Source organism: Delphinapterus leucas, chromosome X (assembly GCF_059928025.1).
Source record: "Delphinapterus leucas isolate spDelLeu-1000000601 "Yukka" chromosome X, BTC_Dleu_Yukka2, whole genome shotgun sequence".
NCBI classification, from domain to species: Eukaryota; Metazoa; Chordata; class Mammalia; order Artiodactyla; family Monodontidae; genus Delphinapterus; species Delphinapterus leucas.
Genome location: NC_143150.1, coordinates 40,186,329 through 40,315,497, shown reverse-complemented (window position 1 = coordinate 40,315,497; position 129,169 = coordinate 40,186,329). Strand labels below are relative to the sequence as shown.

The following is a 129,169-nucleotide window of genomic DNA, read 5'->3' as shown; positions in this document are numbered from 1 at the left end:
AATAAATCTCAACCCTTTGAGTACATGTTGTTTTTAATGGTCTGTGTGACAAATAGGAAGGATATATAAAGCACTTCTACTGCATACTGAAGTATGATGTTGGCATTAGGAAAAGCACTTGTTTGATTGAATTGCAAGCTAAACTAGCCAGTTTTTCATGGAACTTTTTTCTTTTTTTAACTTGAAAGAACAACTGACAGAAAAACTATGGTTATTCAGACTTGGGTATTGGCCAGCATTTTGTTGAAAATGAATCAAGTGAGCCTGTCATCGCAAGGCAAACAATTGATAGTATCTGTTGTCAATGATAAACCCTAAGCTTTCAAGTAAGAAGTAGAATTTTGGAAAACCTGTATCTATTACTGTAAGCTTGAGAATTTCTCAATACCCTAAGGAAATTTCTGATAAGATTAGTAGTGATATTAATGAATGTGGGTTTTTATATTGTATAATCATGAAATGAGTCAACAATTGGAAGATCTGCATAACTGGGTGGACCAATATTTTCCAAATGACTAACGCATGATGTTACAAAATCATGGATAATAGATCCATTCAAAGTGCAAGTTAAGCCAATGGATTTTAATGTAACCGAGTACAAAAGGTTCACTGATGTGGTTTTAGATTCAACATCGCCAATAAACATTAAGAAATGACCACTTGTGAAGTTTAGGTGTCGTATCAAAGAAGAATATCCACAGTGTATTCGTTTTCTATTGCTGCCATAACAAATTACCACAAACTTAACAACTTAATATAACACCTATTTATTATTTCACAGTCCAGGGGGTTTCACCTGAGTTCTCTGCTTAGTCGAGTTGTTGGCTGGGCTGGGCTGTTATCTGGAGGCCCTGGGGGGAAAAGTTCTGCTTCCAAGCTCATTCAGAATGTTAGAAAACTTTAGTTCCTTCAGGTTGTAGGTCTGAGGTCCCTGTTGCCTTGCTGGCTGTCATCCAAAGGCCAGTCTCTGCTCCTAGAGGCTGCCCATCTTTTTTCTCATGTGGTCCCTTCCATGTTCAAACCATCAATGGCACGTCAAGTACTTCTCATGCGTCCAGTCTCTCTGACTTCCTTTTCTGTCACTAGCCAGAGAAAGCAATCTGCTTTGAAAGGACTCATATGATTAGATTAGCCCACCTGGAGAATCTCTCCTTGGCAAATAACTAACAAAATCATGGGAATGATAAACATCGTAAACACCCACTCTCAAAGGAGAGGAAATTTATACACAGGTGAGGGTCATTTGGGAGATCATTCTTAGAATTCTGCCTAAAAAGCTATTAAATAACCCCCTTTTCTAACTACATATCTTTGTTAAGCTAGATTTTCTTCATATATCAATGCTTTTAACCAAAACAACGTATTGCAGCAGATTGAATGCAAGAGCAGGTATGAGAATCCAGTTGCTTTTTATTCCGCCAGATATTAAAGAGATTTGCAAAAATGTAATACAATGCCGGTTTTCTTGCTAACTTTTTTGTTCTGGAAAATAGTAATTTTTCATAAATATATGTTATTTTTAAAAAAAGTTTATTCATTTATTTTTGGCTGCGTTGGGTCTTCATTGCTGCGCGCGGGCTTTCTCTAGTTGCAGTGAGTGGCGGCTACTCTTCAGTGCAGTGCGCAGCCTGCTCATTGCAGTGGCTTTTGTTGCAGAGCACAGGCTCTAGGCACGTGGGCTTCAGTAGTTGTGGTACGTGGGCTCAGTAGTTGTGCTTAGCTGCTCCGTGGCATGTGGGATCTTCCTGGACCAGGGGTCGAACCCGTGTCCCCTGCATTGGCAGGCGAATTCTTAACCGCTGAGCCACCAGGGATGCCCATATATGTTATTTTAACATGCGGTGGGTTTATCATTGTGATTTTAAATTTAAAAATAGTTTAAAAACTTTATCCATTTTAATTTCTAATATGTTAAATAACGATAGAACCCATAAAAAGGAGCCATTTTGGAGTCTTTAATAATTCTTTAACTAGTACTTTTTATTTCTTTATTTTATTTCTTTATTTATTTTTGCGGTACGCGGGCCTCTCACTGTTGTGGCCTCTCCCGTGCGGAGCACAGGCTCCGGACGCGCAGGCTCAGTGGCCATGGCTCACAGGCCCAGCCGCTCCGCGGCATGTGCGATCTTCCCGGACCGGGACATGAACCCGTGCCCCCTGCATCGGCAGGCGCACTCTCAACCCCTGCGCCACCAGGGAAGCCCTATTTCTTTATTTTTAAATTGACATACATGTTGTTTTATATTCTGTGTGACAAAATGTGAAAAGATACATAAAATTCACTCTTTTGGGTGTATAGTTCCATGAGTGCAGAGTTATACAACAACGTTTACAGTTCCAACGCCCAAAATAATTCCCTATGCCACATCGTTTTAGTCAACCCCTTCCCCCCATCCCCAATCCCAGGCAACCTCTAATCTGTTCTCCATCCCTATAGCTTTGTGATTTCAAGAATGTCATATAAGTGGAATCACACAGTAAGAAGTCTTTTGACTCTGTCTTCTTTCACTCAGCATAACACATTTGAGCCTCATCCGTGTGGTTGCCTGTATCAATAGTACATTCCTTTTTTATTGCTGAGTAGTATTCCATTGTACAGATGTGCCATAGTTTATTTATCCATTCAGTAGCTGAAGGACATTGGGTTTTTTCCTAAATAGTTTTTAAAAGTATAAAGTGGTCCTGAGACCACAAATTTTGAGAGAGAGGTGATGGTAGTGGATGGTAATGGACATATCATTTTTATATGGGAAACCAGTAGACGGAAGAAAGAGCCATACATTGGAGACAGGATTGGAAGGATTTACAGATCAGATGTGATGGGCTGTAGAGGGTCAGAGAAAGAGCAAAGAGTGAAATTAAGTCTAACTCTGGGGTTTCTGGCTTAAACAGCTGGCTTTCTCAAATGGAGAAGATGGAGGGAGGATTGGTTTTCTTTTTTGTCTTTTTTTAAACTTTTAATGTTATATTGGAGTGTAGCTGATTAACAATGCTGTGATAGTTTCAGGTGCACAGCAAAGCGACTCAGTCATACATATAGATGTGTCCATTCTGCCCCAGACTCCCCTCCCAGCCAGGCTGCCACATAACATTGAGCAGAGTTCCCTGTGCTATATAGTAGGTCCTTGTTGGTTAGAGGATTGGTTTTAGTTCAAAGGGAATCAAGGATACAATTTTGGACATGTTGAGTTTGAGGCGCTTTTGAGATATTCAAATGGAGGTGTCAGTTTGTAGGGGTCTGGATTTCAGAAAAGTCTGGGCTGAAAGTGGTGATTTGGAACTCATCAGACTATAGAGGGTAATTGCAACCGTAAGAGATAAATGAGACTTCCAAGAATGGAAATGCAGAGTGAGTCCTGCATAGGGAAGGAGTCCTAGGTCAGGCTCCTGAGAAACACTCATATTTAAAGATCTAGCAAAGGAGGAGAAGTCAATGAAGTAGTAGCCAGAGAGATAGGAGGAATATCGGGGGAGAGTTGTATCACAGAGGCCAAGATAAGAAAACATTTCAAGAAGGGCAAAGTCACTGCGGTTGTTGAATTCTGCATAGAAGTCGAGGAAGTTAAGGACTGAGATGTGGCCATTGGATCTGATGAGTCAGGGGTCATTCGTGACCTTGATGAGAACTTCTTGGTTTGGTGGAATAGTGGGGTTGGACTGGGTCTAATCCTCTCTGCCCTGAGCCCCTGACTCCTCCCACACTCCTCTCATCGCTGCCCCTTTGCCCCTAGAATCTTTCTTATTCCTCCTTCTAGACTCCTCTTTTCATAGCACCATCGTCTCCCTCTCCCTCAAGATCTTGTTTTATGCAGATCTCTCTTAGACTTTCCTCCTCGAAGACCCCGCTCCTACCTCTTCTGCTATCTTCCCTAAGCCATCCCTTCCCAGATCTCATTTTCCTCCTTTCATTCTCTCACCACTGACTCTTCTCCTTCACCACATACTGCTTTTCTCAGACTCTCTTCTTTCTTATCTTCTTTCACGCTCTTCTCCATTCCCCCACCTATCTAGGCTCTCTGGATCTCAGCAGGAGTCCTAGCAGATTACTAAATAGCCTCCTAGGCTTGACGCTGATGAGTCATAGCCTTTGGCATGATTCCACCAGGAACGGACAGTGCCGACCTGGGGCAACGCAGCGTTAGAACCTAGTCCTTCAGTGATTGCCAATCTGGTAACCACATCCTGCCCTCATCCGCCCTGGCACCTTCCCCTAAGATTCTGCCTTTTCCTCTCAATTACACAGAATCACTGTGAGTTGATAAGGCACCCCCTCTACTACAAATTCTACCTCGCTTCAACCAGCATTTTCTACTTATCAAAATGTGTTTCCTCTACGTTAGCCCAGGCTTGGGAAGTCAGCTGGGTGAAGCCTGGAGAAAGAAGGTAGGAAGACTTGCCCCAGGTCACACAGCAGGGTAGAGGATTAGCCCGCTCTTCCTTCCACCCCTTCGGTGTTTCTTGCTTTCATGCCCACAGACTCCCCAGGCCCGAGCTCAGGCACGGCTGCCCTTTTAGCTTGTCCCAGCCAGCCACGGGGTAGCCCCCTGGAGAGACCCTGGCTCAGGAGCACTGCCCGGGGATCAGTACCCCACTCACACCTGCAAGACAGTTATAGGCCGCCTTGGGAAGGAGGATGATTTCTGATTTGCTTCATTGAATTCACACTAGGCAACAAATCGGACTGTTTGCTTTGATATTGCTTCCAAAATGGAGTAGAGCATGATTCTGCTCTGCAGTAGCTCAGTCACACGGTGTACATGAAACACTCAAGCACAGTGCCTGACACCTAGAAAGTGTTCAATGAATAGCGGCCACTGGCCTTATCATTTGTAATGAGGAATTCTTGGGAGGGAGTCGGTGTGGTACACTGGCAAGCTTACTGAACCAGACATCTAGAGGCCTAGATTCCAGGTCTAACTATTCCTGCTCAACTTGAAACGCTGGGTGAGTCATTCATTTCATCTCAGTGGGCCCAGGCTTTCTCATCTGGAAATAGTAATAGGTACCCTACTTCTGTAATATGTTGTATTAGCCTTTAAAGCATTCACAACCTTTGACGTAGCAATTCTAATCCTAGGAATTTGTCAGTGTTATGTGCAAAGATGCTAGGTTATAATAGTGAAAACAATGGAAATCACAAAAATGTCTAATAGTTAATGGTTAAATTATATTTCCGTATGATAGAATGCAGCACATCCATAAGAGAATGATGCAGATCCGTTTTTTTAATTGACATGAAAACAGGGCCATGTCAATGGACCCTGTCAATGTCTTATCATTATATTATTTAGAAATGATAGAAGGTTATAGAATGGTAGGGAATAATGTGACTCCATTTGATAAAAAAAAGTTCTATTCATGTCTTCTACGGTACATCAAAATGTTAACAGCGATTAAAACTATACCTCTTGCTTGTGGTATTACGGGGACCTCCATTTTCTTCTTTATACTTTATAATTTTCTGAACTCTTTGCAATCGCATCTAGTACGTTTCTAATCACAAAAAAAACAACAACAGGAAAGCTTTTTTTTTTTTTTTCCATTTGGAGAGGAAACCCAGTTGCCGCAATCCACTCCACAGAACTTTGGAGAGACTCAAGTGACATAGACTGTGGTCTATGTGGTACTGCTGTGTGTGGTACAAAGGGGAGGCCCACTATTATCATGGCTGCCTCAGTCCCACCTTGTAGGGACCAGGTCCTGCGCTTTGAAGCCACCAGAGTCTGACCTTACAGTACACATGTCTGCCCTTGGACTCAATCTTAGGGGTGGGGTAGGGCTGGGGGTTCGCTGGAGAAGAAACTGGGTGGACGAGTCTGCAGGGCTGTAGGCAGTGCAGGGCTGCTGAGGTACTAGCTCAACAGGGCCGTGTTTGTGAGGCTTACTTCCTGCTGGGCCTCAGGGCCGCTAGCCAGGAACACTTAATGGGGGTTAACAGAGCCCCCTCCTCTCCCCACCCCAAAGCTGGAATGTTCCGAATTCCTCCTTGGGCCAAACCCCTCTCCCCGCAAGATCTCTCCTGGGCTCACAGAGGTCACTTCACAAAAGCTCAGCTGGAGTTTTTGACAGGAAAAACACAAAACTCACCAAAGTTTTTTTTTTTTAAAGTACCTCAATCTTCCACAGGCTCCAGGGGTTTAATTCTGATCTGTAATAAGTCTCTGACCCAAGGCTGAGATTTGCACATGGATTTTGCAAAGCTGCAGCTAACAATTAGAAATCCTTTATCACCTCAGCCTGGGGCCCCTTGCACCTTACTTCCCTCCCTCAGGATCCCTTCCTTCCTCTCCAGGGCCATACATCTCTTCCAAGGCTCTACAAAAGAACCGCTTTGTAAGTGTCTCAATTCTGATTTGTTTTTAAATTCACCTAGGTGGGCTCTTGCTTCCTAGTTGTTATCGATTTGGCCCATGGTGAAGCCAGGCTGGGCCACCTTGGGTTTCTGAGGGGAGGGTACCGGAGGGAAAATTCTGGAGGCACTTGGGTTGGAAGTATTTGTTTCCTAAAGGCTACCACGAAGTTTTCAGTCTTTGAAACTGCAGGGCCAGAGGAAGCACTCTCCAAGTCAGATGATAATTTCTGGATGGAGCTTTTGAGGGCAAAAGGACTGAGACAAAGGGATGGGAGGAAAGGAGCTACAGTTTACCCCTCTGCTTAACTGTGGTGGTGGGAGAGCTGAGGAGGATGGAAGATGGATTTCTGAGTGAAGTCGTAAAGTCTCCCCCTTAAGCCCTTAAATAACTCTCTCCCACTGGTCAGTAGAAATTCCTTCTTTGAAGAAAATCCTGCTATTTGTGACAATGTGGATGGACCTGGAGGGCGTTATGCTCAGTGAAATAAGTCTGACAGAGAAAGACGAATGCTGTAGGATCTCACTTATATGTGGAATCTAAAAAAAAATAAAAGAGCTCATATATACAGAGAACAGATAGATGGTTATCAGAAGTGGGGATGGGGATTGGTGGGTAAGATGGGTGAAGGGGGTCAAAAGGTGCAAACTTGCAGTTATAAGATAAATAAATCTCGGGGATATAAGGTCCAGCATGGTGACTATAGTTAACAATGCTGTACTGTATATTTGAAAGTTGCTAAAAGAGTAGATGATGGGAGTTCTCATCAGAAGAAAGAAGAAAAATAATGTGTAGCTCTGTGTGGTGATGGATGCTAACTAAACTTATTGTGGTGATCAGTTTGCAGTATATACATATATCAAATCATTATGTTGTACACCTAAAATGAATACAATTTTATATGTCCATTACATCTCAATAAAGAAAAAAGAAATTCCTTTTTTTGGACTGAGACATTATTCTCTTCAAGTGGCCTCTTTGAAAATGGAGTTGGAACCATAAACATTACCAGCACTTATAGCTGGAGAGGTTGTAGGTGATGTCTGTTTTCTAAGTTCTGCCTTTCTGTGTTTTCCAGCATTCTAACGTGAGAGTGCTTTACTTTGATGATCAGGACGAAAAGAAACTTCTTTTTAAAGCAATTAGAATATCTCTCAATCCAGTTGCAGTTCCCTGAGCTGTCATCAACCAACTGATGCAGAAGGAGAGGTGAACTGCTCCAAGGACAAGCTTTCCAGAAAATAGGGCTTCAAAGGAATGGCTTTACCACCTACTAGAGCCCTTGGGAGCTGGGGGTGAGGTGTGGAGAGGAAAGCAAGTATCTCAGATGTCTGTGAGACCAAGGGATGGAGCAATGAGACTGGCTGACAGAAGAGGGCTGTGGTGGCCTCCGTCACCCCCAGAGCAGCACATCAGATCCTTCCTTGCACCTGAGAACCCCACCTATCTGATCCCACAGAGTCATATGAAAAGTACCCTCAAAAAAAGTGTACCATGCACAAGACTCTTGGAGCAAGAAGTGGGGAAGAGCAGGGCAAGGAGGGGTTAATTCAGGAGCTGCTGTCAGTCTTGACCCTCCTAATCCTCTCCTGCAGTTCCAATCCCTCCCCTAAGGAAGATTAAGAATCCTAAATGAAGCCTTCTTGCCCAACCCCTGGGCCATGGAGTGTGTTGGCCTCATGCCCAGAAGACAAGTTCAGCTGGCCAGGCCTAGAGTTCTCTGTCTCTCCCTCCAGAGACACCAGGGCTTGACTTCTAGGAGGACCCCTCAGAGAGAGGAGTTTCTTTCAAAGCTGCCTGCTTCTAATAACAACTGTTCAGTCTTCTATATTTATCAAAGTGGCTTCTTGTCCCCATTACCTTAGTTGAGACTCAAAACTTTGGAGACATTTTTCTCATCAAAACTAGGGCCTGGAGAAGTGAGGGGACTTCTGCAACAGGTTCCCAGCAGAACCGAGATGAGAAGTTAGTCTTGGTTCTCAGGCCAGGACTGGTTCTCTAAACCCTCTACTGCTCATCACACAAATCAAAGCAGAATCTAGACTGGCCCATCACTCAACCACTACCTATTTTGTCCACCCCTGCTTTCCTGACCCTGGCTGAAAGCTGACCCCATTGGGCCATTTCTCCCAGTTGAATAAGCTCCAAAGACTTGTTCTTCCTCCTGCTCAGCTCTGCTACGTCAGACTCTTTAGAGATTCCAAGCCTCAGTAATAGCATTTTTAAAATTCTGCCTTCCCCCTGCCCCAAACCACTTTCCTATTTCCTCCTACCGAGTCAGGATTGGCTCTGGGGAGAGGCTCTCCTCTTGGGGTCACTGTCGACTCCCATGGGAAACCTAAGCTGGGCTCTTATGTCACCATCCCAAGTCCTCAAGGCAGCTCACCAACCCTCACTGAAAGCTCAGATATGGATAGGGAGTACAAAGGGAAAGTATTTAAGCCAGCTTGGGTGGGAAGAGTGGTTAAAGGAAGGTTTCAAGGAGAGGATGAGTCCTGAAGGATGACTAGCAATTACCCACGCAAACGTTGGATGGTTGAATAGCATGCTTAAGGGTTTGGAGACACAGAGAAAGGCAACTTCAGATAAGGACACATGTTCAGGTATGGTTAGATTGTGTGTGTGTGTGTGTGTGTGTGCGCACATGCACATTGGAGCATAAAACATGAGGGTGGAGGTTATTCGTGCGAGATGAGCCTGGAACAAAAAGTAGGAGTCAGACATTGGAGGGCTTTCCTGGTTTCCAGAGCTAGAGAGTTTGAACTTCATCATGAAAGCAATGAAGAGGTCCTGAAATTTTTTATTATTATTTATTTATTTATTTATGGCTGTGTTGGGTTTCGTTTCTGTGTGAGGGCTTTCTCTAGTTGTGGCAAGTGGGAGCCACTCTTCATCACGGTGCGCGGGCCTCTCACTATTGTGGCCTGTCTTGTTGCAGAGCACAAGCTCCAGACACGCAGGCTCAGTAATTGTGGCTTACGGGCCCAGTTGCTCCGCGGCATGTGGGATCTTCCCAGACCAGGGCTCGAACCCGTGTTGCCTGCATTAGCAGGCAGATTCTCAACCACTGCGCCACCAGGGAAGCCCGGTCCTGAATTTTTTAAGCATGGCAAAGAGCTGGGGTGATACTAATGATTCGATTTCCATTTTAGAAACATCCTTGTTTGCTGGATGGACAATTGATTGCAGGGGCGGGGAAGTAGAATTAGAGAGACCAATTTGAGGTGCCTATGAGATTTCCAACTGGACAGAGATAATACAGGGTTTGAACCAAAGTCTAGGCAGTGCAGATGGAAAGAAGTGGATGCATTCAAGATGTATTTTGAAGGTAGATCTGATAGGACTTCATAACTGGTTATAGGTCAAGTAGAGGTTAGGAAACAAGGATGACTGGCTTGGGTTGCTGGATGAGTGATAGTCCCATTGAGATAGGGAACACTGTGTGAGGAATAGTTTGGGAGTGGAGAGAGAAGAGTGAATATGATTTCAACTTTGCAAAATGTTGAGTCTGAGGTGCCATTAAACCGTTCAGATGGGCTCATTCCAAAGGCAGTTGCATACACACATCTTGAGTTCAGGAGAGAGATCTGTGCCAGTTATATAGATTCAGGAGTCATTGGCATAGAGATGGAGTGGATGAGGTCACCCATGGAAGATGTAAAGAATAAGAAGAGAACTCTAGCTGAAACCCTGGGGTGGGGGAATAGTCAGATTTATAGAGTGGGTAGAAAAGGAGGAAGTTATAGAGGAGACCCTGGAGGAATCATTTTGAGGAGCCGGGAAAACTGGGAGGGATGTTACAGAAAACGAGAAGACAGTTTTATGAAGGAGAGGGACAAGGTGAGATGACAGAGATAGGACCACTGAATTTGGGGCAAGGAAACTGTTGGTAACCTTAGTGAGAACATTTTCGGTGGAGGGCTAACGGCAGCAGCCTGCCTTCAGAGGGCTGAGCAGTTAGTGGGAGGAGGAAGAAGTAGAGACACCAGCATTAAATGGCTTGTTTAAGAGCCTTGGCTGCAAAGAGGATGATGAGGAGAGGGTGAGAGCCGCATAGGTAGAGTAGGAAGCTCAAAGAGAGTGGTAGGCATTTGAAGTGGTCACCAGCAGATGCTCACCAGGGACAAGCAGAAGGACTTCCAAGCAGCTCTGAAGGCCCCACAGAGATGCACAATCATGATCAGGTAGAATTGTGCCCATTTTAGCAGTAAGAAAACCAATGGCTGGAAAAGACTTGCAGTGTCCCCACTGATGAGTGACAGAGATGAGATTCAAGTAGATTTCCCTCCACACCTCCCGTCAAGTGTTTTCTTGCCCCTGCTCTGCACTGCTTGGCATCCACACTGGCATTGTCATGTCCATCACTGATGAGTAGTATTGACTATCAACCACGTGCCCAGTGCTACGGAGGCACAACAGATGTTTCATATATGATTTCTTCCCTCACATTGTTTAGAATTTGGTTGAAGAGACAAGATAGTCAACATATGCACAAGCCTATAAAATGGTGAAACTCTGTCTCTCTCTCTCCCTCTCTCTCTCTCTTTCCCTCTCTCTCTTTCTCTCCTGTGTTCCCCACTCCCTCTTCATTTCCCCTCTTTTCCTCTGATCCTCTCTCTCAATCTTCTTTCCCAAAATTGCGCAGCCCTGGTCTCTAACACTGAAGTGTCATTGACTCATTTAGAAAGTCTATATCTTATAGTCCTTGAAACCTCTTTATCACTTTTATTTACTCATTAAGAGGACATTTTTGAACACCGGCTTTGGGTGTGTAATGGGTGGGTAATGCACTGTGCAAGGCACTGGAGATACAAAGTGAATAAGATACAGTCCTTGCCCTCAAGCAGCTCACAGACTAGTGGGGAAGAATAAGGATATAAAGAGGAGAGTGCAACATAGTGAAATAAGTTATTATCTGTATCTCAGTTTCCTTATTTATACAATAGGGATTAGTACCTACCACAAGACATTGTTGTGATGATTGAATTAACATGTATAAAGTGCTTATAATGGTCACATAGGATACACTATGTTAGTGTTGCTATTTTATTAGTAGTATTAGTAGTAGTAGCATTACTATGATGGAGGTAAGTAAAGACAAGATACCATAAGAACACAGAGGATGGGAACTTGACCCAGGCTAGAGTAAAAGACATCTGAGTCCTAAAGGATGAGAAGGTGCTAAACAGAGAGAAAAGAATGCCAGGCATTCTGCCTAGTAGGAACAACCTGTGGTCAGGTTTGGAAGCAAAAGGCAACAGGACATGATTGAGGAACTCAAAGTAACTTAGTTCAGCAAGAGCATAGAACATGCAGAGGGCAATGGCAAGAGATGAAGTTCGACAGGTCATAGAGTCCAGACACGTTTTGGACTTTATCCTTTAGCCGATGGGGAGCCAACTGGAATGTTGTATGTAGAGCAGAGACTTGATTAGATTAGTGCTGAAAGATCACCTTAACAACAGCATGGAGAACGAATTGGAGGGGGCAAGACTGGAAATAAGACCAGTTAAGAAACCGTTGCTATAGTCCAGAGGAGAGAGGATGATGAAGCCCTGGACTGTGGAGGTAGCAGTGGGGATGGAGAGAAGGATGCCATCGATTTGAGGTATCTTCAAGAATTGGTGAGACTGTGACAGTAGAAGGTGAGCGGTAAGTGTGAGAGAGGTGTCAAGAATCACTTCCAGGATTTGGGTCTGGTGCAAGGAGATAAATAGAGGTATCACTCAGTGACCACAAGGAACCCACGGAAGAACTGTTGGGGGAGGGGTACAATGGGAGAGGTGATGAGTCTTCTTTTGAACATGTCCAATTTGAGATGCCTGTGAAATTTCCAGGTACACATTTTATTTTATTTTTTTAAATGCATTTTATTTATTTATTATTTATGTATTCATTTCTGGCTGTGTTGGGTCTTTGTTGCTGTGTGTGCACTTTCTCTAGTTGTGGAGAGTGGGGGCTACTCTTTGTTGTGGTGCACGGGCTTCTCATTGCTGTGGCTTCTCTTGTTGCGGAGCACGGGCTCTAGGCGTGTGGGCTTCAATAGTTGCAGCACGCAGGCTCAGTAGTTGTGGCTCGCGGGCTCTAGAGCGCAGGCTCAGTAGTCGTGGCGCACGGGCTTAGTTGCTCCGCGGCATGTGGGATCTTCCCGGACCAGGGCTCGAACCCGTGTCTCTTGCATCGGCAGGTGGATTCTCAACCACTGCGCCGCCAGGGAAGTCCCCAGGTGGACATTTTAAATAGGTGATTGCTCTGGAAGTCTCGAAGCTCAGGAGGAAGGTCTATGCAGATTTGGGAGTGCCAGTGGGTGGGTAGGAGGTTATGTCATGGGGGTGGACAGTTTGCTCAGTGACAGAGTGTACATTGAGCAAAGGATGGATTTCTGAGGAATACTCACATTTAAGAGATGATTACAGAAAGAGAAATCTTGAAGAAGGCTAAAATGGAATAGCCAGCTTGTGGTGGCTTGAAAAACTAGTGGGTTGGAGGGTCTTGTAGTGGATGGAGAGAAGGATGTGCCCTTGACCTTTAGTGTCTTGAACCTTGATAAGTGTTGGGGGCGGTGAGAGGGGGATGCTCATTGAACACTGCAAAATCCTGAACAGCTCTGAGATTCTAAAGGATTGACTCACATGCCTGCCTCTTACCAAGTCCCCTTATTCTAGAGCAGCTACCTTTTCCTTTGTCTCAGTGCCCCTAACAAATAGCCTAGGGAATGTCAGGGCTCCCTCCGGGCCCTGGAACAACCTTTTCTGAATCCTGAATCCTCCCACATCACCCGAGAGGCCTAGGGATGGTGGCGCAACTATTAGGAGAGCAGACAGGAAATGTCTGGGTGTGTTATACACGTGGGAGGCCTCAGGCTAGCCTGTGGAGGGGGATTTGGGCAGGGCTGGGAGGACTTGAACTCTGAGACTGTAGACAGATGCTTTGTTGCCTGCCTCAACCTGCCCTGGAGTCAACTTTCACCATGGGCAGGATGACCCAGGGCTAGACCATTGCTCTCTAGGCTGCTGGAGATTCAAGAGGCCTCTAAGAACCTAGAGTCCAAGGCTATACCTTAGGGTCTGTTTCTCCTACTCCAGTCTCCTGGGGTTTGGCACCGGTGTGCAATTGAGGGGCCCCGTGGCACTGTTGCCAGGTAATGCGTTAAACAGCATGCCTTGGAGACGGAGCCAGCCTACAGCCTGACCTGGAGTTAACACGGTCACCACAACCGACAATGGCATCACCACCTTCTCGGAAAGCAGCCACTTGTCTGGCCCCTGGCTTTGTCCGGCTGCCAATCTAAAGCATGTACCTACGCAGGAGCCGATGACATTTTGGCTCCACTTTCAAAGTTTTTTTTTTTTCTTTCTCATGTGTTATTTCTAAAGAAGATAACAAAGGTCAAAAGGCATCCAGCATTTTCTGGTTTCTCATAAGCTTCTGGTCAATATTTAATCTGGTTTATGGATTTTTTTAGGTCTTCTAGATGCCTTCTTGAGCCTGCTCGTGGCCACCCACAGACACTTGTAAGGAGGAGAGAAGTCGGCCTGACACAGACACTCTGAAATGAGGGATTAGAGGCCGGGATCTAAGGAGGAAGAGCTACAGCCAGAAGACGAGGGAGCAGGCCCTGAAGACGCATCTACTGAGAGGTCTGCCATGGCCTCTCTTGGCCTCCAACTTGTGGGCTACATCCTGGGCCTGCTGGGGCTGTTGGGAACCCTGGTTGCCATGCTACTCCCCAGCTGGCGAACAAGCTCTTACGTCGGTGCCAGCATCGTGACCGCAGTCGGCTTCTCCAAGGGCCTCTGGATGGAGTGTGCCACACACAGCACAGGCATCACTCAGTGTGACATCTACAGCACCATGCTGGGCCTTCCTGCTGACATCCAGGCTGCCCAGGCCATGATGGTGACATCCAGTGCAATCTCCTCCTTGGCCTGCATTGTCTCTGTGGTGGGCATGAGATGCACAGTCTTCTGCCAAGAGTCCCGAGCCAAAGACAGAGTGGCGGTGGTGGGCGGAGTCTTCTTCATCCTTGGAGGCCTCCTGGGCTTCATCCCTGTTGCCTGGAATCTTCACGGGATCTTGCGGGACTTCTACTCCCCACTGGTGCCTGACAGCATGAAATTTGAGATCGGAGAGGCTCTTTACTTGGGCATTATTTCCTCCCTGTTCTCCCTGGTAGCTGGAATCATCCTCTGCTTTTCCTGCTCGCCCCAGGGAAATCGGTCCAACTACTACGATGCCTACCAGGCCCAGCCCCTGGCCACTAGGAGCTCTCCAAGGCCTGGTCAACCACCCAAAGGCAAGAGTGAGTTTAACTCCTACAGCCTGACAGGGTATGTGTGAAGGACCAGGGGCCAGAGCTCGGGGGTGGCTGGGTCTGTGAAAACCAGTAGACAGCCTCCCCCAGGGCCACAGGTGAGGGACGTTGCCACTGGATCGTGTCAGAAGGTGCTGCTGAGGATAGACTGACTTTGGCCACTGGATCGAGCAAAGGCAGGAATGGGAGCTGGTGTGACAGCGTGCAGGCTGAACTGTCAAGATGCTTGTCAAGTCAGACTTTCTGTTTCCTTCATCCTGGCTCCCCATCTCCCACCCTGAGTCCCCAACCCTCAACTCCACTCCACTCCCCCCTGAGGCCAGGCCCCAGAGTCTCCCCTTTACCTTCTGTTTACCTGGGAATCCATCCCCAAACCCACTAATCACATGCCACTGACTGACCCTCTCTGTGATCAAAGACCCTTCCTCTTGCTGAGGTTGGCTCTTAGCTCATTGCTGGGGGATGGGGGTGGGCGGGAAGAAGTGACGGGTTCCATGGGCATGGCGCTAACCTCCTTCTCAAGCCTCCCTGCAGAGAAACTGATTGGCCAGTAATGGGCCCTGGAGCCTCGTCCATCCCACTCTTGTTATGACTCCACAGTGTCTAGACTGGTTTGTGTATGAACTGAAATAAAGCCATCCCACAGTATGGAGGGAACAGAGAGCAGCTGGGTGTAGAATGAGACGGGGAGGGCAGCCTCGGAGAAGAAGCCGAGGACCAAAAAAAAAAAAAAAAGGGCAGAATCATGGCCCAGGGCTCTAGCCCCCGGCTAGAGGAGAGCACAAGGAAAGAAACTGTGGGACGCTCAAGGTGGCAGCAGACTCTGACTCTACTGAGGAACTCCCTCAGAAGCTCCAGCTCCAACGTTCACTGAAGCCCCTGCCTCCCTTTGACCTGGCTAACAACGAGGTTAAAGGGCCTACACAATGGTTTCTTTAGGAACAGGAAACTGGTTTTTGTAGAGATGGCCCTTGGCTGGGGGATGACAGCATGGGAGCAGGTGGGGACTCAGGAAGGCACCACTCCTTGATGCTGCCCGAGAGAGAGTAAGAACTTGGGTATCTAAGAAGCTGGGTGGACATGTGTGGGAACCTCAGTGGGTATTTCTATTGGGCCAGAGAGGCAGCCCCCAGAGAGTCTTCAGGCCTAATGGAGAATCAGCCCAAAGGCTGAGATCAGGCCCCCGGGGTCTGCCCACAGAGCACTGCAGAGTCTCTGACAGACCACAGCCCCAGATGGGCCCCCTGTCAGCCACCTTCATATTCTCTCCACCATCCTTTACCAGATATGGTAGAGCTGCTAGAAGGCACCCAAGGGCTCCAGCATGGGATAATCACGCCCAAGGTGCCGTGGCCCTCATCTGAGTGATAGCTGAGCTGCTGCCTGGGATTTCAGTTGAGATGGAAGAGTCGAGAATGATTCCCAGGCAGCCGGTTCCAGCTCCAAGGTCTAAAAATGCCCCATTTCCCCTGGGGGGGGCGGGGCGGGGTGGGAGTCACGAACAAACCGAAAGCTTGACCATGACCAGCTTCTGACAAACTCCAGTACACCTCCCCAAACCTCAGTGCCAGCAGGAGGGGCCCAGTGACTGTCTGTGACATGCCTTTCACAGTTCTACCTTCTTGCCTATATTTAAGCTCCTGCCCCAAGTGGGAAGGCCCTCTCCCCTTAGCCAAGTCTTCCTCATGTTGGAGAAGTTGCTCGGCACCCCTCCTTCACTGAGCCTCCACTGACCACTCCGTCCCTATCCTACCCCTCCGTCCTCTAACCCTCAGTGTAAAACTCACTCTTTGATGCTTATCATTCACAATTTTTGATGGATACTTATCTTTCCATGTGCATGTAACTGATTTCACAAGTACATTGTAAATTCTTGGAGGGTAGGGGCCATATCTCAGACTTGTCTATATTTCCAAGACTATCTGTACGAGTGCTGGGCACACAGTAGGCGATCAATAAACACTTGTTGATTGAGTAACTGTTTTATTAATACAAATTAATTCAGACAGGGCAGGTGTGACTGAGGGAATTGGGCGAAGGGGAGGGTAGAATGGAAATTGGCCTTTCTCCCCACTGGGTGGATAGAAAATTCTAGACTTTACTGGAGACATTAAGAAAGCAGGACACAGGGCTTCCCAGGTGGCGCAGTGGATAAGAATCCGCCTGCCAACGCAGGGGACAGGGGTTCGATCCCTGGTCCGGGAAGATCCCACATGCCGCGGAGCGACTAAGCCCGGGAGCCACAACTACTGAGCCTGAGCTCTAGAGCCCGCGAACCACAACTACTGAGCCTGCGAACCACAATTACCGAGCCCGCACACCTAGAGCCCATGCTTTACAACAAGAGAAGCCACTTCAATGAGAAGCCTGCGCACCGCAACGAAAGAGTAGCCCCCGCTCCCCACAACTAGAGAAAGCCCACGCGTAGCAACAAAGACCCAGCGCAGCCAAAGATAAGTAAATTTAAAAAATTAAAATTAAAATAAAAGAAAATAAAAAGAAAGAAAGCAGGACACCCTCCCTCTCCCCAGGGAAACATTAACCTTTTCATAACGTCCAGGGATCCTACCGTCTCACAACAGTTGTTTCATTTATTTGTTAAAAGGCTATGTGTTGGGCTTCCCTGGTGGCGCAGTGGTTGGGGGTCCGTCTGCCGATGCAGGGGACGCGGGTTCGTGCCCCGGTCCGGCAGGATCCCGCATGCCACAGAGCGGCTGGGCCCATGAGCCATGGCCGCTGGGCCTGCGCGTCTGGAGCCTGTGCTCTGCAGCGGGAGAGGCCACGGCAGTGAGAGGCCCGCGTGCCGCAAAAAAAAAAAAAAAAAAAAAAAGGCCATGTGTTTATTCCATTCAGCTCTGAGCCACCATTATGAGGAATGTGAAATAGAACAGAAAATCTCCATTTGGCGGATGGGGAAACTAAGGCCCACATCAGTAAAGAGATTTTCCCAGGGCCACACGGCTGGTGTTAGTGCCCCAGTCTCCTGACTCCCAAAACAGGACATTGCCAATCCAACAATATTCACAGCCAAAACGAAGAGTCTGCCAGAGGTCCCAAGTTGTCTGAGGAAAACAACGTGTGAGGCCAGCAAGGTAACATCGGGGACACATACGCTCTCCGGGTCTCCCGTGAGGGGAATCTGGGAGAACAGACCCAATTCACCGAGTGAACCACTTGGAACTGCCCCTCCTGCTGTGCTGGCCACTGGGCCAGCCTGGGCCCAGCTAGCTGTCCCATCCCAGGGATGCCAGGCTTACATTTGAATAAGACATGACACCTTAGCTCCAATTCCTCTACCTCTGGAGGTGTAGGAGTTTGGGAGGCCAGTGATTTGGCCCTGTTCTAACCTCACTGGGAATTAACCAAGCTTGATTCTTAAACATGTTAACTGTGGCTACACTGACAAGATTGGAGCCCTACAAGTCTCAGCTTCCCCAGTCCCCAGACCTAGCGGGCCTCAACGCAAAGGAGCCTGTTATAAGAGGCACTACACTTGCATTCCTGAGGTGGGCCTTTTTTGTTGCAGACGCTAGGACTGCAGCATCCAAGCCCATTTAGAGGGAATAGTGGCAGGTAGGAGTCAGGGTGGGGAGAAAGGGCTCTTTGGACAGAAGTTTAATAAGAGGTCATGCCTCTGCTCTGGTACCAGGAAACCCGGAGTCCTTGACTGGGGGTCACGGAGGCTGGAAAATGGATTTGCCTTCCTGACTCTGCTGTGCTGAGTGGGCAGCAGTCTGATACGGGCTCTGATGACCCACCACCTGGCAGCCTAAGCGCGTTCAGATCCACGATTTCACTGCATCCTCCAAATATCCCCAGTGAAGCAGGTCTTTTACAGGAGACAAAACGGAGGCCCAGGGAGGTGAGTAAATTCCCTGAAGCCACAGAGTGTCAGAGTCTGAACATAAGCTTGGAAACTCTTCGCACAGCAACACGGGTCTGGGATTTTGCCTTCAGATTGCTGCTGTCCCCCTGCCCCTGTCTGTCACCACAGTGTAGGGGGTCTTGAGGAAAATTGGGCACAGAGCTTCCCTTCCTCTTAGGTTGAGGCTGGCTGAGAGAGGTCCTCCTTCCTTTTAATCTGGGAGGATTCTAGGGAAGGAGTTAGAAGTTCATCCTCAAGTAGAAAAACTAAGGCAGACCTGATAAAGATCAACTGTTCTCTTTGGCTGGTTGAGCAAGGAAAGCCTTGCTCTAGATAGTTTCCCAGAGTCTGGGTCCAAGTTGAACAGCTTTCAGCTCACCCCATTGCCTTCCATCATAAAGTAATTTAGATTAGCCACAGACCCAGGGGATAGTGAAGGCCGTTGTGTTTATTCCCTGGCCTCATGGTTCTGACCCTTGCACAAGGAGAGATGTTTCTGCCCTCCCTCATTCCTCTGATAATGGCGTGACTCATATTTTCTCCCCCTGGGGGCCCTAGTGACCCACTGCTATGTGATCATTAATAGGAGAGGAGGAGGCCGAAACTGGCTTCTTGGTGGAAAGACAAACTCCAGCTCTCTGAGAGACCTGCATTCAGCCAGTCAAACAGCCATTCAGCTAGCACTCTAGCCGGCGAGCTACCAGCCGGCCCACACTAACTGCGCTCTCACCTGGTGGCAGGCAATGTGCTGAAGGCTTTGAGGGTGACAAGGGTGAACAAGGTAAAATCTGTGCCTCGTAGGAGGTGGCAGTTGATCTAAGGGAGACATAAGACATGCACACCTACCTGTGGTACCAGGCGCGATATGGTCTGTCCTGCGAGAGATAAGGAAAAGGTGTCGTAAGATGGGGTGCGTCAGGGGCTAGTTAAAAACGGTTTGTGAATCCCCTCAAATCCCAGCCCATAGGAAATGAGGGTCTGGCAACTACTTGAGCTTCTGGGGGAAGGATGATCAAAAGAAACTGCTTCCTCCAGCTGAAGGACCATGGGAAGTAGAGAAATAAGGGAGAGGGCAGTGCTAAGGAGGAAGCAGGGCTACAATGCACAGCGAACCTAGGAGCTCCTGGGACACCCTAAGTGGCTCTAACGGCAAGAGTGACACTGGGGCTCAGCCCCTCCCCCCTCATCTCCTTCTCCTGGGTAGGGCTCCCGGAAACTGCTGGGGGCAGCAGAGGCAGTGCCCATCCAGGTAACCTGAGGCCTTTTGGCTCTGGAACAGAGGACAAACACAGACGTGGGAGAAGGGAGAGAGGAGAGAGGAGGGGCCCAGTGCTAAAGGAAGCCAACTGAGGCCTCGCAGGGTCAACTGTTCTCTCCCACTCAGCCCTAGGCTCACGGACGGGGTATTCTTTCGTGCCTGCAGCTGCCCACTCCGGGACATGGAGGCCCCGGGCTGGGAAGCCCATGGGCTCCTCCTCAACTGGCTGAAGCCTGGCCTTTGCCTAGCCTGGTCTCGCTTCCCCGGGCGAGCGGCTCCCAGCTTTGATGAGAAGTTCTGTTATCTCAACGGGAAGGAGCAGGGGAGACCTCAAACAGGAAGTCCAGCAGGTTATCTCTCTCTTTGGCCCTAAGTGGTGGCTCCCCACATGCTGTGATGTGATCACTGATAAAATATTAACAGGCTGTTATCAGGCACAGCAATACAGAAGCTGTCATCTGACTACCCCTCCACCTCACACAACCTACCACCTTCCTGAGAATTGCAGCTCAGGGTTTCCTAGTTAAAACTTGCCTACACTTCCCTGCTCTAGGCCTCACTTCTCCACAAGAGAAGCAGGAGTCTCTTAGGGTTTGACGAAGCAGGAAGTCACCATGCAAGGGCAAATCGTCAGGTGCTGCTTTTCTGGTATCCTGGAAGTCCCATTCCTCCAGAACAGCACCCTCTCACCGCTTCACAAGTCACTTCCCAGGAGGGCTTTGAAGAAGTTTCTCTTCGCAGACATGGCCTTGTGGAGAAAACACTGAGAAGACTCACGTGCTTTCAAACACATATTAGGGAGTGTAACGGGATGTGAAACTAGATTCCAAATGAGTGTGAGTACTGTGGCAGGCAACCCAGCGTTTCAGTGGTTAATCCCTTTTCTCCAATAGCACTTGCAGAGTCTGTGATATTTGACAAAGTTCTGTTTGCGTTGCTCAGGAGAAAGGCCAGTCACACCAAAAGTACAAAGAGAAGATGCTCTTGACGTGAATTTGTTTCTGGAATTACCCAACTGGATGCAAGAAGATGGATCAGCAGCCCCACGAAGGATATCTGATGACACAGTGAAGATCCTGCTCCCTTGGTTTTAAAGGCACTGAACGCCCTGATTAAAAAGCAAGTATATTTTCTGGGAAGAAACATACATTCAGCCACAGATTGACCATTAACGCCAGAATTTGCACTAGTTTCTCAGTTTAGTTCTTGAAGGAGCCAGAATGAGAAGATGAGTCTAGTGAGTTAAAAAAAAAAAAAAAGAACACTAATTCAGAGACTATGGACACTGGAATTTGGGGGACCAGGGGACTTCTCTGAGTAACACACACACCCTTCAACTAAATGGTTCAACAGCTTTAAGAATGGAGATGAGGTAGGACTCAAGAGAAAGGCAGACAAGATGAGAAAGGTGGTGCCATCTTCCCCTTGGCAATTCCAGAGGCACCTCGTGTGGTTAATTTTACTCTTCCATGTGTAATAATAAACCAATATGTTCTCAAGTGTCACTTTCTCACTCCCAAAGAGATTTGCCCAACTCAGCACTGTCTGGAGGGGGTGGTGCAAAGGAGCCAGTGAGAACACTCAAAGGCAGAGGCCAACAAGTCCAAGACCTCCTGGAGTGTAAGAATAGGATCTCGGTGGCTGTTTTGATATCAGGAAAGCTGCCAAGCGACAGCCCTGAGTGAAAAACCTAGTCAAGAGGAAATGAATTTCCACGTTGTTTAGAGGGATATTCGTTACAGAGTGAACGATTTCCTGATCATGAGGGCAGTTAAACATTGTGTGGGATTGTGGAACTTTCTTCCTTGGAAATTCCTATTAGTGTGGGCTGGCTGTAGCATTTTCTTATCAAGAGGTAGAAGACGAGACTGATCGTTTTCAAGGTAGTATGGTATAGTGGGAAAAGAGCCTGGAGGCTCGTTAGCCGCACTCTCTAGCTGTGTAGTCTTCGGAGAGTCACTTCAATTCTTTACGCTTTAGTTTCCTCATCTGTAAAATGGGGATTATACCTGCCTCTCAGTGTGGTCATGGCATATAGTAGGTCCTCAACAAATGGTTAACTGTATTCTAAGCATAGGTGACCTAGAAAGTTGTGCCAAAGTCACACTAAAATGTATGTGTCTTTGGGGAAAGGAGGCAGACAAAGTATATTTTCTACCACAGATCAGAATCTGCATTAGCAAGGGGATATTCCTTCCCAGGACAAAACTTCTTAAGATTCTTCCCCAAAGTCTGAATGAATACCTTGAAGATTTTGAATAGGCTTCTACTCATCAGATTCCATTAACAGAAGCCAGGGGCAAAACAGACTTGAGAAGTTGGAGAGGAAAGAGGTGGTGATGGCTCTTTGACCTTCATCCAGATTTGTAAAAATCTGAGGTGGAACAGAATCATAACCCATCACGTCCCACTGCTAGAGAAAAGCTTAGTCCAGGGGAACTAGGCTTAATTTCCCAAACTCAACAAGTGGGGAGATTTCATTAGCCACTTTCCTAATGCATATCCTACGGAGGCTCCATTGTTAAACAGATTTAGGGCAGCCCCCGCTCTTGCTGGCATTCCAAGCCCTTGGTCCATTCTGTTCCTTATGCTCCAAATCGAATAATTCACTATTCCCCAAACCTTCTTGGGCGTTCCCTTATTCACCCCACACCCAGTCTTGTGACTTTGCTTATACTATTCCCTACACCTGGAAAACCCTCCCCACACACCTCCACCTTTCCAACCCTTACAGGTTTCCATAGCCCATCTGGAAGATCAGGCCTTTGTGAACACTTTCCTGAGCCTCTGCCTAAAGTCATCTTGCCTGTCCCTGAGGACTCAACGGGCAAATGTATGGAATGTGGCACCGAAACATTTTAACTACTATCTAAAAGTGTGTTGGGGATTTCTGGAGATTCACATCAAAACTTTGGGTTTAGGTATAGAGGCAATTAACAAAACACATTACTCTTGCAGATTTTATTTTCCATTAGAAAATGAATGCTCTTTATGTCTCACTTAATGACTAAAGCTTTAACATACCCAAGAGTATCTAAGTCAATTCTTTCCAGTTGTGTAGTTTATTATCCAACCATGTGCCCTGACTTTGGAATCAGAAAGTATGGTTCCTGAATTTCCTCTCTGCCTAAGATAATTTGTGAGTTAGGGATGTCCTTGTCACCAAGCACAAGTTATTCTTTTGGGGAAATTACACTTGACTTAGCTTGAGCTCACCCCTAGCTTTCCTGAGCATACCCCAGTGCTTTACTCCTAACACAGGACTACAGAAAGAGGTTTTAATGCATAGTACAGAACTCTGAAACATGTTCTATCTGGAGATTACTCTTGGGAACTGAGAGCCTGCCAATTAAGCCCCTCTCTCTAAATTGTTATCCCAGATTATTTGCAGTCACTGGACTTGGGCAAGCAAATCTTCCTGTCCCCTGGGGCCTCAAAGTCTCTGATCTAGTCCTCTGGTAGGTGCCCATGTGTTCATCCAACAAGCATGTACATACAGTTGTCCCTTTGTATCTGTGGTGGATGGGTTCCAGGATCCCCATCGGACACCAAAATCCAAGGATGCTCAAGTCCCTTAGATAAAATGGTGTTCAATTTGCATAAAATCTATACACATCCTCCCGTATACTTTAAATCATCTCCAGTTTATAATACCTAATTCAATGTAAATGCCATGTAAATAGTTGTAAATACAATGTAAATGCTATGTAAACAGTTGCCTGAATGAGGCAAATTGAAGTTTTGCTTGTTGGAAATTTCTGGATTTTTAAAAAAATCTATTTTTAATCTATGGTTTGTTGAATTCGTGGATGCAGAACTCACAGATTTGGTGGGTTGACTGTACTTGTACTGATTTGCTAACTTGTGTGGGGAACTTACAGGTATACCTCATAGATATTTCAGGTTCAATTCCAGATCACTGCAATAAAGTAAATATCTCAATAAAGAGAGTCACAGGAATTTTTTTGTTTCCCAGGGCATATAAACTTATGTTTCCACTATACTGTAGTCTATTAAGTGTGAAATAGCATTAGGTCTAACAAAACAATGTACATACCTTAATTAAAAATACTTAATTAAAAAACTTTATTAATAAGAAATGCTAACCATCATCTTAGCCTTCAGTGAGGAACAGCAAAGATTGTTGATCACAGATCCACCGTAACAAATAAAATAACAGTGAAAGAGTTTGAAATGTCATGAGAACTACCAAAACGTGACACAGAGACATGATGTGAGCAAATGCTGTTGGAAGAATGACACTGATAGACTTGCTCCACACAGGGTTGCCACAAACCTTCAATTTGTAAGGGAAAAAAAATCGCAACATCTGCAAAGCGCAATAAAACGACATAACGAGGTATGACTGTATTTCCTTGAGGTGTGTTCTGTCTGTCCTTTGAAAGAGGATAGCGCCTCTTTCTTCCCTTGAAATAAACTATCACTGCTCTTGGGAAAATGAGCAGAAGATTCCTCAGAATTTGGTCTCTATAAACTTCTTCTGATTACATTCTGTAATTTTCAGTATTTTAAAATTGAAATCTAGGGAGCCTCCTTGTGACAATATTCAAATATTTGTCACCCATATTCCCTTTCTCCTTGATAGCCTTTCTAATTATCCAAATCAAAGATCAGCTAAAGAGAAACATTAGGCCTCCCATAACCTGTAGCACTTATTGTCTCAGGCTTTCATTTTCAGAATTTAATGCCCAGGATTGTTATCTACCTCACTCATACTGTATTTATCCAACCCCTTCTACAAACGAGGCACTGTTTCGGGCTCTTGAGGGAGATGCAGATATGAACAAACACAGTTTCCATCATTAACCTGTTCAGTAACAACCATTGATCATCTACTATATGCCAGGTGCCATGATAAGCTCTGGGGTACAGTGATTGATTGGAAAAAACAGGCGTGGCCCTTCCCCTCATGGAAGTGAGGGAAGACAGAAACTGCGTGTTGTGTTCTCCACTGTATATCACACAGCACACAGTAGGTATCCAATAAATATCTGTTGAATACATGAAATTAAACGGCCAAATATGTGACTGCAAATTGTGAGAAGTGCTATGGATTCAACAAAACAGGAAAAAGTGATAGAATTGGGTAGATAGAGAAAAATGGCTGCTGGGGAAGGCCTGTCTGAGAAAGGTGATAACACTAAGGCCTGAAGGATGAGGAAGAGTCCACCATGCCAAGACTGGACACACAGCATTCCAAGAGAGGAAACAGTATGGGGAAAGGCTCTATTTAAGTAAGAGCCTGAACTATTTCTGTGGGAAAAGCACAGTGAGCAAGGGGAAAAGCGAGATATGAAGAAGAGTTGCAGGAGACTAAGTAGAAGAAACAGGCAGGGCTCTTGTAGGACATAGTAAGGAGTGTGGATCTTATTCTAAGTGCAATGAGAAGCAGTGGAAGGGCGTCACATGTTCTGATGTGTACTTCTTAAAAAAAAATCACTCTGGCTGTAGTGATAAGACAATCGTGGGAACAAGAGCGGAAACAAGGAACCAGTTAGGAGTTGCAATTATCTATGGGAGATGATGGTAGTTTGGACTAAGGTAGATGTGGTAAAAATGAGTGGAGTCAAGATACACTTTGAAGACAGAATTGACCGACTTTCTGACAGACTGGATGTGTGGGACTAGAAGAGGAAAATTAAGGATGACTTCCAGGTTTCTAGCTTAAGCAACTGGGTGGGTGGAGGTGCCATTTTCTAAAATGAGTAAAATTGGGGGAAGGAACAGTTCCAGGGTGTGTGTGTCACTGTTTTTTAACATGTTTTATTTGAAATGTCTGTGAGACATAGAAGTGTAAATGTCAAGTAGGCAGTTGAATTTATTTGAATGTGGAGCTTTCTAATGGGGAGCACAGGATAAGGACACTTGTGATAAGAGCCTAAGTGACACAAAACTTGCATGTTCAAAGAAAATGTCGTACCTGGCTAGGTTAATCGGAGGAATTTTCAGGAAAAAAGGTGATTTTAGAGCCAAAGGAAGGATAATGAAGGAAAATATTCCAGGCAAAGGGGATGGAACACGGCAAAGATGGAAAAGGAGAAAATCTCAAGGCAGGTTCAGAAACTGAAAACTAGTTCAGTTTGGATGGAACACGGCTGGCATTTGGAATGTTGGAAGAGTCTAGAGAGCAGGGTTGAAGCCAGATGGGAATTCGTACTGTACTCGGCGGGCAACTGAAAGCGCTGGCAAGTCGTTGAGCAGAGGCCTAACTTGATGAGGTCATTAAAAGCAATTTAGTGACAGAGAGTAGAGTGGACTGAATGAAGGAGAATTGGAGACAAGGGAGGCCAGCTAGGAATCTTTCAATGAGGAAGGCATGAGGTAGTAAGGACCTAAGTGTTGACTGTGGAAATGAAAAACTGAAGGAGAATTATGATTTTGTTAACCTAACAGGATAGCCAGAACGAGGCACCCACTTTTTTTTTCTTTTGCCTCCACGCTACGTCATAACCTCTGCTAAGGCTGGGTGACACTTTTCAGTTGCTCCACTGCTGCATTTAACTTTGCTTAAAGGGACCGCACGCTGGTAAGGTTTCATTGTAAACAGGTAACAGAGAGGTAGCTCTGGTACTGCAGGGAATGAACTCGCACAGCTAACTCTCGCTGGAAGGAGCACTTTGGGGTTGAGGCCACAGACTAGGAAATGGGCTGAGAGTAAGCACAAAGTAGAGTTGAGTTAAACTGTTTCCCCTTTGCTCATTTTGAAGCCCAACTGCCTGACCTCCTTCCTACTCTGCTCCACCGCTGACCCAGCATCTGCCCCGCCCACATCATCTCTCTCAGGCTGAATCTCCAATGCTCTGAATTTCCCCTGCACCACCCTCCCCTCCACGTTGTCCCTATCTGTGCAAAGTCCCACCGTTTCATAGCTTTCATCTGGAGAACAAGTATCCCAGAGAGAATGGCTGAACGTGTTACCCGCCTTCTCTCAGTAAACTTACATTTAGACAACCAGGGCCTTCCATATCATGGTCTGTCTGACGTGAGAGTTCATCACATGGCAGGCAAGAGCCAGCAGAGAGGTGAGGGAAGGGGGCGGGGCTATCTCTCAGCACTCATTCTACTGGTGAAGCGTGGCTCTAGCCTCCCCGTTACTCCCTTGCAGTCCCACTGGAATATCTATGATGGACCTCCTTTTTAAAAAGTTCAAGTAAGTCTTCTGAAGTAAGACTTACTTCTGAGAGTCTTCTGAAGTAACTCTGCAGAGGAGAAATAAAACGACCACCCAAAACATCCCTCCGGACTAGCTAATCCTTTTGCGACTGCTTGATCCCACCTCCTCCCTTTTCTCCATTACTTCCTATTTTTCACTGCTGGTATATTTTTATGTGTTCATTGGTCAAAGTCTTTTGAAGAGTACCTTGAACTCTCCGGAGAGTATGCACTATATAAATACTATAAAGAAATGAATAAATAAAATGTCTACTTTTAAAAGAGTGTAAGTTTTACTATTTCTGATAATGTAAGATCTACCCCTCATCAGCGCTAGCCTGAAGAGTAGGTAGGAGGTGTATTCTGAGGGATATCAAATAGATCTCGCTGCTCTAAAATACCTCCCCCACCACTACCTTAAATCCCATAGTTGTGCTGATACACATTTAAAAAATTTATGCCTTGAAGATTTCTTTTTCAAGAATTCCTCATTAAAATGCAAATACCACAGAGGCGGGTGGGTAGGTGGGTCATGATTTAACCTTAGTTCCCTTTACATTAGCCCATCACTCCTACCAGACACATTTTTTACATTCCAGCTTTTTCCATGCTTTCTTTCATGTTATTCTTCCAGAGGTAATGCTAAATACAACATAAATTATAAATATAAAAATTACCTTATATTTTCACACAGTCTTTCATTTGATATCTAAATCCAAGCCTACTCATTTTTTTAAAAAAACGATTTATTTTTCCAATGTAAGAAGAACAACAGGTTTATTATAGAAAATTTGGAAAGGCAGGAAGATAGGAAGAAGAAAAAAATATCAACCATAGTCCTACCATGTAAAGAACAACCAACTGTGTTGTTATGCCCATTCTTTAAACAAACCTTAGTTTAGCTCCCATTTCTGATGTGATGCCTTCCTTGACCTTCCTCCCCCAGAACTTCTCTATCATTTTTGTACCACTCACTGTACAAGTCAGTTAACCTGGTGTATGTCTTGTGTTTCCAGCTAGATTGTTAGATCCTTGAAGGCTGAAACCATGAGTTATACTTCTTCACTTGAACCCAAACACCTGGTACATTGGACCCAATATCTGCTGACTGATTTAACCTAAATGAATACAAATCATTTCAGAAAGGATATGAAATTGGCCAAGTATCTGAGTCATGAAAGTTAAAGCTTTCCGGTCACCTGGTTTGGTGACTACTGCTTTTCCATTCCTGGAACTCTTGAAAGCCTATTTAACTAGCCTCTTTCTCCACACCAAGACTGAATAAGAAGCAGACTGATTAAGAGCCAGGATTTACTCAAAGATTCTCCATGTAAGGCATAAGGGTGAGAGAGAGAGAGAGAGAGAGAGAGAGAGAGAGAGAGAGAGAGAGAGAGAGGTGTTGAGAGGGAGGGAGGAAAGAATAGGGTAGAAAACGGGATATAGAGTATCTGGTGCTCAATCCAGTATGTGATTTGCCTCCAGCACCGTATACAGGATCCCATCCACTTGTTCCGAGTCAAACCCGATCTCACGAAGCTCCAAGTGAGGGAGGACAGAGGTAAGGAGATAGCTGACGTGGATACGCAGCCGCGTAAGCTTTGCCAAAGCCCTGTATGATGGAGTGAGGGACAGGAGAAGAGATGACATGAAGTCGTTAGCCAACAGAACAAAATGAAGCTCCTTCAAAACAGGCCTACATTTCTCAACAATTACGTTTCCATTAGCTAGAAAGAAAGAAGAAAGCACAATGCCACCAAGCACTGGGAGGTTGGCTGCAGCTCTCTAAGAAGCGATTGCTCAATCCTTGGTGGCCTAGGAATTAATTAAGGCTTCTTCCCTTATCTATGACCAGTAATGGGGCGGGGGGGGGCGGGGAAGGGTCCTAAGGGAGGCTTCCCGTTAGCACTCACAAGCTGATTACTAAACCCTAGTAATTAACCTTTCTAGGTCATCTCCCTCTGGGGTCCGGTAGGAGACCTGAGCCTTCTGCAGCACTTCCAGATGTGTCTCTGTCTCCTTCAGTTTCTCTTTTAGTTCCTGCTTTTCCTCTTTGGTTCTTTCCAGCTCAGCTTTCAGAATCTGGAACTCAGCTTGGCGATAGCCCATGTGTTTCTTGCTCCAGTACAAGCCTTCTGTCTCCTGGGTACTATAGGTCACCAATTCATGTTGGACTTTCTTGAATTCAGAATGCCAGTGATTCCTCTCCTGTTCCAGCTCCTCCACCTGCAGTCCAAGAAACAGAAATTCAATGACCCCACATACTAGTGAAAGCTAAAGAGAGTGCCCCAAATTTTCCTGAATATATTCACCCCGTGATTTCTCTAAACATATTCTACTATGGACCTTTTCAAACCCCAAATATAGGAGGGAAGCCCATTAGGGTTCACTCAATCTGAGATATACCACAGGATCATTCAATGGCTTATTCTGTTTAAAGGCCACAGAACATGAGATCATTGGAGTTCCATCTCTCTGGTTCCTTGGTTACAACGGCCTCTCATTCCTAGTGGTAAGCTGTTACTCTAACCTTTTGCTGGAACATATTCCTTTCTGCCAAAACACGTTCCAACTTTTCTGTGGTTCTCTTCAGTTCCTCTAGCTCTCTTTGGTTCTTCATCTTTGGTGTGTGGCGACCTCCGCTCTCCTCAGAGCCTCTTCCTTTCTCCACAACAGCTGCAGCAGTTGCAGCAGAGGCCACAGAAGAGTAAGGTACCGGGTTCCAGGATTCAACTGCTTTCCTCCTCTCAGCAAGCTCCTCTCTGTTAAAAGGGATCAGCTGAATGGGAGCTCCTGAATCTCTAACACCTTTTGCAACACCGACAACAGCTACAAAAGGTCCCTTGCTTACTTCCTCCTTGTTTAGGTGTGTGCTGCCTCTGTTAGATTCTTCTGCCACCAATCTTGGCATCTGATCTTCTAATTCTTCAGGGAGCAGGGAGCCCTGGTGTTGGTCTTGGGCCCCTGCATACAGAACTGAGACCTCCCTACTCTGACTGGTATTCTTGATTGCTTCTGGGTATTCTGGGGAAAGGTATGGTGGTGTGCTTCTCTCAGAACTCGATTTATCATGGCTGTTCTCCCCTTCTGGGTAGGCAACTGCTGCCTCTACCCTCCTGTAAGGGCCAGGCATGGAATAATCTAGAGGAGGTGTTGTCATCTCATTCTGGAGCCTTCTTCGTTTCTCCACAGGTTCCTCACCTAGGATCCATTTGTACTTACTGCAAGAAGAGAAAATGAAATTTTAAGCTGTCACAATACAAGCTAAGTATATTCTTATCCTATGGAGCCCCTCTTCAAATTTCCCATATTAAAACTGACTCTAGCTCTTATTCACAGATCATTTCAGATTAGGAATACGTCTTTACCTCCAAACCCCAAACCCTTCACTTATGCAATTTGCTGAGACAGCAATGTGTCTTAAGAAACAGAGTACATTGAAAGGTACGAAGAGTCAGCATCTGGATATAACAGGACCAGGCTGACCTTGGTAAGATTTCTGAAAATAGGATTGAAGCTAGCCTGACCTAGAAGCTTCCGAACGGCAAGTAAAGGAAGAAAAACAAAAAAATACACATTCAAAATCACCTAACACGAGAATGGAAAAAAAGGTCATAAAAAGCCTAGTGGAGTAAGCAGAGGCGACCGAGCCAGATCGTTAAAGTGTCACAAAGACCTTCCAGTATCAATGACTTATGCACATTTTTTATACTGCTATGGAATAATACACAATGCCTTTGCCAGCCAACTGGATTGTGGCTATTGCCCATTATCCACTTGTAAAAGTTAATTAAAACACAGGGCCCTAGTCAGAAACAAAGAAACTGAATAGGCCAATTCAAGTCATTCCCCACTTAGGGCAAAAGAATTCCCCTTTGTCAGGGCAAACAGGCACTCCCTCAGTTCTTCAGGAAAGCCCAGGACAGTGACCTCAAATCACCTTCTATTTGTAGCTGCTATATTATACTAACGGTTGAAGGAACTAACAAGAAAACTGATGCCAACGAAATCCATATGCAAGTTTATATCATGCAGCACCATGGGACCCCCATTTTTATCCTTATAACTCTTGTGCTCTCTCTCCAGAAAACCAAGAAATTTCAAGGTGAAAATTAACTTTCAAATTCTCAGTGAGAGGGCTTCCCAGGTGGCGCAGTGGTTGAGAATCCGCCCGCCAATGCAGGGGACACGGGTTCAAGCCCTGGTCCGGGAAGATCCCACGTGCCGCGGAGCAACTAAGCCCGTGCGCCACAGCTACTGAGCCTGCGCTCTAGAGCCCGCGAGCCACAACTACTGAGCCCACGAGCGACAACTACTGAAGCCCGCTCACCTAGAGCCCGTGCTCCGCAACAAGAGAAGCCACCGCAATGAGAAGCCCGCGTACCACAGTAAGAGTAGCCCCTGCTCACCACGACTAGAGAAAGCCCGCACGCAGCAACAAAGACCCAACACAGCCAAAAATAAATAAATTAATTAATTAAAAAAAATTTTTTTCCAATGAGAAAAGAGCCAGGCACATTACTGGCCACCATATCTCAAGGCTGCTTGTATTTCTCTGTAATTTCTGAGAATATCTGTTAAGACATCTCAAACCTTAGCTTCTTAGAATGCCCTGAATGTTCTTCAAAACTAGTGTTCACCCAGAAATAAAACTGGTCTGTCATCTTAATAGATCTTGTTGTGTCGGCCTTAGGAGGAAAGCAAAAGGACTTAGGGGCTATGTAAGAACGAATGTATCCATCTTTAAACATGCGTAGGGCCACTCTAGGTGGTCCATTTAGCGGTGGTAATGAGGATGATAGTAAAACAAGCAGTTTGCAGGTATAAAGGAAGGGTACATGATACTAGATAGCAACAACAAAGTTTTATGAAAGGCAATTAAAGTCAAATTATCTGCCTTCTCTTCATTTTCCCATCTCTAAGGATTCTGTCTTTAATTATCCTCTCTTCTCTCCCTGCATTTTTTAAATTTATTTAATTATTTAACTATTTAATTATTTAATCATTCATTCATTTGGCTGTGCTGGGTCTTCGTTGTGGGGCATGCGAACTCTTAGTTGTGGCATGCATGTGGGATCTAGTTCCCTGACCAGGGATTGAACCCGGGCCCCCTGCATTGGGAGTGCGGAGTCTTAACCGCTGGACCACCAGGGAAGTCCCCCTACATTTCTTTTCTTTGGTAATCTCATACAATCTTTTGGCTCTAACTTCTGGAAGATAACTTCCAAGTCATTTTCCCAGCCTTGATCTCCAGTACTGAATTTCAAACTGCCTGTTACACATTTCTTTCTGGAGGTCTCACTGATATCTCACTCAGTATGTATAAAACTGACCTTTCACCTTCACCTTCAAACCTGCTCCCTCTCCCACGTTTCCTATTTGTGTTATGACACCAACAAACTCTCAGTAATTTTATATAGTTCTACCACTATCAATACCCAAGTTCAAGTTCTCATTACCTCTCTTGGACTCTTGCAATGGCCTCCTCCAGTCTCCCCTTGTCACACCTCCAGATCACCCACTGCCAAGTTAATCTTCCTAAGGCATTGCTCTGATTATGTCGCCTCCCTATTTGCAATCTTTAGTTATTGTTCCCCACAACATAAAAGCTCAGATGTCTTAGCTTGGTATTCAAGCTTTTCCCTTCCAAAACACAGGAACCATTTACTGAGCACTTACTCTGTGCCAGACAGATCTTAATGTGTATGGTCTCACCCAATTCTCCCAATAACCCTGAGGGAGGAGGTATTTTTATCTTCATTTTAAAAAGAGGATGCTCAGGCCTAGAGAGATTAAATAACTTTCTGAAGGTCATGTAGCTAGTGAGTGGCAGAGCTGGGATATAATTTGGCCCTAGCTTTATTTCTCACTACTTCCCTTCAAAGATACCAGCCAAACAGAATGCCTCACAAATTCTCGGGCTGCTTCTTTTGAAAGGAATACACTTCTCCTCCTCAACACTGCAGGTCTTAAGTCCAGTTCAAATGCCACTTCTGAATTCCTATAGCACTTTAGCACTCTCTCTATAATATATATTACTTTCTACTGTGTGTGTGTGTGTGTGTGTGTGTGTGTGTGTGTGTATTGCAGGTTTCCCACTAAAGTATAAACTCCTTAACAGAAGGTAGTTTAACTAACTTGCTACATGGAGATGAGGGAACAAAATTTTGCAAATAAGAGGCAATCAAAAAAGGAACTATTATGTTAATGAGAGGCAGTGAGTGGATTTCACTTATTGGTTCTGTAAATACTCCTGGTTCTTCCCTCTAGGAATCAAATCTTATTCCAGACCTGTATTCACTGATTCAGTAGAGATTAATTTAGAGTTTACATAGCAGGAATTATTTTCCAACTACATAGTTTCTTCTTATTTTCTTTTTTCTTTTGGTCATATTCCTCCATTGGCTGTCTGCAGAGAAGTCAGCTGATATTTTGATAGGGATTGCATTGAGTACTCAATTTCGGGAGTACTGTCATCTTAACAACATTAAATCTGCTGATACACAAACATGAAATGTCTTTCCATTGGTTTAGGTCTTCTTTAATCTCGTTTAACAGTATTTTGTAGTTTTCAGTGTACAAGTCTAGCTTTAATTTCTGTTAAATTTGTTCCCAAAGATTCTATTTTTGAATCTACTATAAATAGAATTATTTTATTAATTGTTTTAATTTTTATTGTTCCTTTCAAAGAGCCAACTTTTGGTTTCACTGATTTTCCCTATTGTTTTTCTATTCTCTATTTCATTTCCATTCTGATCTTTATTTCCTTCTTTCTCCTTGATTTGGGTTTAGCTTGCTCTCATTTTTGTAGTTTCTTAAGGCGGAAGTTTGTTACCAATTTGAGATATTTCTTCAATTTTAATATAAGCATTTACAAATGTAATTTTCCCTCTGAATACCTTATTAGCTTCAATCCATAATTTTTTGTATATTTTATTTTCATTTTCATCTTAAGATGTTTTCTAATTTCCCTTGTGACTTCTTCTTTTACTCATTTGTTATTTTGGAGTGTTATTTAATTTCTACATATTTGTGAATTTCCCAAATTTCCTTCTGTTGTTGATTTCTAATTTAATTCCACTGTGGTTGGAGAACAGCCTTTGTATGATGTCAATCCTTTTAAATTTGTTGAGGCTTGTTTTATGGTCTAACATATGGTCTATCCTGGAGAATATTCCATACGCACTTGAGAAGCATATGTATTATGCTGTTTGGGGGTGAAGTGTTCTGCACATATCTGTCAGGTCCAGTTGGTTTATAGCATTCTTCAACTGTTTTACTTCCTTGTTGATCTTCTACCCATTACTGAAAGTGAGATATATCTTTTTACATCTTTATTGGAGTATAATTGCTTTACAATGGTGTGTTAGTTTCTGCTGTATAACAAAGTGAATCAGCTATACGTATACATATATCCCCATATCTCCTCCCTCTTGCGTCTCCCTCCCACCCTCCCTATCCCACCCCTCTAAGGTGGTCACAAAGCACCGAGCTGATCTCCCTGTGCTATGCGGCTGCTTCCCACTAGCTATCTATTTTACATTTGGTAGTGTATATATGTCAATGCTACTCTCACTTCGTCCCAGCTTCCCCTTCCCCTTTCCCCGTGTCCTCAAGTCCATTCTCTACATCTGCATCTTTATTCCTGTCCTACCCCTCAGTTCATCAGAACCTTTTTTTTTTTTTTAGATTCCATACATATGTGTTAGCATATGGTATTTGTTTTTCTCTTTCTGACTTACTTCACTCTGTATGACAGACTCTAGGTCCATCCACCTCACTACAAATAGCTCAATTTCATTTCTTTTTATGGCTGAGTAATATTCCATTGTATATATGTGCCGCATCTTCTTTACCCATTCATCTGTCGATGGACACTTAGGTTGCTTCCATGTCCTGGCTATTGTAAACAGTGCTGCAATGAACATTGTGGTACGTGTCTCTTTTCGAATTATGGTGAAAGTGGGATATTAAAGTTTCCAACTATTATTGTTAAATTATCTGTTTCTCCCTTCAATTCTGTCTGCTTTTGCTTTTGCTTAACCTGTTGTTAGGTCCATATATGGGTATAATTTTTATATCTTCCTAATGGACTTTATCAATATGAAATGTCCCTCTTTATATCTAGTAACATTTTCTGTTTAAAGTCTATTATTCTTTCTGATATTAGTATAGCCACTCTAGCTCTCTTATGGTTGCTATTTATATGGTACGTCTTTTTTCATCTTTTTATTTTCAACCTATTTGTATCTCTGAATTAAAGTGTATAGATATTAAATTTGTGTATGTTAAAAAAATCCAATTGGATAATCTCCATCTTTTGATTGGATTGTTTAATCTGGTCACATTTAATGTTTTTACTGTTATGTCAGAATTGATGTCCGCTATTTAGCTTTCCTGTTTTCTGTATGTGTCATGCCTTCTTTGTTTCTTTCTTCCTCTACTTTTCCTCTTTTCATGTTTTGTGGATATTTTCTAGTTTAACATTTACGAATCTAACAATACATTACTACAATTATTACTTTATGTAATGTTATGCCTTTTGAGGAAGCTAAGAGAAGTAAGTAGAGCAAGGACATATTTATAATATTTATAGAGTTTGTTAAATCAACCTTCTTTTTCCATTTTTAATTTTCTTCACTTCTTACTGTGGATCTGAGTTACCATCTGGTGTTAATTCCTTACTCTAATACAGCTTTGCTCCCACCCACTTCTGTTATCGGCAAATATTTTACATCTATACACAAGCCCAACAATAAAATTATATTCATATATAAAATTATATATAAATATATACACATTGTTTATGCAATTATTCTTTAAATCAGTTAAGAATAGAAAGAGGAAGAAATATGCCACTGTATTGTCTTTTACAATTAATTACAGTTACCACTGCCAGTACTCTGTTTTTTCATGCAAATTTGAATTACTATTTGGTGTCACTTGCTTTCAAGGTGAAGAACTCTTTTTAGTATTTCTCGTATGCAGCTTTGCTACAAACACATTCCATCAGCTTTTGTTTACATAAGAATATACTTATTTCACCTTCATTTTCTAAAAATAGTTTTACTGGATTTATGATTCCCAGTTAAGTCTTTCTTTAAGTACTATGAATATGTCATCCCACTGCCTCCTGGTTTCCATTGTTTCTGATGAGAAGCCAGATGTTAATCTTACTGGGGTTCTCTTTTACATGATGAATATTTTTCTCTTCCTGCTTTCAAGATATTCTCTTTGCCTTTGGCTTTCAATATTTTCACTGCATAGCTGTAAATCCCTTTGCATTTATCCTATTTTGAGTTACTTGAGCTTCTTGGATGTGTAAATTAATGTTTTTCATCAAATTTGGAAAGTTTTCAGCCATTATTTCTTTGAATATTTTTTATACCTCTTTTCCTCCCTCTCCTCTTCTTCTTGTACTCCTAATTTGCATATGTTGGTGCACTTAATGGTGTCCTACATTTTTCTGAGGCTCTTTTCATTTTTCTTCATTCTTTTTTCTCTCTATTCTTCAGACAGCATAATCTATAATTGCTGTATCTTCAAGTTTGCTGATTCTCCTGCCAACCCTAATGTGCTGCTGAGTCCCTTTAGTGAAATGTTCACATTAGTTATTACACGTTTCACCTCAAGAATTTCCATTTGGTTCTTTCAAAAAATAAATTTTGTCCCTTTATTAATATTCTGCACTTGATGAAACATGGTCTCCTTTAGTTCTCTGAACATATTTATAATGGCTGCTTTGAAGTCTTTGTTTGCTAAATCCAACATCTGGGTCTCTTTAGGAGCAGTTTCTATTACCTGCTTTCCCCCTACCCCTATGTACAGGTCACACTTTCCTGTTTCTTTGCATGTCTCATAATTTTTTGTTGACAATTGATATTTTAGATAATAACAGTATAGCAACTCCCACTTCCCTGAGTGGTTGTTGCCACTGTTTGCTGGGTTGTTTTCTCAGTGACTTGGCTGAAGTGACTCTATGAAATTTGTTTCCCCTGTAGTATGCTGAGTATTCTGCTCAGATTTATTCTTGATTTTTATCTTTTACCTGGCAATCTAGGAGTTACCCTGAGTCAGCATAGGCCAAAGGTTATAATTAAGCCCTCTTAGCCAGTTAGATTTTTACCCTGTACCACTGGATATATGTGTGGCTTGGAGGCTGCTATCACAGTTCAAGGAATTCATGTTTCTACCCCACATTCAGCCAGGTAGTAGTAGCTTGGATTTTCCCTCTCCAATCACCTCTGACCCCTGGGTCAGAGTAGCTTACTGTTCATCCAGTGGTTGATTAGAGGTTGTGCTTAAGTCCCTAGTACCAGTGAGGCTCCTGCTCTCTGTTGTTTGATCTGTGTGAGGCTTGGGGACTGCATTCAAGTCCACCTTGTGTCCTGAATGAGTGCGGTCTTGTGCTTATGCACAGCCTTCCTAACCGCCAGGGTTGACTATGATCCCAGGAGTGCTCTTCTTGGCTCTCTTTTTGCTTGGTTCTCTCTGTTACCAAACTTATGATTATGCAGCCATTTTGCTTGTTGTAACTTGCATCAAGGAGCTATGAGTGCCCTTTTAATTGTTTGCCACTAAGATTTCCATTGTTTGTGACAATACCCTTAGGAATGGAATTCTTCATGATCTGTTCCACACAAAGTCAGTTCTCCCTAAGCAGAACCTCTGTGCCACTGTGCAAGAGCCGATGGCAGGGACAGTGAGTGGTCCACTCTCTAAGAGGGAAACCTTTTCTTTACAAATGGGTGCTGGGATGGTTTTTGGCTTGGTCCTTGTGGCATGAACCTCTGCCCTATAAGTAAGCTAGGGCTGGAGCAATAGGAGTCCAGGATTGTCAGCATGCTGTCCCTAGGTGAGTGCTTCCACGCTTTGAATGGGGGCTGGGTGGGGGAAGAGAGACCCAGTCCTCTTGATTCTGCTTGGAATAGAGCTCCCGCAAGACAGACCTGGGGGATATGAGAAATGTCAGAGGTCTAACCCCCCAGGTGAAACCATAGCTCTAGACTAGGAGCTAGGAAGAGAGGGAGCCCCCAACTTCTTGACCACACCTACCTGGATTAGAGCTTCTTGAGTAGTTACATAGCTTGGAGGGGGATGAGAGCAGGCGAATGCCAAAGACTCTTGCTCTTCTTTCTGAGATTTAATAGATTTTCTTGAATGAATGTTTCTGTACTTGCTGTATGCCCCTAGGACAATTTCTAGGAACTAGGAATGATTGTTTTGTTTTGTTTAATATTTTTTTCCAGTTAAATGGGTACTTGTTGGTGAGAGAGTTCATCACACTACTCATTTTGCCATTCTGGAAGTCTTTCTCAAAGATCATATTTTAAAATGTTAATACTGGCTCTTGAATCAATCTTATTCATTTTCAAAACTGTTTTTCTATTTCTACCTCATGTTTGTTGTTTCAAATATTCCTTTAACTATATTAGAATGTCTCCCTCCTCTCCTTCCACCATTACGATGTAATTTGGATTTTTTTTGGTTATCCTTTTAAAACATGAAATAATTAGCCTTTGACATATAGCTTACTCAAAGGTTCTCTAAATATCTAAATAAATTACAGCCACTAATTCTCACCTTTGTCTGTATGCTTATGGCTACTTTAGACCTTAGTTTATACCACTCATATGAAACCTAGCATGTACCAGGGATGCTTACATATATAACTCTGAGTACCATAAGCTCCTTCATCTTTGATTCCATCACTGCCTTAGAGCACTGCTTTCATATAGTAAGCACTCAAATGTATGTAGAATGAATGAACAGAAAGGGGACTATTTCCTTTAAAAGATATAAGCTGTCTTCCCCTCAAAGGTTATGCTTGCTTACATACTAGCTAAACTTACTCTTTATTGCAGGTCTTCCCCTCCCCTTGCTAGATTCGTGAGACTCACAGAGCCGTTTCCAATGACACCTCTGGAACACCTCCTAGGTCTTATAACCTACTCCACTAGAAATTTTTAAAACATGCTTGGATGGTGTAGGCTTTACTTTATCTAGAGTTAAAGAGCTGTACTACATGACCCAAGGACCCTTATCAGCTTCAGGTTTTGATAACGAAGGAGACTTTTGCAACCCTGGACTAAACTTATTATTCCCTTAACATGGTTTTAACAGAAAACCTTGTATATTTTATTAAACTCTTGGGCACCTTAATTTTCCTCTATAAAATTTGAATCCCCCTATATGTGTAGCTTGAAACGACATATCATTTACTGACCTTACATAAAACATATGACATTAGCAGCATCGATTATCACATCTCTCTTGAAAGAACACTATTCTCGAATTAAAATTACACGTAAATAGTCACAGTACTTTGCCTGTCCTCCAGAGCCAAAACCCAACTCTGGATACAGCAGTTCTATAAAGACTCATATAGAAATCCTAATTAAGACTGATGAAGTATGCCACCCAATGGATGTACTGCCATACTGCACTCATAAAATACACACATACATAGGTTAGCATTTGTTATCTCCTCCAGGTTACCAAAATTCACTAGACAGTACCAAAAGAAACACTGAAGAGAAAGGAAAAGTGGTCACAGTAGGAAAAGGACAGCCTTCAAGAGCAATGACACCCTGATACTCCAGTGGCAATTCTGATACATGACCATCTCAAGGAGATCGAGGTAGAGAGGTAACAATGTGCTTCGAAAAAACACAGTACTTTACTGTACACCCCTCCCAACCAAAAAGGGGAGTTGGAAAACTGTGGATGGAAACAGTAGAATTAGACTCAAATCCCTGAGACGGACTAGGCTATATTTCTTACTCCCTTGCTGCATAGTTCTATCTCAGAAATAGCTCCTTCAATATGACTCGATTCAACCATTAGTTACTGAGTACCTACTCTCTTCCAAGGCACTATTCTTGATGCTTTCATACAGATTCTCACTTAATTCCTTTAGGGTTCTACTAGTTTTTCTCCTAACAGTTTACTTCTTCTTGAGACTTTTTGTTCATGCTCGGGGTGACATGGGGTTCCTTCAGTATCTACAGAGCTTAATTGTGGAAGAATCACTGAAGAGGGGACTTGCACACATAAAGAGATGTTTGTCTAGGTATAAGAAGCTGAAAAGACCCACCTAAGAAGAAAGAAGGAAAGGAATCAGTAACTTTGGCGGGGGCGGGGGCAGGAATCATTTTTACCCTATTATATATTCCACTGCTTTTTTCCTACAGTATGTTAGGAAAATATCCAAACGGAAAAGGGTTAATGAAAACTTCACAACCTACTATTTAACAGTCATATTATTGAGGACTATAGAAGTTTCTACTGTTAGAGAACAACTCTGTACCTTCCCTATGGCTTGGCCCTGCCCCAAGTGAGAAGCACAGTGGCGAGGAGAAAGCAAGTCATAAATAGCAGTCCTGAGTTCCAGTCTCATGGCAGCATAGGGGCAGTCATACCTTTTCGTGCTTCAAATATTCCTGATGTTTAAGAAAATTTCTGTTGTAAAGACTAACAAAATAATATTGATAAGGTGCTAGAAGATGAACAAGTAAATCCCAAGACTAAACTTATACTAAAAATTTACCCTAGGAAACAATGAACTAGAAGGCTTACCTAATGGCACAAACTTCTAATACTTATTTTTATATGTGGCCAACATGTGCTAGGCCTACGGGGCTGCACAGGATTTCAATATTCCTAAACTTAAGGAAAGAAATAATGCTTATCTATGTAATGTTACCTTACATTTGTATAGTACATTACGCTTTTCAAAGGGTTTTCATGTCCATTATTTCACTTACACAATTCCCAACATAATGTGAATACATAATCCATAAAAGAGCATTTGTCAGATGATGATCACCTCCAAAAAGTAAAAAAAAAAAGATCGACGGACTTGACATGACAGTTATAATGCTGAAAAATGGGGGATACATGCAACATGCAATTCTATCAACCCAAAATGGTGTTTCTCCTTCTGAATTCCATGCCAGGCCTTAGGAAAAACATAAACATTATAACCATACCAATTTATTTTACAGGAAAACAAACCCTGAGGCTTATTACTGAAGAGAGTCTATGTTTTTTTACCCACCTGGAAAACTGAAAAACACTGGAATCCAGAGGCTTAAGTTGAAGAGAAGGTGTTCTGCTTTCTTCTCCAACAGATGAAAGCCGGCTAGGGCTATCAATTCCCTCATATTCAATCGTCTTATTATTCAAGTCATCCATATCTTGAATAGAAGGGATCTTGAGTGGATTAGTGAATACCTAGCAAAGAAAGAAAGAACTCATAAAAAATCCCAATTTCAAACTAAATACCAAAGGATGAGTCAATCCTTCTGATGCTAGGAAAGAACACTTGGCCAAATAAAAACGAACTGTTTCCTACACAAAACAAACAGCGCGCAGTAATGTACACTAGAACACTGACCCCAGGCACGTTCAGTTATAACCTTATCAACTGGACACCAACAGACCTCCCCAACTCACTTATTGGCTCCTAGAGTCATCCCACCCGCAACACAAACCCAGGCCCCCTAGTCACTGTCTAATTCTCTCTTGTGACCCAGTTTAAGGCTGGGTTTTCACTCCTCTGAGCTCTGTGATGAGGGAAGGGATGAAGGGAATAAGCACTGCAGCAAGGGTCTGTGCTGGTCTTGGAGAAATGCATGCGAGAGACTAATATATATTCGTATTGCACACACACAGAGACATGCATCTGGGATCTTGTGGGAGAGCCAGCTTATGAAGATAGTATGAATGATGAAGGTGAAGGAGTATAAAGGGGAGGTAAACTGAATGAGGACAGGGCGGTCCCAGGAAATCTCCCAATCTCTAGATCAGACTATTAAGCCAAGACATGAGGGTATGCAACCTGTTTATTAATACACCTGGGTCTTGGAAGGATATCAGAGGAAGAATTAGTATTTAATTGCCTCTATCCTCACCAGTCTGACCTACCCTGACTGAGTGGGTGGAAGGTGAATCTAACATGCTACTAGCAGGTATCTCTGGGAAAGAGGGTCAAGAGGAAAATCATGCAGAAAGGCAAGGTTGGGTGGGGAAGATATATGGGTGCTATGGTGGCTGTCAGGAAAGGAGTGTCCCTGAAAGGACGGCCAACCTTATTGCACCCTTCAGCGTCCGGAGCTGGGCAACCATGTCCGAGAGACAGTGCTCCTGAAAATTCAAAACAGCAGAGTCTTTATAAAGCCAGCCAGCCTGAAAGCAGGGATGGGGAGGGGCACAAAGAACCACCCCTTCTTCCCAAGAGGAAGGAGAAAGGAATCACCCCTGAATCCTGGAAGAAAGGAGACTGAGGAAAACCAGACACTCAACAGGAGCAGCCTGTATGAGGATGGAACATAACCCTGAATATTCTGTGACACCGAATGTGATATTCACACTGTCCAGAATCAGTACTGGATCCAAATCTGGACAATAAATGATTTGGCTTTTCTATTTTTGGTGATCTGAACATCAGTAACAGCAGATCAAAGCAAAATCAAAAGATCCAGTGAAAAAAAAGACCACCAGAACAACTGGTTTGTTATTGCTATGCAGCTTTCAAGAGTGCTGCTTCCTTCAACCTATGTCCTCTGTTGGGGAAAATTTTGTGTAAGAAAAGCAAGAGGGTGGACTGTCTCTCACCTGGTGGCTCTCACTTTCCACTGGTACCTTCTTCTTCTCAACAGTTTGATCTCTAGGAGAAGATAAAAGGGATATTTAGTTCACTCATGAAATTTCTCAGTCTGAAATGGATTACCAATTATAGACTTAGGTTATAATGTTCCTTCTAAACTAGAAATAGTGTGAGCCTTGTTGAGTAACTAAGTGCTCCTTCCTGAACTCTGCTACTGAAGAGAGATTTCAAATGCCCTATCAAAAGGTGGGGGAAAGAGGGAGAGAGGGTAAAGGCAATCACTAGTTGAGACATTCAGGAGATGACTAGAAAGAATAAAGAACTGGAAGACCAGAGAGGTGAATAGGGAAATCATTTTTAAAAAATCATCTCTCTTCTCAAAATTCCCCTGTCCTATTAGGAAGGGTCAGGCTCCTCTACCGTACGATATAGAGCACCACCTCGGGTATACTCAACTGTTTCTTAGCTTTGCTCAAGTACAGGTCTTCATCAATGAGTTCTTGTTCCTCTGGAACAGAGCACCTCCTGCAGTACAGAGAAGAAATCATCTTTCAGAAACAAAATGTGCCCTTCACTGTTACCCTTAACTTTCCTCACGACTATGACAAGGCAGGTTAACCCCCCTCTAACATTACAGAGTTCAGATTCCACCCACATTACAAAACCTGTGTGCAGGATAACATGTAGCAATTCTCTTTTCAAGGCATATCATATCATTATTTTTGGTGTATATATCACCATTCTCCCAAGACACTCAAAGTACTAAAGCATAATCTCTAGTTCTACACAGTGAAGCTCAAGCACAAGAGAGACTTGCTTGAGGTTCCATACAAAGAGAATATTGCTGACACTAGAACCGAGGTCTTTTGCCTCGTGTACTAAGAAAGTAATTCCCAAGGTGCCATCTAGAAGCAGGAGCATCCCTAGACTATGTGATGATACCTGAAGAGGAAAATCAGAGGCTATGATAGAGAGCAGCAAGAAGAGACTAGGAGCTGACATTGTAAAAGGAACAGAACAGAGACTAGCAAAGAGATGAAAAAGAGAATTCTATAAATGAAAAGACTAGATGTAAAGCACGAGGAAGAGAATTTTAGGAGTAAAAGCTGAAAGGAGTACTAGAAAATGTACTCAATGGACAAAAGCAATCCTAGAAATAAACAAAAATTAATAATAATTGGAAACCCTATGTTATACCCATTTTATTAGGGCACAAAGTGTCCTGGAAGGCTATGTCTCCTGGACTAAGTATAGACTGATAGCATATACAGGATTCAAAAATGAGACTTCTAAGCACTCAGTCCTACTTTTTTTTTTTTTTTTTTTTTTTGCGGTATGCGGGCCTCTCATTGTTGTGGCCTCTCCTGTTGCGGAGCACAGGCTCCGGACGCGCAGGCTCAGCGGCCATGGCTCACGGGCCCAGCTGCTCCGCGGCATGTGGGATCTTCCCGGACCGGGGCACGAACCTGTGCCCCCTGCATCGGCAGGCGGACTCTCAACCACTGCGCCACCAGGGAAGCCCTCAGTCCTACATTTTAATCACACAACCCTAAGAGATACTTAGGCACATCTGGAGACTACGGGGAAATGCTTGCTCATTACAGACCTCGACTTCGTTTATTTAATTTCCTCCATTTTAAACATTTTTTTCTAAAAAGCATACTCTGGTTTAGTACCTTTTTTCTATCAGCATTTATTCTGCAGAAAAAAGTTAAGAAAGTCACAGCTGAATTGAAGCAAACTGAGTTATTATCAACCTATGTGACTAAGTCATATAAAAAATATTTGTTAAGTTGAAATGAATACCCATGGATATGACAGGCACTATCTAGATGTTAGTTGCTTCAAGAAACACATGGTATATTAGAAAGGCAAACATGTAAACAACCTGCATTGAATGTACAATAGGTACTACAACAGATGCAAGTATAGGAAGCATATGAAGAAAACTGTCAACTCAACCTGAAATGTAAATCCCTTGTTCTCAAATAATTTATAATCTCTTGAAGGGCCCAAGTATATATATCCAAAAAATTCAAACAGTACGTGAACAAATGTGAAGAATTAAATACCACAGGAAGCCAGAGTAAAATAACTGTAAACTACTGTCAACTGGAGAAGTATCACACAAAATACTTAAGCTTACCAGACGGATATGATTTAGATAGGCAGATGGAATACAGAAAGTCACTGTAAGCAAGTGGAATGACAGTATCAAGTCATGGAGATGGGAATACGTATGGCATGTGTGGGGAAGAGTGAAGCCACAGGCCTGCTAAAGCAGAAGGTTTGTGTTAAGATACAATGAATAGGTAGAGTGGGACCAGTTAGCATAGGGGCTTGAATGCCAGGGTGAAGAGTGTGGACTTGAGATGAAAAGTGCTTTAGGATACAGAGACAAATCAGGAGTTCTCTCTGACATAATACTGAGTCTTAACCTTACCTGTACTTTGGATGGGAATTATAGTAACAAAACCATCTTGCAGGTAATGTAGATGGATCAACCTTGCCAGGAAGCTTCCTCCATTTAAGACACTCATCACACTGTACCCATGTCTGGTCAGGAATCTTCCTGAATGAAGGAAAACAGAAGTATGACTGTGTATATCCTAGTTCTGTACTCTGTCTTACATTAGAAAAGCATAACCTAAAAATGAAAGTACATGATTTTATATACGAAATGTGTTAGAAATGTTATCATCCAGGTGTCTAAAACGTATATATCTTAAACTTCACAGATAAAATAATGATAGGACTAGACCAGATATGGATATGAAAAATAGTAGCAAGCTTTAACATGGTGAGCTACCATATTACAGAGGTCCATAGTACTTACCTTGGAATCTTATCCTTAAGCAAACAAAAGGATAACTTTAAAATTTATTAATCAGCAAAAATTTTTATATATATTACAATATTACTAAAAAATAAGACCGATAGAATCATTTTATTTGCTTCCATCCAATCCCGTGATAGATTTGAAATGCATTTGTGAGAGTCATTTGAAACACCGTCATTAAAATGACTCCCCCTTTTCCCTGCAGGCTCCCTAGTCCTCCCTTTTTTTTTTCCTTTCAAGAAGTCTTTGTTCATACTTAAATCAAAATCAATATTAGGTTGATATTCCCAAAGCTAACCTTAAAAAGTAACATAAATTTGGGCTTCCCTGGTGGCGCAGTGGTTGAGAGTCCGCCTGCCGATGCAGGGGACACGGGTTCGTGCCCCGGTCCGGGAGGATCCCACATGCCGCGGAGCGGCTGGGCCCGTGAGCCATGGCCGCTGAGCCTGCACGTCCGGAGCCTGTGCTCCGCAACGGGAGAGGCCACAACAGTGAGAGGCCCACGTACCGCAAAAAAAAAAAAAAAGTAACATAAATTTGATTAAATTTCGTAACTAGAAATGGTGGCTCCAGTTCAACAACTGGGTTAAGTTATGAAGAGAAAATTCTTCCAGAGTTCTACTCTTAAAACACATGCCCATTCCCATCTCCTCTAGGAAGTGTAACCCAGTCACCCACACCTTAGAGTAAATTTGTTTCTCTGTAAGAGGAGATGATCATTATATAATAGAAGTAGTCAGCATCTAATATGTGAAAGGCAGACCAGAGTGGGAAGGGGGAAGGCTGGAGAAAAGACAGAAAGAGGGTAGAGGGACACCTAGGGCCAATTTGAAAAACATGTACTTTAGACTAAAAGATTTTGTGTATGTTACATTTACACTGCTCTTTAGTATACTAGACATTTCAATAGAGTGGTATGATTCTTTTATGTCTTAGTTCAATATTTTTCTTATCTTTTTAAATGGTGCTTTTTTCTAGTTATAAAAGCAATATAAGCTCATATAGAAAATACAGAAAGATATAAAAAAGAAGTAAAAGGTACCCATAAGTCTACTACTCAAATACAATGCCCTCTTCTTGTTCAAAACTCTGCTTTAACAAAGAGAATTCATACACATTCTTGGATATATAGCTTCCTATCTCCTAGCTACAGGCTGCTCCAGCCTTGCAACCTCTAAACTCTAAGCTCAGGCCTGACCTCTGGTGTCTAAATATTTCTGTACAGTCACTGTTTTATTTAGAGCCAGAGAAAGGAGTTTCAGCCGTAGTGGAAGGGGAGAGGAAAGGTCATATTAGCTTTGGTTTTACGTGCACACACACAGAAGAGTCTCATGCAGAAGCGTGCCAATATTACTCTCTTGGGGACAAGCATTACAGACGGTAAATCCCTCCCTCAGGTTACATGCAGACCATGGTAGATCCTCCCATCCAGGCAGATAGGAGAGACTTTTAGCTTGTGCTTGCAATAAATAGGTAGTTGAAGGGGCTATGCCATATTCTCATTGCATCCTTCCAGAAGAGTGTCGTGGTTGAGAAACTGGGTTTGGGGGCCTGACTGCTTATATTTGAACATAAGTGGATCTACCACTTTTTACTTATCCAATCTTGAACAAGTTACTTAAGCTCTCAGTGTATCAGTGTCTACATTTGTAAAGAAGTAATAATTATCATCTGTCTATCTCATAGGGTTGTTGTGATGATTAAATAAATACATGTAAAGAACTTAGACCAGTGTCCGGCATGTAAGTACTCAACAGATAATCATCTTTCTGCCTACAGAAAAGGTTGTATAACATACATAAACACACTCCAGCAATATATGAACATCTGTTTCATTGCATTAATCACTGCTTATTTAAAAGGCAAAAAAAGGCATCTCAATTTGCATTTCTTTGAAAACCATGGATGTTGGACAGGAGTAGAGATCTTTAGAATAAGATATAGTGATATTCATACAGCAATCATGCTGCATTTAAAACAAAATTTTATATCAAACATTTGTCTGATTATTTCCTTTTTTTTTTTTTTTTTTTTTGGTAGTACGCGGGCCTCTCACTGCTGTGGCCTCTCCCGTTGTGGAGCACAGGCTCCGGATGCGCAGGCTCAGCGGCCATGGCTCACGGGCCGCTCCGCGGCATGTGGGATCTTCCCGGACTGGGGCACGAGCCCGTGTCCCCTGCATCGGCAGGCGGACTCTCAACCACTGCGCCACCAGGGAAGCCCTGATTATCTCCATTTTTAAAAAAACATGGGTGCCTACCCCAAAATGAACCTCTAATCTTTGTCTTGATGGTATAATTGACTGTATACATGTTGTTACACATCCTATCCTCTATATTATGCTCCTTTCCTGGCCTACTAAGGCATTTCATCCTGATCCACCATTCTGTGTGTAATCTCCTCTCTTGGATTCAATAAATTCTACATCTTTTTCTGACATGCTGGGTTCTCTACTTCTAGTCTCAAATTTCTTGGTACAGTTCCAACAATTGTTCGCTAGTAATAAAGAGAAGGGAAATTGGCTAATATTTCTGAACGCCTGAATGCCTACTATATGCCAGGTACTGTGCAAAAAAGGTTATGTCATCTAGCTTAATATACTCAGAGAGGTGAAGTGACTTACTTAACCTAAGCTCAACCAACTATTAAGAAGCAGATCTAATAGACTTGTGGTTGCCAAGGGGGAGTGAGTAGGGGAGGGAAAGAATGGGAGTTTGGGATTACCAGAGGCAAACTACTATATATAGGATGGATAAACAACAAGGTCCTACTGTATAGCACAGGGAACTATATTCAATGTCTTGTGACAAACCATAATGGAAAAGAATATGAAAAAGAATATACATATGTATAACTCAGTCACTTTGCTGTACAGAAGAGATTAACACAACATTTTAAATCAACTATACTTCAATAAAATCTAAAAACAAAGACTAATAGACATTTATCCATGATTTAATTTCATGATTTTTGCCTAATTATTTGAAAGTAGAGAATACACTAGTGATTTATTTAGGGTTTTAAGTAATATTCATAATATTTATAGAACTTACGACCTTAAAGCAATTGTAATACATTAGATATTATATTGATACAATAAAAGTTTCATGTTGTTTATTAAAAAATAAAGAAGAAAAAGACCTAGATTTTCAACCCAGGAGTGGCTGATTTAAATGGTCATCATCTTCTACTATATCATGCTGCCTGCAGGATAAACTGACAGTACTAAACTCTTCATATTTATGATCCAAATCACAGAAGTGTCGAACCAGAATGAAGAGGTCTAGAGAATGATGAAATTAGTACCTGTGATTTCCAATTTTTAGTTAATTAAACTTCCTTATGTGAAAAGCACCATCTTATCCCATTCCTTCCATTTGCTCCATAGACATTACCCCTAATACTTTTATATTCTAAATTTACTACTCACAGTATTGGCCTGACTATGGCTGAGGTCTCAAAATTCTCTTGGGAGGTCTTTTCCTTCCAATAAGCATTGAGCTTCTGGGCAAGGGCATTTATTGTCAACCTGAAAGAAAAAGAAAGAAACATGTCAATGTTGAGAATCTGTTGAATAATTTTGCAGTCTTTAAGATGCTCCCATTTAACAGAAACCAGCAATTTAGAATATTCAGCATAGGTCTGAACATCTACACTTTCAGAAACTAGGATGGGAATGTACTGCCTTTGTAAATTACATGTCAAAATGACAAAGTCAGTTGAAAAGGTAAGACGGTCACAAGTCCTAAAAAGTATTGTGTTCTCCAAATTTTAGAATCATGGCGAGGGGAACTGACATTAGAGACAATGATAGAAGACTAAATTGCAGATAAGTTGTTGGGGAGTTATTCAATTGTTAGATGACTACAGGTAAACAATTGAGGACCAAGTTGAAAGGCAGAGGATCAAATACTGCACCCTATCTATTACAAATCAAACACTAACTTAAAAATGTCTATATGGTTCTTCTTTATCTAAATGCGGATCACAGCAGTTACAGCAACAACAGGCAACAAAGTCCCCTTCAACCTTCTACTCTATAGCTGTTAGTGGAGGCTATGCCCCAATTATGGCTCTTGCCCTTTCTCCTTTATCTCTCTTCCCAAATGAACAACAGCAGACCCAGGGTTAAACAATATAATATGTAGAAAACCTGAATTTTACTTTTAAAAACTGCCAATTTCTAGTGACTAATTCCTATTTAATTCTACAACCCAGGATTACAACTTAATGTAGAGCTGTACACACCTGAAACACTACAAATTTAGTGTTTAGATCTCTTGACTCCCCGGATAATTCCCCAAAGGTTTTGTAGACCTCTTCTCTCCTTAAGAGGAATTCTTCCTTAACTCCACCTTATATTAAATTAGATTCTGACTACACAGAGAAGATTAAATCATATATGAGTTCCCCTATAAACTCTTAGTCCCCTCCAACCTACCAATGTTCCTACCTCTATGTTTATATCCTTCCCTAAAGTCACAGATGAAGAACTATTTCTTGTTTTCTCTTAAAATTTTACTTTAAATCTACTTTTTAAAAAAGATTACATGGGATTCTGGAAAGGTGATGGAGTAGGAAGCACCAGGAATCTGCCTTCCCATCTAGACAACAATTACACTGGCAGAATCTGTCTAATGTAACTATTTGGAACTCAAGAGTCTACTGAAGACTTGTAATTTCCAGGGGAATGCTTGGATGATAGATTGGCAAATTTCAGCTCTTAGCTACCCATCTCCTACCCCAGCCCTGTGACAGGCAGCTGCGCACACATTTCAAGACCAGCTTGCAGGAGCCAGGGTAGGCAAAAAAGACCTTGTCCTCCAAATATTGGGGATCTGTGCTCTGATCTCTGTTTGCTGCTCGTGATCACAGGATAATGTAATCCCATGGTAACCACAAGGGAAATAGCTATAAAATATACACAAAAGGAAATGAGAAGAATTTAAATGTTTCACTACAAAAAAATCAGCTAAACATAAAAGAAGATAGTAATACAGCAAATGAAGGACAAAATATCTATAAGGCATATAGAAAACAAATAGCAAAATGACAGTAGTCCTTTCTTATCAGTAATTGCTTTAAATGTAAGTGGATTAAACTCTCCAATCAAAAGACACAGAGTGATGGGTAAAATAAAAATAAATGACCTAAATATATGCTGTCTACAGGAGACTAACTTTAGATACAAAGACACAAATAGGGTGAAAGTGAAAGGATGGAAAAGGATATTCCATGTAAATAGTAACCAAAAGAGAGCAAGGGTAGCTATACAAACATCAGACAAAATAGACTATAAATCACAAGAGCTAAAATGCTGAAGCAATCCAAGTGTTCAATGATAAATGAATGGATAAGCAAACTGTAGTATATACATACAATAGAATATTATTCAGCCTTAAAAAAGGAAGGATATTCTGACATATGTACATCATAGATGAAACCTGAGGACATTACATTAAGTGAAATAAGCCAGTCACAAAAAGACAAATACTGTATAATTTCACTTTTATGAGGTACTTAGAGTAGTCCAATTCATAGAGACAGAAAGTAGAATGGTGGTTGCCAGGGGCTAGGAGGAGGTGGGAATGAGGAGTTATTGTTTAACAGGTATAGAATTTCAGTTTTGCTAGATGAAAAGAGTTCTGGAGTTGGATGGTGGTGATGGTTGCATAACAATATGTATGTACTTAATACCACCGAACTGTACACTTAAAAATGGTTAAGATGGTAAATTTTATGTTATGTGTATTTTACCACAAAAAAAATTGTAAAATAAAGGAAGCAGATTATGTGGTTACCAGGGGTTGGAGAGGAGGGGAAATGGGGAGTGACTTCTAATGGACAAGGTGCTTCTTTCTGAGGTGAAGAAAATGTTTTGGAATTAGATAGTGGTGATGGTTGTACAACTTTGTGAATATACTAAAATCACTAAAGTATACATTTTTAAATGGTGACATTTATGGCATGTGAATTATATCTCAATTTAAAAAATAAAAATAAACCTCTGTTCTCATGTACTCGGGCAAAAAATATTGAGGTGAAATTTACATAGGGTAAAATTCATCTTTTTAACATGTAGTTCTATCGGTTTTAACAAATGCATACAGTCATGTAACCACCACCTCAATCAAGACACCATTCTCATGTATTTTGAAACCCCATTCCTTCTTGCAAAAACCTGGCTTGACTCCACTGTTCCAGTAATCTCTTTCCTTTTACTTCCCCAATCCTGGTATGTGGTCTATACCCACTATCTCCTCTTCATTCTCCTGTCTTAACCCTGTACAATCTAATTTCCACCATTGCCACTACACAAAACTGTTCCTTTCCCCAACCTCATTATTCTATCAACGATCCTGTCAATATGCCAGTCTACTAAATTTGAGGCTTTGAAGTGATCTTTGATTCTTTCCTCTTTTACTTCCCTTATCCCATTATTAATTTATCATCAATTTTTAAAATAAATTTATTTATTTATTTATTTATTTTTGGCTGTGTTGGGTCTTCGTTTCTGTGCGAGGGCTTTCTCTAGTTGCGGTGAGCGGGGTCCACTCTTCATCGCGGTGCGCGGGCCTCTCACTGTCGCGTCCTTCTCTTGTTGCGGAGCACAGGCTCCAGAGCGCAGGCTCAGTAGCTGTGGCACACGGGCTTAGTTGCTCCACGGCATGTGGGATCTTCCCAGACCAGGGCTCGAACCCGTGTCCCCTGCATTGGCAGGCAGATTCTCAACCACTGCACCACCAGGGAAGCCCTCACCAAACTTTTTGATCTTTTTTTTCAGTATCTGTCACATACTTCCTTTCTCACAGCTACTCTTATTTCACACCTTCACCCCATACCTAGATTACTCAAATAGCATATAATCCTTCTTTCAATCTATCCTGCACCCTCTTTCCAGATTTATCAACTGATATAATTCATGTAGAGCACTTTATAAGCCATAAAGCAGTATATAACTGTAATGTACTATATTCTTAAGATAGAATTGTTTCAAGTCACCCCTCTACTTAAGAATATACAATGAATTCTCATTGCCTAAAGCATCAACTACTCTATCCAATGTCCCTCTAAGACAGAAGTTCTCAAACTATCTCGGTTCATGGTACCTTTAGTGTCCCAAGTTTTTCATGGCACCCTTAGGTCTAAAGAAATATGTACTGGTTCCAATTACTGTTAAACGGTTATGTCGAAACAACTTAATAACTATTTATGTACTAAAATTTAGGGTCCATTTGAAAAATATATGTATATATTTTAAAAATATTTCTGTTTCAATCTTAAATAGCCACAATTACTTATAATGGAATGGGTATGCCTGTTGGATATTGTACAACTACTCAAACCTTGGAGTCAAACTGGACACAACTTCCCTCATTTCTTATTCAACATTGATTTTTGGTATTACTTGCTTTTTATCACAGCAATCACAAAAAACCCAGATTCACAAAGATATGATATAATCAAGAGGAATGTAAACATTTTTTACCTGAAAGTGGGGTGCTACCATAACAAATACCTAAAAATGTGGAAGTGGCTTTAGAATTGGACAGTGGGCAGAGGGTGGAAGAATTGGAGGAGCATTACAGAAATTGCCTGGATTGCCTTGAATAGGCTGTTGTTAGTACAAATATGGATGTTAAACACCCCACTGGTGAGGGCTCAGAAGGGCAAAGCATGGTCGAGAAAACACAAATTTCCTCAGAGTATATCTAAATCATTGTGAACAGACTGTTAGTAGAATTATGGATGTTAAAATTGTGGCTGGTTAAGGCTCAGAAGGAAATGAGGAACATGTTATTGGAAAACTTGAGGGAAGGGGATCCCCGTTACATACTGGCAGAAAGCTTAGCAGAATTGTGTCCCACAGTTAGGTAGAAAGCAGAACTTGTAAATGATAAAATTGGACATTTAGCTGAGGAGACTTCCAAGCAGGCTGTTGAAAGTGTGGCCTGGTGGCTGCTTGCTGCTTATATAAAATGTGAGAGGAAAGAAATAAATTAAGGGAAGAACTGTTGAACAAAAAGGAACCAAGACTTAATGATTCTGGAAATTCTCAGTTTATCCAGACTGCAAAAGATGCTAAAATTTAGAAAGATGCTCTAGAGAAAAAACCAAGGCAGTGGCTGGACAACCTTTTGCTAATATCTCAGGAAGATCAAAAGGTCAAAGTATTCAGTCACACAAAAAGCTCTCTGAAAAGATTAAACACGTGAATCAGATCTCCACCACCATCTCAGCAGAAGCCAAGAACAGAAATAGGATTATCTAGGAAAGACATGTCAAGAGTCTCTTGTCTGATGGAGTGAATATCCATGATACATACTTGAGACCCACAAGGTTCTTGAGAATGGTATACAAGGACAAAACTGCTAGACTGGACTGAAAGGGACAGAGAGAGTATAAATGAAAGAAGGCACTTAGACCCCCAAAACTCTGGAGTTAAGAAACAGGTTGATGAAACTACTCAGCCACAAATACATGCTACCTTTCAAGAAAAAGGAAAAATGAGTCTGTGGGTGGAGCCATGAGGACAGAGAACAGAGCCTTAAATCCAGAGGGTGGAGCTGAAAGCCCCAGAAGGGTATTCCCAGGCCTTGAAATTTAATGGAGTTAGCATGGAAATTGCTTGGAATCTGTGATTCCTTTTTCCTTCATTTTTTCTCCCTGTTTGTGCTGGAACATCTATAACTGGTATCCTATGCCTGTCCCACCATTATATTTTGGGAGTAAATACAAAAAAAAAAAAAAAAAAAAGACACACATCTGCAGATGGAGAGGAATTTTACCCAAAGATGCATCAGACTCAGAGTATCATCCATACCTGATTTAGATGAGAAGATTTGGGAATTTTGAGCTGATGACATTAAGAGTTTAGACTGAGCTGCTGTAAGAGTTGAGACTTTTGGGGATGTTGGGATGGGGTAAATGTATTTTGCATGTGTGATGTAAGTGGATCTTAAGGGGCCAGAGGGCAGACTGTAGTAGCAGAAAAATGATCCTCCAAAGATGTCTATGTCCTAATCCCTGAAACCTATGAATATATTAGATTACATGTCAAGGGGGAAATCAGGTTGCAGATGGAATTAAGGTTACTCATCAGCTGACCTTAAGATAGGGAGATTACCTTGAATTACCAACATAATCATGAAGGGTCCTTAAAAGTGGAAGAGTGAGGCAGAAGAGTCAGAATCAGAGAAGGAGAGTGATGACCGAAGCAAGGCCATCAGAGTGTTATGATGTGATGACCCAACCCACCACTGATGGCTTTGAATATGGATGGAGGAAGAGGGCCATGGGCCAAGGAGTACTGGCAGCCTCTAAAAGTTGGAAAAGCCAAGGAAACAGATTCTCCCTTAGAGCCTCCAGAAATAAACGCAGCCTTGCCAACACCTTGATCTTAACCCAGTGAGATCTATGATGGAATTCTAACCTACAGAACTCGAAGACAATATACCAGTGTTGTCTTAAGGCACTAAGTTTGTGGTAATTTGTTACAACAGCAACAGAAAACAATTTCTATTGCTTATAGGCAAGAGTCAATATCACTGTATTCCCCTCGAAAATTTTAAACATCCTGTGGCTCCTCTGTGAGTTCATTGTGCACCTTGGCACACAGTTTGGGAACTGTGGCTCCAGGACAGGGGTCAGCAAACTACAGCCTGTAGGGCAAATCCGGGCCACTGCCTGTTTTCGTAAACAAAATTGTATTGGACACAGACACCGTTCATTCCTTTACTTATTGTCTACGGCTGCTTTCCTACTACAGCAGAATTGAGTAGTAGTGACAGAGACCATACGGCCCACAAAGCTTAAAATATTTATTTCCTGCCCCTTCACAGAAAAATTTGCCAACCCCTGCCCTAGGACAGGGCCATACTCTATCCATCTGACTTCACTCCCCTTCACTCTACTTACATCCCCTTATCCCCACTCCCCATATTCTTCCCACTCTGAGTTGCTGTCACTTAGCTCACGCTATAATTCCATCCTGGAATTCCCTGCCCTCCCTTTTCTAAACCTGTATCCTTTAGGCAAATCTCAAGTCATACCTTCTACCTAAAACCTTCCCTATCTGTTCTACCAGGGAATGCTTCCTATACCATACCACTTAGTTTTGGTTGATCAAAGAGCAAGTTTATTGCTCTCTAAACTGTTTCGTGTCTGTGACAATCCGTCATTACAATTACACTGTGAGCTCCTCAAAGACAGCAACCATGTCTCGAATTTCTCTGGAAAACTCCACAAAATCTAGCCACTGTGCCATGTACCAGTGAGGTGTTCACTTAGTATGCGTTGACTGCATTTCTTCAGCTGAAATTCACTCTAAAAATGTTATAAGTTTGAGCCCTGATAGTTGTAGCTGAAATCTGATATCTACAACTATTAAAAGTGATATTACAAATGATTTATTTGTAGACATTCCAGCAGTATGATGGCTGGTATCTCTTATAGCGGTTTTGAAATGTATAATAAATACTCTTAGGATGAGTTTGTGATAGCAGACAACCTTCTCTAATCGCCCTCTCAAATTCCCTTATATTTTAACTAAAGACTTTTTTCATTTAACATAAAATAAATTGAGTAAAAAGGGAAATGCTGCCAGAATTGGGATGAGTTATGCACATTTATTACCCTCAGAAGACTCTGTATGCAGGACAGTATACTAGTTTTCTGTTTTTAATAAAATGTGTAGCAGATATTAAGCTACTTAAGCCAGAAGTCTCATATGTTTAGCTGAATAAACCTACTCTCTATAGAATACCTCCATTTGGTTCCCCTGCCATCACCTCAAACCCATCATACTGAAACGAAACATCACAAACCAAGCGTCTAATACCTCTAAACTTTAAAAGCTAGGTTGGGGGGTGGCGGAGACAGCTTAAGAGGATGTTACATAATTTTTAATACCTAACATTTGGATTTCACAAATCTTAACTATTTGGTTAATCACCAGAAATTCTCTATTCCTTTCACTCAAGAGAAATAGAATGACTTGGCTCTGAGACTTTCGCCAAACTGATGTCATTTCTAAACTTTCACTCTTGTGAGTCAAGTCCTAGTCAAAGATCTCCATTATGTGCCAGACCCATATTTAAAAGACCATTTTACTTAAACTAAGGGCAGGTAGTTATTATAATCATGGAGTAGCCCGAGTGATCAAGAGCCAATTACCTTGAAATTAATCTGGGGTTGTCATCCAAATAGTTCTCTGTCAAATACTAAACCTAAAATTCTTATGGTTTCATATAAATTAAGGCACAACATTTAACTAATTTTATTACAGTTTTGGACACAAAACAAAAGAGACTTGGGGAAATACTTTTCCCCTACTCTAAGAAAAGATTTGCTACTGAGATTTCTAGAAAAATGACACCAAATGTCCTCATGCCTTCTTTCTCCATCCTCCCAGAACACCCTTTGCCATTTCAAATACTTCCCTGTGCTTAGAATGTCCTCCCCCTCTTCATCCACCTAGCAAACTCCAATTTTTCCTTGAAGTTTAAGCTCAAACATATTCTGCTCTGTGAATCCCTTTAGGCATATTTAAAGCTTCTTCCCATTTGGCATACATCCCCCCTTAAAGCAATTATTCTATAGGTATTTAAGTTTCTTATTTACATATATCTCATCCCATTTGTTCATAGGCATCAAGGATTCTTAACTTTCATTCTTATGTCCCTAATACCTGGCACAGAGGAGATATCTCACAATACTTGATGAAAGAAGGAATGTATGATCCATCCCTCCCCACAAGTTTTAAAACAAACTATTATATCCTGGCTTTAACAACTCCCTTCTTTGCCTCCTAAAAGTATCCTTGCTGGTTCAGCCTCAATGTCAAGTTCCTTTCTGATTCTTTATTGGTCTTACCTATTAAATCTAGATGCTTCCGGGAAAACACACGTTCTTCCTGCTGCTCCAATACTTTCCTCTCAATCTGTTCACTGGCTTCAAGGAAATCTTTCGGAACAAACTTCAAACTGCTGCTTTCCCCACAATATATTCAATAACTTCAGATCCACTCATCTCTTTTCATTAAGATCAATTCCAAGGCTCTTTGTGTCACCAAAGTATTTTACTAAATAACCCCTATGCTCTTTCCCTAATTTTTAAAGTTAAGGTTTACTTCAGTTGGGCTCCATACATCATGTATCAGTAAGCTTTTAATTTAAAAATCAAATCCTTTTATCTCTAATCTTGGAAAATAGATTTGAAAGGATTCTCAGTTAACTTATGTGGCTGGTTTTTAGAGATGATTTTAGAGGTTTCAGAGAATAGAATCATATCTGAACAAACCATCAGAAACACCTCAGGTTGGGAGTGACTCACCGGTACTCCTTGGTGTACTCAAAGTCTTGTTTGTTGTAGGCAGGTTTTAAGAAATTGCACTCAATGACTCCAATTACTCCCACACCTTCTCCATGAGTTGGCTTACAAGAAAAATATTAATTTCAACACTTACATTACTGTTGACTGCCTGGAGGCACTTCCTTTTGATTCTAAACAATAATAGAAAGGTTACATAACGTTCACGGGCAAGGAGAGGCCAGTAATATCTAGAGAAACACTGAGAATGTACTCCAATAGACTGCAAGTATTACAATGAACTGGAACCTCTGGCAAATTACAGGGCAGAGATTTTCAAACTGTGATCCATAGATTTCCTAGGATTTTCCAGGGATTAATAGCCATCTCTACTTCACCCACACTACCTCCACTTTCATCTGTTTTATATTATGGGACTGCCAGAAGATTTCACTTGAACAAAGAATGACAATGCTAAAAAAAAAAAATCAAGGTTATATACTTCTGTTCTAGGGAACTAAAACCAAACTCCATCTGAAAAAAAATTAAGGATGCTATATAAATCACACTCCATTAAAATAAACCATTTTTATATATGTATGCCACCAAACAACTGCTAAAGAGAGTCAGACTTGCAGTATTATTAATTACAAGTTGATACAAGGATTTTTGGATTTAAAATCATTTTTGTATACTTTAATGGAAGGAGCTGAGTCGGAGTGTAATTAGACTGGCAAACAAACAAGTTGTATAAAGATGATATAACAATGAAAAGCAATATAGGCTGAAAACTAGCTCTCCTGGGTCGTATGTAACTTTGTCCTACTGTGTAATATAAAGCAGTTTATCATTCTTTGTGCTTTAGCAATCTTATCTGTAAAATAGGAATGAATGGGATACTTGCAGATATTACTACTTTAAGTTGTCATCAAAATTTTAAGATGATGGTAATATTTGTATAGTTCAGTTATAGAGTACTTTTGCATAATTTATCCCATTTAAATCTCTCAACCCTGCAAATTGTAAGGTAGGCAGAGCAAGTAAAATTACTATCGTTGTTTCCATTTTACAGGTAAGGAAATTGAGCCTCAGAGAAATTAAACAATGTAGCCAAGATTACATGGCTTTTAGGTGGAAAAGCCAGGCCTCAAATCCTGGTCATAAACCACTACATTTTATACATCTTCCATGATGCCTTACTGTCTCCCCAAGAAAATGGAAAGAGCTACCTCAAACATTAATAAACTTATACGCATGGCGAGTTGCTGGTGCTCTAATTCTACCTCTTATTAACAGCTACCTAGAAAATGCATTCAGTAAAACTCCTGGGTTGATTGACATCTATGAAGAATGAGAAGTAGAAAGAGCTTTTGAACATAAGACAGCTCACTGGTAACATAGAATTCCAGGATCAGATTTAACAACTATCTCAAGATGAGTAAAAAGCCATTCATTAGTCTATCCCTTTTGCAAAATTTAAATCCTCTTCCTACTCTTTTCAGCCTTCTATGACAGAGAAGCATTAACTACTCACCTTCACCTGGCATCCCACCTTCTCAAAAGACTTTATGAGGCGGTTGTTATGATACATCATTACTCCAAACTGGTTATTATTCTTGCAAGAGAACCCAAAAGTTATTTTCACCTGCTTATTCTGAGAAGAAAATCATTAAGGAGACAAACACCAGGAGCTTTAGCACACAAAATTTTGCACTATATTACAGCAAAACACATCAAACACCATTGTATGTAAACCGGTATAACCTTTCTAGAAGGCATTTTAAAAATCGGTAGCAATAGCTTTAAAAATATTCTTAACCTTTGAACAAGTAATTCTCTTTCAGGAATTTATCCTACAGAAACAGTCAGAGAAGACCATAAAGGTTTATCAGTTACAGAAATTTATCAGTGATTTATAATGGCTAAAAAAACATAAATAATTTAGATGTTTGACAATAAGGGAATGACTAAATAAATGTTGGTGTATCCACATGGTCTGTTGTGCAGCTCTTAAAATTATGTCTTTGAAAAGTATTTGGGAACATTAGGAAATATTCAGAACAACAAGTTTCATCTAAAAATACATACTATAAATGTATACATAGAAAAGACTATAAGAAAATATATCAAAATACCATCAGTGATCTAAAAATTCATAAATCACAAAACGTTTCTTAACACTTGCTAACTGCTTAATTTGCTGCTAGGTAAGATACATGGTACAACACAGATTCACACAATTACATGCAATAAGGTAAGTCTGGCTAATCATACAAAACACAGTGAAAGCAAAACCATGAAGAACAAAACCACTTTTAAAGGTAAAGGACAATAAATAGTCCTGTTGTAATATATTTCATGGGAAGAAGTTAACAAGCTTGGATAAATGAAACAAAGAGAACTAAGTATTATATATAAAACATGAATAATTTATGAGTTTTTAGCAACTCCTATTTGATTTAAAAACCAAGGTAATAGAGTGAGAAAGATAAAGGAGATAGAGAAACTGAGATTTTCATTAAAACAAATACTGAGAAGTCTTCATGCCCAAATGAGTTAAATGAAAACTTATTTTTGTTACTTTTTCAAAAACTGATCTCCATTACCCCCTCTAAGTAACAAGCTACTTGCATCAAATCCATGTGACAAGTGGGTCAGGCATGATATGAAGACATGATACGAGTGGGTACATAACACAGTAATGTTTGGCTCAGAACATATAATGTTCTGGGCTCCAGAAGCTCAAATCAAATCTCAAATAAGACCCTATTCCAATGAAAAAACAAAACAGGGCAAAACTGCCCCAAACAAAAACCCAAAATTCTACACCATAAAATTAACATTTTAAAGATAAAGATAGTCAAATTTTTTCTGTTGTATACTTTTAAATTCTAAATTATGGGGTGGAAGTACACTGGGGTAGGAGATTCCCCAAATTAGAATAAGGAGAAAGGACAAGAGGAGAGAAGAAGCCTTTGCTAACTGAACTGAGGAATAAATAAGTCAGCATCAGTAATCTTTTCCCTCAGTGACTTTAGGGGAAATTTTATTAGAAGTTTCATTTTACTCATGCCTAGAGTGAATTCGTTTAGCCCAAATTCTAATAGGGAAAGGTAACCAGTTTAATGGGAAGGGAGGTTGAGAAGAGCTCAGGTACATACAAAATGCATGCATAGGAGGTACCCTGGTAGAAACCCACAGAAGAAAGAAGCTGGAGGTAGACATGTGGTATATCCTGAGACAGTAAGTAGTTGAAAGGCACTTTAGACTGGCTCTGTTAAAACTATGGCACTAAGATCCTAGCTACATACAGTGATATTATAACTAATTTACCTACAGATGCTAACAATGTTAGCTCTGGCTTTGTTAAGTTGGGTTTGTTTAGGGCTTTAAAAAAAACTTTCACAGCAGACAAGGGTTGTGTTCTTCAAAAGGAGAAAATTAATCTGCTTATGAGTAACAACCATATGGCTATTTAAAAAGGGAACGGCATTTTCTAATTTTTGGTCAGGGGAATAAAGACAAAGTAAGCTAGATAATGACTTTGATAAAGCAAACAGAGTGTGAACATGTTTCTTGGGCCAAGAGCTGAGCTTATTACTAGAAAATAAATTACAAGAGCAATTCTTCATAACTGCTTATGAACTCTCACCCTTTCAAAGACGTTTTTGACCCCAAAATCCATCAACAAAGATGGACCTAATTTCCAAAGCTCATCTTAAGATATCCTCAAGTGTCTGAAATCCATTCCCAGGGCAATGGGGTGGGGTGGAGGGTAGAAGTGAAAATGAGTAATTACTTCTCTGAGTGGCTGCCAATATGAGAAGTACCAAGAAATCCATGTCAAATCTGTTGAAGATTTATCTCACCCTAGAAAATCAACTTTTAATTTCCAATCTCCTAACTTTTATCAACATAAGTCTGGACTTGTTACAGCAAAAATCATAGTATGTCCAAAAAATGAACAAGTTCTAGTCAACATTTTGCTTATTTCAATCAATGTAATATATATATAACAAAATTCCAGTACAAACCAGTGTGAATCATTCCTTATAGCAGAGATTCTCAAACCTAGCTATTCATTTAAATAAATAAATATTTCTTATTAAAAAAAGAGATTTCAGAATCTACTGAACCAGAATCTCTAAAGTCTCAGGATACTGTATTATTTTAATAATTTCCTGTTGATTTCTGATAAAATTGGCACACAGATTGGCATTCAAGAAATACCTCCTTAGATACCTAAAATAGGGTTTGTACTATAACACGTATTTTTGAATTGGAAAAGGAAAGGTTTCTGTTTTTCTGTGCCAACTTGGAAATCTAATCCTGAAACAAAGAGGTCAGCTTCATGTCGTTGTAAGGATACTGTGAAGGTAGGTTTATATATATCATATCCTACATTGGCCAGGCTCTTGGCAATCATCTGGGTAGTCACCTTCTTTTGACGCAGAAAAATTTTCATTCGTGGCTTCATATATAGAATGCCACAAAATGCCTATGGAACAGTGAAGGGAAAGTTATTACACAATATTGCCAATTCTACTGACATCCCTGTTGCTGCCATCTACTGACTCTGCTAGCAACTGAGATCTAATCTGGGCAAATACTTGACTCAGTTTCTATACCTCGTTATTCTAAATCAACTACCACACTAAGTGCTGCTGACTATATTAGCTACATTGTTTCAGTGGAGACAGTGAAAAGGAATCCTAGCATAGAGTCAAAAGGTTGTCATCTTTATATAACTAAAGTGAGATCTTGTATTATAATATTTTCATGTTACAGGATATCTTACCTCTCATTGTTGAAGAAAAACCACTCTTACTCACCCGTAAAGAATACTCTGTTTCTGGCAGCTCAGAGGTAATGCCACCAGTCTCTTTTTCTTCTGTGCCAAAGTCTGATACCAGGATATCATACTGATCTGTATCAAAGTCCAACTCAGACTTTCCATCTTTATTTCTGGGTAAAAGAGACAAGTACCAATCTAACAAAAACTGGCTCCAAAGGACAAAAATGCACTAGGAACCCAAGAGAAAAGAAACAACATGAGCCAAAACTCAGATACCTATTTCTTTCCCTGACTACCAATTCAAAGGAACTACACATTACTTGCTTTGAAGATCACACAGTATTTAAGGGCCTTTCCAGCCTAAACAAATCTACTAAGTTTCATAGAGATGTGATACAAAGCACAGAAGGAAAGAAAAAAAAGGAAGGTGGGAATGTCTGTGATCCGATAAATCAAATGGATGCCAGCTATCCTCGAGGCAGGATCTGAAAACAGATCCCAACTTTCTGGGTATTGTTCGGTAGGTCATTCAACATCATTTCCCCCAAATGAATAGACAGATGAATCAAAACCTACTCTTTCTAACTTTAGCAACAGTATAAGGACTACTAAGATTTCCCCAGATTTAATTCTATTTCTTAGAAGGACAAAAAAAGGTTGCGACAGGAACAGCATATACTTGTTAGTCTTCTAGAATTATCATTTAAATATAATAGTACTCATATTGTTTTCCTTAGGACCATTTCTTCTTCTCATAATCCCTTTGGGTCACCTAAATATGGTCCATTCCAAGACCCTGGGCTACATCACTAAAAACTGCCAGGGAAAAAAAGGCAAGACCTATCTTTGTTACTGGAAAAAATGCAAAACAAATGATGGGTTACAGAGAAAAAATACATATCAGAACAATGGTCCCCCAAATTTGTTCTGTGGGACAGCAGTCCCCCAAGATACTCTTAAATAAGAAATAAAGAGATAAATAAAGCCTGTATAATCAAATAAAATTGAGAAACAATTCCTGGCTCCCAGAGCCACCTCAAGCTCTAGGGATACCTCCCACATACTGGAGGTTTCAGAAGCTCAGAGCTGCTGTGTTGAAAATGTAGCTCCTTCTTCAGGGCTGAACCAGAGCCACTATGATACGTATCCTGTCTAAAGCTCATGTCACTATAATAGTATATCCTGTATTTTGCAGGATAATCCTGACTCTTGCTACCCCACCCCACTCTAACGCATGTACTCTGAGGATATTCCCTGTCCTCTCTGGTGCTCACCATTCACCAATCCAAGGAAAGGAGGTCTGGAGAAACATTTTTTCTGACATTGGGAAACACTGCATTCTACATTGCTCTCTTAAACGTTTTCAATGTATTTTGAAATAACATTAGCATATTAAAGCCTCGGAGAAGTCCTGCAATAAAGCAACATGGTAAGCTTTGTTTAAGCCAGCTTTTTCCAAAGTTCTTGGACCACAGAATCTTTTATTTATATAACACCTAGTACCATATAACTGAGAAACAATATACAAAGAAAAAGTCTGCTTATTGTGTTTAAATCACTGGAAATGGCTCATGAAAATGATCCTTTATAATATAAATTATATTACTTGAGGTTTTCGCAGTAGGACACAGGGAGATGTAAATTACCTTACTTTTTTTTCTTTTTAATGGAAAGTACTTTCTATATAAACCAGCATGGTTTTTATCTAAGTTTTACCCAACTAAGAAATGAGGCAAAATACTTGACCTATGGAGAAAAAAGAAGAATGAATATATCTGCTCCTCTGTTCTATTAAACATAAGAGTAACACCTCTATTTTATATTAAAGATTTTTAGGTTTCAGTGGACACTGTGTTCCATTTAACATGACAAAGTTAAACAAATGACATACCCCGAAGTATTTCTAGGTTATTTTATTAGCTCTAAATACATAACCTGAAGCCAGCTTCATTATAGTTCAAATGTATCTGCTTTGAAGATTTTTCCACTTCTAATCCAGCTACTCTGAAAACAGTAATACAGAGGTCCTTATTATTTATACAGAGGTCCTTATTATTTAAAGATTGTGTTGTGCTTTGTTACCCTAATTTCTCCTTCTCTTACTTCATTTTCACTGCAAATAGGTAAAATAACTATCATTGACCTATCTCAAAACAGTGTCCGTGAATATAAAATAGATATTTATAATGGATTCTGAAGATTTTAGAATAATGTTGAACTGTCTTGATGGTAATAGCTTCAGGATATGTATGTAGGTCTCCACCTTATCAAGCTCCACGTTTTACCAATAAGAAGCACTGTCTCAAACAGAGCTGTGGTTCTAAGAAAGTTAAGGATAGGTGTGCAATGATATACAAACATGTATCAAAATTTATCTACTCTGCTTCTCTAGAGCGATTTATTAAAATATGCTTCATCATACTGCTTTTGCTTATTAGAATCTATCACTCTTGGAATACTATACCTGCGGATGTTCCAAATGAGAACACGAGTGCCTTTTTTGCCTGGGATGGCATCAAACTGGGACAGCAGGTCATTTTCACTGTTGAAAACTGAATAGTTCAAGATGGCTTCTAGGCTGGGCAAGGAATCCTCAGTAATAATCATTTTTTGTAAAACCAAGTATAGTCAAAGAAAAATTAATATCTTAAGAGGATGCTATCAGTCAGGAAGATCTGCCTTTTGGGTTGCCAGTTTAGACAAAATATAGACATATAGATATAAAGCATGGGTGTTACTGCTACAGAAGAAAGGAAAGGGGGGAAACGCAGAAAGGTTGTAGAGACAAAAACCAAAATCAGTTACGCCTGCAGAATATAGCTTCAAAGATATAATGTAAATTAAGACAGTCCTATACTTAAGAAATAGTTCAAAGGCTGAATTTTTCAACTCTTTGGAAGCAATGAGTTCAAACTTTATTGCTATACTGCCTGCGTAAAGACACCTGGTGTCTAACAGAAATAATAGCTTGTCCAGGTATAGAAAAGTGAGCTATTCAGCTGTCAGATAAGCTGATAAATAGTATGTTTCTAGGAGAGTGACGCAAATGTAACTCCCCTTAGGGGAAAAAAAAAGAGAAGGCCCTAGGGAACTTTACCACAGGAGTGGTGGGAGTGGGGAGATAGTATATAGATCAAATCGCCTAACAGTGAAAACTGCAATATAATTCTAAGATTCTGTCAATGATCCATTTATTTTAAAAATATTTAATAGGGTAAAATTCCAGTTAAATTTAAGACACCTGAATACCTCTTTAAATATGAAAACTTTTGATAGCTGGATTCGACCTGTAGAAAGAGGTTTCTATCAGAATAGTCAGATAGGACTAATTTTTAACTAATATTTTCCATTTCCAGAAAGGATATTGTTTTGCTGGTTGAATGGAACAATTGGTACAATAACTGCTTGGGCCTGGACACATTCCAGATAGGTCTGTGATAGGAGTCCAACAGTGAGAGTACCCCCATTCTTGGTGAAGACGAGAGCGTCCTTTCCTAGTCGCATGGAGCCTGACTTGAAACCATTACCAAAGACCCCGATGGGACACTGGCTCTTCTTTATTACTTTGTCTGTAAAGCCAAAGCTGTAATTACACAAGAAAAAAGAAATCAGAAAGGTAAAAAGCATCCTAAGATAGGTAGGCAGAATGTCTGGCTTTCAAATGAAGAACACTTATAAAAAGTCCTTCCTTTTTTCTTCCTTTCGGTATTTCTGGGCAAAATTATTAAGTTAAAAACATAGGAAATAACTACAGGGTAATGGGACTGATTTTCCTGTGTGGTCTGTGTGTACATAAACGCTTCTGCTACATTAGAGTCACACTTTATAAAATGTAAAGGCGGCCTCTTTTCACTCACAGAGAGAGCTGGAGAAGGCCATGGGGCAGCTGCCTTTCTTGTCTAGATAAAATAGCTGTGATTGCTAATAGTAAAGTTAGGGGAAGATGAAAAGGGTGGTTATCTCAGAGTACACCCTAGAGAGGGTAACAAGAGTACCAGATAACTGGCACTAGCACTAGTTAGAGGTACTAGGCTAGGCATCCCTAACCTGGTCATATCACTCTCTAGAAATCTGAAAGTCAGAGGTTATATATCTTGACAATTTCAACTATTCACTCAAAGGATAACACTTCCAGTTCTTACCCTCTGCTCCATCTGCTGGGACAGTTCATTGGAATGTGGCCAAGGGATAAAAATAGGTAGTTCTGCCTGTGAATATCAGCAAACAGCTGCAGTATAAAGTCTCCCTTGTTTTATTAAGGGCCTTTCACCGAGCCACCTCAACAATCTCTGTAGCCCCTTATGATCAGCGTAATCTGGGAGCCAGATCCTTTCCCTTTCTTATATTTTCCATTCAAACACACAACAAAATGACCGAACCAAAAAAAAAATTAAAGATATGACATCTAGAAAATGATTATTTTCTTCATGTATCTTCTCTCATTACAAATGAAACTAATTTTTTAAGGATTAGTTCTCTCTAGATGGACTAAGTTTACAATGTTGTACACTACCATTCATTCAATAAATATTTACTGAGTACCTACTATGTGCTGTGCATCATGCTAAGCACTGGAGACACAACTGTTAGTAAAAGAGACATGGTTCTTGCCCTCATGGTTTACAGTCTAAGGCAGGATTTCGTATATTACAGATTAGATGCTTCTCCAACATCAATAAAATAGATGTTCTACCTGCCATGGCTGAGCAGCTTGGCCTTGGCTCTTATTCTTTTAATTGGGTTGAGGTGCCTGATTTCAACTTCCTGGAGGCCAGGGTTTGTGTTCACTTCCTGAGGAAGGGGGACCACCTTTTAATTTTCTATTTCAGAGTGTTAAACGATAACATCATTGTGTCCCTCTAGAGTAGACACTTTATAGGAGCTTTGTGTATCCAACAAATAAATCCTACCACATAAAAAGGTAATTTCTAGGAGAGTAGTTCCTTTGAAAATACCAAAAGAGCATTGAGCTTCTGCAGTCTATGGGTCTTAGCATTCCAGGAAGTAAACTTAAAGAAGTTGGTAAGATTCAGGCATTCCTTTTCCTCCTGTGGAAGAATTACCTAAAAACGATAGGGTCGTTAGGAGGGTTAAATGATACACTGTATGTACAATATATTACAACTTATAAAGTAGTATTCAAACTTTAATTTTAAACTAACTCTAGAAGTCATTCTGAGAATTGTCATGTGCTATCCTCTACCTCTATTTGAGATCTAATGTCATATCTAAAACTCAGGGCTCTTCATAAACGGTAATGTTACCTACCATGTGAAATGGATCTATAAGGTTATTTGGACTTAAACCTACTCTAATGCCACCAAAGCTTCAATTAGGTGCTCAAGGAGAAGTGGTGAAAATAGGGAGACTATATTACTCCCCTAATTTCCTTACCTTTCTGGCCTGTTCTGCCATCTAGCGTCTCTTTTTTCCTTTGTAACTATAAACTTTCATTGTGTTATGGTTTGGGGAGACTAAATGACTATATAAGGTTGAGAAGATAAGTAGTGGGGCAGGGCCAGAACCAGAAATGGAAAAGGATGAGAATAATGAGATGAGAGGGGCTGGAAGCTCAGTATGTTGGTGTTGTTATGTTACCCTTAACTCTTCCCGTGTGTTCTCTTATTCCACTTGCATTCCCATATTAGGTATTCTATTTAACTGAAAATCGCAGAATAGATGCCAGATACCAATCAAATAACTACCTAATATAAAAGCCTTCACAATAAATAACAGAATGGTAGGAACGTATCTTATATAATTTGGTTAGACAGGTGGTTTCTCTTCATTAAGTAAGTCCTATTCTATCCTCTCGTGTAATAGATAATGGTGTTTACACACCAAGGGGGGCTCTTTGAGTGGAATCCAGGAAAATAGCAGCTTGCTCCCAAGTTCCTTAAAATGTCACGATTCTAGAATCTAGAGGGGTAAATTTAAATTGGGACTCTGATCCATGAAAAAAAAAACCTTAGCAAATTCATGGACATACAAGGGCAGGTACTGCTGCTCCCTAAATATACTAGTGATGTAATATGTCGTATAAAATAATGAAAGAATGCTAAGCACACTGTTATTCTCTGGCTGTTGTTTTAGAAGAACAGACCTACTAGGAAATGCACTTCTGATCAGAGGTAGCAAATACCTTCAATCCATGGATCTGTGGCTGCTTTTAATCCTTGACCTTTAAGAGAGGTTTTCCAACTTGCTGAAAAAGGCAGCTGAATATATAGACTAGTTGGTTCACACACTATCCCCATAAGCTAAAGAGAATTAATTATGGACCTTACAGGAATTTAATGATAGGCTTTTTCTTTTTAACTTGATTTTCATGGGATTCTGCATTTATGGGAGAAACTGTTGTTTCAGTTACATAACTATTTTATTAGCCTGAAAATATAAGAGGAGCATAAAAAGTTGGAAAATGTGAATAAGATTATAACAAATGTTACAGGTCAAATAGAATTTCTGTAGGCTTAATAATTTTGCATAGTTACCTATTATTTTTTTCCAAATACAAAAATAATATGCCTCCAAACCACAAACAGAAAAATTAATATACTTAATAATAATTTTCAAAGTTACCTCTAAAGTTCAACTATTTTAAAACAAATTGTGGTAAGTGGAATCCCTGGCTGGAAGTTAGAATTGGACTAAATAATCTCTTTTAAATAAATGGGACCTTCTAACAGCTTCAAGTTTATTTTAAGATATGATCAGAAATAAAATCCAACACATATAACTATACATAATCCAGGACTCATTTAAAAAATTCTCTAAAATTGAACAGACTTGTCGCTGCCAAGGGAGTGAGGGGTAGGGAAGTATTGGGAGTTTGGGATTAGCAGATGCAAACTATTATATATAGAACGGATGGACAACAAGGTCCTACTGTATAGCACAGGGAACTATATCAATACCCTGTGATAAACCATCATGGAAAAGAATATGAAAAAGAATACATATATATATGTATAACTGAGTCACTTTGCTGTACAGCAGAAATTAACACATTATAAATCAACTATACTTCAACAAAGTTTTTAAAAATTCTCTGAAATTAATTTTCAAATATGAGGAACAACGGCCCAGCTTAAATTAGTGGGAAACATATTTGGCATGATAATGCCAAACCCTATGGCTACTGTAGTTCCTGCCTGAGTTTTGGGACCAAAACATCCTTCATATCTGAACTCAAATGTCATTTCTTCATGATAGCCTTTTTTTTTTTAAACATCTTTATTGGAGTATAATTGCTTTACAGTGGTGTGTTAGTTTCTGCTTTATAATGAAGTGGATCAGCTATACATATACCTATATCCCCATATCTCCTCCCTCTTGCGTCTCCCTCCCACCCTCCCTATCCCACCCCTCTAGGTGGTCACAAAGCACCGAGCTGCATGGTAGCCTTTTATGATTCCACAGACTAGATTAGATCCCTCGGCTATATACCCTCATAGAAACTATACTCTTCCTTCATAGCACTTACCACTAGTGGAATAACCTATGTAGTTGTATTACTAGTCAATTATTTTATATCTTTCTCATTAAACTGCCAGCCCCTTGGCAATAAGGATCATGTCTGTCTGGTTCACCATTTATCTCCAGTGACTCTCACAAAAGTGCTCAGTAAAAATTTGTTGAAAGAATCTGGAACAAAAGTTGCTGCAATTATTTCGAAACCATCCTCCTCCTTCCTCTTGCCTTGTAATTGTAAGCACCAAGTCTCACAGATGTAGTTCTACAGACAAAATAGAAGGTAGTAAGATTTGTCGGGCCCAGTATTTGACACCCATGTCACCGGGATAAGGTGTGGGGGGAAGGAACCAATAAGAGGATAAGTGATTTTAGAAAAAAAAACTAGTATATACAGAATTAGACACATAAATATTTTGGTTCCATCCCATCTAAAATCCTCTTTTTCGTTATATAAAATATTAATTTTAGGAGATAAAAGTGAGGCTATAAGTTTAAAAATAGGGCCAACTCCATACCTTCATCAACATACTGGCCGCATTCTTATCTCACTTCTAGAAGCTTTCCTCAGATATTCTTCTAATTCTAAGGATCTGAGACGTAAGGTACACAGATTGCTGAGTGGTAAAACATAACCAAATTTATAATTGGTTATGTCCAAATTTCACTTCTTTTCTTTGGTGGATCAAAGGGATTTCCCTACAAACAGGGTTATAGAATTAGAATACCTTCAAAGAGAACTACAACCAAATGAATTTTTTCCGTTTTTATAGTTCAGAGCCCTTTCCCTCCTCCACAGAACCCCTCCACTGGTACTCATGCTTCACACGCTAGTTCAGGAAGCCTCATGGAGAGTAATCAACCTCATCTGCTAAAAAAAGGAAGAGAGAAGGAAGGAGTTGAGGAAACACTCATCTTTTACTGAGTGATATGTGAAGATGATAAAGTACAAACTTACATTCTTAACTACAAACCTTTTAAAGTAATTAAATGAACTGACAGTGGCAAGAGAAATCTGTTATCACCAGCTTCAGCAGTTAGAAAAGAGAATTTCCTAACCTTGTAATTCTACTGCAAAACTTTCAAAGACTATGTGTATGATGTCCTCTATTTATCTTTCGTGGGGCTTGATTATACCCAGGCATGTTCATGGTTCAATCCATAAATTGTTCCAACGCCAATACTCCTGACCTAAGAGTGAATTTCAGTTAATATAAGTTTGCGAAGGTCTTAGACCAGTGAAGACCTCCAGGTTTTTACCCATGCTGTTCTTTTTGCGGGGACTCTCATCCCTTGTCCCCCTGCTTCTTTACCTCATTGAATTCTACTACTCACCCCTTAGATCTCAGCTTAAATATCACTTAATCTAAGAGGTTTGCCTGACCTCCTGGATCAGATTGGGCTCCCCTGATGAGTTATCTCATTGCATCCTATAATTTTCTATCATTTTTTGTTATGATTATTGCTTGACTGTCTGAATTGCCAGCTAGACTCTAAGTTCTGTGAGGGCAAGAAGAGTGACTATTTCATAACCTGTGTCCTGGCACATAACAGCAGCTCAATAAATATTTGTTGAATGAATAAAGGGAAAGGAAAATTATTAAGCCTTAAATAGAGTTCATGAACTCAAGACAAGAGAAAAAGAATGAAGACATCTTTACCTGAGCATTCGGTGTAGTTTATGAGGTGTCATCCCACATCCATCATCAGTAAAGGTCAAACAAGATTTATTCTTGACCTCCTCAACATCTATGAAGACCGTCCTGGCGGATACATCTGGATCTACAGCATTATCTGCAAAAGGTAGAAATCTGTGATATTAGATCTCTTTTTCTAATATTCTATTAAAATCTCTAGTTCAGTGCCCCTAAGGCATAGAAACTGTCCTTTATTCCCTTCATGTGAATGTCCCAGAAGGGAGCAGGGAGCATTAATGGTATAGGGAAAAATAGGTATGATGGCAGATGGATTTATGAAGCTGATTTCTAGATTTCATATGATGACTGATGTGCAATCTGCTTTCTCTCTTCAAACTTCAGAGACTGTGGGAAAAATAACTCCTCCATATACCAAGCATTTTGCTCCATTTTCATCTTATCACTTCTTGTCTTTTCAGCCACTTTACTGCTCACAAACGTATACAATAAGGGGTGATTATGGAGAAGAGTTGAATCTGCAACTTTGGTACAAATAGATACATACCACACGCGTTAGAGTTTATTGTGAAGATTTTATTTTTTACTTTCTTTTTACATCACCTCCTCCATTGAAGAACACAGATATTATCACCATCCTTGTTTATAGCCTAAGAGGCACTGAAAGAGTTACAGGTTAAAAACCAAAACACTAACTGCCTGCCTAAATCCCAATGATCGTAGTAAGCATGCTTAGAGGAGTGATTCTGCTTAGGCACTCTGTAATAGTCTTGAAGGTGAGGCTGTTTACCCTCATTAAATGGAGAACATAGAATTAAAGTAGGAAATATAAATACAGAAAGTTTCATGATTCTTTCTGAGTTAGGTCTTCACAATAGGTTAATTATTTAAGACTCCAAAGGCATCCAATATAGCCGTATTCTAACATATGTGCCATGTCTACAACCCCAGGGGGTGCCATTGTCTAATAGCCACATCTTTTTGCCACAGGTGCCAGTTTACATAATTGTCAGTCACTAACACATGTGGTACAAAAGTCTCATTAGGGCTCACTGGCCCAAGTGGGAGGGCAGTTTGTGCAATCTGTTGGATAGGTTCCTTAAGCACTCCTGTCTTTACTAGCTGTTTAATCAAGACAAAGACCTTCCCTTCAACCTGTTCCCCTTTCCCTGGGATCCTACACTGATTTACTAATACCATGTGGCTGGGCTGAGAGATCCGGGTAGGGTTCTGGTTGTGTACTCGTCCCACTACCAATGTTCAGATCATGGCATTTCTCTACTGGGAACATCCCTTACAAGCAAGAGAAGTATCGCACATATTAAAAATATCAGTTTTTATAACACGATTAACAGTATCAGTTACAACCACTTAAATGTGTGGAATGTCCATCAAATAAAACAAGGCAGATTAATTTCAAGGGCCACAATGGTGTTGCCAGAGTCACTGATAAAGCTGTCACCAAAAAGTCTTAACAGCAGAAAGGCATCACCGATAGCCCCAGAAGGGGGTTAAAAGGTCTGATATAGTCAATCTTTAAGGACTAGGTGGTGCCAAGCCTTGTGGCATGTGGTAAATCGAGTGGGTCAACTTTTGGCAGGAATTTTAAGTCTGACATGCGATAGTGGCTTTATCAGAAATACAGTGTTTTACTTTGTAATAAGAGGCAGCAGGTTTTTTTCTTTAACTGACAGAAGGATTCAGCATTGTGAAGCTGCCTACATTGTTCCAAGAAACTACTTGGCAAGCAGGCCCTGAATTGTTTTAGAACCTATCAATCACTCCTACTGGAAGAAAGCCAAGGCCATTGAGACTGATACCTTTAACTTGTCAACCAACAGGACCATCATTTCTACTTTGGAAACTTTGGACATAGAGGAATCTTTTTCTAACACTCTATGAACATTCACAATTCAAACATATAATACATATCAATTCCAATTCTACATTTATAAAACTGTACATTCAATGAACCAGCTTGCAGGCCTCTCACCAAAAGATCACTTTTATTTTTTCCCTTTTTACTGTAAATTTCACCCAAACTTTACTAGGTACTTTTTTACAGAAACATACCAAAGAGTTTTAATACAGGCATTTCAGGAGTTACAAGGTAACGGCCAGGAGCAGCTAGACCTTTTATCTCCTTGGCTGGAAGCGGGTGGAGTATGGGGGTGGCATGCCAGAGGCCAGGGTCAGCTGAAGCAGCAGGGAAAGAGAGATCAGCAGACAGGCCAGCAGCAGTAAGCACAGCTTTGCACTTACTTTCAGTTTTAAGTGGCCTTTCACTTGGCCTCAACAAATGAAATTGTAATAATAACAGATTGGCCTCAATAAATGAACTTATAATAATAAGGCACCAATCCGGTGGCTGGCTTCAATCTTACCTCTTTTAACCTTCCAAAAATTTATCAACACGTAGCATACGCTATCAAATCCTAGGGAATCTATCTTCTCCCATGGCCCAGCCCATCTAGCCTGTGAACAGGTAGGGCAGTGAGAGAACCCCTATTCCTCTCCCTTGGCCCACCACTTAGGTGAGAGGGTAACAGGGAAGACCCAAATCTGACTACATGTTGGATCTGTTTCTTTTACTTTAACCTTTGCTTTCCACTGCTTTTGTTCACTAAAAGGATACTGTCTATACACAGTGGGCTGCCGGGGGAATCCTGCCTCTCTGCCTGAATGTTAAACCAAAGTGCCTTTGTTCAGGGAAGCATCCTGACCCAGTCCACCTGTGGATGGCTGCAAGAAAGAAGAAATTAACACATCCCTTGCCCGAGACTGGCCATTCCAGAGGATATTTGCAAAACCTATGGCCTTTTCACTTTACCTCCTCATCTCCTCCCCCCTTCTGTTCTATAAAAGATACTGGCATCCAAACCCTGATAAGATGGTTCTTTTGACACCCTAGTCCGCCATCTTCTCAGTCGGCCGGCTTTCCGAATAAAGTCACATTCCTTGTCTCAACACCTCGTCTCCTGATTCACTGGCCTGTTGTGCGGCGAGCAGAGCGAGCTTGGACTTGGTAACAAGAGCTACACTACCAGGTCCTGGGATGTCTTTATTCCCTAACCTGGCCCACACAACCTCATGTGCTACCAGATCCCAGTAGTCTTATCTCTCGTAACCTGGCCCATGCTACCCTCAGTGGGAGGACTCTAACTTCCCTCACCCACCACTTAGGCAAGAGCATGAGAAACCAGACCCCAGGGACTCTATCTTATCCCCTAACCATCTGACCCCTGATCTTCTAAAAGAGCATTGTAACTGAAGCTTCATAGCTCATCATAACCCAGGAAGCAATGAGAAAGTGTCCCATGACAGAATCCTTGGAGAGACAGGATGGCGAGTGGGAGATGGCTTTGACGCAGCGCTTCCTCCCATGCCCTCCTGTTGCAGCGGAATAGCCTATGAGGATCCTGTAAGGTTGTCAGGGCCAAGCTGCAGCCCTACAGACATCCTGCAAGTATCTAAAACTGTTCTTGTCTAAAATTAAAGTCATCATCTTCTGATACAAGGCTATTCTTCTTCCTCTGTTTTCTCTCTCTCTCTCTCTCTCTCTCTCTCTCTCTCTCTCTCTCTCACACACACACACACACAGTGTCAGCATTCAAATGACCACAAGTTTGAAATTTCAGTCATTTTTTGTCCTCCCTCTCTCTTACCCTATACATCCTTAGGCTCTCTTACACCTTGCTATTGAATATTACTATTCCCATTGACACTTTCTTAGTTTACAGAGTTTCTTCCCTCTCATCTGGATTATTTTGATAACCTCCTACCTCGTCTTTCAAAGCCACGTCTCTCTTTTCTCCAATTCATCTTATACAGCGCTGCAAGATTAACTTTCCTGAAGCACAGCTCTGATCATGACATTCCCTTGCTCAGAAAACTTCAGATTAAAAGCTCAAACACCCAAGCCTCCCAGTCACATTTCGGTCCCAGCCCACCTTCCTAACTTCATTCCCCGCTTGGTACTTGGAGTAAAAATGTCTGTGTTTGAGTCCTGGGTCTGCCACTTACTAAACACATAATCTTGGAAAAGTCAATTAAATTCTCTGAGCCTCTGTATTCTTATCTGCAGGATGATAATAATAATAATGATGATGATGCCGTCTACCCCAAAAGATATAGTTAAAAATGTATTTATGAAAGCTCTATGTAAACTCTCTAAGGACCTATAGCTTTGACTATTCATGAACTCCATGCTCCAATTAAACTCAACTACTCAGTATTCTTCATGCCTTTGTTCATGCAGTTGTTCCTTTTGCCTGGAATGCCCTCCCCTCCCCACACCCATATCCACATGTCCCAATCCTTCAAATCTCAGCTCAAATGTCACCTCTTCTCCAAAGCCTTTCCTAAACCTCCTCTTCCTGGTAAGCTGGAAGTCATCCCTCCTTCCTCTGAACTCCCACAGCACCCAATGTGTCTATCTTTGCTGATATATCACTTTCTATCTTGCAGTTATACAAAGAATAAACCTTCTGTACATGTTTTGTCTCCCCTACTAGAAGATGAACCTATGTTGTATTCATTTTTGTACCCACCACAGTGGCCTTGCCCACAGTGAGTGCTCAATAAATATTTATCGAATGAATGGTTCACCAGAAAATTAATGCATAAGTGGAGGAGAAAACTATGAAGGAAAACCTAAAATGAAAGCTTCGGATTACCTGTTAACACTTTGCTCTCCCTTTTCCCTATTATTAATATGACCACAAATAGTTGTGATTTGGTTTTAAAATCTCTGTGTTTGTATGTATGTGTGCAGGGATGTGTGCGTATGTATTGATATATAATACACATGTATACTTGCACTTATACGGGTCAGCTTAGGCTAGAATTAGGTTAATACTTAAGGCAAAAATCATATATATTCAAAATTACAAATGGAACACTTTTTAAATCACCCATAAAGTTCAGTACACAGTACAGCATAAGTGCATATGGTTTTGCACAGTGCCACTGTGAGGGAACAACACATTTCTGGCTCTCATTTCCCACTAAGCAAATTGTTACTTTTTGTTACTTTTTCCTCTCTTTTTTTCTTTTTTGTAAGTTGCATGCACTTATATCGCATTCCACTATGGGTTTCCCTCAAGGCATGGTGCAAAACCTTAAAAATATAGTCCCTGTTCTCCAGGATTCAAAACGTGCCAATGTCACTTTTCCCCTTTCACCTTCTAATGAACATACATATTGTGAGCATTCTGTGTTATGGTCAAACTAATCATCAAAGCTCCCCATCACCCTTCCAAATAACTCTCCTGACCATCTCCTCCTGCTGCCCACTGACTTCTCGCCCAAGGCAATCCACACTGCATGGCCACAGCGATTGCTTAAGTTGTAACTGGGGCTCATCTGGGGAGCTTTGAAACCATTTTCAAGATTTTGTTCTGTGCTATCTTGCCCCATAAACATCTCTCCCTAATTTCAGCTTTTGAAACATTTGCAATGTGCTGCATTTTGTCCAGGAATGTTTTTCTTCTTTGCTTTCCACACAGTATTTAGCACACTGCTGCAAAAGCTGGTGTACTTGGCTTCAAGGGATCAACTGAAAACGCTTTAAAAGCAAACATCGGTGGAGCGAGAGGTTAAGTGCTCAGTATTCATTCCAGCGGTGTGAGGGCGCTCGTGGACCGCGGACCCAGCCCTCCGCAGTCGCAGGGAGCCAAATGCACTCGTGTCATCTCCTAAGAGATGTCCCATCATTCCCAGACTCTCTGGTCCCAAAAGTTAAATAACTCCGTCTTCCAGACCTTTCTTCATGCCCCTTTGCTAGCTTGGCGTCCTCCGTCTGTCGCCGGCCCCCGTGGAGCCCAGCTGCCTCAGGGCCCGATATTTTTATGCATCTCCTTTTGATTATTAACTACGCTATCCTAAAGTGCCCGGAACATCACGAGCCAGAGAGAAAAACCACACTGGAGTCCTAACTCTTAGGACACACCTTGTTTCTTCAGCTTAATCCGCGGAACCTCGTCCCTGGCGACGGAGCCGGGGCCGGTCCCGACGCCCCCACCCCAGCCCCCGCCCGCCCCGCGCGGCTCCGCACATTCCTCTCGCGTCCGCGGCACCACGTTGGCACCGCTGCCTCGGGCGATCGCGGCCAGGCCCGCCCTCGCCACTCACCTAGCAGCTCCGCGATGGCACTGAAGGGTCGCGTGTGGCTGCTGGAGTTGCTCTGTAGGTAGCGGGGGCTCATCTGGGGGCGAGAGAAGGTCCAGTCCCGCGTAAGGCCTCGGCCCGCCGGGCCCTCCCCGCGCGCCCCCCGCAGCCCCGGGACCCGCGCGCGCGTCCGCCCCCTCGGGCCCCCGACCTACCGTACTCAGGCGGATCCCAAAGGCCTGCGGGCCGCCGCCCGGCCGGGCCAGCGCGCTGCCCGGCGCGCCAGGGCCCGCGGGGGCCCCTCGGTACAGGAGCATTTTTTTGGCCGCCACGATACTCGTTTGCCGCCGCCGGACTCCTCGCCCGGCCGTCCCGGACTGGCCCTCGCTCGCTCCCGCTCGCAGCTGGCGGCGGCCGTCCGGGACTGGCCCTCGCTCGCTCCCACCCGCAGCTGGCGGAGGCGGGGCACGCTCCAGCCACCTGTCCGGGACGGGAGGGGTGAGGCCGGCAGCGCCGCGCGGTGGCCCCGCCCTGTCAGCACCTCTCCCGACCCGCGACTGCTGGGCCGGCCGCGGGGCCGTACAGAAATATGGCGACCTCCTGACAGCCGCTCCTTGATCCCCGCCCCTAATTAATTCTTGGCGTTTGCCATAGGCCAGGCCGCCGAGCGGGAAAGCGCGGGGGGAGGGGGCGGACGCGTGGGGAGGGGCGGGAATGAGGCGAGGGGAGGGAGAGGGTGCAGGGATTTCTGGAACAGAGTCCCAGTTCGGCGGTATGACTAACGGGCAGGATAAGACAAGTCTTACAAGTTCTAAAGACTATAGTTTTGCTATCTGGGGAGATAGCAGGCTCGCGTGATGGGCAAGCATTCGGACTATTTTGCCTCAAATGCCTCCAGAAACAGCCAGAACTTTCCAGAAGGCAATTGGCAAATCAACTTCAAAGCTTTGCAAGCGCGCGGGGAGGCTGTTTATAAAGGAGAAATTGGAATGCACTTAAGTACCCCAAAGTAGGGAATGGGTTAGGTTATGCAGTTTCCATAAAATGGAATACTATGCAGTTCTTAAAGGCCGTATTTGTGGATGAAAATTTATTCATGTGGAAAATATTCATGAGGGAATTAAGGAAACAGGAGGTCACCACATATTGTGTAACGTGATACCTTTTTTATTGGAAAAACAAGTACATTTATACATACATATGCGCGCGCGCACACGCACACACACACACACACACACACACCCTACAATGAGAAACACCTGAAATGATACATTTCAAGATGATATCTCCAGGTCTGGAATTATGAATATTTTCCCTTTTTTTCTTGTTTGTATTTTCTAGTTTTTGTACTATTAAACATACACTTTGATTACAGAGAAGAGATTTTTATTTTTTTTTAAATATAATGTTCCCTGGTACAGATGAACCATTATTTTACCATTCCTCTGTGATATTTCATATTGTTTTCCATTTATTTATTTTTGGCCAATGAAAAAAGTGCTGCCTCAGACATCCTCATGTACAGATCATGAATTTCTGGTGCAATTATTTCTACAGAATATTGTTGTGTCTAATAGCATGTGTGTGATTTACTCTTAACGAATACTGTAAGATGGAGGCAACTTGCCCTCCCAGAAGCAGTTAGCGATTTTGCCACATTCATAGCACTACATGGCTTTGATCTTTCAACTTTCTGTCAATCTTTTGAATAAAAAATACTATCTCGGGCTTCCCTGGTGGCGCAGTGGTTGAGAGTCTGCCTGCCAATGCAGGGGACACGGGTTCGTGCCCCGGTCCGGGAAGATCCCACATGCCGCGGAGCGGCTGGGCCCGTGAGCCATGGCTGCTGAGCCTGCGCGTCCAGAGCCTGTGCTCCACAACGGGAGAGGCCACAGCAGTGAGAGGCCCGCCTACCGCAAAAAATAAATAAATATAAAAAAATACTATCTCCTTATTGTTCTAATTTGCATTTCCCTTTCAGTGTAGTTGAATACCTTCTCAAATGTTTATTGTATATTTATATCCTTTGAGCATTATTTCCCCCATTGGGTCCTTTGAATTTGTCTTTTTTTTTTTTGGCATCTTAAATTTTTTTTTAAATACCCAAAAGTACAAAGAATGATAAAATGAATTCCCAGGTACTTATTACTCAAATTCAAAAACTGAATCACTTTGCTGTACACCTGAAACTAACACAACATTGTAAATCAACTATATTTCAATTAAAAAATTAAAAAAAACTACCAGAGCTTTTCTATATCTGCTTTATATATTCTTTTATTTTTTTATTTCTGTATTTTAGAGCAAATTTCAAACAGCATGTCATTTTACCCTATATACTTCATTGTCCTCTAAAAATATGGACATTTCTAAGATATACAGCCACAATGCCACTTTTGCACTAAACAAAATTCATAACAGTTCTTTGATGTTCTCTAATACCCAGCCATAGTCTGATTTCCTCAATTATCTCAAAAAATGTCTTTTTACATTTGGTTTGTTTAAATCTAGATCCAAACAAGAGGCACACATTGTACTTGGTTATGTGTCTTAAATCTACTTTAATCTAAAACAGTCTCCCCTCTTTTTTTTCCTTCATTCTATTGAGTTGTTGAAGAAATCAATTCCCTTGTACTGTTGAATGTCCTACATAATCATTTGTCTGTTTACTTATTTTTGTTGTTACTTAGGTTGCTCCTCTCATTAGAGGAATAAAGTTGACATAACTATAAACCAGAAGTTGGCTCTAAAGCCTTCAGTAGATTCCGGTACAAAGTTTTTTAAAACAGGAATGCTCAGAGATGGTGTTATGTACTTCCTATTGCAACACATCAGAAAGTACAGACTGTCTAACAGTCAGTGGTGTTCAGATTGATGAGTGGGTTCAAGCAGAGGCAGCTTGAACGGTCCATTATAAAGTTTCCCATCGATCTTTTACTTTGTAGTTTCATCAATTGATGTTCATTGCCTGAAAAAAATATTTTATTAGGGCTGCAAAACAATGATAAACTAATCTCATCATTTCTTGTAATTTATTAACTGTATCCCTCTGTACAGAATTTCTCCTCATCAACCATGGCTATTTGGTTACTCTGAAATACAATTCACATAGGAAGGGCAGGATAAATGCTTAATTCTTTACTTTTAATTGACAATTCTTAAAGAGTTGGTGCCTGTGTTGGATACTGTGATGTGCCAGCCCATCTCCCATTTCAATAAAGGACTTTTTGCCTGAGGTGCAGAGAGCACTGTTGGAAAGCTGCCTCTGTTAGCCCCTTCAGGGATTGCCGCAGGTACAGAGAGTTGCCTCACTCAACGTCACAAAGTTTTCTGGGGCAGCGCACAGCAGTGACTGACCAAAGAAAGGCTATAGAGGCTTGACCATCTCAGCTCAACTTGGGATAATTCGGAAGGGTCATTGTAACTCCAGATCTCTCTGTGGGGTTGACAGATCTCTCTGTGGGGTTAGGCCTACAGTGCAGCTCAACTTTCCCCTCTGCCCAGGACTGCTCCTTCCACAGGTGTTATTCCAAAAGACATCTCTTAATAGGCTTCTTGCATGCTACATTCTGTCATAGAGTTGCCTTCCTGGGGAACTCAAATTACGACACTTGAAACTGAGTGTTATCCGGGAAAGTCAGCACTTAGATGGGATTTGGGAGCTAGATCGTTCACTGCCCAGTTGGCAAGGAGGACCGCATCACAGAGGGGTAGGTGGATCACAGATAGCCCCCTGCCACAAGGTGGCAGTCCTATTATTGTTAAGACTTTCACCGGGTGGTGAATTGGGTTGGTATACTGGTAGAAGGGGAACATATGATCTGGTGTGATATATCAAGTATTTGAGAAACAGGGTGAAAGAGTAGCTATAAGACCAATAGAATTTGGTGGTTATTGAGCTCCAAAGAAGATTAAATTCCCAATGGAGACAGGTTTGCTATGCCAAAGTCAGGATGCTTCCTGGGAAAGCATAGGACCCTGACATACAGTTTGGGGATATCTAGATGGAGGCCACCAAAATCTTGAATCCCCAGATTTCCCTGAACCCTCTGAGCCTGTAGAATTGGCCTGACTTCCCTACTAATAGTCTCCCCACCCCTTACTTGGAGATGATGCAGAGCTTCTCCACCACAAGACAAAATGTACCTTCACTTCCCCTCTTGGCCACTAGGCCTATAACAAGGGTTAAGGCATAGCATGAACATGCTAGGCTTGATAAGGGAGGAAAGTAACTATGTCCCCAGGAGCTGCATGGCCTAGCCTGCATAGATCGGCAGGACCTAGAAAAGTACACATAACATTGGATTCTGAGATCGCTTGTTCAAGGGAGCTAGACTATAAAGTTGGAAGAGGAGAGTTTATCAATGTAGGAACACTCCCCTGGAAAATAGGATTTAATACCCTGGCAAGGACCACAAGAGTTGGTGCAAACTCACTACTAGGACAGCTCCTACAGGTATAGAAAACATGATGGTCCACACTAAGTGAGGTCGAAATGCCAGCATTGCTATGGAAATAGTGGAATAAGGGATGAAAGGATTCAGAAGTGAGCATATTGGAGTGGACATACTGAAAAGACTGCAAAACGCAAACAGAAAGGCACAGGATACACCATTTACCACGGCTCTGAGAAGCATGCTGCTGAGAGGGCTACCGGCACCACTAAGAAATTCAGTGGTGGTTCTCCTCTGTAGGTTCGGCCTGTCCAGAGGAGAGGCCATGACAGTAGGCTCACTATGGCAGTGGTCATTGTAGAGCTCTGAAAAGACAGAGACCCTATGGCTGAGTGTAACCATCAGAAGTCAGGTGGGTGCAATTATCATAATGAGTGCAAGGTCGGCAGAGAGGTTGGTGGAGAAGCCCAAGGAGCCTGAAGTGCAGTTATGGAAACCATAAATAGGACGTGGCATCATAGGGGAAGGATAAATGAGCAGGGACAATAAGTGTCCATTCTGTGGCCTTCATCAAAAAATCTACAAACAATAAATGCTGGAGAGGGTGTGGAGAAAAGGGAACCCTCTTGCACTGCTGGTGGGAATGTGAATTGATACAGCCACTATGGAGAACAGTATGGAGGTTCCTTAAAAAACTACAGAGAGAACTACCATACGACCCAGCAATCCCACTACTGGGCATATACCCTGAGAAAACCATAACTGAAAAAGAGTCATGTACCAAAATGTTCACTGCAGCTCTATTTACAGTAGCCAGGACATGGAAGCAACCGAAGTGTCCATCGACAGACGAATGGATAAAGAAGATGTGGCACATATATACAATGGAATATTACTCAGCCATAAAAAGAAACGAAATTGAGTTATTTGTAGTCAGGTGGATAGACCTAGAGTCTGTCATACAGAGTGAAGTAGGTCAGAAAGAGAAAAACAAGTACTGTATCCTAACACATATATATGGAATCTAAAAAAAAAATGGTCATGAAGAACCTAGGGGCAGGACAGGAATAAAGATGCATACCTACTAGAGAATGGACTTGAGGACACAGGGAGGGGGAAGGGTAAGCTGGGACAAAGTGAGAGAGTGGCAAGGACATATACACACTACCAAATGTAAAACAGAGAGCTAGTGAGAAGCAGTCGCACAGCACAGGGAGATCAGCTCGGTGCTTTGTGACCACCTACAGGGGTGGGATAGGGAGGGTGGGAGGGAGGGAGACGCAAGAGGGAAGAGATATGGGGATATATGTATAGCTGATTCACTTTGTTATACAGCAGAAACTAACACACCATTGTAAAGCAATTATACTCCAATAAAGATGTTAAAAATAAATAAATAAATGTCCATTCTGGTGAGGTTTTAACCAGCACTCTTCTGTCCGGACCGAGCATCCATAATCTTCCTTGCACAGTGACCCACTGCCATTTCTCCCTCTCAGCCCAGCACAACACTTGTGAAAGCCTTGTTTGGCCCTCACTCTTATTTGGCTCAAGTCTTGGAACTTCTAAAAATGCCCATTTCCTGGCCTTCTTTTAAGGCCTGTGGTCCATCTGTCTCGCTTGCTGTGGGGCATTGTGAACGCTGCACTAAGTATTGGCCTGTTTACTACTTGGGGGATTTGATATTTAAACAAAAGCTTTGTGTCTTCCCAAGTACTTGGCCTCCTGATTGTTAACTGGGGTCAGAGGCCTCCTCTCAGCCCCTCTCCAGCTCCCCAAGACAGAGGGGCGATCCGGAGGGGCCCAGGGAACTGTTGAAAGACTAGGGTTTGGTCTCCTTTGGGCCTCGCTGCCACTGTACAGTGATAAGCAGAAGCAGCAAAGGAATCCGTACAAATTCCATCACTGTGGCTCCACCGGGCTGTAAACAGGCCATAATGCGAGGCTGCACATACTTCACCACCAAACAGGCTGCAGTGGCAGCCGACATATGGTGAGGGAGGACTCCAGTGAGCAGATCCTGCCGGTGGCCACAGCATAGGTGCCAGTTGTGAACCCCTGGGTCTTGCTGCAAAATGAAGAGCAGGAAATGCATTAGCAGGGTGTGGTGGGCCCTCTGAAAATCCCTAGCAGGCCTCTCTGTGTCTTGGGGCAGAGCTTTAGTCCTCAAGGCCAGCCTCACCTGGTCCAGGGCCTTGGGCTCCAAGCCCTGAGCCATTGACATGATCTCTTCTATTTCAGCCTGGTCCAGGCTGACTTCCCCTAGCCACTGTCTCAGGCAAGTGGAGGAGCCTGGAGGGGCCAGGAAGGCACCTCGTATTTCCTCCTGACGGATGAACCTGTAACAGCTCTAACTGTTCGACGCACGCACGCACTCATTACCGTGCAGGGCATTCCTGGCGCATGAGGGGCATTTCTCCTAGCACCCTTTGACCCAGTCTCTAAGGTCACTTGTCCCAAATCCCTGGATGGATGTTATAGAGAGAGAGCCTAAGAGGAATCAGTGTGGGAGGTCAGCCAGGTTTGGTAGAAATGTCGAAAGTCAGAAGACATGGGCTCCTGTCCCGAATCCACTGAATTGGCCTGTGACCTTGGGGAAGCATCACGGGCTGTGTTCCCAGGGAAATAGAGTGTGACACAGAGCTTCGCAGGCAGGAGGATTCTTGGGGAGCACCGTCAGGATCAGTACCTGTGGGGAGTGAAGAAAGCAGGAGCGGGCAGAGGAGGAAGTTGAACTGTGATGCAGACACAACATGGGGAGCTCTGGAGCCGGCATGACCCCTCAGAGAGGTCCTAAGTTGTGGTAAAGGAGCCAGGGCTTTATGTCCCTGCGTTGGCCAGTCACTAGATGCAGGCTGCCACCTGGGATGGGTGCACAGCCTTGGGCACGGTGGCTCTCTTCAGCTGAGGGTCATTCCCGGTGAGGGGCTGGGCTGTGTGCTGTCAATCACCAACAGGCCCTTCAGCTGGGGACTGAGGGCTCCAGCACGAAAGGGTAGGGGTGGAGCCGGGCGGTGCCCCACTGCATCCTTCCGGCAAGTTACTTCCCTGCTCTGGGCCCCAGTTTTCTCATCTGTCACATTCCAGCTCCAGGGCTCTGTGATTCCACCCCTCTGCTCTTACCCCCAGGACTCCCCCTCACCGGGCCTCTTAGGCTACACCCAATTTAGCATCCCACCCCTGCTACAATGTTTGCAGCAGCTCCTCATTGACTATGATAAAGTACAAATTCCTTGGGTGACTTTCAAGGCCCTTCACAATCTAGTCCTGACCTATCCCTTCAGCCTCCATCCTCATTGCTTACTTTCCATGACAGATATTTTGTTTCTATCATGATTTCCCTGAAAACACTCTCCCTCCTTCCTCTGCTCTTTCAATAAGGATGCATTCGTGAGCAGGGTATAGCGGAAAGGGCTTTGGAGCCAGACCTCAACTCAGGTCCCGCTCTTATCAGCTGTGTGACCTTAGGCAGGTCACTCAAGCTCTTTGAGGCTCAGTTTCTTCATCTGGAAAAATGAAGACTTTTTTTTTTGATGTCTTTTTCCATTTGTTTGTTGTGAGAAGCAAATGAGGTAACATATGTAAAGGGCCTACTGCAAAGCCTCTTACCTTTGTTGAAACAGCTGAGCGTAAATAACATCATCCAATGATTAGTTTCAAATATATTTAGAATGAGTAAATGCTGCATATAATTTGGTGCTTTTGTCACTAATCCTTAACAAAAATCTAGTCACTCAGAATTTTTAGTCTGGTGCCAAGTAAATACCCAGTCTCTGCTCAGGCTGCTCCTGGTCTGCATCTTTCTCAGCAGCCTCTCTGCCTCAGTCATAAGAACACAGAAGCCTTTTTATTCTCTTGGCCAAGAGGCATCAGTCAGCATCACCTGGGAACTTGCTGGAAACTCACATTCTCAGCCACCACCACCCTAGACCTAACATTCAGAAGCTCTGCGGGTGGGCCCCGCAATCTGGCTTTTCCCAAGCACCCCTGCCCCAGGAGACTCTGATGCACGCTCAGTTTGAGAACCACGCCTGCTCTGCAGCCTGGGGCTCATATGAGGCCACGTTCCCTCGGGCTTATCAGTGCTACAGATCCGTCTGCCACCCAGAAAGAGGGAGGCATGACTTGGCAGGAGTTAGACGACTCCAGAAGAGACCAGGCCTTTGACAGGAGGTCCCGGGCGTAACCTGTGCTCTTTGGCCACTGTAGGCTCCCCAGGAGCGGGTTGCTGAGCTCTGCCCGCTGAGCTAGAACCTCCTCCAGGGCACACGGGGCAGTCCCTGCCACTGGGCAAGTCTTCCCAGGACCAGAGACTCGTGACCTTTAAGCCTACTCAGCATAGCCCCTAAAGCAGTGGTGGTTCTCAAAGTGTGGTCCCCAGGCCAACAGCATTAGTACCACCTGGGGACATGTTAGCATGGAAATTCTCAGGCCCTGCCCCAGACCAATAGGTGATTTTGATTCAGGTTCAAGTTTGAGAACCACTGGCCTACACTTTGCAAACGCAAACTAGTTTAACTTCATTTGCTTTTTCAGCTGCCCCATTCTCCGGCTACTTCTTTCTTCCTTACTACACGGAAGATAAAAAGGGAGACAAAAACATATTGATAGAGAGGGTATACAAAACCCTGTTTCCTAATTAGAAGGAATTCCCTTTCCACTTTACTCTTTGAATTTACCTGTTCTGACCAGTCATTTCAAATAGGACCCATGGCTGGTCTAACTCGATTTACATTTAGTACTTATTTCTCCAATGGCTTGTTGCTAGTGGTAAAAGCTTTGGCACATGAAATAGAACATTTGGAATACAATATGAATAAGCATTTTTGAACAGAGATTTAGTTTCATTGCAGCCACTGGCATGATGTGCTTTACAGCTCTAATTTCAGTTCCAGTTGTGAAGACTTGAGAAAGGCAAACAGATTTCAAAAAATAAATAAATAAAATAAAGGGCAGAGGTGGGAGAGATATACGCTCCAACTGTCATATCAATTAGAGATCTAAATAGATCTAGAGAGCTAAATTAGGCGATTTTATAGCCAGGGGAACAGGGAAACACAGTGCTGGAGCATAATTAAACTGTGGAGCCCTCACCGTGGAAGGAGGGGGCTGGAGGACAGCAGGGTTGACTGAGGGCCTGGATAGGAGAGACCAGGGACGGGAAGGGGCTCTGAGGGAGAAGCCCAGAGGGCAAATTAGGGCCAGGGGCTCAGACCTATGGGCAAGTGGCACAGAGGACTAAAGGACTTCCCTTCCCACAGTGATGGCTCCACAGGGTTCTTGCTGGGAGAGGAATCGGCACTCCCCCACTGTACCTGCCAGTCCGAGGGAGGCGGCAGGAGCAAAGTGCTAAATGGGCCTCCTGATCTCCCTCCCAGCGCCCCCAGGACTCCCCCCCACCAGGTCTGTGCAGCTCCATCCCTTTTCCCAGTTATGGGGAGCGTGGCCGCTTTCCTCCAGCTCAATGCCAGGCATAAGCCCTTCCTACAGAAAGGCACTCTCCTTTCTGGGCTTCGTTGGCTTTTAAGTGAAACCTTTCTCCTCCTTTCTCTTCCCAGGGTCTTATCAGAGGCCTGAGCGGACCTGCCCCAGGACTGGTACCTTGGTCAGCACAGAGCACACGTGTGCTCTGTGATTGTGATTTCCATGATTTCCATTTTCCCATCGTGACAAACCTAGGCCTCACGCCTCCTGGCTCAGACCTGACAAGAATCCCAGAGCATCCCAGGGGAAAGGAGAGGGAAGCTGCAGCTACCTGGAGGGGCAGGAAGGGGGCACCCATGGCGGGGGGCCGGCTCTCCAGACCAGGCAGGAGTGTGCCGTTACCACCCGAAGCTGGCTCTCCCTGGAGAGCTCACGGTGCCAGCTGGCCAGCGTGCCAGTTGGTCAGCTGTGAGTCAAGGAGATGTGGTCCCTGGGTACGTGGGGTTCAGAGGGCAGAAGGCACTTGTCTAACCTATGGGCAAAGGACTAGATGAGTAGCTTGTTAGCTCACTCAGGCGGGGCTAGTCCCAGGTGTGTGTGTATGTGTTGCAGATGGGAGGTACTTAAATGGTATGATACACAGGGTTATATGCATTTGTCAAAGTCATCAAATGGTACACTTAAGATTTGTACATTTCGCTGTATGAAAATGTTACCTAAAACAGGAACTGTAAACAGTGATCTCTAATGCTATGCATGCTGAATTTTTCCAGCAGATGTGTCCTGATGTTTGCAGCTTACGTTGAAATGCATCCAAAAATTAAATGGCTTGATACATGGATAGAAGAACGGATAAATATGCAACAAAGCAAATATAATAAAATGTAAAATTTAGAATCTAGTTGGTGTCTACGTGAGTGTTAACTGTAAAATACTTTAAACTTTTTGTAAGTTTGAAATATTTTCCATAATGGAACGGTGGGAAAAATAATGTTGTATTTGGCATGGAAGTGTGGAAGTTAGTGTCATTCTTAATGATCCAAGCATGCAGAGGTGTTAGACTCTGTCACAGCCATATTTACTTCACCAATCTGACCCTTAGGGAAAAAGAGATAGATCTTGGAAAACGACAGGCTATTGTAAATTCAACCAAGTAGTGGTCCTAACCTCTGCCACTGTGCTAGATGTAGGATACTTGCTAAAGCAGATTAGCACAGGCTCAGTCACATGGTATGCTGCCATTAATTTTCTGAATGCGTTCTTTTCTACACTATTCAGAAAAGAGGATCAAAAAATGCTCAGATTCACATGGGACAGACCACAATGTACATCTGTGATTTTGTTGCAGGGCTACGTTGACTCTCTTGCACTTTGTCGTAATATAGTCCGAAGGGATCTGGATACCCCACAGAACATCACACTGATGCATAAAGAAATCATGTTAATCAGTCTGGATGAGCAAAAAGTGGCTTGCACATTGGTGGCCTTGGTGATAGACAGTCACAACACGGGAGATAAATGCTATGATGATTCAGGGGCTTGTCACATCAATACATTTCTTAGGTGTCCACTAAGGTTAGGGGCACACTGAGTAATCCCATCCAAGGTAAAGGACAAATTATGACACTTTGCACCTCTCACCACAAAGAAGAAAGCTGTACTGTCTGCTTGGCCTCTTCAGGTTCTGGAGGCAGTATATTTCTCACTTGGGAATACTGCTCTGCCACATATGCTGGATGATGTGAAGACTGGCAACTTTGAGTGGAGGTCAAAGCAGGAAGTGCTCTGCAGCACTCTACACTAGAGTGCAAGCAGCCCTTTTACTTGGCCCTGTGACCAGAGTACCCTATGGTATTAAAGGTCGTAATGGTGGGAAAAGCTGCCATGTGGGATTGATGGCAAATCTCATGGGATAATCAGTGCAGACTCCTGGAGTTTTGGAGAAAGGCCATGCCATCTTCAGAGAATTATATGCCTTTGAAAAACAACTCCCAGTGTGCTGCTGGGTCCTGGTAGGAGCAGAGCAAACTGATCATGGGACACCATGGGACACCAGGACACATGGGACACCATGTGGCCACAGCTGCTCATCATGGGCTGTGTTCTGTCTGACCCACCAAATCCTGAGGGCTAATGGGCCTAACAGGAAGCTCTTATAAGGAAGTGATAAATCCAGCACAAGTAGGACCGGAGGAGTCAAGTAGCTATATCAGCAGGTGGCCCAGACTCCCATGTCATCCACCACTATTTCACTAGCATCTCTTCCTACGTTCACACTTATGGCATATGGGAATATCCCTCGTGACCAGCTGACCAGCTGACAAAAAAGGAAAAAGCCTGAACTTGGTTCATGGGTGGATTGCTATGGCGTGTGGGTGTAAGCTGAAAATGAATGACGGCCACACTGCAGCCCCACCCATGATGGCTTTGAAAGAAGGTGTTGAGGAATAACTCTGAAGGGCCATTCTAGTTGAGACTATCTTTGGGCCTGCAACACAGCTCTACTCGCTCTGCTCACTCCTGCTTCCTTCTTCTCCCTTCCATAGGTGTTGATCCAAAGGTTAATTAATATGCTGCTTACTAACACCATCTCAGAGTCCACTTTCTACTACAACAGTGCCCTTCTTTTCAAACTGCTTTACTTCTCAGTTTGTAAGACCTCTTCGTATATTAGGAATATTAACTCTTTGTTACATGTGTTGCAGATATTTCCTCCTAGTCTGTCTTTTGCCTTTTAACTTTGCTTACAGTGTCTTTTGCAAAACAAATAATTTAGTTTCATTTTGTAACTGAATCTGTTAATCTGTCCCTACACCTACCAAAAGGTAATGACTTTGATGTATAGCTATTAACCTGAAAGGGTAACCATGGTGTATTGTTAAGAGATAAAAGCAAGTTGCAGAATAATATATAGAGCAGCATTTATCAAACTCTTCTGATTATAGAACTCATTAAACTTCTTTGAAAGCTCACATTCAATAAGCTTAGGGTGGGGCCCAGGAATCTGTATTTTAAAGACAAACAAAGCGAGTCTATGATTGGATTCATTTTTTTTTTAATTTTTGAGACTTTATGTTTTAGAGCGGTTTTAACTTCACAGAAAATTGAGAAGAAGGTAAAAACTTTTCTCATATACTGCCTTCTTCCCACATATGCACAATCTCCCCCATTATCAACATCCCCACCAGGGTGGTGCATTTGTTATAGTTGATGAACCTATGTTGATACGTCATCATCACCCAAAGTCCATGGTTTACATTAGGGTTCACTCTTGGTTCTGTACTCTCACACGTAACCATCTTTGCAGTATATCATACAGAGTAGTTTCCCCGCCTTAAAGATTCATTTGGATGTAAAGTATCACTCCATGTTTGTAAAGAAAATAAGGGGAGAAGTAAGTCTCTATTTGTGTGTGTGTACATACTATATGAGCATAGAGAAAAGTGCATAAGGATACACCTCAGATTAATGTCGTTTTTCCAAGTGGAAGGAACTAGAAAAAATAAGGAAATTATGTCTTTATATACTTTTTTATTCTTATTGCAATGGGTATTAACTAATTATAACGTTTTAAGAAATCCAGTAAATATTAAAGCCATTTCAAATTGCCTTGTTATCTTTTTTTTTGCGGTACGCGGGCCTCTCACTGTTGTGGCCTCTCCCGTTGCAGAGCACAGGCTCCGGACGCGCAGGCTCAACGGCCATGGCTCACGGGTCCAGCCGCTCCGCGGCATGCGGGATCCTCCCAGACCGGGGCACGAACCCGTGTCCCCTGCACTGGCAGGCGGACTCCCAACCACTGCGCCACCAGGGAAGCCCAACCTTGTTATCTTTTGAGAGAATACTGTGAAGAAGAAAAAGAAGCATTCAGAAGAGTTGTCTTGATTCTTAGCTAAGCGTTCTCTGCACGCTCCACCACAATATCAGGAATTTCCCTTCTATTAGGGCAGCTAAACCTGGCCAGTGGTGGATGAGGTTTACACCTAGGTGACCATGAAATGGTTAACAGAGTTTCTATGTTGTTAAAATTTTGGTTCACACCAAAAATAGTTTATACAGGTTGTGTAACAGCTGCTGTTGCAATTATGTCTAATGGAAGGTTTTGATTCACACCAAAAATACTTACATGTGTTTTGAGTGGCTAAAACTTCTGGTTTCCAAGGAACTAACTACACAAGTCTCCCCCCTAGGGACTCTGAAATCATCCTTCTTACTTTTGCCTGGTTCACTGCCTTGGAAACATTCAAAACAGATTGCTGATCTGCTTCTAGGCACTGAGATTTTGAGACTTGCTTGTCCCTTTTATTCAGAAAAAATGTTTTTCTGATTATACAAGTAATTACATGCTTACTGTAGAAAATTTGCAAAAGACAGAAAAGTATAAAAAGAAACAAGAATCACTCATAACCCTACCACCCAGAGGCAACCACTGTTAATCTTTTGGCATATTACCTTCCAATTTTGATTCCGTGAATTTTTCATGTATTTGAGCCCATCCTGGGCATATAATTTCATATACTGCATTTATCATGTAATGTGATAAAATAAGCAATTTCCAACAAACCATACTTTTACAAGATTCCATTTATATAGATGTGTTCTGATCTACTTTACTATTCCCCTTTTATTCAACATTTAAGTTGTTTTTATTATTTTGCTAGCTTAAGTAACATTGAAGCTTTTACCTTTAGGTATGTCTGAATTTGAAACCATTGCCCATTTCTAATGCTGATGAAGGTGTTGCCTAACTGCTATACTCCAGTAAGGTACTTAGAACTTTTCACCTTGTAGTCATCACAGAGACTTCCAGGATATCTTAAGCCCATCAGCTGAGAGGCAGCTCTCCTGAAAATAGGGGACAAGGAAATAAATGAAATCATAGTTCCAATGACAGAAAGGACAAATGTGTTATCTTAAAACCCAAATATACTGAAATTCCCTAACAGTGACAACAGTGGTATCCTTTGTATTCAGCCACAACTCCTATGTATCTATTTCTGCGTTGTGCTTTGTTCTTATCTGAAGTGTTCAGTCAAAAACAACAACAACAACAAACTTTTCCATTCTGTTTGTTCTGGCAAAACCCTTTCAAAAGGAGGAGGGCCAAAAGACACCTTGTCCAGTTGAGCCGTGTGTTGCTAGCTAAGCTAATGCCATAAATGAGATTTCGCTAAAACAGTTTTTAAAAAATCATGCTGGCAACTTAATTAGGACTAAAGACCCATGAGGTTTGGAAGGACATAGATTTTCTCATTCTAATTTCACACCTCTTCAAGCTCTTCTCAAAAATAAGACTATAGTTGCTTTAAAATACTCCAGAAAAAGAAGTTTGGCTGTGTGAAAAAATAGATGAAACAGGATTAGTGAAATGTTGATAATTCTTGAAACTAGATGACAGGTATGGGTTATATTATTCTCTCTATTCTTGGGTATGTTTGAAAATTTCCATAATAAAGGAGAGAAGACAGAGATAGAGGCAGAGAGACAGATACAGAAAGAGAGAAATGGAGAGACAGAGAATATTAAAAGACATCTAATAATTAAAAGTAAAAATCAAAAAGAAAAACCATAAGACCCCTATGCAAAAGGTAACATCTAATCTTGTTTAATTTGGAATTTTCTCATCTGTAGCTCACTTTCTACAATAGCTAGGAAACGACATAAGCAGTTTGAAGGGGGCACATTTTGAATATGTAGTTTCTCACCTATAATAATTTAGCTATTTGTGATAAACAGGAATCCTTTTGGTCCCTATATAATTGACGAATTGATATTGCATTGGCTTAGAAAGTGTACTTCGATTAATTACTACTGCCTTTCACACCTTGCAGAAGGGAAAGGTAGGTGAATGTGACTGACTTCATTTTTCAAAGGCCAACTAGCCTCACTATCATCTGCTGAACACACAAAGCAGATGTTCCGGAAGCATATGGACAAAGCATAGCCTTTGAGTTGTCTGTGACACGTGGCCTCCTTTCGACGCTGGCTCCCTTAGTAGAACCAGTTATCCTACCCAGTTTGTCCAAGTATCTATCCCAGCATCTGGCATCTGACATCATGATATATCCCCCTCTCTCTCTATATATATATCCCTCTTTTTCTTCCCCTCTAGAATGCCAGCTATTTCGAAGTCAAGACTGTGTCTTATTCAGTTTTTGTTTTCATAGTACCTGGTACAGTCTCTGGAAATGGGTAGGGAGCATAAATGTATGCGAAATAAACAAAGGAATAAATATACAAAACGACTGGAACAGATGGAGGATTAGGATCTAGCTTATATATATTAGTTGTTACAATCTTCAGAAAGTTCCTTAACCTATATGAGTCTCAGCTGCAAAATGGGAATGACAATGCCAAGCTTTCGTACTTCACAGTGTTATTGCTAGACTCAAAATCAACTCAAAGGGCTTCGCTGGTGGCGCAGTGGTTGAGAGTCTGCCTGCCGATGCAGGGGACACGGGTTCGTGCCCCGGTCCGGGAGGATCCCACATGCCGCAGAGCGGCTGGGCCCATGAGCCATGGCCGCTGAGCCTGCGCGTCTGGAGCCTGTGCTCCGCAATGGGAGAGGCCACAACAGTGAGAGGTCTGCGTACCGCAAAAAAAAAAAAAAAAAAAAAAAAAAAAATCAACTTAAAGTAGTGCATATGAAAGCGTTTTAGAAACCAAAAGGAGGGAAGGCCACCTGTGTTGTGTTAAGGAGAGAGGCTGTATAGCATGGTGTTTATGGCTGCTATCATTGGGTTACTGTGAGAATAAAACGAGGTGATATAGGTAAAATACTTGGCAAGGTACCTGGGACAAAGTAACCTTTCCAGAAATGGAAACAGGGAAGATGAAAAGGTCCATGCAGTGAGGGTGGTAGAACTATATGGGAGCTGGCAAAATGGACCAGATGTCCTTTAAAATGACCACTTGACCTCTCTGATGCTAAGGAGAGCAATTTAGAATCCTCTAATGTCTCAATAACATCAAACCCTCACACAATCTCTGTGGCTAGCTGGTGCCCTCACTGGGTCTGACAGTGGCCCCTCCAGGTGTGCATATATATGTATATATGTTTGTGTGTGTGCGTCTGTATATATATGTGTATTTTTAGGAATGTATGTGTGCTGGGCCTGAGGACAGCGCCAAATGAAGCGCACGTCTCTGTGTTTGCCTGTGTGTGTATTTGTGTGTGTGTGTGTGCCCCTGTATGTGCTTGCCTGTATGTGTCTATGTATACATGTGCTATGCATGTGTGCTAGTATTTGTGTATATGTTTGCATGGTGTGTATTTGTATATGTCAATGTGTATATTTGTGTATGTATGTGTATCTTTTTTTTTTTTTTTTTTTTTTTGCGGTACGTGGGCCTCTCACTGTTGTGGCCTCTCCCGTTGAGGAGCACAGGCTCTGCACGCGCAGGCTCAGCGGCCATGGCTCACGGGCCCAGCCGCTCCGCGGCATGTGGGATCTTCCCGGACCGGGGCACGAACCCGTGTCCCCTGCATCGGCAGGCGGACTCTCAACCACTGCGCCACCAGGGAAGCCCCTGTATGTGTATCTTGATCAGAGCTGGTCACCTCGGCTGATCTGAGTGGAAGGGTGACGAGGGGCTGCAGGCCCTGCGGATCCCGGGCTGGATTAGGCTGCGGCTCTGTCAGCGGGGCTGCAGGGTGGGTGGTGAAGTACTGGCATGGAGGCTGGGGGAGGATTCTCAGCGTGGCAGGCAGGCCTAGCTGAGGCAGTGCTGAGCGCGAGGCAGAAGCCAAGGAGCAGAACATTTGGAGGTCAGGAGCTGCGGATAGAAAAAGGGGAAGTCACAGGCTGGTGAGAGCCTTTTGTGCAGGAACAGGTCTTGTCCTGGGACCTTCCACTGATGGACATGGGGGAGAAGGGGAGAAACAGCAGAGTGCCCAGGGCCCAGAGGGGTCAAGAGTCACATCTGCAGCACTTTCCAATGTCTACAGAGCTCTCACAGAATAGCACCCTGGGAATTGGAACCTAATGCTAATGAAACTGGATATGACACTGAGGGCTCAAACCACATTTCACTTCAGTGGGATGCTGAGCAGAGGTGCAAAGTCACCCTCTCTGGAAAACAACTTCAACCTGAGGATAATTGTAGCTCCAAGAGCTATACATTCGAAGAGCCCAATTAGCCCTTTCCCTCAGTTCATCTGTGGATGATTTCACTGTTTCACTTTATTTCAGAGACCTGAAAACCTTATTTAAAAGCTGAAAACATTATTGAACTTCCAAGTCAGAGATTTTCTGCCTGCCTCATTTTAGATTATATATGACACCCAAGAGAAAAAGTAGCAAAGGACTCAAGGAACATTAAGTTCTAACTTTAGTTGGAAGGTGAGGAAAGTTGTTGGTGATAAGGGGCCCTTTATAAACAGATTTTTTTTTTTTTGCGAAACATGGACTTCTCACTGTTGTGGCCTCTACTGTTGCGGAGCACAGGCTCCGGATGCACAGGCTCAGTGGCAATGGCTCACGGGCCCAGCCCGGACCGGGGCACGAACTTGCGTCCCCTGCAGCGGCAGGCAGACTCTCAACCACCGCGCCACCAGGGAAGCCCCAGTAACTGTGTAAATTTGGACAAGACACTAAATCTCTCTTGGCCAGAATTTTCTCATTTGTAAAATGAAGGAATTGGATTAGATGATCTTTAAGAGCCCTTCCAGCTCTTTTTAGGGAAGCCCTAAAAAGATTTTTTTAATGTCCATAATGTCACCTCCCAGATAATTCGTATCAGAAAAAAAAAGTAACTTATATACATAGTAAGAAAGTTCAAACACAGCCAGGTAGGTTATGAAAACTGGAAGCCTTCCCTTCCACCAGCACCTCTTCCTGAGGATGCCTACTTTTTATCAGTTTCTTATAGTTCTTCCCAGAAAAACAATACTCATTTTACCCAACCCCTTAGCACTGTTTGTCTTTTTTTTTGTTTTTTAGCACTGTTTGTCTTATAGTTGATCACCCCCTCCTCCCGAAAATGTTTATTCACTTAGCTTCCAGGCCTCCACACCCCTTTGTTCTCTTCTTTCCTCCTGGCAGGCACCTTTTCAGTCTCTTTTGTTGGTTCTTTCATCTTTCCCACACACCCTTGCCCAAAGCAAACTTGCTAAGTGTCCATCATCGGATGAATGGATAAAGAAGATGTGGCACATATATACAATGGAATATTACTCAGCCATAAAAAGAAACGAAATTGAGCTATTTGTAATGAGGTGGATAGACCTAGAGTCTGTCATACAGAGTGAAGTAAGTCAGAAAGAGAAAAACAAATACTGTATGCTAACACATATGTATTGAATTTAAGAAAAAAACTGTCATGAAGAACCTAGGGGTAAGACAGGAATAAAGACACAGACCTACTAGAGAATGGACTTGAGGATATGGGGAGGGGGAGGGGGAAGGGTAAGCTGTGACAAAGCGAGAGAGAGGCATTGACATATATACACTACCAAACGTAAGGTAGATAGCTAGTGGGAAGCAGCCGCATAGCAGAGGGAGATCAGCTAGGTGGTTTGTGACTGCCTGGAGGGGTGGGGTAGGGAGGGTGGGAGGGAGGGAGACGCAAGAGGGAAGAGATATGGGAACATATGTATATGTATAACTGATTCACTTTGTTATAAAGCAGAAACTAACACACCATTGTAAAGCAATTATACTCCAAAAAAGATGTAAAAAAAAAAAAAAGATGATATTCTGCTTCTTTGTAACCTGGGACTAATAAATGCAGATATAGCCATATCCGGCTCTAATGAAGACCATTGCATTCTGAGTCCAAAGGCTCACAAGCTATCTATGGTACATTGTTTTCAAAGATGACCATGATAATCCCTCCAGTCCTGCAGGCACATTTCTGAATTTGCTGCTCCTCCCACCAAACAAGAGTCTATTTTCTTTGTCCTTGAATCTAGGCTGGCTCTGTGACTGGATTTGACAAATAGAATGCGGCGGAAGTCATGCACAATTTCTGAGACTAGGCCTAAAAAGGCAGTAGTAATTTTCATTGTTGCCCTTTGGGGAGCTATCCTACTGGAAAGAGAAGCTACATGAAAGAAAACCAAGACATGCCACCCAAGAATCAGAACCAAGATCCCAGGCATGAGAGTGGGGCCATCTTGTGTCCTCCAGCCTTAGTTGAGCTGCCCCAGCTGACACCATGTGGAGTAGAGGCAGCCTCCTGAGCCCTGCCTGAATTTCTGAGCCTCAACATGGTGAGCAAATAAATGGTCATTCTGTCACTACATTTTGGGGTTGTTTGTCATGTAGCAATTGATAACTGAAACAATAGTGCAAAGAATCCATATTCAACCAACTGAACATTACTCTGACTCCTACAAGCTATGGCCCATAGGTGCACGTCCACCCATGTTAACACAGCTACCCAGACGAGCCTTGAAAAAAGGAGGAATCATTTTCAATTAGTGCAGACAGCAAACAGAATGACTTTTCAGTCAATCTGCGCTCTTCAAAGTAATCAAAGACAAGTTCTTAAAAGTCAAAGATCTCAAAAATACTTTTTGATGAGTTCATTATATTCTGTTTAGTCCAAGTTAGAGGTAAAAATAGCACATTAACCAGGGGCCGTGCTGGGCATATTACCGGTCCCAACACATCCAATCCCACAACAACTCTCTTTAAATAATTAATGTTATTCCAATTTACAGATAAGAAAACTGAGACCTAAGTTAACTAAGTTGTGCTCGAGGTCACACACACAGCTGGAAAAAGTTGGAGGAGAGAATTGTATTCAAGTTTTCTAACTTCAGCTATTCCACGCTCTTAACCAGTATGCATTTTACTTCTCGTTCATTAAGAAGGTCCTTAGGGTATCAAGACTGTGCTATGGTGAAGGGTAGGTCAGAGTGGAGGGAAAGGAAGAATCATAGCAGCCTCACCTTGCCCCTCCCCACCGATGTCCTCACTGCCCACTCCCATCCCTAAGGCCAGATGGAAAATTCACTATCTCACCTTCTGTATACAAACTAAAACCCACAGTTACATTGGCCCCAGGAAACCATTGATCTAACAATCCTGTAATCAATCAGACAGAATTCAAGTGCTTATGTATACTAGGAGACATGTATAAGAATATTCATGATAGCACTGTTTTGTGACAGCCAAAAACTAGAAACAGCCAGAATGTCCATCAAGTTAGAATGGACAAATTGTGATATATTCATATGATGATATACTATACAACAATAAAAGTGTACCAACTGCAGCTATCTGAAACAACATGGATGAATCTCACAAACAATGTGAAGTAAAAAAGATAGTCGCAAAATAATACAGACAAGTGCAAGTATATAAATTTCAAACATCTGTAAAACAAAACTGTGTTGTTTAGAAATGCTTATATGTAAGATAAACGTATAAAAAAAGCAAAGAAATGATGATCACGGTGGTCAGAATAGGAGTTACCTCTAGGATGGGTGGAAGAATGGCATCAGTGGGGTGGGGGGCAGGGAGGCAGGAGAAGCGAGGGAGTCGGGGTTACCAAGGGATTCTATTTCTTGTCCATGGTGGTCATTATATGGGTGATAGCTTCATAAATGTTCTTTTAAATAGCAGTTCTCTTCTTAATGTTTCTGTTTTATTAATGAAGTAGAAAGCAAGGTCACCAGCTGGGATTGAGGATGAGAGAGGAGGTATTGAAGATTTGAGAAGAAAACAATATGAAAGAAACAAAGACATTGAAGAGTGAACAGAATTGGGAAATATAGTAGTATTTTTCTTATTCTTTTAAGAAATCTTTTCAATTTCTCCTGATTTATTATGCTTTTTCTCTCATATGTAATGTTATTTTATTAACTTCAATATACTATACTATCAATATATGTAGTTAATCCAACACTTAAATTGTAATGTTATTTAATGTATAAAAATTAATTTGAAAAGCATTACTGTCATTAAAATACATCATTAAGATAATAGTCAAGGGCTTCCCTGGTGGCACAGTGGTTGGGAGTCCGCCTGCCGATGCAGGCGACACGGGTTCGTGCCCCGGTCTGGGAGGATCCCACATGCTGCGGAGCGGCTGGGCCCGTGAGCCATGGCTGCTGAGCCTGCACGTCCGGAGCCTGTGCTCCTCAACGGGAGAGGCCACAACAGTGAGAGGCCCGCATACCGCAAAAAAAAAAAAAGATAATAGTCAAAATACATTAGCTATTTATTATTTCACTTTGAGCTTTAGAAAAGCTGAAGTAGTTTATATTTAGGCAAAAATACATAGAATTCACACAGGGCTTGTATGGTGGCTTTTTATTCTTTTTCTTTCAACTTTTTACACCAAGCATCTTTAGTATTACATCCTACAATTCATAATTATTTAAACAGATATAAGTATTATTACCTCTCTATTTTATTAAGTCTTATAATCATTTTTTAAATTCAGAAAATATATTCACATTGAGGATCATAACACAAAATATTAATGTTGATTTTTTAAAGTGTTAGAGAATAATTACATTCTTAAACATGACTCAGAAAATTTAAATGGAAATAGTAGCTCTATATAATTCTACAATACTGCATGAGTTTTTATATGAAGCAATTTATAAAAACAATTATTTAAATTATAATACATTTTAGTTGTAAACCAATCTTTATATTATAATACATAGTTTCAACTACCAACTTACATAATGTAAATGTAGTAAATTTAAACAATTACCAGTTGTGGGCTTGCTGCTGAGTCGTAATTATAAAAGTAACTGAATGGCGACCTGAGCAGAAGTGGCAGAGTAAGGACCTCTGAAAATTCTCTCCTCCATAAAACCAATGAGAATGCTATAAAAAATGGTCAAGGTAAACTTTCTTATAACTCTGGAAAGTAGTCAAATGCTTGAAACAATCCAGGGAGCATTTGTTCATGAAAAATGGCTGAATTTCATTAAGAACAATGAGCTTTGTGGCATTTTATCCTGCCCCATTGCCAACCCTCTTTCCTCATTACCATGGTAGCCTTCAAAACCAACAGTCTCACCATCTCAATGAAAATCAGCAGCCTAGTGGCCAGCTGGAGCAGGTAGATGGGGTCGAAGCTCCTATAAAGCTGCATGGCCAGATAACTGTCATTATTTGCCCTGCCTGAGAGTTCCCTGTGCTATAAGCCCTCAAAAGGCTTTTCTCTACTTGACCTGACTCTGATCTCATCCAGTATGAAAAGCCTTTTCCCTGGGAGCATTTGTCAAAAGCCATCAGTGGTGATTGTTCAACATAACAGTTGCCTGAGGCAGCGACAAGAGTTGGGGCAAACTGTTCAAAAACTTAAAAAAGAAAAGTTGGAGGGCTTCCCTGGTGGCGCAGTGGTTAAGAATCCACCTGACAGCGCAGGGGACACAGGTTCAAGCCCTGGTCCGGGAAGATCCCACATGCTGCAGAGCAACTAAGCCCGTGCGCCACAGCTACTGAGCCTGCACTCTAGACCGTGCGAGCCACAACTACTGAGCCTGCATGCTACAACTACTGAAGCCCACTCGCCTAGAGCCCGTGCTCCGCAACAAGAGAAGCCACTGCAATGACAAGCCCGCGCACCACAATAAAGAGTAGCCCCCGCTCGCCGCAACTAGAGAAAGCCTGCGCGCAGCAACAAAGACCCAATGCAGCCAAAAAATAAATAAAAATTAAAAATTTTTTAAAAAGTTGGAGAAATAGATGTACAAGGGAGTTTTGAAGAGTATCTATATTCCTGGGAATCTAAAAATTCATGCACATGTGTAGGGCCGTGTACATGTCCAGGGCTGTGCAATCCCAAGGAAAGACCTGAGAAGGCTGTAAGTTCTCACCTCTGGCTGACCTTGAGGCTCTGCATAAGCAGGAAGTGAAGCCCTGGCTGGGTATCAAAAGTATGCCCCAACATGCACATAGAGCCCCATGGCAAAGGCTGGGAAACTTATTGCTTCCAGGCATTTAGGGAAATCATTCACCAATGACTACCTGACCACTGAGCTAACTGAGCAGAGACTCCAGTGGCCACACATAACAAAGAATATAGACTTTACAGAATTAGTTCAGAAAAGTCACTAAACAAACAACAAATCCTGTGGAGGGAGGGATCTAATTTCCAGAGTTGCCACATTATATTATTTAAAATATCTAGTTTTCAACACACAAAAAAATGAGGCATACAAAAAAAGGATGGCTCATACATAGAGTAAAAAGCAGTTAATAGAAGCAGTCCTTGAGGAAGCCCAGGCAATGGATTTCCTAGACAGACTTTAGACTCTTATAAATATATTGAAGTAACTAAAGCAAACTATGTTTAAAGAACTAAAAGAAAGTATGAAAAGGATGTTACACCAAGTACACCATAGGATCCAGCAATTCCAATCCTAGGTATATATACCCAAGAGAAATAAAACATTTTGTCCATACAAAAACTTGTGCATGAATGTTCATAGTAGCATTATTCATAAGAGCCCAAAGTGGAAACAACCCAAATGTCCATCCACTAATGAGTGAATAAACAAAATATATTATAGCCACACAATGGAATATTTTTCAGTTATTAAAAATAAATGAAGTTCTGATATATGTGATAACAAAGATAAATCTTGAAAATAATATGCTAAGTGAAAGAAGCCGAAAACAAAAGACCACATATTTTATGATTCCACTTATATAAAATATCCATAACAGGGAAATCTATAGAGAAAGAAAGCGGGTTAGTGGTGGTTAGAGTTGGGGTATGGAAAAGGGAATGGGGAGGGGAATGCTAATTGGTATGGGGTTTCTTTGAGGGGCAAAGAAAATGTCCTAAAATTGTGGTGATGGTATGTGAATTATATCTCAATCAACAAAATAATAGTAATAATTACATGGGCAGAACCCTCAACAAAGTCAGGGTTTCTTGGAATGCCATAAGTAAAAACAGGGCTTTAGATACCAGGGCCTTCTTGCAACTGACTTTGCCAGTGTAATGCCAATTTCCAACAATACCACCGCCACCATCCCAAGATTGGAAAGAGACTCTGGCTCAGGGCTGAACTGACAGCTTTCAAAAAGTATTTCTTCTAATCATTACCTATTATGAAAGGGTAAGTTATAGAGTCTCACTAAGGAAAGGGGAAGTACACCCTATGGGAATTGTAGATTCCAGTCAGTTCTTTGTTAATCCTAGAGCTGTAGAGTCTTATGGCTTCACTGGATCAGCCCAGCCACTTGGCAGGTAAAGTATAGTCATCTTTACCAGTGGGGCTGAGGCCCAGGAGACAGTAACTTGCCAGAGTTAGCTGTGTGCTGCGGAGTGGAGAGTGCCAGGGTTCAGCTGAGTCCAGAGTGAGCTAGGATTTGGATCTTGGTTCTCTGCTAACTGCTTGGGAAAAATAGATGTTTTCAAACAGTTCAGTAGAAACTGGCCCCTAGGCAATGAGCCCTATGGGAAATGAGAGGAAGCTTTTAGACCAAAATGGATTAGAACAAAGGGAAGAAAAGCATATTTTTTGTTGTAGCAAGAAGAACCCTAAATAGTTGGGAGACATGAGTTACAGTCCAGCCATATGAACTCGGGAATGCCATAGTACTTTTCTGGGCCTACTTCCTCATAGGTAAAGAAAGCAGGCTGAATGGATTATATTAGTTTTTTCTCCAACATGTTTCAGGGAACTCTAGGATGTCATTATGGACTAAATTGTGTCCCCCCGCCCTCCAGATCTATTTGTTGAGGCCTTAATCTTCCATGTGACTGTATATGGAGATAGAGCCTACAAAGAGGCAATAAAGGTTGAATGAAGTAATAAGGGTGGGGCCTTAATTCAATAGAAATGGTATCCATATAAGAAGAAGAGACACCAGGCCTCTCTCTCTCTTCCCTCACTCCAAGAGTGCACACAGATGAAAAGCCATGTGAGGACACGGTGAGAATGGGGCCATCTACAAACTAGGTAGAGAGTTCTCACTAGAAACCAACCCTGACGGCACCTTGATCTTGGACTCTTAAGCCTCCAGAACTGTGAGAAAATAAATCGCTGTTGTTTAAGCCCCCCAGTCTGTGGTATTTTGTTATGGCAATCTGAGCTAATACAGGTATAGTTATAGGTGTATCAGTTCATAACATTTTATTTGACTTTTTTTTTTTGCGGTACGCAGGCCTCTCACTGTTCTGGCCTCTTCTGTTGCGGAGCACAGGCTCCGGACGCGCAGGCTCAGCGGCCATGGCTCACAGGCCCAGCCGCTCCGCGGCATGTGGGATCTTCCCGGACCGAGGCACGAACTCGTGTCCCCTGCATCGGCAGGCGGACTCTCAACCACTGCGCCACCAGGGAAGCCCGTATTTGACTTAATTTTTTTTAAGTTTCTTTTAAAAGCTTAATAAAAGTCACAGATACAGTTATGTGTCATATGCCAACAGTGTTAGAGACCTCTGATTTTTATTAAATTCTGCTGCCAGGTTAGCTCATTTTTGGAAAGACCTTTGAATAAAGCTTCTTTTCCTATCAGCTTAAATGAAGAGTATAAGGCTATTTCAGAGTAAGCTGTTCTAAATGACTGAGTCACTAAGCACAGATTTAAGGAGAGGGGATATAGACCCTGCCTCTCAAATGGTCAAAATGTGAAATAATTTGCACACATCTTTTTAAACCACCACAATTTTATAAATATTATTCTGTGTGAATCAGTATTTTCTCAAAACTGTGCAAACAAATACAATAATAAATTCATTCCTGCACCTGAAAAAAAGAACCTTGCAATAGAGCAATTTTACCAATGATAATAGATATATCATAAATAGAAGATTAATGAAATGAATCCAGGAATGTATTCAAAACCATTATATCATGACCCAGAAGGATTTACACAAGAAATTTGAGATAATCAACACAAAAGAATCCTCTTACATTAACTGCGGTAATCGCTAGATGGTGAGAATATGTAATTTAATTTTCTTATTTTTGCTTCTTTATATTTTCTAATTTTAGTGCAGTGCACATGTACTGCTTCTATAATAACAAAAGGTTGTACACTTTTTGTTTGTTTGTTTGTTTTGTTTTGTTTTTTTGGCCACACCACATGGCATGCAGGATCTTAGTTCCCCAACCGGGGATCAAACTTGTGCCCCCAGCAGTAGAAGCGCAAAATCTTAACCACTGGACCGCCAGGGAAGTCCCTATAAAATTTTTAAAAAGACAATCTGGGAGAAAACAGATACAAAATTTATATCAGATAAAAGGCTAATATTCCAAATACATGAAGAATTTTTAAATAGAGAAATAGAAGACCAGCAATTCTATAAAAATTGTTTAAAAAGACATTTATAAAAAGAGGTTAAAATGCCACTTAAACATATTAAAATGTGTTCAACTGAACTCATAAGAGAAATTCCTTTTATTTACTTATTTAGAAAAGAATTTTAGAGCAGTTTTAGTTTCACAGCAAAATTGAGGGAAAAGTACAGAGATTTCCCAAATACCCTTACACCTGTACAACCTTCCACATTATCAACATCCCATATCAGAGCAGTACATTTATTATGATTGATGAACCCACATTGACAAATCATAATCACCCAAAGTCCATAGATTACATTACAATTCACTCTTGGTGTTGTATATTCCACATCCTCATCAGCATTTGGTGTTATCAGTGTTCTAGATTTTGGCCATTCTGATAGGCGTGGAGTGTGTAGCGGTATCTCATTGTTATTTTAATTTGCATTTCCCTGATGACATATGATAGAGCACCTTTTCACATGCTTATTTGTCATCTGTATGTCTTCTTTGGTGAGGTGTCTGTTAAGGTCTTTGGCCCATTTTTTGATTGGGTTGTTGGTTTTCTTATTGTTGACTTTTAAGAGTTCTTTGTGATTTTGGATAACAGTCCTTTATTAGATGTATCATTTGTAAATATTTTCTCCCTGTCTGTGGTCTATCTTTTCATTCTCTTGATATTGTCTTTTGCAGAAGAGAAGGCTTTAATTTAATTCAGTTTAGCTTATTTCTTTCATGGATCATGCCTTTGGTGTTCTATCTAAAATTTTACTTCCATACGCAAGGTCATCTAGCTATTCTCCTATGTTATCCTCCAGGTGTTTTATCATTTTGCTTTCCATGTCAGACTATGGTCCATTTTGTGTTAATTTTTGTGAAGGATGTAAGATCTTCATTTTCTTTGCATGGCCAGTTGTTCCAGCACCTTTTGTTAAAAGACTGTCTTTGTTCCATTGTATTGCCTTTGCTCCTTTGTCAAAGATCAGTTGACTATATTTATGTGGGTCTACTTCTGGGCTCTCTATTCTGTTCCAGTGATCTATTTTACTGTTCTCTCACAAATATCACAAGGTCTAAATTACTGTACCTTTAATACTAAGTCTAGAAGTCAGGTTGTGTCAGTCCTCCGATTTTGTTCTTCTCCTTCAATATTATTTTGGGTAGTCTGGGTCTTTTGTCTCTCAATATGAACTTTAGAATCAGTTTGTCGATATCCATAATGTAACATGTTGCAATTTTGATTGATATTGCATTGAATCTATAATCAAGTTGGAAAGAACGGGCATCTTGACAATATTGTGTCTTGCAGTCCGTGATCATGGAATATCTCTCCATTTACTTTGTGCTTCTTTGATTTTGTTCATCAGAGTTTTGTAGTTTTCCTCATACAGATCTAGTGCATATTTTGTTAGACTTATAAGACTAAGTATTTCTTTTCAAGGGGTACTAATGTAAACGGTATTGTTTTTTAATTTCATATTCACCTTGTTCATTGCTGTTATATAGGAAAGCATTTGACTTTTGTATATTAATCTCATATTCTGCAACTTTGCTATGATTGCTCTTTAGTTCCAGGAGGTCTGTGGGGCTTTTTTGTGTTTTGTTTTTCATCAATTATTTGTTATTGTGGTGGTGGCCGATTCTTTGGAATTTTCTACATACATGACCATGTCATCTGTGAAAAAAGACAGTTTTATTTCTCCCCCCCAATCTGTTTACCTTTTATTTCCTTTTCTTGTCTTGTTGCATTAGCTAGAACCCCCAGTACAATGTTGAAAAGGAGTGGTGAGATGGGACATCTTTGCCTTTTACTTGATCTTAGTGGGAAAACTTCAAGTTTCTCACCATTAAGTATGATAATAGCTGTGATCTTTTGTAGACATTCTTTATCGGGTTGAGAAAGTTCCCCCTTATTCTTAGTTTACTAAGAGTTTTTATCAAGAATGAGTAATGGATGCTGTCAGATGCTTTTCCTGCATCTATTGGTGTGATCATATGATTTTTTTAGCCTGTTAATGTGATGGATTTACATTAATTGATTTTGAACCAGCCTTGCATACCTGGGATAAACCCCACTTGGTTGTGGGTGTATAATTCTTTTTATATATTGTTGGATTTGATTTACTAATATTTTGTTGAGGATTTTTTCATCTATGTACGTGAGAGATATTGGCCTGTAATTTTCTTTTCTTATAATATCTTTGCCTGGTTTTGATATTAGGGAAATGCTGGCCTCATACAATGAGTTACAAAGTATTTCCTTTTCTTCTACCTCCTGAAAGAGATTGTTCAAAATTGGTATAATTTCTTCCCTAAATATTTGGTAGAATTCACCAGTGAACCATCTGGGCCTGGTGCTGTTTTTTGAAAGTTATTAATTACTGATTCAATTTCTTTATAAGATATAGGTCTATTCAGATCATCTATTCCTTCTTATGTGAATTTTGGCAAATTGTGTCTTTCAAGGAATTGGTTCATTTCATGTAGATTATCTAATTTTGAGCATAGGGGTATTCATAGTATTCCTTTATTATCCTTTTTATATCCATGAGGGACTGTTGCAATGTCCCCTCTTTCATTACTGATATTAGTAATTTGTTCTTCTCCTTCAAGTGTGCCCTCTCTTTTTTTTTCTTATTTAGCCTCACTTGGGGCTTATTGATTTTACTGATCTTTTCAAAGGACCGACTTTTAGTTTCATTGACTTTCTCTATTGATTTCCTGTTTTCAGAGTCATTGATTTCTGCTCTAATTCTTATAATGTTGTTGATGTGATATGAAGCCAGGGTTCTCACTAAGGAAGAAGGGAAGTTACAAATATGGAATAAGATAGGCAAGAAAAAAGAACCTTGTGGGGATGTATTGGAATTAAAGGAGTCAGCATGATTTCTAAAATACATCTATGCATATGTGCATATATGTATATGTGTGTTTGTGCCTGTGCATATGCATGTTAATACTTCCTACCACTAACCACTGAAAGAATTTAGAAGCAAAGACACCCCAGTTACAAAGGGTAGACCTAACATCCTGGTCTTTGTCTCTAATACAATTTCCCATTACAGGGAACCAGGGCTCTTTGGAAAAATGACTGATTTCAGGGTTTGGGCAGGAAATATACAAGATGAGTGTGGAATATCTTGTTATGTGACAGAAAGTAAGGCATATATGATTCTTTCCCCTCACTTATCTGAGAGTTGCATACATCATGGCTCTTTACCTCTAAATACTTCCATGTTTATTTCCCAAGAACAGGACTATTATCTGACATAATTACAGTGCAGTTATCAACTTTGATAAATTTAACATCGATACAATATCTAATCTACCATCTGAATTTCAATTTTGTAAATTAACACAATAATGTTCTTTATCTTTATAGCCATACTTTCCCTCCCATACAAGATCTGGTCTAGGATCAGGTGTTGTATTTCTTTGTCATGTCTCTAGCCTCCTTCAACCTGGAACATTCTCATAGCATTTTTTTTTTTGACATTCATTTTTTTGGAGAATAATCTCTCCCTCCTCACTTTTTAAAATAAAACATTTCTTATTTGGGGTTTGTTAGATATTTACTCATAATTAGGTTCAGGTTATGCATACTCCTCCGGAATACTACATAAGTGAATACTACATGTGTTCAGAGTACTGCATCTAGAGGAACACAGTGGTCATCTGACACTCACAGGTGATGTTAATTGTGATCACCTGGTTTAAGTGTTGCCTGATTTCCACAGTACCTAGTTACTATTTCTCCCCTTGCAACTGATAAGCACTCTGCAGAGAAACCCTTTAAGACCACGCATATGTCCTGTTTCTCTTGAAAAGTTCCCCCTAGATTTAGCATCCACTGATGATTCTTACATAGCCAGGCTTTATAATGGTACACACGATATCTATAAATACTTTTGTATGTAACTATCTGTAGCTATATTAAGTTAAACATAAGTTATTATTGATGTTGCTGGCTCTAATTCCATTACCACATGACATAGGTCATTCTAGAATAGTCTCCTTGATGATCCGCAAATTTTCACTCCAACAGTCGGAAATCTGGTTCCCACCATTTGTCATCTATTTACTTAATTGTTCATTTTCAGATACATGTATAGCACTTTCAGAATTGTTAACCCATTCCTGATGGGAAACAACTTATTTTCTAGAATACAATACTTAGGTGTAGTTTATTTTGCCTTTTGTCTTACAGACTCCATTAAGTTCCAAAGTTATTTAAGTTAGCCCCTCCCACCCCCTCAGAGAGGTTGTTTCGTACATTTGTAATACAGTTAGATTTTCTTGTCAGTCTGCAGTATTCTTGGGATTTCCTGAACTCATAAGTGATTTTTTAAGTTTGCATACATTCATGTTGACCCTTTGCATTGTAAAGTTCTATAGGTTTTGACAAAAGTACAATGTCATTATTCATGACATTCATAATTACAGTATCACACAGGGTAGACATACAGTCTGAAAAGTCCCTGTACTCCACCTATTCATTCCTCCCCCACTCCCTATGAACTGCAGACAACCACTGTTCTTTTTACTGTCTGTATAGTTTTTTCTATTTCCAGAATGTCATATAGTTGGAATCATACAGTATGTAAGCTTTACAAACTGACCTTTTAAATTGCATTTAAGGTTCCTCCATATTTTTCACACCTTGATAGCTCATTTTTTTAATCAACGAATAATTTTCCATGTATGGATGTACCACAATTTGTTTATCCATTTATTTATTGAAGGGCCTCCTGGTTACTTCTAAGTTTTGACAATTATGAATAAAGCTGCTATAAATATCCATGTGCAAGTTCTTGTGTGCACATAAGTTTTCAACTCATTTGGGTAAATACCAAAAAGCATGATTACTGGATCATTTGGTAGGAGTGTGTCTAGTTTTGTAGGAAACCACCAAACTGTCTTCCAAATTGGCTGCACCATTTTGCATTCCCAACAGCAATGAATGAGAATTACTGCTGTTCTACATACTTGCCAGTATTTGGTGTTGTCTTTCTATTTTTTTAAATACGCATCTGCTAGCTATATTTTGAAGGTCAAGGAAATTCCTCAGGATAATTGCATTTTTGAAGTTATTCTCAGTCTCCCAACACTCAAGGAGGAAAAGATAAGAACTTTCCTAGTGCTACTTTCTAAAAAATTAATTAATTAATTAATTAATTTTTGGCTGCGTTGGGTCTTCGTTGCCGTGCACGGGCTTTCTCTAGCTGCGGCGAGCAGGGCTACTTTTCGTTGCAGTGCGCGGGGTTCTTGTTGCGGTGGTTTCTCTTGTTGCGGAGCACAGGCTCTAGGCACTCAGGCTTCAGTAGTTGTGGCTCCTGGGCTCTAGAGCGCAGGCTCAGTAGTTGTGGCGCACCGGCTTAGTTGTTCCGTGGCATGTGGGATTTTCCCAGACTAGGGCTCGAACCCGTGTCCCCTGCATTGGCAGGCAGATTCTTAACCACTGCGCCACCAGGGAATCCCACGCCACTAACTTTTAATTAATTCCTTGTAACCTACATTTAAACCTATTATGATTTATTTATTTCAAATACTGGTGAATCAATGTTCAAACAAACAGAATACTGATTTAATAAATGCCAAGTGATGTAAATGATTCAAAAGACATTATAAAAAGTTAAAAGGCAAGACACATCCACACAGACTAACGGTTTCTAAAACCATAGAATAAGGTTATGCACAGAGTATATAAAGAGTGGCAACAAATCAACATGACAAACAGTCCAATAGGAAAATGATCCAAGGATGTAATTTGGTACTTCATAGAAGAGAATACCCAACTGGACAAGAAGCATATAAAATACGCTCAACCTTGCTAGTAATCAGGTAAATGCACATTAAAACGATTGCTCATTTTACAGTTATCATTGAAAAAAATCTGTGTCTGATAACATCAAGTGTGGTGACAATGTTGGGAAGTAGGAACTCACACACTTCTTGTGAGAGTGTAAATTTGTTCAACCGCTTTAGAGAGTCATTCAGAAACTCCTGATAAGCATTCCCTAAGGCTCAGCAATTACACCTCCAGGGGTTAGCACTCCCTAAGGGTCAGTAATTACACTTGTAGGAGTGTGTATATAATCTCTAGATTACAGACAGGGAATGCCACTGTGAAAAAGTGAGTAATGCACACAAGTCACTAGGTAATTACAACATAGTGTGATCAGTTCTAAAATGAAAGCAGTGCAAGATGCCATCGGAGTATCCAAGAGGAAAAATCTAATGCATTTTCCAGATGAGAAAATTGAGGTTAACTTATGCTCAAGTTCACATAGCTGGGAAGAGTTGGAGGAAGGAATTCCACTCAAGTCTTCTAACTCCAGATATCCTACATGCTTAACTAGCATGCCTATTATCTCTCATTCATTAAAAGCCTTCCCTATTTAAAATAAGCCTGTTATAGCCTTAAATTATTCTCTAAACTTACCCGAGTGTGAATGTACAGATTTCTTCTTGACTGAAATCTATTAGTATAAGGTATCTTCATCCTACCTTATTATGACTAGATTCACTGTTCTTCTCTCAATGTGCTCAAAGTGTTTCCATACTGAGGAGTACAGGATCTAATGATACCATAATCTCAGCTTTGTATAGCAGAGATTCATTCCATTGGAGAATTTTTATATATTAAGGGAGTATCACAAATATGGCAGGTATTATAGCAAATATATTTGGGTCTCAATTCTGGGAGTCTATATGGGATTCCCTAGGGAAGAATGGCTCTTTTTATTTTAACAAATATATTTCCAGCAAAATATGTAGCTCTGGGGGGCACGCATAGTGCTCCTGATAGCAAAGGGGACTCCTCACTGGCCATCTACTGCAAGCCATACTAACTCTGTTGATCAGTAGGGAGATACAGGTCTGCAGCAAATCACCTCCAAACCTAATGGTCTAGTAGCATTTATTCCTAATTGACATGACGTAAATGTCATGTCCAGATGCCAGTTATGATGACACATTTCTAGCACTTGTCTCATCCCTAACATACCAACCTGGACCACTTGATTATTCTGTGAATCTTTCATCCTGGTTTCTCTTTCAGCTTCCCATTTAAAAACACATGAATCAATAGACAGGATGTGTTCATTAATTTCAGTTGTGTTTTCTTTTCTGTCTGTCACTGATATCCAAACTCACTGAGTTGAGTGCCTGGAGTAACTACATTATTGAAATTTGTACTCAAACTTTTATTTGGTCAAAAAACATAGTCATGCAGGATTCCATCTCATCTGACACAGAAATTACAGAGACGATTCCTGAGTGGTTGACTCTGTGACAGGCCTACGTGGGAGGCCAAGGAAGATGAGTGAGAAATAATGAGTGGCTGTGGATTCAGGAAAAAGAGAAATAAGGTTTGAAAATTCCATTTCTGAAACTGGTAATTCAGGTGGGTGGCATTTTAAATCCTGTTTAGGATTCACTTGTCATTTGCCAGAAGTACAAGTGCCTTTGGAAAAAGGGTTTCTAAGGGGTAAATGGATTCCTTGAGGTGTATGAGTGGAAGAACACTCAACACTTGCAATGCGGAGCATGTTGTCTCTGTCTTATTGGATTAGAACCGAGGAAACGAGGCTCAATCAAGTCGGTTGTGGAAGGAAAGTGGCTGGCTATAAGGATACATGCGGAGTCAGGATTCAAACCCCATTCTTTCAGGGTGAGGCCTGGAGTATAGAGCCTAGACATTCTGCTCTTGAGTTCCCTATAACTTTCACAGACCCAAATCTGCTCTTCCTTTCCAGCATCCGCTGTGTCTGAACCTGTGTCTCTTCCTTAAGAGTCTGTCTTTCATTTCCCCCCGTCGCTCCTTTGTGAGCCTCTGTGTAGGTTTACCTTCTGTTCACAAAAGGAACTGACCTCGATCTGGGAACTGGCTCTGCTTCAAAGGCCAGCACAGCTGTGTAACACCTCTGAAGGGAATGCAGCCGGGTTCCCAGAGGAACTGTCTCTATTCAGTGTCTGAATGCCAACAAAAACTAGCAATTCAGTCTAAGATGTTCATGAGAGGTTGATTGAGTTGGTTAGCAGACAGGCACCCATGGGGATGGTTTGGGGAAGAGGTTGGGAACATGGGCTTTGTGTTCCAATCCTGGATCTTCTTGACCTCTTTTAGACTCATTCTAAAAGTATAATAGGAATTATAGTAATACTTTCTGTATCTGCTAACAGGTAAAGCACATTTCCCAGGGTCTAGCACATAAAAAGTATCTAGAACTGTGGGGTATCACTTATACTCATGCACAACTATGGCCACGAAACAAGAAGGACATCTTTCATATCAAGACTGCAAACTTCCTCTTCTTCCTTTCATATTCATATTAAGAATCTACTTAGAATTCAATCACTTACATGCAACAAATTATGGGTCATTTTCCATCATTATTGTTTGTCTTGGTCTTGTGGTTTTATGGAATTTAAGATGTTAGCTGTTCCTCAACAAAGTGGGACACCAACTGGCTTTTCCCATTCCTCTTGGAAGACTGTGTCCAAGGTCTTTACAACTCCTAAAACTGACCTCGAGTCCAATGAAAGCAGCCCGTGATGATGGCTTGTATGTGACCCAAGCCAGCTCTCCTAGGTAGTGGGGCACCCACCCTTCCACATGCCAACATCACTTTTACAGACAATGCTCCTAATTACTCCAACTTTAATAGGAATTCTGAAGCTGATCAAATCATAAAGCTATAGTTAGTAGGGGCATAGGGAAGTTATGGATCTCCTCAAGCTTTCTGTGTGAGAGAGAGCACTTATTTTTATTTTTTGAGAGAGAGCAATTTTTAAATTGAGATTCAAATAACATAAAGTTCATCATTTTAATGTGTACAAACTTTTTAGCATATTCACAATGCTGTGCAATCATCACTACTATCTAATTCTTGTTTTTTTTTTTTTTGGCTGCACCATGAGGCTTGCAGGATCTTAGTTCCCTGAACCTGGGGCCACAGCAATGAAAGAGCCAAACCCTAACCACTGGACTGCTAGGGAATTCCCACTACTATCCAATTCTAAAACATTTCCATCACTCCAAAAAGAAACGTCTTACCTCACTCCAATTCCCTCTCCCCTCATTCTCTAGAAGCCATTAACCTCCTGTCTATCCTTATGGATTTGCCTAGTCTGGACATTTTATATAAAGAGAATAATACAATATATGACCTTTTGTATTTGGGTTCTTTCATTTAGCATAATATTTTTAAGTTTAAGCCATGTTGTAGCATGCATCATTACCTCATTCCTTTTTGTGGCTGAATAATATTCCATTGTACAAATGTGCCACATTTTGCTTATCCATTCATCAGTTGATGGACATTTGGTTTGTTTTCACTTTTTGGCTGTGAAGAATAACATTTAATTCTTTGCGAATGTAGTCAGTTCTTCTCCCTCTGGTATTGGGAATGTGGGATGATATTTTCAAGGCTATCCTCAGTGGGAGGGTGGCAATAGGACTACAGCAAGTTAAAACACCACAAAATATGCTATTCTCACTGAGAATCAGTGGTTTTTCTTGAACAAATACTCCCCATGTTGCTGAACGCCTTTGGTCAGTTTCAAGATTTCCTAAAAAGTTTATTCTGTTGGTTTTTGCATTTTATCATTGTTTTTATGGAGTGGCAAAATTCTGGGGTTCCATTTTTCGCTGACATCCCACATCGTGTTAAATAAAAACAGTCCACATCTGCCTGAAGAAGATTTGATGACTGGACAAGTCAAAGTAATCAAGTTCTTTTGTTCTCAGGATGCAGATGCCCCGGGTATCATAGCCCTTTTTAGTGTAGGGTTGGTAATAAGTTCAGCTTCATCTCATGCTGTAAATCCTACTGGTACAAGCCCACAGATAACAGCCTTTATTCAGCTGGCATGAAGCACTAGGAAAGGGATGACAAATATGACCAGCCTGAGAAGCCCCAGAGCTCAATTTTGAACAGGGAGAAGGCAGGCCAGCAAACTTCTCCAGGACACAGGCTATTGCTGAGACCTGGCTGACTCTGAGCCTCTTAGGAAACTGCTGAGTCATAAAGTTGGCTCCATTAATAAGTGAATTTCAAGCAAAGAACTGAGGACATGTCATCAAGTCAGACATGCAAAGGCACACAGCAACTCTGTGGGAATGATAAGGCATATATTTTGGACCCACACTCACATCAACAGTCTCTACAGAATTTATCTGGAATCAGCACTTGGCTGAGAATTTATAAAACTAAAAATATAGAGGGGATTTCTGTGGAATATACTGAGCTGAATTTAAGGACCAGGGCCCTAAAATTCTTCTTGGATATTCTTCAGATTCTTTGCAAGTGAGTAAAGCAACTAGAAACTATAGGAAAAACCAGAAAGGTGTCCAAGTGTATTGCATGATTTTAGGCACTGGAGGCACTGGGTATGGGACTGACATTGGACATGCAGAGATAAGACTATAACCCAGCAAACCACTTAACCTAGAAGTGGTGAGTATTTAGGTAGCCATCATAATGTAATGTTGGGTTTTGGTTTTTAAAATTTAGAATCAACACATAGACGAAGCATGGAAGACTTAATCTGGTTACAAAACAGAATACAATGTTAATTTTGCTAAGACAATAAGCTGGTATGTAGCAGGAAGGTGGGGGTGAGGTAAGAGCCTGGGTACCAATATCTTCATTTCACAGAGTGGGAGATAGTAGATATTGTTAAGAAAAAATGAGACAGGAAAATTCAAGTATATTATTTACTTTACAAAGACCAAAAATAATAAAACATTAAAATTAAGAATGGGGTTAGTGACTGAAATCATCATGGTTTATAGACTCACAATGATATCATAATTATAATAGCATAATGATATGTAAAATTGATAAATTTTTAAAATGGAAGAATAGATATATGGTTGATCCTTGAACAACATGGGTTTGAACTGAACAGGTCCACTTATACATCGATTTTTTTTTTTTCGGTACGCGGGCCTCTCACTGTTGTGGCCTCTCCTGTTGCAGAGTACAGGCTCCGGACGCGCAGGCTCAGCGGCCATGGCTCACGGGCCCAGCCGCTCCGCGGCATGTGGGATCTTCCCGGACCGAGGCATGAACTCGTGTCCCCTGCATCGGCAGGCGGACTCTCAACCACTGCGCCACCAGGGAAGCCCCGTCGATTTTTTTCAATAGTAAATACTACAGTACTACATGATCCGCAGTGGTTGAATCTGTAGATGTGGAACCACAGATATGGAGGAACCACGTATAAGGGAGGGACAACTATAAGCTATACGTGGATTTTCAACTGTGTGGAGGGTCAGTGCCCCTAACCCTTGCATTACTCAAGGGTCAACTGTAGAATTAAGAGTTATAAAATAGACACCAGAAGAACTAAAAAGGGAAATAAAAACTCTAGGTTGTGGAGCTGGGATTGTAGAGTGGTGGCTACTTCCTCAACTATGAATAAATATGCAGAAGTAATGTATGCATATTTTTTTTAATTAATAGAGACGTTTAAAATGAAAACCAGATACACACTTTTAGCCATTTCTTCTCCTAGTGATATTTTGATAATTTATAAATTTTAAAATAAAATTAAAATAAATAGTAGGGCAAATATACAGATTGTTGTATAGTTACACAGTAAGGTAACTTATAGTAATGGGAATGGAAAACATACAACTACATCCAAAACATGGATGACTCTTAGAAACAACATTGAGTTGAAGAAGCCAGACACAAAAAAGCACAACCTGTATTATTTCACTTAAAGTACAAAAACAAGAAAAATCCATCTGAATTGTTAGAAGCCAGGATAGTGGTTACCTTTGGGGCAGGCAGTGACAGAAGGGAGTACAAGGAGGATTCTATGTATGCGTTGTTCTGTTTCCTCATCTGGTTGTCAGTTACCAGACATGTTGTCGATTGGACATACAATAGTTATGCTTGTTTTCACATGCATGTTATACTTCAGTAAAAGCTTAATCCTCCTCCTCCTCATCATCATCATAGTAAAAGATAATACTTAAATGGTGTTTACTATGTACCAGTCACTGTTCTAAGTTATTCCACATTCATTAGGATTATACCTTAAAAGCAATGAGGGTATACTTGTAAGAAATGCTTTTACCCTGATCTTCATGTTGTTGGCTCCTTCCTGCCACTCAGCTCTAAGCCTAGTCTCAACCACACTGCTTTATTTTCATTTATTATTTATCACTTATCACAACTTGAAAATTTTTTCCTTTTCTTTTATTACATCAGATCTCCTATCTAGTTCCTCTTAATCGTTAAACCATATTTGAGCCAGAGTGGTCTATCTAAAGCATAATTGAGATCAATCATTTCCTGCTGGGAAAACTGGACAGCTACATGTAAAAGAGTGAAATTAGAACACTACCTAACACCATATACAAAAATAAACTCCGGGCTTCCCTGGTGGCGCAGTGGTTGAGAGTCCGCCTGCTGATGCAGGGGACACGGGTTCGTGCCCCAGTCCGGGAAGATCCCATGTGCTGCGGAGCGGCTGGGCCCATGAGCCATGGCCACTGAGCCTGCGCGTCCGGAGCCTGTGCTCCGCAACGGGAGAGGCCACAACAGTGAGAGACCCGTGTACCACAAAATAAATAAATAAAAACTCCATATGGATTAAAGACCTAAATGTAAGTCTGGACACTATAAAACTCTTAGAGGAAAACATAGGAAAAACACCCTTTTACATAAACCACAGCAAGATCTTTTTTGACCCACCTCCTAGAGTAATGAAAATAAAAACAAAAATAGAAAAATGGGACCTAATGAAACTTAAAAGCTTTTGCATAGCAAAGGAAACCATAAACAAGACAAAAAGACAACCCTCAGAATGGGAGACAATATTTGCAAATGAAGCAATGGACAAAGGATTAATCTCCAAAATATACAAACAGCTTATGGAGCTCAATATCAAAAAACCAAACAACCCAATTAAAAAATGGGCAGAAGACCTAAATAGACATTTCACCAAGGAAGACATACAGATGGCCAAGAAGCACATGAAAAGCTGCTCAACATCACTAATTAGTAGAGAAATGCAAATCAAAACTACAATGAGGTATCATCTCACACTGGTCAGAATGGCCGTCATCAAAAAATCTACAAACAATAAATGCTGGAGAGGGTGTGGAGAAAAGGGAACTCTCTTGCACTCTTGGTGGGAATGTAAATTGATACAGCCACTATGGAGAACAGTATGGAGGTTCCCTAAAAAACTACAAATAGAACTACCATACTACCCAGCAATCCCACTACAGGGCATATACCCTGAGAAAACCATCATTCAAAAAGAGTCATATACCACAATGTTCATTGCAGCTCTATTTACAGTAGCCAGGACATGGAAGCAACCTAAGTGTCCATCGACAGATGAGTGGATAAAGAAGATGTGGCACATATATACAATGGAATATTACTCAGCCATAAAAAGAAACGAAATTGAGTTATTTGTAGGGAGGTGGATGGATCTAGAGTCTGTCACACAGAGTGAAGTAAGTCAGAAAGAGAAAAACAAATACCGTATATTAAGGCATATATGTGGAATCTAGGAAAATGCTACAGATGAACCTATTTGTAGGGCAGGAATAGAGACATAGACGTAGAGAACGGACATGTGGACACAGGGAGGGAAGGGGAGGGTGGGAAGAATTGGAAGATTAGGTTTGACATAAATACACTACCATGTGTAAAATAGATGGCTAGTGGAAACCTGCTATATAGCACAGGGAGCTCAGCTCGGTGCTCTGTGACGACCTAGATGGGTGGGATGGAGGGGGTAGGAGGGAGGTCCAAGAGGGAAGGGATATATGTATACATATAGCTGATTCACTTCATTGTACAGCAGAAACTAACACAACGTTGTAAAGCAATTTTACTCCAATAATAATAAAGAAACTTACAAGCATACCCTCATTGCTTTTAAGGTATAATCCTAAGTCTTTACTATGACTTCATTCATATTTATACTTTGGTAACCTCTGAGGCCTCATCTTTCTTCATTTTTCTCCTCCCAAGATAGTTCTGCCATGCTGAACTAGTGTCACTTTCCCTAACACACTAACTTGCTCATCTTCAAGTTTGCGAGCCTGGGGTTCCTTCTGCCTGGGGTGTTCTCACCTTGCTTTTCCTCCTCCTCACCTAATTAACTTTGCAGCTTGATGGCTTTAATTTAGACATCACTGCCTCTGAGAAGCATCCATGATCCAGACACGGTGGGAACTTCTCCTAACTGCTTCCACTGAATCCTCAAATGTCATACACAGCGCTCAGGTGGACACAGGGAGCAGATGCACAGCTCTCTGTTCTACTGAAATCCTGGGGAGAGCTGTGCAAGGGCCAGATGCAGCTGGGCACACTGGGTCTGTGCTCTAGCAGAGGGAATCAGGCCCCTGTTGCTCTCCCTTTTTTATATAGCAAGTGAGAGAGCAGCCTTGTCAGAAGAGCAAAGAGAGCTCAAGATCTGACACCAAATGACCTGCGCTTAGGTGTCAGTTTTCCTAGGAGTTGCTGGTAATGCCAGCTTCTCAATACCCGAAGGCTTTGGAGGAAGTTGAGGTCATGTGCAGTCCCTTTCACTGAGGGGAGAGGGATCCCAAATAACTCATCTTCAAGCAATCCTAAGAGGATTCCTAGTATCATTCCTCTCACCACTATTTTAGTAATTATCATACTGCATTAAAATTGAGTGTTTACTTTGTCTCGCCAACTAGTCTGAGTGACTTTTGGGGCCTAGGTCCATATTATTGACCATTATTGTCTCCAGCACCTCGTTGGGTTTTACATAAGTTTGTTCCTTTGAATGAATCAATCAATGAATGAAATGCCCTCTGAAATTACACTTGGAAGGAGCTGCCCAACTACCTTACTTAATAGGCCCCACCTATTTACATGTATGTTGCTGTCTGAGCCTTTTGAAGTATACCCCGGTGGTTGGAAAACCTCCCTAAGAGCCAAATGAGAAAATCTCAAAGCTGGCAGAGCTCCTTGGTATTATCAAAGTGGAGAATCATGTTCCCTTGACTCACTTGTGTGAATGTGTGTGTGTGTGTGTGTGTGTGTGTGTGTGCATCCATCATTCTTCACTGGCTTCAGTCACGATCACAGAAAAGGGGAAAACACTTGTATCGGAACTTGAATTAAAACTATATCAGAAGGCTTGCTAACTCTAAGCAGAGTCTCTGAAGGCCTTAAGATAATATAAAACATTGGCATATGTAATACAACAAAATCTCCCTCATGAATAAATATAAAACTTTAAAAAACTTCTCTAAGCTTTTTTGGAACATGCTGATATCTTTCTAGATGTTTGTTGGATAAATTATAAAGCCATAGCAACAGAGGAATTACTTATTTTAATACAGCAGCAGATTTCTGAATGGTCCCTCCCTTATTACTGTGAAAACTCCAACCAGACCTATTTTCCCCTTCCTTCTGGGTGGAACAGAACAACATATCCCCTTGTAGGGAGGGAGTCCTTTCATCTGTGTATTGCTTTGACTCCCATACGGTTTTCTCCCAACCCTGCTGTAAATCTAAGAGTCCCCCAAGGACCTAATAGATAATTCAAGCACTGCTTATGCTGAAGGAGGAAGCATAGATCAACAATAATACTTGGAGTCTAATCAATTGCAGTGAGGAGGATCATGGAATTACTCAATAGGAGAAGTAGTTTGTGAATACTAAGGCCCACTTTAAAGAAATGTCCCATTTGCAAATTGGCTAATGGGACCTACCCTACTTCATATAAATTCAGGGACTAAAAAGGACAAAATTGATTTTGTTTTCTCTTGAGAAAAATTTACACATATTTTCAATTGTGTTTGGTGTGGAGAAACACTAAGTTAAAAGTAACGAAAAAACTTCAGTTGAATATTTAAAAAAACAACAACATGTTATTGCTCCATGAACTCAATTACTTTTAACTTAAAACTCAATTAAATGAACTTAATTGTTTTTAAGTATCTGATGACACTGTTCTCTTCACTTGGAGAGATTTTGCCTTCATTAGTCAGAAATGGGCTGATTTCTACAACACCTATCTTAGTACAAACCTACCAAAAATAACTTATACTTGGTGAGCATTTTCTTTGGAACACATACGTGTTTATCACTGCAAATATGTAGATTCGATCAAATTGCCAAATAATGAAGAACCTATAAATAAATTACTCTAATCAGGTGGTGATATCTCAAAGTACTGCTCATTAGAACATGATTCATAAAATATCTAAATATGTCATCTAGAGACACCTGCAGAAAATATCAAAATACATCATGACTAGTACACGAGGGGGTATCTGCCTCGACATATATATGTAGACCTGCCATTGAATTGGACTTACACAATGCGGTAAGAGGCAGGGATCTCTTACTCTCAGATATTTGTAAGGGGAGGTCACCAGGAATAACTTACTCTCACCAAAATGTTAGAGATTAGTCATACTTGATCCAGGTCTTTTTGAAGAATATTCTGCAGGAAGAAACACAGAGTACTTAAGCACCACAGGGACTATTCTCTTTCAGCACAAAAGTTAGCTTAATGCATCTCTTTCAAACTAAAACCTGGTTGGAAAGGCTGATATTTGCAGGGAGAGACCACCAGTTTCTAAGTTTCACCACTGAGAATGAACCATTCTTTTTCTTAACCTGGCTGTGCACAACGTTTGGGGGGGCTTTCCTTCTATGATTTACCTATAAGTAGTCAGTAGAAACTGACTAAGATATCTGGCCTGGAATAGGTACATGTATGCTTATATTTTTAAACTATTGGAATTTCAGTTAAGTCATTTTTTCTAACCACCAGAGAATCTTAAATATCAAAATGAAATAAATATTCTCTTTTCTGGTTTATAAGACAGGCAACTTATTGTATAGATTCAATGCTTACCCTGTCCATCCATGTACAATGATTATTTAGAAATGGAAATCACAGCCAAACAGATAGTTAAGTGACAGAGATCATACTTGGGTCTTGAAAAGTTGTTTCCCCTAACGAGCCTGGTGTTCCTTGGGAATAAGTTGTCACTTAAAACACTTCTATACCACACTTTATAGTGTGTATAATTTCAAGTACAATCAGTCATAGTTATTTGGGTGTACCTTACCAGCAAATTTTCAGAGCTGTTTTTGCTTTTTCCTACAGCAGGAGAATGGAGCCCAATAATACATGTTATTTATAAGGTACATTTTTCTTTCCCCAATAGACATTGTTCTTTTCTGACTTTGCACTCTCCCTTTCTTCACTTTCTTACTCTGTGACCTTCCTCTAATCTTTCCACAATTTCACTATGTAATAGTAACACCTTACAACAACCTTGGACCCAGAATTGTCTCCCTTAAGCTCCTCTTGGCTACTTTCCAAGCACACAGTGAACTGCTGTCGTCAAATGGTCTTGGTTTCTTCTTTCTACTTCCTTTGCCATGTGCTTAATGCCAGTTGGTTTTATCATCAATCTTGTAATTAAAACCCTCCTTCATTGAATTTATAGCCTCTGCACCTCCCTGAGCAGTACATTCTTTCTGATCCTTTTAAAGTGATTCTCCTGATCTTATATCACTCCCGAATTTCTTGGATCTTCAAAATCTGCGTTCATGTCCACCAGCTGAAGGCTGGAAGGACAGGTACTATGACATCTTCCAGGACAACTTCAAGGCTGAAGCCTCTAAGAAGAAAGGGCCACTTCCAAGCTGTAGGTTCATTTCTTTCGATAACGAGAGGGTTATATTACTTTCTAAATATGGTTGGAATAACAACAATAGCCACCAATATGTGACAGAATCCCCCAGTAGCCCTTCCTCTTATTTCAGTTCCACCAGTGCATCCCCTAAATAAATGCAAGCCCACACATCTTTAATAAATTTGCATTTCTGGTAGGGAAGGGTCTTCTTCCCCTACCTTCTCTTTCTCTCCTCTTCTTATGGGCTTGAGACAGGTAGCACATTAACATATCAGCAAACTGTCGGCAATATCAGCGAAGGGTCTGTTTATTTCACAGACCTCTAAGAATCCAAAACATCTATATAAAATCTTCTCAGGTGGGGAATTCAAGAGTGGAAATGTACGGGGTAGGAGAAAGACTTAAGAAGGTCTCCTGGAAGTGGAGGAGATGGGAGAGAAATGTGGGACTCCCTAATGCCCATTGAAGGAGAATTTTGGACTCATTGATGATTTGATGGGGAAAAATAAAGCCAGGTTCGTCACATCCCCTTGACTCTGTGCTAAAGTGACTGGCTAAGCAGTAAAATCTGATTCCTGGTAATGACCTTCCTTATACCTTCCCAAATGCTGTTTCATAAAACGGGGCTATAGATTTTTTACCAAATATATTGGGGGAACCAGGGAAAGAGTTTATATCATGCATCTTTATGAAATTTCAGATATAGTTGTCAAACACTCTGTTTTTCAATGCAGAATTCTTCTCATGTTATCAATCCTTTCTTCTCCTTCACAGAGATTGTTTTTCAATACTACCGCAATTATCCATAGAAACCCAACTCATCCTTATCTTGGTGCCCCACTTAGCTAAACAAAAGACTAGTGGTTAAGTCAAAAAGCAACAATCTACTCTTGTTAAAAATCCATGCCCCCATAGAATCTTTCCCTCACCCTACTGGCTTTTCAAAGTACTTTATCCAAGAAAGATTATTCCTATATATCTTACACATCATTTTATTGAAATGTTACTGCAGTGCTAGGCCTTTTATATACATGTATAATATTACATGTTCAGATTTAGTAGAGAATGCCAGATGACCTTCCAAAGTGGTTGTAACAATTTACATTTTTTACCAGCAATATATGAGAGTTTCTGTTGCTCCACATCACATCATTTGCTATCATCACCCTTTAATTCTGACATTCTAGTGGATGTGTAGTGGTACAGCATTGTGGTTTTTATTTAAACTTCCCTGATGACTAATGATGCTGCACACCTTTAAATATGTTTGTTCTTCATTAATGTTTTCTTTTATTAAGTGCTTATTCAAGTCTTTTGCCTATTTTATCTATAGGGTTTTCTCTCTTTCTTACTGATTTTTAGTGGTTCTTTATGTATTTTGTATATGAGTCCTTTGTCAGTTAAAAATTTTGCAAACATATCCTACTCTTTGGCTTACCTTTTCACTCTCTTAATGATATAATTTGATGGTCAGAGTTCTAAATTTGAATGTATTCCAATCTATCAATCTTTTCATTTAATGGTTAGTGTTATTTGTCCTATTTGAGAAATCTTTGTTATTCCAATTTCATGAATATATTCTACTATGTTATATTCTAGAAGCTTTACTGTTTTACCTTTCACATTTAGATCTACAATCCACTTTGAAATTATTTTTGTATAAATTGAGGTTGAGGTCAAGATTCATTTCATCCTTTATGGATATTCCATTGACCCAGAAGGATTAATTAAAAAAAATACTTCTCATTACTCTGCAGTGTCACCTTTGTCATAAATCAAATGTCCATATATGTGTGGGCTTATTTCTGGACTCTGTTCTATTGCTCTATTTGTCTACCCTTTTGAAAAGACCGAACCATTAATGTACTTTTATAAGTCTCACTATCTGATGGCATCAATCCTCTTTGTTCTTCTTTAGGAATGTCTTGGCTGTTCTTGGCTCTTTGCACTGCTTTATAGAGTCAGCTTGTCAATTTCCACAAGAAAAGAAGAAGAAGGAGAAGGAGAAGGAGAAGGAGAAGGAGAAGGAGAAGGAGAAGGAGAAGGAGAAGGAGGAGAATGTACAGAGATTTTGATTGGTTGGATTGCAATCTATAAATCAATTTGGAGAGAACTGACATCTTTAAAATATTGAATCCTCCAGTCCATGAACTTAGCAAATTCCTCCATTTGCTTTCTTCTGTTTCAACTTTTTTCAATAATACTTTGTAGTTTCCTGTGTAGAAGTCTTGTTTGATTAATTCCTAGGTAGTTTATGTGATTGTAAATGGTATCTTTTTCAATTTTTCATTTACAATTGCTTTTTGATAGTATATTGAAATAAAACTGATTTTTGCACACTGAATTTTTAAAATAAATTTATTTATTTTATTTATTTATTTTTGGCTGCGTTGGGTCTTAGTTGCTGCACGCGGGCTTTTTCTAGTTGCGGCGAGCGGGGGCTACTCTTCGTTGCGGTGTGTGGGCTTCTCATTGCGGTGGCTTCTCTTGTTGCGGAGCGCGGGCTCTAGTCACACAGGCTCAGTAGTTGTGGCGCACCGGCTTAGTTGCTCCGTGGCATGTGGGATCTTCCCAGATCAGGGATCGAACCCATGTCCCCTGCATCGGCAGGTGGATTCTTAACCACCGTGCCACCAGGGAAGTCCTGCACATTGACTTTTTACCCACTGAATTTGCAAAATTCACTTATGAATTATATTTAACTATAGATTCTTTTGTGTTTCTACATACACATTAATGCAGTTAATACATTTTCATAAATATGTGTGTATGTGTATATGTATATAATTCAAATATGTGCTGTGAGACTGCAGCAAGGGGGTGCCTCACATGTGACTACAAACTAATCTATCAGCTTTGGTTTCCACTCAGCAGGCACTCTGTTCTTTCCTCCTTTTCTGGATCCCCTTTGTCTACATTTGCTGCCTGTAAAGCTACTCAGAAAAGCATCACCACTGACACCACCTATAGTGTCAAGTAGGCTATCTCTAGATGCTTCTAAAATGCCCAGTCTTTGGTGTATCAGACCTGTACATGGTCCCATGAAGAGGTAAAGGGCCTCCCTACTCTGTGTTACACTGTGTTGTCTGGGTTCTAAAGCCAACTTGCTTGTACCCAGAGTTTCAGAGCCTTTCTTTCTGGCCACGCCCGCACCACGCAGCTTGTGGGATCTTAGTTCTCCACCAGGGATGGAACCTGGGCCTGGCAATGAAAGCACCAAGTCCTAATCACTGGACCACCAGGGAATTCCCCAGAGCCTTTCTTGAATGTTCCCTGCAACTTCTAGCTTTCTCAGCCTCTCTAACCACAAGAGGTCACTCAGTCCACAGGGCTGGGGACACATTCTATATCAACACCTCTATCCTCTTTCTTCATCTCTTTTGGTTATCTCCCCATAATTAAAACAAAACAAAACAAAACCCTCTCCTAATTTATGAATGGAGGCAAGTGGACACTGGATTGTGCAAAATGGAGGGTGGACAGGGAGCTCATTATACTATACTAACTGCAGCCCACATAAAATTTCCATTATAATTTCACAACAGTAAAATCTACAGTCTTTTTATTCACTTGTCCCTTCTTAGAATGGTGTGTGTGTTGCGGGTGGAGGAATGTGAGTACAAATACACAGGAAGTACGATAATAGAAGAGGGCTATTTTATTTTATTTATTTATTTTTATTTTTGGCTGCGTTGGGTCTTCATTGCTGCACGTGGGCTTTCTCTAGTTGTGGCGAGCGGGGGCTACTCTTTGTTGTGGTGCATGGGCTTCTCATTGTGGTGGTTTCTCTTGTTGCAGAGCACGGGCTCTAGGAGAGTGGGCTTCTGTAGTTGTGGCTCGCGGGCTCTGGAGCACAGGCTCAGTAGTTGTGGCACACGGGCTTAGTTGCTCCGCAGCATGTGGGATCTTCCCGGACCAGGGATCAAACCTGTGTCCCCTGCGTTGGCAAGCAGATTCTTAACCACTGCACCACCAGGGAAGTCCCAAGAAGAAGGCTATTTTAAATGCAACTGTAAATAGACTAAAGAGACTGGGATTCCTTTTCTTTTTTTTTTTTTGCGGTACGCGGGTCTCTTACTGTTGTGGCCTCTCCCGTTGTGGAGCACAGGCTCCGGATGCGCAGGCTCAGTGGCCATGGCTCACGGGCCCAGCCGCTCTGCGGCATGTGGGATCCTCCCGGACCGGGGCACGAACCCATGTCCCCTGCATCGGCAGGCGGACTCTCAACCACTGCGCCACCAGGGAGGCCCGACTGGGATTCTTTTAACATGATAACTCACAGAAGTTATGTTCAAATGCCAGATTGATGGGGGTGACTTCCTTCCCCCTATCTTCCTTCTACACAGATTTAAAGATCTTTACATCTTCCATGAAAAAACTAGATGGAACAAATGACAAACAACCTGGGTCAAAGTCTAAAGCAAACAAAATGTAGGAGCTGAGAAGAGGAAAGCACAGAGGTTTAAGAGCAGGAGGGGCCTGTGGAGGAATGAAGGTAGAGATAATACTCCGAAAAAGGAAGAGGTTCCCTAGGAGAAAGGTGACTATATGAGTGGCTCTAAGAATCAAGACAGGATTCAACACACTTGTAGTGGAGCAGACAAGGCGAGCTGCAGAGCGTGGAAGAGCTACTTCCAGTTCTCCCGCAAGGGAAACACTCTCCTGCACTTTCTTCTGAATTCTGAGCATGTGGCTGATTGGCTAAGAGTAAGATTTGTCTCTTTGGGAACGCATTTTATTGTGTTCTGTTTTGGAATTCAGGGCACCAACTCTAAGAGTATTTGGCTTTGAATGGCTTCCAGGGAAGCTGCTGTGTTGGCAACATTAAAAAGAATTTTTTTTACCTGTTTATTAACTCACAATTTCCATGGGTCTTTAGTCAGGCACAGTTCGACTGAGTCCTCAGTTCAGGGTCCCACAAGGCTGCAATCAACATGTCAGTCTGGGCTGCTATCTCATCTGAGGCTCATAATTCTCTTCCAAGCTCACCGCTGGCAGAATTCAGTTCCTTGCAGCTATAGGACTGAGATCCTTGTCCTGTCTATGCATTGACTTTAGTGCAGTGAAACGAATTTCAGATTTCTGACCTCCCAAAAGTTCTGGAGGCTGGGAGTCCCAATCAAGGTGCAGCATGGTAGAGTGAGGGGGCCCACTTCTGGGTTGCAGGCTTCCTCTTGTATCCTCCTATGTAAGAAGAGGTGGCAACATTTTTCATTGAATGCAGGGAGAATTTTCACATTTGACCCTGGTGTCCCTAGTCATTTTCAGCCTCAAGCTAGATCCTATGTCTACAGTTCTTTCCTTCCCCAAATGGCTAATGCCATCATGAGAAACTCTCACAACCATGGGAATAGCATTCTTGAGGTATAACCAATTTTTTCCATTGCCCTTGCACAGGGTATCACGTAATATACCATTAACCAGTACCCATTTATGCTATCCTTCAAGCAAAGTATTTATTAGTCTGAAGATAGCTTATATAGGTTTTTTCTAGGAAACCTTTGGTTTTTCCTTTAACTCGCCATTTTAGCTTGCACTTTATCCATTGTCCTTACTTCCTAGTTGGAACATTGACAAGCTGCCATGACCACAGAGTTGATCACCACCATAGACCCAGTCTCTGGAGGCAGCCCCAAGCTTTTGGTGATTTTTCACTCAAGTGTCCTGCACTTTGAGAGCTATAGATTGCCCTGAACCCTTCATTGGAGATAGTTTAAATAATCTGTTGGTATGTGTTATAATAGACAGCATCAACATCTTAATCTTGGCCCCAGATTTATAGAAAATACTGTATTGAATAATAAAATTAAGTTTTATTAGTGCTACTGCTGATAGCACTAAGCTTAGCATTGGTAAGTACCTAGATCAGCAGTACATCTGAAAAGGCACAACATAAACATACTCTCTGTAAGAGCCCATTTTAAAGTCCAGTATTCTATTTTGCGAATAAGAAATTGAGTTTCACCTTCAGGCAGACTTATAATGGCAATAGCTATAATCCTCAGTTCTTCATCCCTCATGATCCACAAGAGGCTAAATTGTTTTCCCCACCAACTGTCCGAAGAACGGGCCTAAATTTTCGTGTGAAATGACTAGGCTTTGGGCTGTAGAAGTGTCTTCATACCCAAGGAATCTGGGCATATAAAGTAACATCTGTGCCCCCCTTCTGAATCCTTAGTCAAAGATTCACTCTTTTAAAAATTACTTGCCATGTACTCAACTCTTTCCCTTTCCTTTTCTGATACCTCTCATGACTTGCAGAATAATACCTTCAAGAAGTGCTAAAAGCCATATTCACATACTCTTTCCTTTTGAATAATTATCAGTCACTGTATATTTGCTGACTGAATGTATGAATTAATGGAAATATAGTCATTATATATTAAGTGAAAAATCAAGTTATAAGACATGTATAATATCCTTTCTCTGTATAAAAAATCATATATATTTGAATATGCCTAGGTGCATGGAATAAAAGTCTGCAATTATACACAAAGACTTTTTAATAATAGTTTGCCTCTAGAGGATTTTTAAAAAGTCTTTACTCTTTATATTTATTATTGTTTTGTTCTTTTCCACCTTCATTCCTTCCTTCCATCCCTCCTTCCTATCTTCTACTTCCTTCTTTCCCTTCTTTATTCTTTCTTTCATTTTTTTCTTTCCACCACAATCATGTAGTACATTTCTAAATAAGCCTTTTTATTTTGGAATAATTTACAGAAAAG

At 41.5% G+C, this 129,169-nt stretch overlaps 2 protein-coding genes across 3 annotated transcripts; one reads left to right on the top strand and one right to left on the bottom strand.

The window, feature by feature from the left end:
* Window positions 1–13,844: 13,844 nt before the first annotated feature.
* On the top strand, window positions 13,845–14,690 carry CLDN2 (claudin 2). Its single transcript, XM_089903850.1, has one exon. The coding sequence runs from the start codon at window positions 13,998–14,000 to the stop codon at window positions 14,688–14,690; it is 693 nt and encodes a 230-aa protein (XP_089759976.1). The 5' UTR covers window positions 13,845–13,997.
* A 13,674-nt stretch (window positions 14,691–28,364) lies between these two features.
* Window positions 28,365–78,319, bottom strand: MORC4 (MORC family CW-type zinc finger 4). Of its 2 annotated transcripts, none has more exons than XM_022566419.3 (17): window positions 77,962–78,319; window positions 77,771–77,843; window positions 71,645–71,777; window positions 65,876–66,093; window positions 64,975–65,122; window positions 62,548–62,680; window positions 62,085–62,213; window positions 59,250–59,369; window positions 57,740–57,840; window positions 48,837–48,935; window positions 45,011–45,139; window positions 43,024–43,092; window positions 42,576–42,627; window positions 41,017–41,192; window positions 29,488–30,178; window positions 28,900–29,183; window positions 28,365–28,569 (listed from the first exon to the last, which is right to left on the bottom strand). In XM_022566419.3, the coding sequence occupies exons 1-17, from the start codon at window positions 78,061–78,063 to the stop codon at window positions 28,416–28,418; spliced, it is 2,811 nt and encodes a 936-aa protein (XP_022422127.1). In that variant the 5' UTR covers window positions 78,064–78,319; the 3' UTR covers window positions 28,365–28,415. The 2 variants fall into 2 exon arrangements, with proteins under 2 accessions (XP_022422127.1, XP_022422129.1); XM_022566421.3 differs by having other exon boundaries at window positions 28,399–28,569; window positions 28,938–29,183.
* Between the last annotated feature and the right edge of the window lie 50,850 nt (window positions 78,320–129,169).

Excerpts from the sequence above, each read along its gene's own strand:
- CLDN2 (XM_089903850.1), top strand. The coding sequence starts at position 13,998 with ATGGCCTCTCTTGGCCTCCAACTTGTGGGCTACATCCTGGGCCTGCTG.
- MORC4 (XM_022566419.3), bottom strand. The coding sequence starts at position 78,063 with ATGCTCCTGTACCGAGGGGCCCCCGCGGGCCCTGGCGCGCCGGGCAGC. Across the intron at positions 48,936-57,739 it reads GAGTACACCAAGGAGTACCG|GTTGACAATAAATGCCCTTG; the intron begins GTGAGTCACTCC and ends TTTTTCTTTCAG. Across the intron at positions 30,179-41,016 it reads AGTGTTTTTCAGTTTTCCAG|TAAGTACAAATGGATCCTAG; the intron begins GTGGGTAAAAAA and ends CTCTTCTTGCAG.